The sequence below is a fragment of the Moschus berezovskii genome, chromosome 9 (genome assembly GCF_049115385.1).
Source record: "Moschus berezovskii isolate FMDL1 chromosome 9, NW_MosBer_1.0, whole genome shotgun sequence".
NCBI classification, from domain to species: Eukaryota; Metazoa; Chordata; class Mammalia; order Artiodactyla; family Moschidae; genus Moschus; species Moschus berezovskii.
This window is the reverse complement of record NC_142468.1, coordinates 83,309,242-83,415,328: the sequence shown is the minus strand read 5'-3', so window position 1 is coordinate 83,415,328 and position 106,087 is coordinate 83,309,242. Positions and strand designations below refer to the sequence as shown.

Sequence of the window (106,087 nt, the reverse complement as noted above, 5' to 3'; positions counted from 1 at the left end):
AAGGGAAACTGTTACCACCAAAATAAGAACTAAAGAGTGTTTTTCTTGCCAAATTGAACAAAGAGTGTGGGGCAAGGGAGATATATTTTATAATTTGATTTAAATTTTAATTTAAAACTACAAGAGATTTCAGATTATTAGAAAGTTTAAGCATTGAATTAAAAACTAACCCTGAATATTCACTGGAAGGACTGTTACTGAAGCTCCAATAATTTGGCCACCTGATGCGAAGGGCTGACTCACTGGAAAAGACTCTGATGCTGGGAAAAGTCACTAAACTACTGCATCATTTTTAAACAAGGGCAGACACAAGTCTGTTGCTTGTGGACCTGGACACAGAAAAGACAGGTTTCTTTCCTCTGGACTTTAAAAATATATCCAAATACATCTTGTGAGAAAAATAAACATAATTCCAGGAGTCTAAATTAAATGTTAAATGTTGCCACTTTCAAGAAGATGTAGTTGTTCTCAGTTTAGTGTGGCATAGGAAGGTCTCCTCTTAACAATATTTTTCACTTTCTTCCTGGAGTTGATCTGTCTGTCTCACTGGAGTAAAATCTTGGTTAAATGTTGCCACTTTCAAGAAGATGTAGTTGTTCTCAGTTTAGTGTGGCACAGGAAGGTCTCCTCTTAACAATATTTTTCACTTTCTTCCTGGAGTTCATTTGTCTGTCTCACTGGAGTAAAATCTTATTGAGGGCAGGAATGTTGTCTTAATTAAGACTCTTACTCAAATAGCACTAACTAGAACTAACAAAAATACCATGTGTCTCACTATATGGTCAAACGGATTTTTAAGGTACTCAAAGTGATAAGATCTCTTGTTAAAAGGATCATCAGGTACAATAAACTTTTTAATTAATTAAATTTTGTGATTAATTAAATTATGAATAAGAGATAACCTTTAATCTGATTCACTTATACCAGCAATTATTATTTTAATCAGATGTCCACAGTGTTAAGTGGGCATCTTTTGGGAGAAAAGAAAAGTAGTACCCTAATAGCTAATCTTCACATTGCAAATTATCCCCTTGAAGACATCCAACCAGTTTCTTCTTTTGACACCATTCTTGGAATGGTAAGGAGAAATCCCATTAATGGATTGTTAATAAACTCTGGTTTATGGAAATAATGAGGTTTAAAAAATTACTTGAACCAAAGTATGTAAAATGGATTGTATTATTGTAACCAGTTATTTGTTGTAGTTGAGTTGCTAAGTTGTGTCTCACTTTGTGTGACACCATGGACTGCAGCACAACAGGCTCCTCTGTCCTCAACTACTTCCCAGAGTTCGCTCAAATTCCTGTCCACTGAGTTGGTGATGCCACCTAACCATCTCATCCTCTGCCGCCCCCTTCCTCTCTTGCCCTCAATCTTTCCCAGCGTCAGAGTCTTTTCCAAAGAGCTGGCTCTCCACATTAGGTGGGCAAAGTACTGGAGCTTCAGCAACAGTCCTTCCAATTCAGGGTTAGTTATTTACTCAACTTCTTTTAAAAGGACGGTACAATCTCTGCCCATTGTCACATGACTGGCAAGTCTTCTTTATAAGAGGGATATACTTTCTGGCCCCACTGAGAGGCTTTGTCAAGTTACTTGCTTTGGTCAACAGAATGTGAGTAGAACTGAAGTGAGCAGAACTTAGGTATGTGGAATGCGATCTGTTTTCAGTTTTAGGAGGAGCACGCGCCAGTGGTTTATAAGAGCTGACTGTTAAATTTCCAGAAACTTGGCAAGTCATTGTTAAACCATTAGTAACCCAAAGTCCTTCATGGTTGTGAGTGCTTACATCATGGAAATAACAAACACTACAAATTAGGACTCTTCCTCCCTCAAGGTTGTTTCCAGCACACAATCAGCATGTCCCCTCACAAGCTGATCTTTCAGCCTGGAGCCTAGAAGCCGAAACAGTGGTGGAGTAGCGCCAAAGCTGCCTGCAGCAGATGTAATTTGATTGAGAAATGAATCTTTGCTTTTGTAAATCACTGAGTTGTAGGGGTTGTTTGTTACCTCAGCATAATCCACCCAAAACTGGCTAATACACCATGCTAACATTACTAGGTTTTCGTGAATACCAATGAGCCCTACCTTTATCTGTCCAGACTTTAGTTCAGGGCATTTCTTCTGACAACTGTGCTATCACACACTTTGAAAGGATGAAAATTACACTCAGAGACTCAAGCCCAGGAACCCAGGTCTTGGAAGATTAATATAAAGATATAAAAGGGTAATTATACTTGTATAAAAATCACTAAACTACTACATCCTTTTCAAACCCGGGCAAACTGAAGTCGGCCGCTGGCGGACTTGGACGGTTTGGGAGTGGTTTCCCAGCCCTTTCAGCAACAGGCCCTCCCCCACGCCCCCTGCCCCGCGCAGGCTCCTGAACGGAGCGCTGTGTCTTTAAGGGGGCCGCGCGGAGCTTTCCGCGCCGGCGACAGGTCTGCGAGGAGCCCGAGGGGCCTGCCATCCCGGACTCCCGGCCCGCCGCCCGCTGCGGAGGTGCTGCGGTGAGTGTGGACGGCGAGGTCGCCGCGGGCGCGCCCGCGGGGAGGCCGGGGACGCCCGGGGCGGGGGAGAGGCGCGGAGCGCGGGAGGCTCCCCGGGCCGGCCGGGTGGAGGCGTGAGCCGGGGACCCTCCCGCCCCGGGCCCCGGGCCCCGGGCCCCGCCGACGCCCGGACACCGGCTGCGCCAGGTGCCGGCCTGCCCTCGGCGGGGGTCGGTCGTCCTCTTCGTAAAAGATGCGTTTGGACCCGGGATTCTGCGTAAAGGCCTCGCGCAGTTTCTTTGTGCACCTCGTTTTGCTTCTTCTCTACCATTTCTCGTCAAAAAAAGTTATTTAGGAATATCGAAAATAATGTGCTCTCCCCTTATTAAAGTTGCCTTATTGTAGTCAGGACAAGTGGTTGGGGCCTTCTCTCTAACTGAGACTTTCTTCACACTTTGGCGAGAAACTGAATGCAAGCCAGATGCTCAAACAAAGACCCCTGTCCCTACCGTGCTCAAACAAAGGGATTTTCTGATCCTTTCGTAACAGACAGGAGCCGTTTGCTCTAATCACTTAGGCTAACCTAATGCTCGAAGTTTACCAAGCAAAGTTATTTTTCCCTCCTTAAAAGAAAAAAATAAGTACCTGCCAGCATGAGAACTTCTAATTAGCCAAGACTACAAAGATAATGATTTTTAAGAGAAACTGTTGTAGAAATTAGCTTGACAAATTGACATAATTAGGGTAATCCTTTGGTGCACTTTTCATTAATGTAATTATTTATATACTTTTTTGGATTAAAAATAGCTTGAGACAGCTGATAATGAAAAAGTGTACAATAGAGTATGCAAAAGTCAAGAGCCAAAACCAGGTAATTAAAATATCTTTTTGTGTTACAAAGATCTTGAAAGTAGGACAGCTTTAATCCCTCTAATTCATTTAATTTATGCATTTTACAAGATTAAAATGGATCAGCACCCTTCTTTACAGGAACAAATTTATTAAATAAAGTAATGTAGGCCTGAAATAAAGGTCCACTTTAGGGAAGATTTTCATTTAAAAACACATTAATAATGTTGCTCAGCCTTTTAGCTAATGGTAGAGGTATATCAGGTTTTGGTTTATGACATTTAGAGACTATCTCTATATACCAGTTAATTAGTTGTGGGTCCAGTACAGTTTTTACACTCCGTGTATAACGTTTTTCTAAACTTGTTCACTTAATTCCCTAACTGAGGTATCCACCCTTTACATTTTGGAGGCATTTTTAATTCATTTAAGCCTTCAGCCTGCTGACTACAGACTAATTTTTCTAATTGTCTGGATATGTTTATAAATAGATTAATACATGGTGGTAAATTAATATTTCAACAGAGATGGACAGCTAACAGATGAACTGTGGTTTCCTTGATACGTCAGTTGTCACAGGTAATTATTTGTATTAATTATTATATTCTGCTTTGATTAAAGTTACTGGTGGATAAAAATGTTTTTAGTGTTTTCACACAAGTCTGTGTGGCTTTCACATTAGAGTGAATTTCTCACCTAAGATCCAGCCAGGCTCAACCTACACATTCTTGTTTATAACTCTGCTGGATTAATCCACCTAAAGTGATTAACCCTGGATGGACAAACAGAGCTTTAATTCATCTGTTATTTCCTTTTGAGAACATTGCCTGGTTCTTTGGCCTTTAACTTGCCTGATATTTTGTATGTGTAAAGCTTAAGTATGAAATAATAAAATTAACTTTCGTGGGTGGCTTACGGGGTGATTCTCAATGTTATAATCATTCATGGTGTGTTTACACCATTATTTATTCAAATTATTCATCCAGGTTCCAATCTCTTCCCTTATTTTCTATATTGGTATTCTGGGAGATCATACTGAGAAATCTGGGTTTTAATCTGATAAGTTATTAAAAAATACAACTTCTTCAGAGAACTTCTTCAAATGCAGAGGTAATTAACTCAAATGTCTTATCTTCCACCAGCTTAGACATCACCCCTTCCAATTAATAGATAATAGAATGAAAACTTGTCAAAGGAGAATTCAGAAGCATCATACCATCAACACTACTTTTTCCTTTTCAATGAAATAACTAAAGTCTACTCTTTTTTCCAGTTTTTTTTTTCTGCCTGAAATTGGATTCAAAAATTTCCACTGTTAATTTCATGCTAGCAGAGCTTTTATTTAGCTTGAAGATATTTTATTTAAAATATGAGCTTGGAAGCCAGACTATACAACTAAAGAGCTGCAGCTTTACTTTTAGATTCAGCTCCATGGTGATGTGTTTTAGTAACAGTTGTACCCTGAGCAAGGTAGGGAAAGGATGCTTAAGCAGGGGTGTCTGCATGAACATTTGCCTTAGGGTCCCGAACCCACCCCTCCCCAATCCTCATGAGTGAACACTGCTCTGACCTTTATCATGGGCATTGTGGGCTTCCCTCTATGGGGTCACACAGAGTTGGACACGACTGAAGTGACTTAGCAGCAGCAGCAGCATGTTGAAGCATCTCTCCTCACCAGATGGCAGGCTTCTGGAGGGTAGGGACTATGTGGTTCTCCTCTTGGCATCCTGGGTGGCAAGCACATGCCTGGCCCTGAGCAGGTACACAAGAAGAGTTTGAATGAAAGAGTGGATGGAGTGAATGGACCTAAGTCAAATAATCACATTCACTGGCATATTTCTGATAGTTTAAAAATTGTTTAAGGAAAACGAAGAGAACTTTAAAATTTTCATTTTCTTCTTTTTACCTAACCATATCAGTTAATAGATATTTGGTTTTGGGGGGTAATCATTAAGGAAGAAATGCATATCACAGGACTCCAGCGAACTAGGCCTTCCTATATTATCTTCTACCTTGCTATATTATCTTCTACTTTTCTATATTGTCTTCTACCTTCCTATTTTGCAGGAAGATCAACTGAGGAACTGAAAATAAATTTGGTTGATGATGGGAAAGTGGATCTATTATTCTTTTTTATTTGCCTTTTGTATTAAAAAAAAATCCTCAGAATTCTTAAACTACCTCCTCTATTGTATACAAAATGTTAAACAGAAAAACAGCACTGCCTTTTAGCCACTAAGATCTTCAGGTGAGCATGTGTGAGCAGTAAATACTGGGAGCTTCCTTTTGTTCATACTTTGAAATGATATCGCACTGGTGAGTCCAGTAGTGACATCACTTGCATTATCTGATTTCAGCCACCTGTTTATTAGGGGCAACTAATCTTGCCATTTCCCCTGACAGAGGGACTCGGGTGAGCTGGGGCTAAGAAGCACAAGATCAGGCTCATTTTGTGCAGCGTCCCCTGAGTGCCTGCCCTCTGCTGGGGAGACGAATGAGGTGGGGTGCCCTCCCATGGCACCCCCCCATTCTCTGGATATAGAATCTCCTTTTGCCCAGGCAGGGGACAGCCAACTACCTGCTCGAAGCTAGCTCACACACTGGACCCCTCCAAGGCCAGATGGCAGCACACTATACCCCATGGGACTGTCCCCTCCAGCCTGCAAAGTTAAGGCTACCTAGGCCTGCCTGACTCACACGCTTGAGGATTGTTTTATACAATTATTATTTATACATAAATATAAATATAGACTCTGCCATATACATAACTGCCTAAATGTAGACACATGACCACCTGCACGCTTCCTTAGCGCTCTTGTCTTTACTTCTCCCCTTCTGCTTTCACATCAGCTGCTACCCCCTCAACCCATAGTGTGCCTCCTTAGTTTTCTTCATATATATAAAAAATCTGCATACTCTATACAGATCTACTTACTATGTAATACAAGATCACATTATACACATTTTCTTGCATCTTTTCTCCTGAAACATTATTCCAGAAATCTCCCTGGCAGAGCTCCAATCCAGTCTTTTTAATGGTGGCATAATATTCCCCAGGGTGACTGTACATTATTTACCCAGCCATTCTCCTGCTGATAGGCATTCCTTTGATTCCAGTCTTTAGCCATTCTAAACAACCCTCTGACAAACATCCTAATACATGTTACTTTACATATTGGTCCTTTTTAGTTATACAGAACAGATTCCCAGGAGTTGGATCCCTGATTATATCTATTTTTAATTAATAGAAATTGCAGATTGCTTTTCCTAAAAGCCTTTCCATCTCCACTAGGAATGCATGAGTATACTCTTTTCTCAGCCTCCCTTCCAGCTTTGGCTGACAGACCTCTTTATTTGTGTTAGTGTGAGGGATTTAACAACAGACTTAATATAAGTGATGTTGTGCATCTTTTCACAAATTTCCTGACCATCTGATTTTGCTCTTGAGTCACTCACTCAGCTACTCACATCTCTGGCTCATTTTTCAACTGGCTTGTTTGTCTGTTTTTTCCCAGTTTGTAAGAGCTCTTTGTGTATTACGGTTGTGGCTGAAGATTCTAAGACTTCTCTTCCCAGCCCAGATGATAGGAGCTTCTCTCACTCTGCACTGTAGGGATGGCAGGGCTTACATGGCAGAGCTAGGAAGGCTCTCCTAGGAATGGTTAGTGGCCACAGTTACTGCTGGTCACTCTTTAGAGACTGAGTGTTAAAAGAAGACCCTTTTGAGAGAGAACATAGCTGTTGTCGGAGGACTGAGAAGGTGAGGCAGTTCTGAACCATGCTGCCTTCCACTGGTTAAGACCTCCGAGAGCGAAGGCCTGCAGAGGCAGAGGAAGTCCCTCTGCTACCCTCAGAGGGGTTAGCACTATGCTGGCCGACACTTGTGGTTTTGCTTGTCCCTAGCTCACATGAGCACTCCACTAAATCCAAAGGATTAAATCATCAAAATCAGTGCTTCTGATCCCTGTTTCCACTTTACCTCTTAGAATAGATGGCACTCCTGTATGTGGCACTCCTCTGGGCACCCCAGATTTTGAAGAAACCCAGAGACATCTTGTAGGGAGATAAAGCATGACCATAATTGGTCACCTCTGGCACTTGTAGGGGCACATCTGTAATAATAGCTCTCAGACTTTGGCACAGATAGGAGAATCTGAAGCTTATATACCATTTTCAACCTCTATCTCAAGAAAGCATGCAATCTCCAGAATACAAAGCAATAGTCTTGATACTATACAAAAACTTTAAACTTCTTGGTCTATAAATATAGGTACTCATGGTGAAATTCACTCAGTCGTGTCTGACTCTTTGCGACCCCACGGACTGTATAGTCCATGGAATTCTCCAGGTCAGAATACTGGAGTGGGTAGCCTTTCCCTTTTCCAGGGGATCTTCCCAACCCAGGGATCAAACCCAGGTCTCCTGCATTGCAGGCAGATTCTTTACCAGCTGAGCCACCAGGGACTCATAGTACTACTATTTTCTATTATTTCCACTTTTGTGTATTTCTAATAGTAAAAAAAGGTGGTATACTCTGGAAAGATAAGATTCTAATTTAGAAGAAATGGAATTCTAAAAAAAGAAATGTAGAAAAAAATTTTAGGTAAAATTAGATTACCAAAAAAAAAAAAATCTCTAAAATCTGGCTCTGTTTACAAAACATAATGTTTACTAACATAAAAAAAGTTACTCTTGAAGGGGTCTGTAACTCCCCTTCTCATCCCACCACTCCAGCTTTGGGGGTTTAGTGGTTTAGTAAATCTCTTGAGGGAAATTTAGCTTTTAATTTCTTAAGACTTTTTATACTAATTGTCATATTCAAATCAATGCCTATTATATCAGAAGATATGTAAATAGATATTTCTTTTGTTAAAAGAGGCCTGGTACTTATCTTTTTTGATGATTCTGGTAAATTTGTTTTTTGGGTTTTTTTTAAGTCAAGAGATAATGTTAAATATCCTGCCTAATCTCAGAGGAATTACTTGGTGGGGAAAAAAAACAAATGAGACTTACAAAATTATAATGCATCTGTAGCAAGCAACTGAATTAAAAGCTTCACTAGATACTATTATTAAAGCAACTTGTGGTGCCACGGAATTGATTACTGGGCGGCACAGGCCCAGGTGTGGTCAGGGACCTCCATGGTGCTGGTCTCTGCAGTGTGCGGCTCTGTATGCCGGCTGTGTGTGCCAGGGACTGCTGAGCACCCAGCCGACCTCCATACCCCAAGTTCATGTGGGCCCCAGCTCCCTCCAGGGCTTTCATTTGTTAGTTTCTGCTGTGAGGAAATTCAAGGATGAATGAGCTGGGACAACTGAGGCAGGAAGCCGAGCAGCTGTGGAATCAGATCCAAAGATCAAGCCCTAAGCCTTTGGAGTGGGAGTACTGACTCCAAGACTCTAGACTACCAGAGAACTAACCCTCAGTTCAGTTCAGTTCAGTCACTCAGTCGTGTCCGACTCTCCGCGACCCCATGAATTACAGCACGCCAGGCCTCCCTGTCCATCACCAACTCCCGGAGTTCACTCAAACTCATGTCCACAGAGTCAATGATGCCATCCAGCCATCTCATTCTCCGTCGTCCCCTTCTCCTCCCGCCCCCAACCTTTCCCAGCATCAGAGTCTTTTCCAGTGAGTCAACTCGTCGCATGAGGTGGCCAAAGTATTGCAGTTTCAGCTTTAGCATCAGTCCCTCCAATGAACATCCAGGATTGATCTCCTTTAGAATGGACTGGTTGGATCTCCTTGCAGTATAAGCGACTCTCAAGAGTCTTCTCCAACACCACAGTTCAAAAGCATCGATTCTTCGGCGATCAGCTTTCTTCACAGTCCATCTCTCACATCCATACATGACCACGGGAAAAACCATTGCCTTGACTAGATGGACCTTGGTTGGCAAAGTAATGTCTCTGCTTTTTAATATACTATCAAGGTTGGTCATAACTTTCCTTCCAAGGAGCAAGCGTCTTTTAATTTCATGGCTGCAATCAGCATCTGCAGTGATTTTGGAGCCCCAAAAAATAAAGTCTGACACTGTTTCCACGGTTTTTCCATCTATTTCCCATGAAGTGATGGGACCAGAACCCTAGGGAGTAACAAATAGTGAGAACTCACACAAAGGAAGCCACTTGAATACAACACCCAGCATCACCCAATCACCAGTAGCACCCTGTGCAGGAAGCCTCATCTAAACAACAAACAAAACAAAAATACAAAGCAGATCACCAGCAGACAGGATTACCACCTCAGCCTTGCCCATCAGAGAAAAAACAAACAAACAAAAATTCAGCACAAATCTCCCTATAGGAAGCTTACACAAACCACTTAGGAGGGCAGAAACAGAAAGGAAGAAAGAATTCAACTTGAAGCCTGGGAAAAGGAAACATCAAACGTAATAAGTTAAAAAAACAAAAAAATAACGAAAAGGCAGAGAAGTACTATACAAATGAAGGAACAAACTAGAAACACAGAAGTCTAAATAAATGAAGAGGAAATAGGCAAACTACCTGAAAAAGAATTCAGAATAATGATAGTAAAGATGATTAAAATCCTTGAAAACAAAATGGATAAAATGCAAGAATTAATTAACAAAGACCTAGAAGAATTAAAGAATAAATATGCAGAGACAAACAACACAATTAATGAAATTAAAAATACTCTAGAAGGAATCAATAGCAGAATATCTGAAGCAGAACACATCATTGAACTGGAAGATAAAATGGTGGAAATAACTCTGAAGAGCAGAATAAAAAGAATGAAATCAAATCAATCAAATCCAAGAGGCACAAAGAGTCCCATATAAGATAAACCCAAGGAGAAACATGCCAAGACACATACTAATGAAACTAATAAAGACTAAACACAAAGAAAGAATATTAAAAGCAGCAAGGGAGAAGTAACAAGTAACATACAAGGGAAAACCCATATGCTTAACAGTGATCTTTCAGCAGAAATTCTGCAGGTCAGAAGGGAATAGAAGGATATATTTAAAGTACTGAAAGGGGAAAATCTACAACTAAGATTACTGTACCTGGCAAGGATCTCATTCAAAATTGATGGAGAAATAAAAAGCTTTCTAGACAAGCAAAAGTTAAGAGAATTCAGTGCCACCAAACCAGCTTTTACAACAAATGTTAAATGGACTTATATAGTCAAGAAATACAAGAGAAGAAAAAAGATCTACAAAATCAGTTCAGTTCACTTCAGTTGCTCATTCACGTCCGACTATTTGCGACCCCATGAACCACAGCACACCAGGCCTCCCTGTCCATCACCAACTCCTGGAGTCCACCCAAACCCATGTCCATCGAGTCGGTTATGCCATCCAACCATCTCATCCTCTGTCGTCCCCTTCTCCTCCTGCCCTCAATCTTTCCCAGCATCAGGGTCTTTTCAAATGAGTCAGTTCTTCGCATCAGGTGGCCAAAGTATTGGAGTTTCAGCTTCAACATCAGTCCTTCCAATGAACACCCAGGACTGATCTCCTTTAGAATGGACTGGTTGGATATCCTTGCAGTCCAAGGGACTCTCAAGAGTCTTCTCCACCACCACAGTTCAAAAGCATCAATTCTTCAGTGCTCATCTTTCTTTATAGTCCAACTCTCACATACATACATGACTACTGGAAAAACCAAAGCCTTGACTGGACGAACCTTTGTTGACAGAGTAATGTCTCTGCTTTTTAATATGCTGTCTAGGTTGGTCATAGCTTTCCTTCTAAGGAGTAAATGTCTTAATTTCATGGCTGCAATCACCATCTGCAGTGATTTTGGAGCCCAGAAAAATGAAGTCTGACACTGTTTCCACTGTTTCCCCATCTATTTCCCATGAAGTGATGGAACCAGATGCCATGATCTTAGTTTCCTGAATATTGAGCATTAAGCCAACTTTTTCACTCTCCTCTTTCCCTTTCATCAAGAGGCTCTTTAGTTCTTCACTTTCTGTCGTAAGGGTGGTGTCATCTGCATATCTGAGGTGATTGATATTTCTCCCAGCAATATTGATTCCAGCTTGTGCTTCCTCCAGCCAAGCGTTTCTCATGATGTACTCTGCATATAGGTTAAATAAGCAGGGTGACAATATACAGCCTTGACGTACTCCTTTTCCTATGTGGAACCAGTCCGTTGTTCCATGTCCAGTTCTAACTTGCTTCCTGACCTGCATATAGGTTTCTCAAGAGGCAGGTCGGGTGGCCTGGTATTCCCATCTCTTTCAGAATTTTCCACAGTTTATTGTGATCCACACAGTCAGAGGCTTTGGCATAGTCAACAAAGCAGAAATAGATGTTTTTCTGGAACTCTCTTGCTTTTTCAATGATCCAGAGGATGTTGGCAATTTGATCCCTGGTTCCTCTGCCTTTTCTAAAACCAACTTGAACATCTGGAAGTTCACAGTTCACATATTGCTGAAGCCTGGCTTGGAGAATTTTGAGCATGACTTTACTAGTGTGTGAGATGAGTGCAATTGTGCAGTAGTTTGAGCATTCTTTGGCATTGCCTTTCTTTGGGACTGGAATGCAAACTGACCTTTTCCAGTCCTGTGGCCACTGCTGAGTTTCCCAAATTTGCTGGCATATTGAGTGCAGCACTTTCATAGCATCATCTTTCAGGATTTGAAATAGCTCAACTGGAATTCCATCACCTCCACTAGCTTTGTTCATAGTGATGCTTCCTAAGGCCCAGTTGACTTCCCAATCCAGGATGTCTGGCTCTAGGTGAGTGATCACCATTGTGATTATTTGGGTCATGAAGATCTTTTTTGTACAGTTCTTCTGTGTATTCTTGCCACCTCTTCTTAATATCTTCTGCTTCTGTTAGGTCCCTACCATTTCTGTCCTTTATTGAGCCCATGTTTGCATGAAATATTCCCTTGGTATCTCTAATTTTCTTGACGAGATCTCTAGTCTTTCCCATTCTATTGTTTTCCTCTATTTCTTTGCATTGATTGCTGAGGAAGGCTTTCTTATCTCTTCTTGCTATTCTTTGGAACTCTGCATTCAAATGAGTATATCTTTCCTTTTCTCCTTTGCTTTCCACTTCCCTTCTTTTCACAACTATTTGTAAGGCCTCCTCAGACAGCCGTTTTGCTTTTTTGCATTTCTTTTCTTGGGGATGGTCTTGATTCCTATCTCCTGTACAATGTTACGAACCTCCATCCATAGTTCATCAGGCACTCTATCAGATCTAGTCCCTTAAATCTATTTCTCACTTCCACTGTATAGTCATAAGGGATTTGATATAGGTCATATCTGAATGGTCTAGTGGTTTTCTCCACTTTCTTCAATTTCAGTCTGAATAAGGAGTTCATGATCTGAGCCACAGTCTATAAAATCAACCCCAAACAATTAAGAAAATGGCAATAGGAACATATATATCAATAATTACTTTTAATTTAAATGGATTAAATGCTCCAACCAAAAGACACAGACCGGCTGATTGGATAGAAAAACAAGACTCATATATATGCTGTGTACAAGAAACCCACTTCAGACCTCAAGACATATATAGACTGAAAGTGAGAGGATGGAAAAATATATTCCATGCAAATAGGAAGAAAAAAAACCTGGAGTAGCAGTCCTCATATCAGACAAGATAGACCTTAAAATAAAGAAGTTACAAGAGATAAGGAAGGACACTTATGATGATCAGGGGATCAATCCAAGAGGAAGACATAACAATTGTAAATATCTATGCACCCAATATAGGAGCACCTCAATACATAAGACAAACACTAACAGACATAAAAGGAGAAATTGACAGTAACACAATAATAGTAGGAGACTTTAACACCCTACTCACACCAATGGACAGATCATCAAAACATAAAATTAATAAGGAAACACAAGTCTTGAATGATACATTAATGAGATGGATCTCATTGATGTCTTCAGGCCATCCCATCCAAATGCAGAATACACCTTCTTCTCAAGTGCACATGGAACATTCTCCAAGATAGACCACATCTTGGGTCACAAATCAAGCCTCAGATTGAAATTTAAGAAAACTGAAATCATAACAAGCATCTTCTGTGACCACAACGCTATGAAACTAGATATCAATTACAAGAAAATAACTAAGAAACACAAACACATGGAGATTAAACAACATGTTTATAAACAACCAGCAGGTTACTGAAGAAATCAAAAGGGGAATAAAAAAATTTCTAGAAACAAATGACAGTGAAAACACGACAAGCCAAAAGCTATGGGATGCAGCAAAAGCAGTTCTAAGAGGGAAGCTTATAGCAATACAGTCCTACCTCAAGAAACAAGAAAAACATTGAATAAACAACCTAGCTTTTCACCTAAAGCAACTGGAAAAAGAAGAACAAAAAAAGCCCAAAAATTAGTAAAAGGAAAGAAATCATAAAGATCCGAGCAGAAATAAATAAAAAAGAAATGAAAGAAACAATAGTAAAGATTAATAAAACTAAAAGCTGGTTCTTTGAGAAGATAAACAAAATTGACAAACCTTTAGCCAGACTCATCAAGAAAAAAAGAGAGAAGAATCAAACCAACAAAATTAGAAATGAAAAAAGAGAGGTTACAACAGACAGTACAGAAATAGAAAGGATCCTCAGAGACTATTATGAACAACTATATGGCAATAAAATGGATAACCTGGAAGAAATGGACAGATTCTTAGAAAAGTTCAATCTTCCAAGACTGAACCAGGAAGAAACAGAAATCATGAACAACTCAACTACAAGCACTGAAATGGAAGCTGTGATCAGAAATCTCCCAAAAAACAAAAGCCCAGGACCAGATGGCTTCACAGGATTCTATAAAACATTTAGAGAGGAGCTATTGCTTATCCTTCTAAAACTCTTTCAAAAAAACTTGCAGAGGAAGGAGCACTTCCAAACTCATTCTGTGAGGCCACCATCACCCTGACACCAAAACCAGACAAAGATAACAGAGAAAAAGGAAACTACAGGCCAGTATTAGTGATGAACACAGATGCAAAAACCCTCAACAAAATATTTGCTAACAGAATTCAGCAACACATCAAAAAGCTCAAACACCATGATCAAGTTTGGTTTATTCCAGAATGCAAGGATTCTTCAATACACACAAATCAATCAATGGGAGACACCATATTAACAAACTGAAAGATAAAAACCATATGATAATCTCAATAGATGCAGAAATAGCCTTTGACAAAACTTAGCATCCATTTATGATTAAAATTCTTCAAAAAATAGGCATAGAAGGAACCTCCCTCAACACAGTAAAGGCCATATATGATAAGCCTACAGCAAACATTATTCTCAATGGAGAAAAACTAAAAGCGTTCCCCCTAAGATCAGGAACAGACAAGGGTGTCCACTTTCACCACTATTATTCAACATAGTTTTGGAAGTCCTAGCTAAAGCAATCAGAGAAGAAAAAGAAAAGGAATCCAGATCAGAAAAGAAGTTAAGCTCTCACTGTTTGCAGATGATGTGACACTATACATAGAAAACCCTAAAGACAGTTTCAGAAAATAATAGAGCTAATCAGTGAATTTAGCAAAGTTGCAGGATACAAAATCAATACACAGGAATCACTTGCATTTCTATATACTAACAATCAAAAATCAGAGAAATTAAGGAATCAATCAAATTCACCACTACAACAAAAAGAATTAAATATCTAGGAATAAACTTACCTAAGGAGACAAAAGAACTGTACATAGAAACTTGTAAGACACTAATGAAAGAAATCAAAGATGACATAAACAGATGGAGAGATATTCTATGTTCCTGGGTAGGAAGAATCAATACTGTGAAAATTATTATACTACCAAATACAATCTACAGATTCAATGTGATCCCTATCAAATTACCAGTGGCATTTTTCACAGAACTAGAACAAAAAATTTCACAATTCATATGGAAACACAAAAGACCCTGAATAGCCAAAGCAGTCTTGAGAAAGAAGAATGGAGCTGGAGGAATCAACCTTCCTGACTTCAGATTATACTACAAAGCTGCAATCATCCAGACAGTAGGGTACTGGCACAAAAACAGAAATATAGACCAATGGAACAAGATAGAAATCCCAGAAATAAACCCATGCACCTATGGGTACCTTATTTTTGACAAAGGAGGCAAGAATATACAATGGGGCAAAGACAGCCTCTTAAATAAATGGTGCAGGGAAAACTGGACCGCTATATGTAAAAGAATGAAATTAGAACATTTCCTAATACCATACACAAAGATAAACTCAAAATGGATTAAAGTCCTAAATGTAAGGCCAAAAACTATAAAACTCTTAAAGGAAAACATAGGCAGAACACTTGATGACATAAATCAAAGCAAGATCCTCTATGATCCACCTTCTAGAGTAATGGAAATAAAAGTAAACAAGTGGGACCTGACTAAAAAGCTTCTGCACAGCAAAGCAAACTATAAGCAAGGTGGAAAGACAACCCTCAGAATGGGAGAAAATAATAGCAAGTGAAACAACTGACAAAGGATTAATTTCCAAAATGTACAAGCAGCTTATACAACTCAGTGCCAGGAAAACAAACAACCCAATCAAAAAGTGGGAAAGAGACCTAAACAGACATTTCTCCAAAGACATACAGATGACTAACAAACACATGAAAGGATGCTCAACATCGCTCATTATTAGAGAAATGGAAATCAAAACCACAATGAGATATCACCTCACACCAGTCAGAATCCTCACACCAGTCAGAATGACCATCATCAAAAAATCTACAAACAATAAATGCTGGTGAGGGTGTGGAGAAAAGGGAATGCTTTTGCACTGTTGATGGGAATGAAAATTGATACAGTCACTATGGAAGAAGGTATGGAGATTCCTTAAAAAACCAGGAATAAAACCACCATATGACCCAGCAATCCCACTCCTAGGCATATACCCTGAGGAAACCAAAACTGAAAAAGATACATGTATCCCATTGTTCATTGCAGCACTATGTACAATAGCTAGAACATGGAAGCAACCTAGATGTCCATTGACAGATGAATGGATAGAGACGTTGTGGTACATATACACAATGGAATATTACTCAGCCACAGAAAGGAACACCTTTGAGTCAATTCTGATGGGGCTGATGAACCTAGAACCTATTATACAGAGTGAAGTGAGTCAGAAAGAAAGATAAATATTGTATTCTAATGCATATAAACAGAATCTAGAAAAATGGTACGAATAATTTATTTACAGGGTAGCAATGGAGAAACAGACCTAGAGAACAGACTTATGGACATGAGGAGAGGGGAGGAGAGGGTGAGATGTACGGAAAGAGTAACATGGAAACTTACATTACCATATGCAAAATAGATAACTAATAGAAATTTGCTGTATGGCTCAGGAAACTCAAACAGGGGCTCTGTATCAACCTAGAGGGGTGGGATGGGAAGGGAGAATTCAAAAGGGAGGGGAAGGTTCAAAAGGGAGGGGAAATATGTATTCCTATGACTGATTCACGTAGAGGTTTGACCAGTGAGCCAGTGAAATTGCTCAGTCTTGCACGACCCTTTGCGATCCCATAGACTGTAGACTACCAGGCTCATCCATCCAAGGAATTTTCCAAGCAAGAGTACTGGAGTGGGTTGCCGTTGCCTTCTCCAGGGGATCTTCCCAACCCAGGGATCGAACCCAAGTCTCCCACATTGCAGGCAGATGCCTTACCATCCAAAGCCCAGAAAACAACAAAATTCTGTAAAGCAATTATCCTTCAATAAAAAAATAAATTAAAAAAAATCAACTTGTTTTTTCTGTTTTCATCTTTGTCTTCAGTCATCCATAGTTGCCTTTAATAAAAGATTCTGGAACTTCACCATCTCCACTGCTGCTGGTTCAAAACCTGACAGAAGGAGCACTGGCCATCTCACTGTCCAGTATTCTTCCAACTTGGCCTGAAATTTCCCCATGAAATAAGTTCTCAGGAGAGCTCCAAGTTCTCATTTTTTAAACTTCCAAAGCAGATTTGTTGAGAATCATACATTTGACCCTTTGTGAAGTTATTTTATTAAAGAAGAAATGTTACCTTTTCTATCTCTCTCCTCATTTGATAGGTCATCACATTTGGAAATGCTTTCTTAATAGAAAAGACCTTGCAATGAGAGACATTGTGTTGTGTTTGGACCCCTTTAACTACAACTATTTGTTGGACAAAGCAAACAACTATTATTTTTTCTTGGAACTGACCAACCTTTTAATCTTGCAAATATAGAGAGAGGGCCATTTAGTTGGGATAAGCAGCACAGAGAACTAATTTTATTTGTTTCATGACTGGAGCAACTATGAGAGGGTTGGGAAAATGAACACCAGAAGGTCATGGCAGTAGCTAGTATTTCTAGTGTCTACTTTTAGGGCTGTTTAATTGAATGTCTTTTACTGGCTGCCTGGCCTCTGAATTTACTCCTAGCACAGCTGATGCTTCTTGAGATCTCAGAAGTCACGCTACGGTGTTCCCACCTGAGAACTTGGGTTGGCTGAAAACCCTGAGGCAATGACCAAGACTGCCCACCGCCTCATTTGAAGGTAAAAGTTTAGAAAACTGCCTTGTATTTTCTAAATGAGATGTGCATTTTAATGACTCTTAGGACAATTTTCTCATAAGCACATGGTTTTTAAAAATCACAAAAAGATATTTTTATCTTGAAAAAAGTTTTCTCTGAAAGCTTTTTAAAAAGCTGCTCAGTCCTAGCACTTAAGGTCTAAGAAACAAAATTTTCATTCCTAAAACTCTTTTTCCCCACTCCTTCCTTCTGCAACACTGCGAGAAGAATTCAAAAGGGAGCCTTGCTTTTATTTGGAAAAGGTCAGTTTCTTTTAAAGAGCATAAAAGAGACTAGTTAAAACTAAAGCACTTTTTAAACTTATTCTTACAGGAAGCTTGGCTTACCAACTTTAGTCTCAGTACTTGTTAGGTAAGGATCCAGTGAATTTCAAAGACTCCTGGTTATGGAAAGAAGACCTAGGCATCTTCAACATTTTTTTTTTTTCTGAGTAATTAACACGCTGAATAAACAAATGAACATACATACCGAGAAAGACTTACTTCTCAAGGGCACTTGCTCCTTGGAAGAAAAGTTATGACCAACCTAGACAGCATATCAAAAAGCAGAGACATTACTTTGCCAAGAAAGGCCCATCTAGTCAAAGCTATGGTTTTTCCAGTAGTCATACATGGATGTGAGAGTTGGACTATAAAGAAAGCTAAGCACTGAAGGATTGATGCTTTTGAACTGTGGTGTTGGAGAAGACTCTTGAGTCCCTTGGACTGCAAGGAGATCCAACCAGTCCATTCTAAAGGAAACCAGTCCTGAATATTCATTGGAAGGACTGATGCTGAAGCTGAAACTCCAATACTTTGGCCACCTGATGCAAAGAACTGACTCATTTGAAAAGCCCCTGGTGCTGGGAACGATTGAAGGCGGGAGGAGAAGGGGACGACAGAGGATGAGACTGTTGGATGGCATAACCGACTCGATGGACATGGGTTTGGGTGGACTCCAGGAGTTGGTGATGGACAGGGAGGCCTGGTGTGCTGCAGTCCATGGGGTCGCACAGAGTCGGACCCAACTGAGCAACTGAACTGAGAAAGAAAGGCAAGTGACTATCCAAACTACAGGATTTTATCAGTAGTGAGAACGAGGCATGGTTTCTTCGCAGGTTAAATCTAGTCCTAGAAACTGTGTGTTGGAGCGGCTGTCCGGCTGCACATGTAATTTTGCGGTCGTTAACTTAACCCTGTCTCCCTCGGTGCAGGCGCTGCCTAAAGAATGAGGAGCGAAGAGCCGGCCGTGACCATGGAAGAGACCGGCGGGCCGGACGCGGCTGCGGGCCGCCTGCGGGCGCCGTACTCCGAGGCCTGGGGGTACTTCCACCTGGCTCCCGCGCGCCCCGGCCACGCGGCGGGCCCCTGGGCCACCTGCCGGCTGTGCGGGGAGCAAGTGGGCCGCGGCGCGGGCTGGCACGCGAGCACCCCGGCGCTGTGGAAGCACCTGAGGAGCGCGCACCGGCGGGAGCTGGCGGAGAGCGCCGCCCGCCGCTCGCCGCCCGCCGCCCCTGGCCCCGTCGCGGCCGCCGAGGGCGACTGGGCGCGCCTCCTGGAGCAGATGGGCGCGCTGGCCGTGAGGGGCAGCCTGCGCGAGCGGGAGCTGGCGCGGCGCGAGGCGGCCGTGGAGCAGGGCGAGCGCGCCCTGGAGCGCAGGCGGCGGGCGCTGCAGGACGAGGAGCGCGCGGCGGCCCAGGCGCGCCGGGAGCTGCAGGCCGAGAGGGAGGCGCTGCAGGCGCGGCAGCGGGAGGCGAGCCGGCGCGAGGGCGCCCTGGCCCCGGCCCCCCCGCTGCGCGCTCCGCTCGAAGACCAGCCCGAGGGGGACCCCAGGGACGGCTGCGTCATCACGAGGGTCCTCCTGTAGGTTTCGGCCGCGCCCACCCCCAACTCCACCAGCCGTATTCCACTTGTGGCCCGCCGAGCGGCGTCTTCAGCCTCACCTGGGAGCGGGATCTCGGTCCCTTGACCCCTCTGCCGAATTGAAATCGCCAAATGCAGGGTCTTGAGAAGCAGAACCGGAACATGCTCGTGGTCCTCTCCGGCGGCCTCCTCTGCTGGTGGCGTCTCGTGGGATCCTGCAGGTGGTGGTTTTCCTCTGACCGCCTTTGGAAAAGAGTCCACTAGCCCCGTGAACCTACGGCACTTGGAGCCATGGCCATTCTCTGGCTGGTAACTTTAAAAGGACCGAAACGTCCTCACACACCAAGGACTGTCACACCATGTGCCCGCAACCCAGGGTAGAGTGTGCATTGAAACGACGATCAGGCAGTTTTACCCCCCAAAAGTTTTACTTACTTCCTAACGAGTAAGTCTTTGATGAGTAGCCCTTGCCCAGCACCAGGTTCTGAACAGGAGGCCGTTTAGTTTGCAGAACTGCTCATTACCCTATCACTCCTAGTGCCTAGGAAGGCAGTCCTGGAGAAGCCCTCTTTTTGCTCCCCTCCCCAGCTGGCCCCCCATGACCAAACGCCTTGTCTCACCTCCGCCATCTTCCTCCCCGTTGCAGGCCTGACGGCAGCTGTGGTAAGTTTTCCCACTTTACTGCCACACGCCTGCCACCTTACTTGCAAGGCCTGACCTCAGCCCTCCTTGACAGGAAGGGAGCGTCCAACCCCACTCTCCTCAGTCCTCACACCTGGGCCGAGGGGAAGGCACCCTCCCATCTGAGGCCACCTCTTCACCTTTATTGGGCCGTTTGTTGTTGCCCTGCTAAGTCATGTCCAACTCTTTTTCGACCCCATGGTAACCCACGGCTCCTGCGTTGCAGGCGGATTGTTATAGAATGTCCAATATTCTGGATTTGTCTGATTGTTTCCTTAGGCCAAATTATGTACTCCTTCTTGGTTCATCTACCCGAAGACCTACAACAGTCACCTCCGTGCCAGAAACTCCTGACTACCTCCAGCCTTGTGTGTTCTTCCGGGTCTATCCTTCATGTTCAGTCCCCTGCAGCATTATCTCCACCTCTACTTGCACATCTTGCCACTGGGGATGGAAGGGGTAAATGTATTCAACTCCATATCCCCACCCCTGACCCAATGACTAAGGATTACTGGGCTCTTAAAATGTGTCAGGTATATTTACATGTATTATCTCACTTTATTGCCATAACAGCTCCCTGGGGAGGGGGGCATATTAATACTAATCCTCTGCCCATTTTACAGCTAATGAAACTGAGAGAGAGGTTAAGTGGCTTATACAAGATGACAGCTGGTAAGTAGTAGTGTCAGCAGTCCAATCCAATATCTACCTCCACATGCCATGTTCCGGCTGCTGTACTGTTGCCCTGGTTACTCACTCATCCCAGCTGACACCTGTTTGCTTCCTAATTCCAGCTCCAGGTCGTACCATCAGTGACACTGACATGTACTGACCACTCACTATGCCAGAGCTGTGCAAAAATGCTGGACAAGAATAATTGCCTCCGTGCAGCAACCCCCTGATATAATTACTCCTACACCCACTTTGTAGAGGGGAGGCAGGCTCAGAGGAACTAAGTAATGTCGAGGAAGAATGGGATTTGAGCACCAGTCTTGCTGAATCCTAGGCCCCTGATCTATTGAGTCTATTTCTAGTGGCTCAGTTGGTAATGAAGAAGACCCAGGTTCGCTCCCTGGGTCAGGACGATCCCCTGGAGAAGGGCATGGCAACCCATTCCAGTATTCTTGCCTGGAGAATACCATGGGCAGAGGACCCAGTCCATGGGGACGCAACGAGTCAGACACACCTGAGTGATTAAGACTTTGACACCTGTCTTCCTTCTGATGTCACCTGCCCAGCTCAGGACCCGGTTACCATTCAGCTGGGATTCACCTTTCCATCCTCGTTTTCTCACACTGCCACCTACCTGACACTCAGCTTGGCCAGAGGAATTGTTCTGACACTGATTACATCACATTTCCTGCTCAAGGCTGGAGATCACCATCCTCTACAAGCTCTCTTTGTGGCCTGACAGTCAAGTCCCCTCCAGCCCTGTGCCAGGCTTTCCTGTCCCCTCCTGCACACCACTGTATGCGTCAGCCAAATTGCACTCCTTGTTCTGCTGATGTGTCCTGGTCGTGGCACCTCTGTGCCTGTTTGCACTTCTGCTTCTTAAAAAAAAAAAACAACCCTTCAATCTGAGTATGAAAAATACCACCCACTTTCTAAGAATGAGCTCAAATTTGACTCCCTGCATGAAGCTTTCCTGGAGTCCTCATCATTCCAAAATGATTCTTTACTTCTCTGGACTCTCAGCATTTTGCATCTCAAAGCCCTTAGGAAGGCCCTCTGGTGTGCACCCTTGGGAACCAGGCTGGTGTTCATTCATCCAGCTCCCCCAGTGTCTTACCTGTGGCAGCTGCTCAATAAATATTTGAGGCGATAAACCCATTCAGTTTTCCCAATTAATACAATTATTCCTTTATCTTTAATTCTGAGTGGAATTCCTAACAGAAAAAAGTAGCCTAAAAGGAAGTAGCAGTAAATTTTTAAAAGCTGCTTAGTCAGTGAACTTTTAATGTGTCAGTTTGGGGCTGTTTGGTTTGAATCTAATCACGAGGCATGTCAATTATCAGAACACTTTTCTTAAAAAATTTTTTTTCATTACACGATTAATATAAATGCAACGCCCCAATCTAGGAAGAAAAACTGAAAGAAAAAAAAAAAATCTCCCAAAGTCCTGTCATCTTAGTCAGACTGCTACTAACATTTTATTCTTCTGTTTCCTGCAATTTTTGTATTACTCTAAAAATAGTATGTTTCTATTAAGAAATGAAATTTAACTTCTTCATATGTGTTTATAATTGGGCTATACAATCTGAATTTGGACTTTTAGGAAGGAAAAAAAAAAAGTACAAATGTCACTCTTCAGTTTCACCAATTGTTCGAACCATTAAAATAAGCAAAGAGTGACTTTGAGAATCTTAACCACTCTTTCAAGAAAGGTGGCTAATGGGTGCACCAGTCATCTGTTCAGGGAATGGGGAAAGCAATAAGCCTGACTGATGAATTACTTCTGGTTGTGGGAGTTAAACACTTTTTACACTTCTGCATTGCTATAGCTTTTTCACATCAAGCATAAATTACTTTTATAATTAAAAATAAAAATTACTTCTTGCAAATGGAAAATCCTTACTATCAGCATTCAGCTTATTTAAGATACACAAAACTTCCCACACAAGAACTGAGATAACCTCCAATTCCAGAAAAGCCTAGAAGGAAATGCAGTCCAACTCCATCGTTTGACAGAGGAGAAAAATAAGCCTGAGTGGCTCATTCACTTAGTGGCTACAATGGCTCACCTGACTCCATCCTTGTCAGATACTCTGCCTCTTTGGCCCTGAGGGCTTCTGCTGGCTCACCTGGCAAAGCACAAGGGCTACCAGAACCAACTGGCTGAGCTGGCATCCTGTCAGGGAAGTGCTGGGATCTGAAAGTGTAGAGGTGGGTTCCGGGGATAGCATCGGTCTCTCTGGCCCAGTCTGCTCACATTAGAGTTGCCACTGTTAATGGGTGATGGGGATGTGCCCTTCTTATACTGGCAGAACTTCCCTGATTGATACAATAAGGCTTGCTAATAGCAGCAGATAGTTGCTGCCTTTGAGGGCAAGGCACATCGCAAGGTGGATGGCTGGAACTGGGATGCAGAATGCCCTGAATCCAACTTCTGAACTCCTGCCATGATGTCAAGTGATGGGTCACTTCTTTTAAGTTGAGATTCGGCAGAGTAGAAGGTGTGGGCAAATCAGGGTAATGACAACCAAGATTGAAAGAGCTAGGGCTTTTTATGCACCAAAGGTGTCATCCTTGGAGGCTGGAGAAGGCAACGGCTTGCTTAGTTTGGGCTGAATTTCTACTTTAGAAAGCTGTCTATGTCTTAAATGTCTCAGAAGGGATTCATAAAAACCAAGCTTGTTTTGCTACCATGGACTTACTGGGGAATTCTGTTTCTAAAGGTTTGATCTTCAGTCTGCTCTTTTGTCTGGGAAATGGATGAAGTGATCATTAAGGTCCCCTTTGGCTCTAATGTACTATGATAACAAAGTACAGTGAAACATCAATCTTTAACTGAATCGGTTGTTCTGTTTAGATTGTCCTGTTAATTATAGATTTAGAAGTGTTTAAAGTCATACATATGTGTTTATTATTAAAGATAACAATAGTATATCACACTTCTTCTACAGAAGTGAGGCACTAACTATTAGATTCACTACCCAAAACTGAAAACGTGTGTAAGCGTGCTCTCCCATTCCCCATTCTTTCAGTTCTCACAGCACCCTGCAAGTAGGATGGGTATAATCATCCGTGTGTTACTTACTATGAGGCCCCACACTTCAACACGGTGAAATGGCCTACGAAAGATCACAGCTCCTAAGCAGCAGACTGGAGGCTGGACCTCAATCCATGGGTCCCAGCCAGATGTGGAACCAAACGGCTGCACCTCCTTCTGTGACTCTCTTCTGACCCAGCTCTTCACCACTGCCTGGCCTCTGTATTGTGGCCTGGGTGTCTGCTGACACTTGGGTCCATGCCCACGAGCTCTGGTGCTGAGAGGAAGCAAGGCTGGCCATCATGAGTTTCCTATGGCTGCTGTAACAGATTACCACAAACTCGGTAGCTAAAAACAACACAAAGGTATTAACGTACAGTTCTGCAGGTCAGAAGTCTTAAAATGCATCTCAAAGTGTTGGCAGGGCTGTGTTCTAGAGGCTCCAGGAGAGAATCTTGTTTTTTTTTTCCTTTTTCCGGTTTCTGGAGGCTGCCCGCATTCTGGCTTCTTCAAGGCCAGCAAGGACCAGTCTTTCTCACAACCCATCACTCTGCCTCCCTTGTCCACATTTTAAAGGACTGTTTACTGAACTTAAGTTCAGTTGGTCAGCAACCAAATTCTATCTGCACACTGTATTTTCCCCTGCCAGGTAATACTGTGGTTCCAGGGGTTAGGATTATGGACACTTGGGAAGATGGGGAAGTGGCAGGCATTATCTACCTACCATAGCATGTGTGTGTGTGTTTATAAATTTGTACACTGACTGAAAGGGGGTGTGTGTTTACATGTCACCTTGGCAACCACTTCAATCTCTCTGAAATCCGATTTCTTCATCAGTAAAATGGGGATAAGACATACCTTAGAGTTGCTAATATGATTACTATTTAGGCAAATTCTGACGTACTTTAAGCTCAGTAACAATGACTTATTTTTTTTCCTTTTTTCTCTTACTTATCTGAAAGAGAGCTCAAAACCAGTCCAAAGGACTTTAGAAAGAGCAAGTTCCCCTGGGATGACTCCCGAGAGGAGAGGAACATAAGCCACAAGGGTCTGCCCAATCATTCTCCCTGATGATGGGACTACTCTTCTATCAAAACATAGATGTCACACCTGATTTGCCAAAGAAGCTAATCCAGTCAAACTCAACATGACTTGTGACTACCAAGTCGTCTGACCAATCTTACAAGTCAATCTATCAAAGCCAATCCATCTATGCGCTTCTGCCTTCAAAGTTATCACCTTTGAAGATTATATTCTTCATTCCACAAATGCTTCCATGCTTAAAACACTTCTGGAACTCTTTTTTCAGAGTAGCCCCTGGAGTTTCTGAAGTGTTCTAAAGTTACCAAATATTCATCTTTCCAGGAAAAGTTGATTTTTGAAAAGAGCTGCCAGTTACTCAGAGCCCAGTCTGATGAATATAACCAGATTAACATTTCTGGTTAATAGGGTGTGATTATAATAAAGTAGCGATAATTCTGCATGTGTGTGTGTGTGTGTGGTTCATAAATTGGCCTTGAAGGTGTTGTACATTAAGGTTAAGTAAAGGGAGCATAATCGTAGTGGCGATTAAAGCCCATTTAAGTGGGTTTATGATATGAATGAATTCAGATAGCACTGGGAGTCATTACATATTTAAACAGTATTAAATGTTTCTCTTTATGAAAATCTTAATTATGACATTCTCTGAAATCTGATTTCATAGTATTAAAATGAAGGCTTTAAGGAAAAGCATTAAATGCTAATGAGAGCTTTATTATTTCAGTATATATTCTCCTGGGCCTTTGGTCAAAGTAAGTAATGATCAGATGAATGAGTTGGCAACCTTCCTGGCCTCTGAAGTCTACTAGTAATTGGAAGCTAAGTAACACACTGTCACATATTTAATAATATTCCACCAACTTTTCCCTGTCTTGCTTTCTGGGCAGTGAAACACCAAGGCATAGCGTCCCTTGGACTACAAGGAGATCCAACCAGTCCATTCTAAAGATCAATCCTGGGTGTTCATTGGAAGGACTGATGCTAAAGCTGAAGCTCCAGTACTTTGGCCACCTCACGCGACGAGCTGACTCACTGGAAAAGACTCTGATGCTGGGAGGGATTGGGGGCGGGAGGAGAAGGGGACGACAGAGAATGAGATGGATGGATGACATCACCGACTCTGTGGACATGAGTTTGAGTGAACTCCGGGAGTTGGTGATGGACAGGGAGGCCTGGTGTGCTGTGGTTCATGGGGTCGCGGAGAGTCGGACACGACTGAGCGACTGAACTGAACTGAACTGAAGGAAAGCTGGCTTTCTGTTGGGAGAATTTCTGAAAGTCACCCTTACTCAGCACACTCAAGATTCTGTTTGTGTCCATCACATTAGCTTCCCCAAGTGTGTCTGCTCCTCATCCTCCAGGGACTTTTCTTTGGTACTTCAGTGCTCTCTCTATTGTTCTTAGGACCACAAAACCCAAATGTCTGATGACGCAGAAGTCCTAATATTTTCAGGCAGTGAAAGAAGATGCATAATCAAGAGAGGGGCTTGCAGCCTCTAAGGTTCGACTGTTGTCTACATATCCAAAACCCTTAAAAACATGACTGAAATATTTTGAAGGCAGAGTTTATAAGATTCCTCTAAGAATGTCTGATGTAGGGACAAATCTGAAAGGACTGTTTATATCCCAGGTGGAGCAGTGGTAAAGAACCCGCCTGTCAATGCAGGAGACACAAGAGCAAGTTGCATCCCTGGGTCAGGAAGATCCCCTAGAGTAGGAAATGGTAACCGCTCCTCTGTCGCTGGCATGAGGACTGAACTCAGCGGTTTAGCATCCCACTCTGTTCCCACCTCTCTCTCTCTCACACTCACACACCTGCAGTTCCTAAGACAATGCCACAGGGTCTGTCAAACAGCTTGAAAACCAAGTTTAGATCAGTGTTCTTCTAACTGTAGGGCTCAGCCCATTAGTGGATTATAAAATCAATGCCGTGGTTGGAATCAGTAATTTGGAAAACAAAAATAAAAGTGCATTACATGAACTAATGGCTAAATGAAAGTGACTCAGTCGTGTCCAGCTCTTTGCGACCCCATGGACTATACAGTCCATGGAATTCTCTAGGCCAAAATACTGGAGTGGGTAGCCTTTCCCTTCTCCAGGGGATTTTCCCAACCCAGGGATTGAACCCAGGTTTCCTGCATAGGAGGATTCTTTATCAGCTGAGCCACAAGGGAAGCCCAAGAATACTGAAGTGGGTAGCCTATCTCTTCTCCAAAGAATCTTCCCCACCCAGGAATTGAACCAGAGTCTCCTGCATTGCAGATTCTTTACCAACCGAGCTATCAGGAAAACCCTAGTATTGGTATATATAAAACCTATTATATACGCGCACACACAGACCCTCATGTCGTGAGCTGTGACGTAAACTGTATTTCTTAACACAGATCATGGTCAAAATGGCTTGAAAGCTTTTGCTTTACCTTCTCTTGTAGCCTCGATTTCTTTCTTTTCCTCAGTCACATAAACCTCCATTGATAGCAAACCAGTTGTGGTTCCTCAAACCCAACCTGCTCTTCCTCTTCTGTGTGTCCATGGTGAATGATGCTAGGCGCCTCTTCTGTGTGTGTAAGTGTATGGTGCAAGGCACTAGGAATGAGTTGTGAGGAAAACCAAAATCTTGCTCACATGGACAGACAAATATCATATGAATCACACTAATACTTAGCTGTGAACCCAAGTAGTCTAAATGAAACACACCTGGATTTTCAAGAACATGAACCAAAGGCAATTAATCTCAGGAGACAAGGGAGCCATCCCTGTAGAAGAATCCATTAGTGGAGAGCTAAAGAACATGTCAAAGTTAACTAGGTAAACAGGCAGAGGAAAAGCATTCCAGATAGAACAACACATAGGCAGCCCTGGGATGAGAGAGGACATGGCATGTTTGAGGAACTGAAAAAAAGCCCAGAGAAGGAGTGGGAGGGCAGTACAACACAGGACTGGAAAGGCTGGCAGTGGCCAGACCAGCTGGGGACTTAGGGGCTAGGGTTTTGTTTTCTGTCCTCAGAGTAATGGAAAGCCATGCAAGGATTTAAGCAGGAGATGATGAATAGAGTTGTGAAGACACTATGTTCTGCAGAGTGGAAGACGGACTAGAGGGAAGGAGTGACTGCAGGGAGACAAGTTAGGAGGCTAGGAGAATAATCCAGGTGGATAGTGACAGTGAAGTGACTCAATATATTAAAGTCAAGGGGAAGAGGAAAAGGGTGGGGTAGTGAAACGGAGATTGACTGCTAGGTTCTGACTTGCATAACTGGGTAGATGCTGCTGCTTGCCGAGAGTAAACTGAAAATGATCAGGTTTGGAGAAGACTCCGGGTTTCATCTTGAATAGGCTGCTTGGATACATATCTTGGCTAAGACAATCTGGAAGCCATGGGAGTACAGGTGGTAAATGAAATCTGGTGTATGAGCATAAGGAAAACACCTGGGCTTGCGCCCTAAAGACCTCTCCACTTCCTGGTGTTATATTCCTACTTACTATAATATCTCTGAGTACACAGAGTTAACAATACAGGTTTTATCTGTGTTAAAGTTCAAATATAGAAATAATAAAAAGCGAAAATCTGCTCACTCTATGGTTAATTAATAATTTGATATAACCCTTATATATATTTTTAAGTGGGATTATGCTTTACATACTTTTCTAAAATCAGCAATGTAGTAAGAATATTCTTCTCCATCATCATATAGACAGTTCTATCTTACCTGAATGGCTACAGTATTACACAGTGGCCCTGCATTACGATTTAACCAAGCCCCCAGTCACCACTGATGGACAGTTGGGTTATCTCCAGTTACTGCCCATTCAGAAGTCACTGACCTTCTGCCTTGCTCACTGAAGCCTGATTTTGTTCGAACAGCAACATGTTCCACCTTGTGACAGCTCATGACTGGCTTAAGGCAACAGAGACCATCCTGTTGCCCACCTATTCAACTTCCCTTGCAGCCATGGGCAGTCATGATACCAGGTTCTGGCTAACAACCCCAAGGAGAAGTCTGTTATGAGAGTTTCTGAGTAAGCTTTCCTGATAAAGGAGAAATAACAGGAATACTGCTCTTTCCCCTGTTTTGGACTTGAACGTGATGACTGGAGTTTCAAAAGTCATTTTGCAATTACAAGCACATAAGCCAGAACTAAGAATAGTAAAGCAGAAAGACAAAGAGAAAAAGCCTGGGCCCTGATACACACACACACAGGTAAACACTGACGCATTTTAAAGAATGCAAATGTATTTCCACTTTAAAGCCTGAAAAAAGTAAAATGAAATGTTTTAAAGATTCAAGGCAGAGACATAAGTGATGCCCTACACAAATAAGAAGCATACTTAGAACACAATGGGGAAGACACCTTCAACAGTCCCTGATAACCTTCAGGTGCTGGAGCCAGAAAGGCTTTTCTGGCTCCCTGCCCAGCACAGCCCTCTGCCCTGCGACGCAACAGGACAGCCTCTGTGCACAACCTCTGACACCTCTTCTCCTCGGTGGAAATTTATGTCTTCTTTTGGCTGCTCTTTGAAAATGTGCCAAATTAAGAAATAATCTTTTACATGAAACGCTGGGAGGTATTTTAATTGGGTGAACCATAACTTCATAAGTTCACAACTAGAATAAATTAAACAGAAGTAAAAACCTTTAAAAACAGAAGAAAAATAAAACCCCTCCCTTTCTGAGAAAAAGTGCTTCTTCGCCATTTAATTTAGAAGACAATTTCTGTTATTTTACTATAATGGTGATGGTATCTTCTGTTCTCAATTTTGCCAACTTCTCATGTTCTGGCAAAATGTTAGATTTCTCAAAATTCAGCAACTCGCAATTTCACTTTAAACGATCACTTAAAGGCTATTAAATTACTAAATTTATACTGTGTAAATAAACTATAATTTAAAATATTAGACACAAAACAATTTTATGTATAATTGAAATTGTACATAATCCACATTTATGCTTCTAAACAAACAGAAGCTCACATTTGTACTACTTTCATAGTTTACAAAGTGCTTTTATATACATTTTCTCATTTTACATTTGAGACAAACATGAGTTAAATATTATTCTCATTTCACAAGTAGAAATAGAACCAGATATTATTCAGTGCTTTAACCAGTATGCAGTATAGCCCTGAGACTTTAGATCTGCAAAGGGTTTTAATAATGCAAATATCACATATATATCAATTTTTTTATCACCATTTTCAAGTTTCCATTTTCTTAACAAAGGAAAACAATGAAAAAGTTTCCCACAATCTAATAATAAAAGTGGGAAATATCATATATACAACTGTATACTAACCCAGTGAGTGAGATCTATCAGAAGCAAGTTTACTCTGAAGGTCCTATATTGTTACCTGTATACAGGGCACCAGTATCAGAACCATGTTTACACGAGTAATTTTTCTACTTTAGAGAAAATAATCCAGGACATTCCTATTGCTTCCAAGTCTTATGTGTGTGTATGTGTTAGGGTATGAAAGTGGCCAGGTGTGTGGTTTGTGTGTATGTTAGGGTATGTAAGCGGCCAGGAAGGGGTGTGTGTGTGTTAGGGTATGTAAGTGGCCAGGAAGGATACAGAAAAATACTTAATCCAAATTTGGAGTTATAGGACCTCTGATTTTCCCATCTGCAGTGACTTGACAAATTTGGTCATATGTCTCATCTATAGTAACACATTTTCTTTCCACACCCCTCCTTCTTCTCAAGTACCCTCTACCATTAAGACTAGAAATTCCAATAGGTAGCTTTTCTTTCTGAATTATCTTCCCTATTGCATACTTTTTCCCCCAGAATTCTCCTTTCCTATTTCTGTATCTTGAAGACATTATAGTAGATGACAGAGCTATAGTTTATATTCACTGTGATAAAAGATCAGTTTCAGCATTGATTTCCCAGCAAAAAGCTGAGAGAAAAGTCGACCACAAAGGGAAAAAACAGCAATAACTGGCAGAGCAGTGACACCTGCACTCAGACAGCTGCACTGCAGCCTCCCCAAATCTGAGCTAATCTCATCTCATCACTGTGCTGTCAATTTTCAGAGGAAAATTCTGGCTGGTTTCATTATTGTGCTGTCAATTTACAGAGGGATATTCTGCCTGGTCTTGAGTTCAAAGCAAACCAGAATGTTTAACTTATTGGTTCAATGAATTACTTTTTTGATATTATAATGTTTTTATTGCATCTGAAGATAATTTCAATAAACATCTTGAGTTTGGAACCTTGACTAGGTAAGGAAGCAAGGTGAAGTCGCTCAGTTGTGTCCAACACTTTGTGACGCCATGGACTGTAGCCTACCAGGCTCTTCCATCCATGGGATTTTCCAGGCAAGAGTACTGGAGTGGGTTGCCATTTCCTTCTCCAGAGGATCTTCTCGACCCAGGGATCGAACCCAGGTCTCCCACACTGTAGGCAGACACTTTACCGTCTGAGCCACCAGGGAAGTCTCTAATCCTTTTGCAGTAGAAATCAAATTTTTCTGGCAGGACTCCATTGCCAGCAATGGGATTTATCAAAACTAAAAATGCCAGCACACTGAATACTGCAATACTGTACTCAATTTTTCATATGTTAGCTATGAAACAAACCAAATGTAAATGTTTAACATATAATACAAATCCACAGATTCTTCACAGAAGAAAACAATGGAAGACTGATTTCCTACATGTCACCTGTTCATTAGTTCTTCAATAATATGTCTTGAGTTATTTCAAATATAATGTATACGCCACTACCTATGTTTTTCAACATTTTCTATCTAGGTCCTAAAGGGTATAAACAAGGATGCATACAGTCAGGTTGTTTTTATAAACTTTTGATGTTTCTTCTGTTATGCATCTTACAATAATGACTATAAGGAGACAAAGACAAATGTACATTTAAGTTAGTGGTTACATGAATTTTGCTTATAAGGGTCTTGCAAATGACAAATAAAACAACGAAGTTTGATAAGCCCATCCATGCCCCGTGAACTTTAGTCCACTCACAGCATAACTTGATTCAGTCACTATTTATTAGTTTTTAAAAATGTTTTTTAAAAGCTCTGCAAACCACACTTTATTACAAATTTTTGAATCATGAGGGGGTAAACTGACACAGTTCCCTCATGTCACTGACTCTTTTTGAGGCGAAATTTCTGCAATTATACAAGAGTTTCCAAACTCTATAAAAAAGGTTAATTGTGTTCTACGACTGGCCTTCACTCTACAGTCCCTTTGACCCAAGGCACGGTCCCTGGGGCATCTTTTTGAGATTTAGTTTCCGGGAAATTCTCAGCAAACCTCTCTCGTGCTTTCTCCCAGTTCTTTTTGCTCTTGTTTTGGAGAAGGTGAACATCTTCAATTGAAGATGGCTTGCCTGTCCCCAAGCCTGCATGTGTTCGCCGAAGCTGAAGCTGGATCTGTTACCAAAGTTGAGAAGAGAGCTTACTGGAACACCTAAACACACTGAAAGCTGCTCTATCCAATTTGATACTTCAACTATAATTCTTTTAATTAGAAAAGATTGACGCATAAGAAAAAACTGTCAAATGCATCAAATACATACAGGGATATTACATACATGGTTATATGTGGAACTTACACTCATTTTTCTACACCGTCTTGCTTAACAATAAGAACAGTTGATTCTATAATAAAACAGAGTAGTCCTTAAACAGCAGTCATCGTATTTCACTGAGATGCTGCAGAATCAATCTGTCATCTACTCTAATCACAAGTAAAAGCAATGGATGTATGTAAACCTACAGTCTGAGCCTCACCTAAGTAAGTGAAGGGTAAGTTAAACCTCTGAATCATAAAAAGAAACTGTGACTGTTTGTTTTCATAAAAGGAGGGGAGGACTTCTCATTATTTTGAGAACCATTAAAAGCCATAAGATACTGAGTGTCTAATATATGTCAGGCATCAACCTAGGGGCTTTATTTTTGGATATTCCTGAAAAAGTTCTCATTATCCCCATTTTAACAGATGGAAACTGAAGTCCAAATGTGCCCTAGGTCGCACAGCAAGTGAGAGAGCCCATGCTCTAACCTGACTGCCAAACCCATGTTCTTTCCTCTGTGTCTCCAATGAGAGGATTTACATTAAATCTCTCACTATTTCTTCAGGTACCAAGTCATTATCAAGAATGTTCTCTGGTCATATTACTACTTTGTAAGGTTTCCTGAGAAAAAGAATCTGAACCACCAATGAACCATGGGACTGCAGAATTAAACCACTGTATTGTCTTCTAGACATGACTCACTCTACTGCCTGTTACACGCTCTGAATCTTGAACCTAAAACAGATTCTCCAGCTAGTACAGAATCTGACTGTTCATAAGGTACACCTGATTGTTCCTGCATGTTAGGACAAGGCACAGTAAACAAAGCCATTGAAAATAAAAGGCACAGAAGAACTCCCGGCTCAGGAAAAAACACTGATTATTTAAAGGTTTAGGAAGTCTCTAAGAGGCTTCCTAAAAACAAAACAAATCATAAACACAAAAATTTGGTAATTGTGATTGCTGCAAAGGTAGTTACCATGTCTCTTTGCTTGCTACCATACTCCCAGCACTTACAGCAACGCCTAGCATGTAGTAAACATACAGTAAATATATCCGTTACAAGAGTAATGAATTAAAGAAATCACAAGCCTTACCGGAGTTTTCATGCCTCCACCATCCTTTCCAAGGCCCTCTCCTTTTTTCCAACCCATCTTCTCCAACATCTTCCGACCTTTATTGCTATCAGTAATTTCACTTTAGAGAAAATTAAGATGATAGTTGATTTTGAGACCATTTAAATCACATTTTTAATAAACTAATGAATTAAAAATAATTGGTACAACTACTTTAAAAAACTACTTGGCTTTCCCTAATAAAGTTGAAGACACACAAATTCTAATCCCACATATACTAAACAGAAAAGCATGTACATGGTGCACCAAAAAGACATGGACAAGAATTTCTGCAGCCAAATCTAACAATAACCACAAATTAGAAATAATTCAGATGTCCATCAGTGGTAAAGTGGATAAACGGTGTCATATTTATACAGGAGAATATACAGCAATGAAAATAAAATGCACCTCACAAAATAATGCTGGATAAAAAGAATACAGACACAAAATAAATACTAAATTACTCCATATGCTTAAAATTAAAAATTAAGTAAAATTAATCTGACACTGTTGGAAGTCAGCAGAAGAGTCACTTTTGGGGAGGAGAGAGGAATAGTGATTAAGAGGGGACACTAGGAGGACAGGTTTCTGGGGTTACTCATGATTTTCTATTTCTTGACCAAGACTGGATTCTGCAATGTGTTAATTTTATGATATATCACTAATATTGATACTTAACATTTGTGAATTTAACATCAATTAAAAAAGTTAAAATGAAACTAAACCTTTCATTTACTAGTTGCATTTTATGATTTTATGGTCTAATTTAAGGGTATTTTAATTTTATGTTCTATCACATTGTCTTTTTAGTTCTACAAAATGTTAAATTAGCTCTTCAATAAAAATAGACGAAGCAACGCCAGACCAATGCATTTCATTATTAACTGTAATCTTCATATTGTCCAGCAATTATTTCAAAAATATTAAAACTTAAAAATATTTGTCAAGTTGTGTGGCCTAAAATATTGTATTTCATATACATGTAGCCTAAAATATTGGCTAAATATATGTAGCCTAAAATATTGTATTTCATAAAATCTGACTCCATAAATTCAAAGATGCACTGTTAGTTTATGTATCATTAAGAAAAAATTGCTATTATAGGTAACTGTAAAATTCTATCCAAGTAATATTATCTTAGAACCAATAAAATATGATATTAAGTAAAAACTTAATAATTTCTAGCTCTACATGAAGAATTTAAATAACTAAACCTAGAATTTATATTTGGAGAAAAAAATGTTGCTAATATATGATTAAATGTAGAAATATAATCATATTGTAGGTTCCAAAATTAGTTTTCATGTTTATCAATGCTACTTAACCAAGAGGAAAAAACTGAATCAAAAATATACGAAAAATAGTATTTCAGGGTCAAGAACAGAAGCAGTTGAGTACTGAAATAACTATTAAAAGTATCAGTCCATTACCAATTTATTACTAGCCCAGCCTTATAAATACACAGTATATAAATGTATGGTCACTCAGTTGGGTGGCTAGAATGTTGGTTATGCACATATATATATATATATATGTGAGTGTGTGTGTGTGTTAGTTTATATCTGATAAATAGGTATGTATTTATGATCATATTCATGTATATGATCGGTAATTTTCCAGGGAATAGCAAAATACCAATATTAGAGGAAAATGTAAACAGAACTTCCACAGTCCTATAAATCAGATTTGTCCTATGAGTGTGATTATGGTACAAAGACTTTTCCAGGCAACTAAAATTTAATACTTACGAATGAACAGATGCAGGAGCATCACCTCTTTGGAAAGTTCCTTCACTTCCAATCTGCTCCCTACGTTTTCCAGCTCTATCTTTATATTTTGGATTCTTCAATGCCTTTTCATCTTCGTAGTCTGTATTCTTTATAAACATGAAATATTCATTGAGGAAAACAAAATTGAAAAAATGTCTGTATATTGGCCTTGCTTAGTGAATATGGTTCAATGTGGTCTCTATTGAATAAGTCATGATATAAATTAAGACATAATACAAATTAAGACAATTATGCTGTTAATATTTTTAGTCTATCCCCCTTAAAATGTTTATTATCATTTCAAGTTGTGCTATAACATAAATTGTAATAGAAGATTATATAAAGCATATGTAAATTATAATATGTAATTATATGAAAATATAGTAAAAAATACAGTATATTTTGAATTAATGATATGTATCCATATTCTCATATGACGATCAGTATTAAAAGAAACATAGAGAACCCCTGGGGTTGGGAAAAAAATCTATTTCTCCTTATCTCTAAGGAACTGAAAGTTCCAAAAGATCTAAAAAGTTTTGATACTGTTCCTTAAAAGGGAAAAATGTAGAAAGTCTTTCAAAAAACAGATAAAAAACAAATACTCTTTTACAATGGCAACGATAATAGCTTTTTACTTCAATACAGCTTCACTATATGATTAATCAGTCACTCAACAAAAATTACCGAGTAAAGACTAAATTAAGCTCTCTGTAAGGTAGTAGAATGCAAAGAAATTTATAATCCTCAAGTGCAGACACACAATTGTCAGCATGCTGCAGTATGACTGGTTCAACAGTGAAGGTGTGCCCAAGACAAGCCAGTGGCACAAAAGAGCAATTCAGCGTGGGGTTTCAAAGAAGAATTCTCTTCCCTTTGGTTACTATTTGCTAACCTTTATATAAAAAGTTGGAGTAGGAAATAGCAACCCACTCCAGTATTCTTGCCTGGAAAATCCCATGGACAGAGGAGCCCAGTGGGCTACAGTCCATAGGGTCACAAGAGTCCATAGGGTCGCAAGAGTTGGACATGACTAAGCACATACATATAAAAAGTATAAAAAACATTCATCAAAAAACACACCACAGACTGCTAGAGCAATGTAAGGAAAGCAGCATAGACGTTTTTACTTAATTTTGCTTTCAAAACAGAAAAATAAAGAACCACCAATCCTAATGGGTATTCGCCCACAAAAATGATGCAGAAATTGAGCTAAAATTTTGAGAAAACATTTTATTCTCTCCTTACAGATCTTCTACTTTCCTCCCAAATTAACCTTGACATTTTTTCTATTATGATTTCTCTTTTAGTAGAACAGTAACAATAAAAAATACAATTCTGAAGAAAAATTTTGGCAGCATCTTCTCTGATATCTTCATAAAGTATAAAAAGCACTAGACAAATACACTTAAGACCTACAATTCTGTATCTAGCTCTGTCATTTAGTAGCTGGGTGACCAGATCTAGTTTCTCCAATGTAAATTGGCAGTATTAATTACTTTCTTGCTCTATCATAGAATTAAATGGTAATTTTTAACTGCCTTATTGATACATAATTAATAAACAAAAATTATACATGAAGTATACAATTAGATACTTTTGAGATTTGTATACATTTATGAACTTAGAACTGGACATGGAACAACAGACTGGTTCCAAATCAGGAAAAACGTACATCAAGGCTGTATATTGTCACCCTGCTGATTTAATTTACATGCAGAGTACATCATGCGAAATACTGGGCTTGATGAAGCACAAACTGGAACCAAAATTGCTGGGAGCGGGGAGCACGGGAAGATGGCAGAGGAATAGGACGGGGCGACCACTTTCTCCCCCACAAAATCAGCAAAAGAACATTTGAATGCTGAGTAAATCCCACAAAACAACTTCTGAATATCGGCAGAGGACATCAGGCACCCAGAAAAGCAGCCCATAGACTTCGAAAGCAGGTAGGAAATAGTATAAGATAAAAAGAGAGACAAAACGGGAAGGAGGCTTAAAAAAAAAAAGAGAAGTTTCCAAACACCTGGAAACACGGCTGAGTCTGTGCATAGCCTTGAAACCTCAGAGGGCCACATAACTGGGAGAAAAAAAGACATAAATAATTAAAACCCACAGACTAAGTGCCCAGAGGAAACTCTCAGCGCTGACACCCGCGCCCCCACTAGCAGGCAGGGGCTGGGCAGGAAGGCGCAGCGGCAGCGCTTAAGAGAGAGGACCGGGCCTGAATGCCCGGAGGGCAGGCTGAGGGTGCAAACGTAAGATAGCGAAGCAGACGCTGCAGCTAAAAGGCGAAAAGGTTGTGAAAAGGCTGTGAAAAGCCCCAACCTAACCCAAATAAGAGGGTAGGTATTGGGAGGGGGCACTGGAGGGCAGACACACTGAAATCATAATCACAAAAAACTAGTTGATCTGATCACATGGACCACAGCCCTGTGTAACTCAATGAAGCTAAGCCATGCCATGTGGGGCCACCCAAGACAGACGGGTTATGGTGGAGAGGTCTGACAGTATGTGGTCCACTGGAGAAGGGAATGGCAAACCACTTCAGTATACTTGCCTTGAGAACCCCATGAACAGTATCAAAAGGCAAAATGATAGGATAGTGAATGAGGAATTCCCTAGGTCGGTAGGTGCCCAGTATGCTACTGGAGATCAGTGGAGAATTAACTCCAGAAAGAATGAAGGGATGGAGCCAAAGCGAAACAAATACCCAGTTGTGGATGTGACTGATGCTAGAAGCAAGGTCCGATGCTGTAAAGAGCAATATTGCATAGGAACCTGGAATGTTAGGTCCAGAATCAAGGCAAATTGGAAGTGGTCAGACAGGAGATGGCACGAGTGAACGTCGATATTTTAGGAATCAGTGAACTAAAATGGACTGGAATGGGTGAATTTAACTCAGATGACCATTATATCTACTACTGTGGGCAGGAATCCCTTAGAAGAAATGGAGTAGCCATCATGGTCAACAAGAGAGTCCGAAATACAGTACTTGCATGCAATCTTAAAAATGACAGAATGATTTCTGTTCGTTTCCAAGGCAAACCATTCAATATCACAGTAATCCAAGTCTATGCCCCAACCAGTAATGCTGAAGAAGCCGAAGTCGAACAGTTCTATGAAGACCTAAAAGACCTTTTAGAACTAACACCCAAAAAAGATGTCCTTTTCATTATAGGGGACTGGAATGCAAAAGTAGGAAGTCAAGAAACCCCTGGAGTAACAGGCAAATTTGGCCTGGGAGCACGAAATGAAGCAGGGCAAAGGCTAATAGAGTTTTGTCAAGAGAACACACTGGTCATAGCAAACACCCTCTTCCAACAACACAAGAGAAGACTCTACACATGGACATCACCAGATGGTCAACACCGAAATCAGACTGATTATATTCTTTGCAGCCAAAGATGGAGAAGCTCTATACAGTTAACAAAAACAAGACCAGGAGCTGACTGTGGCTCAGATCATGAACTCCTTATTGCCAAATTCAGACTTAAATTGAAGAAAGTAGGGAAAACCACTAAACCATTCAGATATGACCTAAATCAAATCCCTTATGATTATACAGTGGAAGTAAGAAATAGATTTAAGGGATTAGATCTGATAGATAGAGTGCTTGATGAACTCTGGAAAGAGGTTCGTGACATTGTACAGGAGACAGGGACCAAGACCATCCCCATGGAAAAGAAATGCAAAAAAGCAAAACGGCTGTCTGAGGAGGCCTTACAAATAGCTGTGAAAAGAAGAGAAGCAAAAAGTAAAGGAGGAAAGGAAAGATATAAGCATCTGAATGCAGAGTTCCAAAGAATAGCAAGGAGAGATAAGAAAGCCTTCCTCAGCGATCAATGCAAAGAAATAGAGGAAAACAACAGAATAGGAAAAGCAAGAGATGTTTTCAAGAAAATCAGAGATATCAAAGGAGCATTTCATGCAAAGATGGGCTCGATAAAGGACAGAAATGGTATGGACCTAACAGAAGCAGAAGATATTAAGAAGAGATGGCAAGAATACACAGAAGAACTGTACAAAAAAGATCTTCACGATGAAGATAATCACGATGGCGTGATCACTCACCTGGAACCAGACATCTTGGAATGTGAAGTCAAGTGGGCCTTAGAGAGCATCACGACGAACAAAGCTAGTGGAGGTGATGGAATTCCAATTAAGCTATTTCAAATCCTGAAAGATGATGCTGTGAAAGTGCTGACCTCAATATGCCAGCAAATTGGGAAAACTCAGCAGTGGCCACAGGACTGGAAGAGGTCAGTCTTCATTCCAATCCCAAAGAAAGGCAATGCCAAAGAATGCTCAAACTACCGCACAATTACACTCATCTCACACGTGAGTAAAGTCATGCTCAAAATTCTCCAAGCCAGGCTTCAGCAATATGTGAACCGTGAACTCCCAGATGTTCAAGCAGGTTTTAGAAAAGGCAGAGGCACCAGAGATCAAATTGCCAACATCCGCTGGATTATGGAGAAAGCAAGAGAGTTCCAGATGTTTTTCTGGAACTTGGCATTGACTATGCCAAGGCTTTTGACTGTGTGGATCACAATTAACTGTGGAAAATTCTGAAACAGATGGGAATACCAGACCACCTGACCTGCCTCTTGAGAAACCTGTATGCAGGTCAGGAAGCAACAGTCAAAACTGTACATGGAACAACCGACTGGTTCCAAATAGGAAAAGGAGTATGTCAAGGTTGTATATTGTCACCCTGCTTAATTAACTTATATGCAGAGTACATCATGAGGAACGCTGGGCTGGAAGAAGCACAAGCTGGAATCAAGACTGCCGGGAGAAATATCAATAACCTCAGATATGCAGATGACACCACCCTTATGGCAGAAAGTGAAGAGGAACTCAAAGGCCTCTTGATGAAAGTAAAAGAGGAGAGTGAAAAGGTTGGCTTGAAGCTCAACATTCAGAAAACAAAGATCATGGCATCTGGTCCCATCACTTCATGGGAAATAGATGGGGAAACAGTGGAAACCGTGTCAGACTTTATTTTTTTGGGCTCCAAAATCACTGCAGATGCTGATTGCAGCCAGGAAATTAAAAGACGCTTACTCCTTGGAAGGAAAGTTATGACCAGCCTAGATAGCATATTAAAAAGCAGAGACATTACTTTGCCAACCAAGGTCCGTGTAGTCAAGGCTATGGTTTTTCCCGTGGTCATGTATGGATGTGAGAGTTGGACTGTGAAGAAAGCTGATCGCCAAAGAATTGATGCTTTTGAACTGTGGTGCTGGAGAAGACTCTTGAGAGTCCCTTATATTGCAAGGAGATCCAACCAGTCCATTCTGGAGGTGATCAATCCTGGGTGTTCATTGGAAGGACTTATGCTAAAGCTGAAACTGCAATACTTTGGCCACCTCACGTGACGAGCTGACTCAATGGAAAAGACTCTGATGCTGGGAGCGATTGGGGGCGGGAGGAGACGGGGACGACAGAGAATGAGGTGGCTGGATGGCATCACCGACTCGATGGGCATGAGTTTGAGTGTACTCCGGGAGTTGGTGATGGACAGGGAGGCCTTTCATGTTGTGGTTCATGGGGTCGCTGAGTCGGACACGACTGAGCGACTGAAGTGAACTAAAGACTCCGCCAGCCCTGCTCACAGAACAAAGGACTGAGCAGAGCGAGCCGGCTGTGGGTGGCCCTTCCCCCAGCCCCCGCCAGGACAGGCAGGGTGGGCGGCCAGCGCCAGAAGGGGCAGCCGCGGCCCCAGAGAGGCTTCCCATACCAAGCTGCAGGCAGGCTTCCTTGCTAACCAAGACTTCTCGGGTACGGGCCGGTCGATATCCGCCTGAGTAAGTGCGCCGGTTGCACACCCAGAAAACCGAGCGGCAGAGACCGGGGAGGTGATAAGTCGCAGCAACCGTGCTCTCCAAACACCTGGTCACCTGAGCTGCTCGGACTGGGGAAGGCACAAAACGAAGGCCCAGCCAAGTCTGCGTCTTTGTGGAGTACCCGAGAACCTGAACCTAAGCTGCTCAGACCTGGGAAGTGCATGCAACCCAGCGCCAGAGGCGGACAGCTCCCGGCAGAGCAACCCAGAGCCTGAGCAGCATAAACAGGGGAAGCACACACGCTGCGAGTGGGAGCATTCCCAGAATAGTCAAGACACTGCGAGCACTCCCCACAGACGCCAGAGATATTTGTTAGCAGTGTTCCTCCCTCCCCACAGCAGGACAGAACAGGTGCGCCGGTGTCCACCACGACCCCCTGGTGTCAGGACGGGAATTAGACACTGAAGAGACCAGCAAACAGAAGAGCTTTTACAACAGAAGGAAATGCCTTGGAAGTAACAGATGGAGAAGTCTTGAACCTACTGCAGGACTGAAAACCAGAGGCAGAGGCTTAAGGCCAAATCCTGAGAACACCAGAGATCTCCTGTTCCAGGGAATATTAATTGATAGGTACTCATCAAATGCCTCCATACATACACTGAAACCAGGCACCACCCAAGGATCAACAAGTTTCAGTGAAAGACATACCACGCAAATTCTCCAGCAACACAGGAGAACAGCTCTGAGCTTCAACATACAGGCTGCCCAAAGCCACCCCAAACCACTGACATCTCAAACTCATTACTGGACACTTCATTGCACTCCAGAGAGAAGAAATCCAGCTCCACCCACTACAACACCGACACAAGCTTCCCAAACCAGGGAACCTTGACAAGTCACCCATCCAACCCCACACACAACGAGGTAACTACATAATAAAGAGACCTCCACAAACGGCCAGAGGACGGAAAGGCCACCCCAAGCACAGCAATATAAGGAAGATGAAGAGGCAGAGAAATACCCAGCAAGTAAAGGAACAGGATAAATGCCCACCAACACAAACAAAAGAGGAAGATACAGGGAATCTACCTGATAGAGAATTTCGAATTTTAATTGTGAAAATTATTCAAAATCTGGAAAGCAAAATGGAGTTACAGATAAATAAACTGGAGAAAAGGATTGAGAAGATGCAAGAAATGTTTAATAAGGAATTAGAGGAAATAAAAAAGAGTCAATATACAATGAATAATGCAATAGATGAGATCAGAAACACTCTGGAGGGAACAAACAGTAGAATAATGGAGGCAGAAGACAGGATAAGCGAGCTAGAAGATAGAATTGTGGAAATAAATGAAACAGAGATGGAAAAAGAAAAACGAATTAAAAGAAATGAGGACAATATTAGAGACCTCTGGGACAATGTTAAACGCTCCAACATTAGAATCATAGAGTCCCAGAAGAAGAAGACAAAAAGAAAGACCATGAGAGAATACTTGAGGAGATAATAGTTGAAAATTTCCCTAAAATGGGGAAGGAAATAATCACCCAAGTCCAAGAAACCCAGAGAGTTCCTAACAGGATAAACCCAAGGCGAAATACCCCAAGGCACATATTAATAAAATTAACAAAGATCAAACACAAAGAACAAATATTAAAAGCAGCAAGGGGAAAACAACAAATAACACACAAGGGGATCCATACATAAGGATAACAGCTGATCTTTCAATAGAAACTCTTCAGACCAGGAGGGAATGGCAAGACATACTTAAAGTGATGAAAGAAAGTAACCTACAGCCCAGATTACTGTACCCAGCAAGGATCTCATTCAAATATGAAGGAGAAATCAAAAGCTTTACAGACAAGCAAAAGCTGAGAGAATTCAGCATCACCAAACCAGCTCTCCAACAAATACTAAAGGATCTTCTCTAGAAGACAAACACAAAAGGAAACACAAAAAGGGCATATAAACTTGAACCCAAAACAATAAAGAAAATGGCAGGGGGATAATACTTATCAATAATCACCTTAAACGTAAATGGGTTGAATGCCCCAACCAAAAGACAAAGGCTGGTTGAATGGATACAAAAACAAGACCCCCATATATGTTGTCTACAAGAGACCCACCTCAAAACGAGGGACACATACAGACTGAAAGTGAAGGGCTGGAAAAAGACATTTCACGCAAATAGAGACCAAAAGAAAGCAGGAGTAGCAATACTCGTATCAGATAAAATAGATTTTAAAACAAATGCTGTGAAAAGAGACAAAGAAGCAAACTACATAATGATCAAAGGATCAATCCAAGATGAAGATATAACAATTATAAATATTTATGCACCCAACATAGGAGCACCGCAATATGTAAGACAATTACTAACAAGTATGAGAGGGGAAATTAACAATAACACAATAATAGTGGGAGACTTTAATACCCCACTCACACCTATGGATAGATCAACTAAACAGAAAATTAACAAGGAAACACAAACTTTAAATGATACAATAGACCAGACCTAATAGATCTCTATAAGACATTTCACCCCAAAACAATGAATTTCACCTTTTTCTCAAGTGCACATGGAACCTTTTCTAGGATAGATCACATCCTGGGCCATAAATCTAGCCTTGGTAAATTCAAAAAAATTGAAATCATTCCAAGCATCTTTTCTGACCACGATGCAGTAAGATTAGATCTCATTTACAGGAGAAAAACTATTAAAAACGCCAACATATGGAGGCTCAACAACTTGCTGCTGAATAATGAACAAATCATAGAAGAAATCAGAAGAGAAATCAAAATATGCATAGAAATGAATGAAAACACAACAACCCAAAACCTCTGGGACACTGTAAAAGCAGTGTTAAGGGGAAAGTTCACAGCAATACAGGCACACCTCAAGAAACAAGAAAAAAGTCAACTAAATAACCTAACTCTACATCTAAAGAAACTAGAAAAGGAAGAAATGAAGAACCCCAGGGTTAGTAGAAGGAAGGAAATCGTAAAAATTAGGGCAGAGATAAATGCAAAAGAAACAAAAGAGACCATAGCAAAAATCAACAAAGCCAAAAGCTGGTTCCTTGAGAAGGTAAATAAAATTGACAAACCACTAGCCAGACTCATCAAGAAACAAAGGGAGAAGAACCAAATCAATAAAATTAGAAATGAAAATGGAGAGATCACAACCGACAACACGGAAACTGAAAGGATTATTAGAGAATACTATCAGCAATTATATGGCAATAAAATGAATAACCTGGAAGAAATGGACAAATTCCTAGAAAAGTACTTTCCAAAACTGAACCAGGAAGAAATAGAAAATCTTAACAGACCCATCACAAGCACGGAATTAGAGGCTGTAATTGGAAATCTTCCAGCAAACAAAAGCCCAGGTCCAGATGGCTTCACAGCTGAATTCTACCAAAAATTTAGAGAAGAGCTAACACCTATACTACTCAAACTCTTCCAGAAAATTGCTGAGGAAGGGAAACTTCCAAACTCATTCTATGAGGCCACCATCACCCTAATCCCAAAACCTGGTAAAGATCCCACAAAAAAAGAAAACTACAGGCCAATATCACTGATGAACATAGATGCAAAAATCCTTAACAAAATTCTAGCAATCAGAATCCAACAACACATTAAGAAGATCATACATCATGACCAAGTGGGCTTTATCCCAGGAATGCAAGGATTCTTCAATATCCACAAATCAATCAACATAATACACCACATTAAAAAACTGAAAAATAAAAATCATATGATTATCTCGATAGATGCAGAGAAAGCCTTCGACAAAATTCAACATCCATTTATGATAAAAACCCTCCAGAAAGTGGGAATAGAAGAGACATATCTCAACATAATAAAAGCTATATATGACAAACCCACAGCAAACATTATCCTCGATGGTGAAAAACTGAAAGCATTTCCCCTAAAGTCAGGAACAAGACAAGGGTGCCCACTCTCACCACTACTATTCAACATAGTTCTGGAAGTTTTGGCTACAGCAATCAGAGCAGAAAAAGACATAAAAGGAATACAAATTGGAAAAGAAGAAGTAAAACTTTCACTATTCGCTGATGACATGATCCTCTACACAGAAAACCCTAAAGACTCTACCAGAAAACTACTAGAACTAATCAATGAATACAGTAAAGTTGCAGGATATAAAATCAACACACAGAAATCCCTTGCATTCCTATACACTAATAATGAAAAAACAGAGAAATTAAGGAAACTATTCCATTCACTGTTGCAATGAAAAGAATTAAATACTTAGGAATATATCTACCTAAGGAAACAAAAGACTTGTACATAGAAAACTATAAAACACTAGTGAAAGTAATCAAAGAGGACACTAATAAATGGAGAAATATACCGTGTTCATGGATTGGAAGAAAAAATATTGTAAAAATGAGTATACTACCCAAAGTAATTTATACGTTCAATGCAATCCCTATCAAGCTACCAACAATATTTTTCACAGAACTAGAACAAATAATCTCACAATTTGTATGGAAACACAAAAAAGCTCGAATAGCCAAAGCAATCTTGAGGAAGAAGAATGGAACTGGGGGAATTAACCTGCCGGACTTCAGGCTCTACTACAAAGCCACAGTCATTAAGACAGTATGGTACTGGCATAAAGACAGAAATATAGATCAATGGAACAAAATAGAAAGCCCAGAGATAAATCCACGCACCTATGGACACCTCATCTTTGACAAAGGAGGCAAGAATATAAAATGGAGAAAAGACAGTCTCTTCAACAAGCAGTGCTGGGAAAACTGGTCAGCCACTTGTAAAAGAATGAAACTAGAACACTTCCTAACACCATACACCAAAATAAACTCAAAATGGATTAGAGAGCTAAACGTAAGACCAGAAACTATAAAACTCCTAAAGGAGAACGTAGGCAAAACACTCTCCGACATAAATCACAGCAGGATCCTCCAAGACCCACCTCCCAGAATATTGGAAATAAAAGCAAAAATAAACAAATGGGACCTAATTAAAATCAAAAGCTTCTGCACAGCAAAGGAAACTATAAGCAAGGTGAAAAGGCAGCCTTCAGAATGGGAGAAAATAATAGCAAATGAAGCAACTGATAAAGGATTAATCTCCAAAATATACAAGCAGCTCCTGCAGCTCAATTCCAGAAAAATAAATGACCCAATCAAAAAATGGGCCATACTAACGCATATATATGAAATTTAGAAAGATGCAAATGATAACCCTGTATACGAGACAGCAAAAGAGACACAGATGTATAGAACAGTCTTTGGGACTCTGTGGGAGAGGGTGAGGGTGGGATGATTTGGGAGAATGGCATTGAAACACGTATATTGTCATATGTGAAACGAATCACTAGTTCAGGGTCAATGCATGTTATAGGATGCTCGGGGCTGGCATGCTGGGATGACCCAGAGGGAGGATAAAGGGAGGAGGGAGGTGGGAGGAGGGTTCAGGAGGGGGAACTTATGTAAACCCGGGGCGAATTCATGTCAATGTATGGCAAAACCAACCAATATAATATTGTAAAATAATTTGCCTCCAATAAAAAATAAATTAATTGCCAAAAAAAAAAAAATGGGCCAAAGAACTAAACAGACATTTCTCCAAAGAAGACATACAGATGGCTAACAAACACATGAAAAAATGCTCAACATCCCTCATAATCAGAGAAATGCAAATCAAAACCACAATGAGATACCATTTCACACCTGTCAGAATGGCTGCTATCCAAAAGTCTACATGCGATAAATGCTGGAGAGGGTGTGGAGAAAAGGGAATCCTCTTACACTGTTGGTGGGAATGCAAACTAGTACAGCCACTATGGAGAACAGTGTGGAGATTCCTCAAAAAACTGAAAATAGAACTGCCATATGATCCAGCAATCGCACTCCTGGGCGTACACACCGAGGAAACCAGAATTGAAAGAAACACATGTACTCCAATGTTCACTGCAGCACTGTTTATAACAGCCGGGACACGGAAGCAACCTAGATGTCCATGTGCAGACGAATGGATAAGAAAGCTTTGGTACATATATACAATGGAGTATTTTTCAGCCATCAAAAAGAATGCATTTGAGTCATTTCTAATGAGGTGGATGAAATTGGAGCCAATTATACAGAGTGAAGTCAGCCTGAAAGAAAAACATCAATTCAGTATACTAACGCATATATATGGAATTTAGAAAGATGGTAACCTTAACCCTGTATACTAGACTGCAAAAGAGACATAGGTGTATAGAACAGTCTTTGGGACTCTGGGAGAGGGTGAAGGTGGGATGATTTGGGAGAATGGCATTGTAGCATGTATATTATCATATGTGAAATGAATCACCAGTCCAGGTTCGATGCATGATACAGGATACTTGGGGCTGGTGCACGGGGATGACCTGGAGGGAGGATATGGGGAAGAGGGAGGTGGGAGGGGGGTTCAAGAGGGGGAACACATGTATAGCCGGGGCGGATTCGTGTCAATGTATGGCAAAACCAACCAATATATTAATGTAATTTTCCTCCAATAAAAAAAAAAAGGAAAGAAAAAAAAATTGCTGGGAGAAGTATCAGTAACCTCAGATACACAGATGACACCACCCTTATGGCAGAAAGTGAAGAGAAACTAAAAAGCCTCTTGATGAAAGTGAAAGAGGAGAGTGAAAAGGTTGGCTTAAATCTTGACGTTAAGAAAACTAAAATCATGGCATCTGGTCCCATCACTTCATGGCAAATAGATGGGGAAAGAATGGAAACAGTGACAGACTTTATTTCTGGGGGCTTCAAAATCATTGCAGATGGTGACTGCAGCCATGAAATTAGAAGACGCTTGCTCCTTGGAAGAAAAGCTATGACCAACCTAGACAGCATATTAAAAAGCAGAGACAGTACTTTACTAACAAAAAAGCCCATTTAGTCAAAGCTACGTTTTTTCCAGGAGTCATATATGGATCTGAGAGTTGGACTATAAAGAAAGCTGAACGCCAAAGAATTGATGCTTTCGAATTGTGGTGCTGGAGGAGACTCTTGAGAGTCCCTTGGGCTGCAAAGAGATCCAACCAGTCCATCCTAAAGGAAATCAGTCCTGAATATTCATTGGAAGGACTGATGCTGAAGCTAAAACTCCAATACTTTAGCCACCTGATGCAAAGAACCGACTCAACAGAAAAGACCCTGATGCTGGGAAAGATTGAGGGCAGGAGAAGAAGAGGATGAGATGGTTGGATGGCATCACCGACACGATGGACATGGGTTTGAGCAAGCTCCTGGAGTTGGTGATGAACAGGGAAGCCTGGCCAGTCCATGAGGTCACAAAGAGCTGGACACAATTAAGCAACTGAACTGAATTGATACACTTATGAAACTATCACAATTAGGATAATAGATATTCATTTCCCACAAAAGTATCTTTGTCCTTTTTTTATAATCCATCCCTCCAGACCCTCTGCCTGTGCATCCTTCCTCTCCTGTATCCAGGAAACCACTGATCTGCCATGATACATTGGTTTGCTGTCCTAGAACTTTATAGAACTGAAGTCCATAGTATGTACAGTTGATCCTTGAACAACATGAATTTGAACTCTGCAGGTCCACTGATACACAGATTTTTTTCCATTGGGAAATATGACAGTATTACCCTATCTGTAATTGGTTGAATCTGCAGATGCAGACTACCAGATACAGACAAACTGTAGTTACGGAGGGCTGAGTACAGACATGAAGATTTTTCAACCGAGGTGAGACTTGGCACAGCTAATCCCTGTGTTGTTCAATAGTCATCTGTATTCTTTTTGCCTGGCTTTCACTCAGCATAATCGTTTTGAGATCCATCTACATTGTAATCTGTATTAATAGCCTATGTTTGTTTCTTTTTTTTTTATTGTTAGGAGTGTTTAACATATACATTTAACCTTAAACTCTTTACCAAAGCCACTGTACCATGTGTAGTCTCATGAGCACTGTATGAGTTCCAGTTCTTCCACATTCCAGAAACACAATATAGTCTTAAATGGTTTTAATTTGCATTTCCCTAGTAACTAATGATACTAAACATCTTTTCATAACTGCCATCTGCTTTGGTGAAGTGTCTATTCAAATCATTTGCTTATTTTTAAATTGTTTTCCTTTACTGAATTTTGAGTTCTTTGTAAACTTCATCAGATACATGATTTACAAATATTTTTGCCAGTCTATGGCTTATCTTTTCATTCTCTTAACAACATCTTTGGAAGAACAGAAATTTTGGAGGAATACAATTTGTACTTTTAAGGATTGTGCTTTTGGTGTTAAATATCTAAAAATTCTTTGCCCACCTCTTTTTTTAAGGTTTGCTTCTAGGAGGCTGATAGTTGTAAGTTCTAGATGTATGTGGATAGTCCAGTCTGAGTTCATTTTTGGATCTTATGAGGTATGGATCAAGGCTGCTGTTACTGCTTTTGTTGTGGTATGTGCCATGTTGACTTTCCAATTAGTTCAGCACTGTTTGTTGGAAAAAGACTATCGTTTCTCTACAAAACTGTCTTTGTACCTTTGCTGAAAATCATACATACACACACACACATACACACATACATATTTATCTATGCATCTGTCTATATAGGTCTATTTCTGGACTCATTAGTCTGTCCATCAACATATTTGTTTCTCTGTTTGCCAATGCTACTGTCTTTAAGAGTTTATAATAAGTCTTGAAATCAGGCAGCATTAGCACTCTGACTGTATTTTTCCAATGGTATCGTTTTAATATAAGTTTTTTAAAAATCAGAAATGGCTACTGAAATGTAGAGTATTATTATCACTTTTCTACTCCAATCTCAATAGTTGTTGAAGTAAACAGTAAACAACTAGCAGGAATTACATGAATCTCAAAATAATTAAGAGTAGCTCCTCTCTTTTATATATACAAATTGACTATGCTTATCTAAGGGCTTCCCTGGTAACTCAGCTGGTCAAAAATCTGCCTGCAGCGCAGGACCAATGTCAATTCCTGGGTTGGGAAGATTGGTTGGAGAAGGGATAGGCTATCCACTCCAGTATTCTTGGGCTTCCCTGGTGGCTCAGATGGTAAAGAATCCACCTGCAATGCAGGAGACCTGGGTTAGATCCTTGGGTTGGGAAGATCCCCTGGAGGAGGGCCTGGCAATCCACTCCAGTATTCTTGCCTGGAGAATTCCATGGACAGAGGAGCCTGGTGGGCTAGAGCTCATGGGGTCGCAAAGAATCGGACATGACTGAGCGACTCAGCACAACATGCTGATCTAAAGGCAGTTTTACACAAAACCAAACACCCAGTTTAGCACATGTAACAATATTTAACTTCCTTACCTGCAAACCGTATTTTACTCGTATTTTCTTTAATTCTTTCCTCCTTTCCAACTCTTTTTCCTCCTTACTTAGTGTTGGACCAACTAGAAGGAAAAATTGAGTTTAAAAAAAAAACACTGAGTTTGATATAATACTGTTTATTTAATAACGAAAAACTGATAGTACTAGTATTCCATCTCCAGATTAACAAAAAGTTCAAATAAATTAATATAAAAGTATCTTGGGTTGTGATGATGTCCTTTCAGCATTTTGGTAATTATATCTAATTGGAAAGTAAATCAAACCCCAAAGAGTATAAGAATGTTACAGTTTAGATGCTAAATACTGAACATATTAATTTTTCAGTATGATTACTGTAATAGTATCCCAGATGTAGAAATATTGTGAATGCAAAAGAAAAAACACAGAATTCACGAGTCATGTAATGTGCCCTACTCATTTTCATAATGTAGTATATAGGAAAACAAAAAAATATATAATGAACATATTTAGTTAGCATTAAGAGGAAAAAATAATGTAAGGAAAATTACTAGTTCAGAGTATCTCTTTCAATTTTTAAAGCCTTAGATAAGAAAGTTTTAACAAAATAGCAATCTTTTACAGTACTATTATAGAAAATAACAGTATGTACACAGATAATACATCAACAAACTATAATCAGGAAGGCAGACATATCAACCAATAAATCTTAATACTTTAGCCTATTATTTTCTGTGTTACTATTTTACATCAAAGTTTAACTGTGGATTACTTTTTATAACAGTAAATAAATGTTAAAGAGAAACCTTGGGTTTCCCAGGTAGCTCAGTGGTAAAGAATCCACCTGCCAGTGTAGGAGAGGCGGGTTCAATCCCTGGGTCTGGAAGATCCTTTGGAGAAAGAAATGGCAACCCACTTCAGTATTCTTGCCTGGAGAATCCCATGGCCAGAGGAGCCTGGTGGGCTATAGTCCGTGGGGTTGCAAAAGAGCCGGGCACAGCTTAGTGGCTAACACTAAACAAATCTTTATTTAACTCTGTCACAATTACTCCTCTGAAGGACATTTAGCTACCGCTGCAGTGCTGCTTCAAAGCCCTACAGACTTGGGACTTCCCTGGTAGTTCAGTGGTTGAGACTCTGTGCTCCCAATACAGGGGACCTAGGTTCACTCCCTGGTCAGGGACCTACATCCTGCATACAGCAAGAAAGGGCCTGTGTTCCACACCTCAGACCCCACGTGCCACAACTAAGACCTGGCATGGCCAAAGAAATAAATAATTGAAAAGATTAAAAGCTTACAGACTGGATTAGCAACAGTAGAGCTATCAATTATCATTCCTGGTCAAACAGTACAACTAAACTATTACATAGAAAAATCAACTACAATCATAATCTGCTACTTAAGTCTCACATTTCAAAACATGTTATTTTTTTAGCCTCATCTGATAGTATTCACTGAAATATAAATCCATCTCCATAGAGTATTTTATCAATTAGATATGAAGCTGGTAGCTACTATACATTTTTTAGAATACTTTGGTGAATTAGAACGTTATCGCACACATAAACAGTACGGTTCACATACCAAAAAGTTCATCCTTCTTGTCAAGACGAAGGTGAGCTCTAACCTGCCCTGGTTCACAGCCATCACAGGTATCGCTGCCGGGGTGAATATGAAACGACAGCACAGTCTCTCCAATTTTCACTTCATCCCCATGCTCAAGTACGTAAGGGTCACATTTCGTTTTGGGCTAAAGGGGAAAAAAATAACAAAAAATAAATTCAAGAGTTACATATGATTATTTATCTTATGGTTACTGTAAATAACGTCAGATTATAACAAAAAATTTTGAGATGGTTCTCAGTGAGACAGACAGACATATGCATACATACACATTTCCACAACATGAGGGTGATACGTAATATTCTATTAGTGGAGAAGACAGATGAACTGAGCAACTTCTAATTTTTATATTATCAAAATCCACTATCTCCCCATCTCCATACCCAATGCTATCAAGAGAAATATCCAACCCAAACTTCATCACAGTCAAAAAGATGACATATTAAGGAGATAAACTGCATCATATTTCCTTTTTTCCTTCTCTTGATAATTTTGATCCTTAACTAAGACCTCCCTCCCTACCCTCCTTCCACATATTATCTTGTTAGGTGCTATGCACTCTGCTCCATGTTAGGGATAGAAGAGTTAACTGAACAGATATAGCCCCTGCTTTCAAGGAGTTTTCCAATTTAACACTTCTGTTAAAACAGCTTAAAAAACCAAAAAACACGCAAAAAAGGATGGCCCCTAAAATTGCTGTAAGAATAACTTCCTTTGCATGGCTTTAAAATGCATTTATCTCTAAAAATAAGGTATAGATACATAATTAGAAGGCAAACCCTAACAGTTAAGTATCTACTTACTGTATATATTTTTCAGCTCTTAAGAATTTTCTTCCACATTAATACATCTGGGCCTGAATACCAATCTGAACTAAATGATATATATAATCACTATGATAACTATGCCCTGAGGGATAAAATATTTCAGTTCAGTTTTTTAAAAGAATATGCAAGTATTTAATTAATAAATATACACTCACCTGAAGAATCTGTTTTCCATTAACAACTGTACCATTCTGACTGCCTTGATCCACAAGGACATAACTTTGTAAGTCATGGTCAAAATAAATTTCTGCATGAAACTTAAAAAAAGAAACCAGGTAATTATAAATTATTATACCTTTTTAAACCACAGATAATTTCTCCATGATAAAATGCAGTGGACTCTGATGATTTAACTTGTATTATTAATACATTTTTTTTCTGAATACAAAAGAATTACAATGCTTCTGGTAGAAGTAAGAAGGCTGCAGGAGAAAAAGTCACCCACTTGTAATCCCAGCTATAATTACCATTAATAACTTAGTATATGTCCTATCTTTTCTACTTTTATAATATTCTTGAGATTATTATATATAGTTTGAAATAATTTTTCACCTAATATAGTTGCTCACATCATTAAAAATTTTTAATATAAAGGTGATTTGAAATACCCAAGGTCAGCTTCTCAGAGTTTCCAAATTTTCAATTCTCAGGACTAATCACTCCCTCCTGCTCCACAGCACTTTGTTTATATAACACTTAAACTATACAACTGAATATGTGAATGCCACGGAACTGCTTACAATTATTGCTTACACTTAGTTGACAATTTGCTTACCACTTAGTATATAATATAGTGCCTCACATATATTGGGCACATACTCAATACATGTACATTTAACTGGATATAGAACTGCAAAAATATTTAATTTAAAATTCCATAAACAATACGCAGATGGTGGTTACATAAAATGATGCAGCTGCTTTGTGGGGAAGTTTGACAGTTCCTCAAAATGTTAAACAGAGAGTTACCATATGATTCAACAATTCTACTCCAAGGTAAGTATCAAGAGAAATGAAAACTACACTTCCAAACAAACTTAGCAGCATTACTCTTAATAACCAAAAAATGGAAACAATTCAAATGTCTAACAGTTGATGAACAGATAAACAAAATACTACAGTGTGTCTGAACAATGGAGTATTATCTGGCAATAAAAATAAATGAAGTACTGATACTGCTACAACATGGATGAATCCTGAAGACAAGCTAAGTGCACAGGCTAGTTACAAAAGACTACATACTGTATTATTAACATACGATTCCATTTACATGAAATGTGAAGAACAGGCAAATCCACAGAAACGGAAAGTAAACTGGCAGTTGCCTAGGGCTGTGGGAGGTGAGGAAGGAATGGGGAAGGACTATTGAGTATGATACTTCTTTTCATGGTGATGAAAATGCTCTAAAATTGACTGTAGCGATGGTTACACAACTGTGAATACACTAAAAACCTGTGAATCATGTACTTTCAAAAGGTAAACTGTATACCGTATAGAGACTGTATCTCAATAAAATTTTTAAAAATTTTAAATATACTTATTATAAAATGTTTCAAATATGTAAAAGAATATATTGAAAAATGTCTACCCATGACCCAGCTTCAATACAATTTGCTACATTTGCCTTAGATACTTAAAAGAAAATAAATTATTATTCATCGATGTGCACCTCACCCTATCTATCTCCCCACCCTTCCTTTCAGAGGTTTGATGTTTATTTAATCATGATGCATCTCTTTATACTTTCACCATGTATGTATACAGTCATAAAAATTATATGTTCACTTTGCTTTGTTTGGAACTTAATATAATCAGGAATCACACTGTATGAATTTTTCATTGAGATATAATTTATAGGCAGGAAATTCATAGGTCTTAAATGTACAGTCTGATGCTGCTGCTGCTGCTAAGTCGCTTCAGTCACATCCGACTCTGTGCGATCCCACAGACACAGCCCACCAGAGGCTCCTCCATCCCTGGGATTCTCCAGGCAAGAACACTGGAGGGGGTTGCTATTTCCTTCTCCAACGCATGAAAGTGAAAAGTGAAAGGGAAGTCGCTCAGATGTGTTGGACTCTGCATGATCCCATGGACTGCAGCCTACTGGACTCCTCCATCCAGGGGATTTTCCAGACAAGAGTACTAGAGTGGGTTACCATTTCCTTCTCCAACAGTCTAATGAGCTTTGACAAATGTACACTAACAGTATTTACCTCCTTTATCTTGCATCTTTGACTTAATACCATCTAGCTGTAGTACAGTTGTGGCTGTACCATAAGCTATAATACATATTCTTCTAATGACAACAGCCAGGTTTTTCCCCAAGGTTTTACTATTTTTCAAAATGCTTCTATGAACAACCCTGTCCATGCACTCTTCCTGTGGACAATACAAGGGTTTCTCTGGGGGTATACACTTAGGAATGAAACTGCTAAGCCATATACATGCAAACAAACTTTATTAGATACTGCCATACGATTTTCCAGGCTTCACAGGTGACTCAAGCAGTAAAGAATCCATCTACCAATGCAGGAGCTACAAGTTTGACCACTGGGTCAGGAAGATCCCTTGGAGTAGGAAATGGCAACCCACTCCAATATTGCTGCTGGGCTAATCCCATGGACAGAGGAGCCTGGTGGGTTACAGTCCATGGAGTTGCAAAAAGTCAGACATGACTAAGCACACACATATCATTTTCCAAAGTGGCTGGACCAATTTATACACTCAACATCAGTCTATAAGAATTCCCGTTGATCTATAGTTTTAAATAACACTTTGTATTGTCAGAATTTTTAGCTTTTGCAAGCATATCAAGTGTGAAATTAAATTTCATTACTGTGGTTTTAATTTGCATTTTCCCAATTACAGGTGAGGCTGAAATCTTTTCTTATATTTATTAGCCATTTGGGTTTCATCTTCTGTAAATTTTCTCTTCATGTCCTTCATACATTTCTTTCAATTGGGTTGTTTAGAAAAATTATATCAAAGACTTTAAATAATTTCAAATCTTACAACTGGAAACCTTATTCCAAAGACCTTTCTAAATTATGCTCTCAAGAGGAATGATATTTAATAAACAGGATGAATGAAAACTGACACTTTGGTCTCAACTGTATTTCTTGAATTACTACAAATATTGAATGGTTTTCGCAAGTTAAGCATATTTCCTCTACTGTGAATTACTTATCTATGTCCTTCACTCATTTACCTGTTGGTATCATAGTGGGGTTTAAAAGAATGAGTTTGTATGAGCTTTTAAAATACAAGGGATATATATTTTACCAGATCTGATTATCTTGCCAACAAAGGTCCGTCTAGTCAAGGCTATGGTTTTGCCGTGGTCATGTACGGATGTGAGAGTTGGACTGTGAAGAAAGCTGATCGCCGAAGAATTGATGCTTTTGAACTGTGGTGTTGGAGAAGACTCTTGAGAGTCCCTTGTATCGCAAGGAGATCCAACCAGTCCATTCTAAGGGAGAACGATCCTGGGTGTTCATTGGAAGGACTGATTCTAAAGCTGAAACTGCAATACTTTGGCCATCTCATGCGACGAGTTGACTCACTGGAAAAGACTCTGATGCTGGGAAAGGTTGGGGGCGGGAGGAGAAGGGGACGACGGAGAATGAGATGGCTGGATGGCATCACTGACTCTATGGACATGAGTTTGAGTGAACTCCGGGAGTTGGTGATGGACAGGGAGGCCTGGCGTGCTGTGATTCATGGGGTCGCAGAGAGTCGGACACGACTGAGCGACTGAACTGAACTGAACTGATTATCTTGACTGCCATTTGAATTTATTTCTTAATATAAAGAATTTCAAACTTATTCAAAATTACATGATCTTCTGTGATTTTCTTTTTTAAACTTAGAAAGTCCTCTCCTATCCACTGGTTAAATATTAGTTTCTGTTTTTCTCCTAATATTAATATGAAATATGTTGGAGTTTTTTGAGTTTAACCTTTTCCTATATCTGGATATGTATGATATATACTGTCAAACTGATTTCACACAACTAACAAATTACCTATCCCACCAGTGGACATGTTTGTTTCAAAGAAAGGAAAAGCAGAAATGCCACCAGAGAACTACCTACATTTCAGACTGAAGTAGAAGGACGTCTCTGTTAATTAAGTTATAGACAGGATTTTCTTTGGAGGCAAAAAAATCAACGATCATGAGAAGGTAAAAAAGGAAGATAATTTGGTCTGAATTAAGATTACAAGGACTTCCTTCCCTCTGAGTGAATCCAAACAAAGTAAAATAATCAGACTTTCAACTAATAATGAAAAAACGAATTTCATTCCAAAAAGACAAAAATCACAAAAATATATAGTTTAGAATCATATTATAATCCATTAAATAGAAACAAAATGGGGTTGATGAAAAGTAAAAAAAAATAACAGTTATAAAAGGGAAGGGGGAAAACCACAGAAAACAGGAAAGAAAAAAGATAAACGAGACTTCTGATAGCTAAATATTATAACTTCAGCTGCAACTGTTCTTTTTGTTTGTTTTGAAAAACCCAAACTGCTCTTTTTCCTGAAACCATTAGAAAATCAACTAGGAAAAGCTGTAAAATCAACTAGAAAGAGCCTTGAGTGGTAGTATTCTTGAGTTGAAAAATACTATGGACTCAAAGTAACTATGCACTAAAGTAGCCTGAATCCACATATGATTTATTTTAGAACTGCCACAATACCCAGCATATTGACTTCACTCAATAAATATTTGCTAAACAGATATTACTTTAATACTTAGTCTACATTTTCTACTCCTGCTCCAGACTGTTAAAAACTAAACATTATTTTAGTTCATCCAAATTTTGATGGAGAATTTTTTTTCTCAAGCAATGGAATAAACAACCTGCATTACTTTCATTACCATTACTATATTGACTATTAACCTTTCTTTTTCATCTGAAAAACCCTAAGCTTTCTGCCATAATGACTTACAAAGTCACATTGAGGGGGCTGTATCTTAAAAATCAAAGAACTTACCTTACTGACACCAACTTCAGGGATTCGGAGAGTATGCTCCATATCTTTTTCTCTGCAGAGTTAAGTAAAATTAAAATGCCTTTAATACTTTTTGAAGCATATTTAAATGCCATATTTAAAGAATTTTTTTAAAGATAATTTTGCTTTAAAAGCAAAAACTCAATATGCCAGCAAATTTGGAAAACTCAGCAGTGGCCACAGGACTGGAAAAGGTCAGTTTTCATTCCAATCCCTAAGAAAGGCAATCCCAAAGAATGCTCAAAACTACCGCACAATTGCACTCATCACACACGCTAGTAGAGTAATGCTAAAATTCTCCAAGCCAGGCTTAATACGTGAACTGTGAACTTCCAGATGTTCAAGCTGGTTTTAGAAAAGGCAGAGGAACCAGAGATCAAATTGCCAACATCCGCTGGATCATGGCAAAAGCAAGAGAGTTCCAGAAAAACATCTATTTCTGCTTTATTGACTATGCCAAAGCCTTTGACTGTGTGGATCACAATAAACTATGGAAAATTCTGAAAGAGATGGGAATACCAGACCACCTGATCTGCCTCTTGAGAAACCTGTATGCAGGTCAGGAATCAACGTTAGAACTGGACATGGAACAACAGACTGGTTCCAAATAGGAAAAGGAGTACGTCAAGGTTGTATATTGTCACCCTGCTTATTTAACTTATATGCAGAGTACATCATGAGGAACGCTGGGTTGGAAGAAGCACAAGCTGGAATCAAGATGTCTGGGAAAAATATCAATAACCTCAGATATGCAGATGTCACCACCCTTATGGCAGAAAGTGAAGAGGAACTAAAAAGCTTCTTGATGAAAGTGAAAGAGGAGAGTGAAAAAGTTGGCTTAAAGCTCAACATTCAGAAAACTAAGATCATGACATCTGGTCCCATCACTTCATGGGAAATAGAAATGAAAACAGTGTCAGACTTTATATTTTTGGGCTCCAAAATCATTGCAGATGCTGACTGCAGCCATGAAATTAAAAGACGCTGACTCCTTGGAAGGAAAGTTATGACCAACCTAGACAGCATATTAAATAGCAGAGACAATACTTTGCCGACAACGGTCTGTCTAGTCAAGGCTATGGTTTTTCCAGTGGTCATGGATGGATGTGAGAGTTGGACTGTGAAGAAAGCTGAGCGCCAAAGAATTGATGCTTTTGAACTGTGGTGCTGGAGAGGACTCTTGAGAGTCCCTTGGACTGCAAGGACTGGCTCCAACCAGTCCATTCTAAAGGAGATCAGTCCTGGGTGTTCACTGGAAGGACTGATGCAAAAGCTGAAACTCCAATACTTTGGCCACCTCATGCGAAGAGTTGACTCATTGGAAAAGACTCTGATGCTGGGGGGGATTGGGGGCAGGAGGAGAAGGGGACGACAGAGGATGAGATGGCTGGATGGCATAACCAACTCGATGCATATGAGTCTGGGTGAATTCCGGGAGTTGGTGATGGACAGGAAGACCTGGCGCGCTGTGATTCATGGGGTTGCAAAGAGTCGGACACAACTGAGCGACTGAACTGACTGACTTGCTTTAAAAGATAATGTTAGGATGCAAGTCTCTCTATCAGACTAAACCCGGTTTCCGTAATGTTACTCTAAATTTCACGTTTGAAAATAGGTCCCAGAATTACCTTAACTCTTTCATAAGGTAACTGTAGAGGTCCCCAACCTTTTTGGCACCAGAAACCAGTTTCGTGGAAGACAGTTTTTCCACAGAAAAAATTTAAAAATATTGTGCACTTTATTTCTATTATTATTATATTGTGATACACAATGAAATAATTATACAATTCACCATGATGTAAAACCAGTGGGAGTCCTGAGCTTGGCTTTCTGCAATTACATCGTCCCATCTGGAGGTGACGGGGAACAGTGACATCTGAAGTGTGTTGCGAGTGATGAGGCGCAGCTGTAAATAAGATGAAGTTTTCCTCGCTCACCCAGTGCTCATCTCCTGCTGTGCAGCCCGATTCCTAACAGGTCCAGGGGTTGGGGACCCCTGTTTTGGTACATCTGTCACAGGCTAGTAAACATCCAGTAGGAAAAAATATCCTTTGTAGTAATGTCAGTCCAGATCTGTTGACTATGTTTCCACTCCTATTACTACGTGTAAAAGGAACATACTATTCTCTAAGAATCTAAAATTAAGATACTGTATAAAACCTGAATTAAAGATATATTATCTTTCCACTTTGGAAGAAAGAAAATTATCGTACTCATGGTTAAAACCTACTTCTCTACCAAGCTGGTTTGAGTTACATAGGGGTAAAGGAAAAGGATCAAAGAAGGGGTCATACTGGGTTTAAGTAAGTAACTTAAGCCTAATAAAAGTAAAACCAAAGGTAAGAAAATGATGAAATCTCTGTGGAAGGTATCCCCAAGATTTTATCTCTTTACATAGGCAGACCGCTTTAGGGACAACAAAGTTATATCTGCAAATTGACTTCCAAAAGCATGTGACAAAAGGTCAGAATATTTTCTAAGTGAGAGAGGGAAGAACAAGGATATCATTTTTTGTCTATTCTCAAGTACCACACATATTTAATGATAATTGGAATAAGAAAAATAAACAGAATATGATAATGGTAAACATTTTTACCTTCCAATTGTAGCAGGATTTACAGCTGTAATAATAAAAAGTGATCCTGTCTGCAACACAGGTGATCTAATTACAATTACTCTAATACATGGGGGCCAGATTTTTTCTTCATCTGACAAAGAAAGAAATGGGTAAGTATTAATTCAAAAATAACAAATGTCCAGGGAATAGTAGAAGGCATACATAAAGTTAAAATAAATTGATCAAAAATCTTCCTTCTGTTTAAAACAACCTTCTCAAATTCTGCTATATGACATACACAATAAGTAAGTTTTACCAACATTAGCAATTTAAAATAATCAACCTAAAGATATACACCAGCTATCACAATTACAAAATAATCAACTCTCTCTTTTTTAAGGTATTGGTATTTGAAAATACGCTCCCCAAAAAAAGCATTTTTTAAGTTAGAAAAACCGAGTCTACTCTTTTAAGAAAAAAATGAGAGGAAATTCCATTAAGAACAAAATAAGCTTGTACACACTAATATAACATTCTGAGTTTTAAAAGTACATTATTATAGCCTCAAGTAAAAAAAAAAAAAAATCACATTTACCATAATACGTATGTAGCTCAATTCACGGCCTACTCTTTAAAGGCAACTGCCTTCCCTCCCTCAACTACAAAAGTGGACAATAAATATCTAACCCATTAAAATAGACTTAGTACAGACTTTAGGAAAGAGTAGGTAACTTGGTTTTTTGTTCTACTGAGTAGGCCATTCAATGCAATTAAACTTTAGGATGCAAGTAGTAGTCATTTATTCACACCCTACAGTAAATATAACCAAAGTTATAATTCTTAATAATGTTATTAAAATCGTCTCTTTCAAACAGTCAGCGCACTTTTTGGCAAATATATGGGCTACCCACGCCTTTAACTACTGTGCTGCACTGTTACAATGACCATAAAATAATGGCTACTGACTCACCTTCATCTTCAGTGTCTTCCGCAGTCGCACTGTCTTCACTGCTAACATCTTCATCGTAACTATCCTCGGTCTGAGAGTCTGTAATTTCACCTTCTTCAGGCTCACTATCACTGTCTATGATTTTCTCATCTTTAAATGAAGCCGAATTATACATGTTTTCATTAAGAGGAGATTCTACAGTCTTTGCACTAACTGGAACAGTATGTTTGGGGGGACTATTTTTGTAATGAATGTCTATTTTGGCCTTCTTTTTCACATTTGCAAAATCTTCTCCCTCACTGCAGCTTATATGTTCAGTATTGGATGTTTTCTGATCTTCTGAATTCAAATTCTGTAAAGAGGTGGCAACAGGAGAGAAGAATCTTAAATATAACCATCTTTTAATTTTTAACCCTAAATGTTTCAATGAATTAGTGAAAACATATGTTCAGCAAAATAACAACAGCTATTATCTCTATTGCCTTTTCCTCTTATTATGTTCCCTTTCTTAATGATCTTGCCATCCACTTATCCAAATCAAAAGTCTTTGACATCTCCTTAACCACTCCACGGAATCAATTACTGAGGCTATAGATTGTGTTTGAAATTGATCCCAATTTTCTCTCCTTATCTAGTATCATTTTCTTAACTGCCCCAATCCAGGTCCTCATCACATAGTTTCAACCATGTGAGAGCCTAGAACAATGCTGTCAAAAATAAAATGCAAATTATATATATATATGTATATATATATGCTTTAAAAATTACCTAGTAGGGTCATTAAAAAGGTAAAAAGAAGCTGGTGAAATTCATTTTGCTACTTTACCTAACCCAGTACTTACAAAATATTGTTAATTATCTATAAAGATGACATTTCATCAATATAAAAATTTTTACAAATACTTCATATGGATTTTCTGTACCAAGTCTTCAAAACTGAGTATAGTTTATACTCAACTAGGTAAAATATCCTAGCTACATTTAAAGTGTTCAGTAGCCACATGGAGCTGGCAGAACAGTGCAGCCCTAGAGAATACAACTAAACCTAAATTTTCTTTTTGAACTTTGAGTCAATTATTAAGTCAACATACATGACATAAAGAATTAGCACTAATTAAAGCAGGGATTTAAAGATCTAAATGTACCTAATATATCAGAACTGAAGTTTTGCTAAAATACTTTATAGAGTCGGTTTGATAATACAGAAAATAGTACAGATGAGTCAATTACATCTCTTTATTCTGAACTTCCAACTGTACTGGCATGAGCCTTTCATTATTTATTATACATGCATGTTGGCCATACCCTAGGACAAATGAACATAGCTATTATTTTAACTTTAGAAGAAGCAGTTATCTTCCTCTAGTTTGTAACACACTCTAGTTTTCTTTCTACCTTAGGGCAACACGATGAGGTGAAGTCATATGTTCTGCTGTTATTTTATAAAATACGAGAGCATCCTAAACACATGTTTTTAAGAGTAGCACAAATTCAGTTTGAAGACTGGCTAAACATTCACAGCATGCTAAACTATATGTATTTCCAGCAACACAAACTCACCAAGGACAATAACAAGAGCAAGTTCCTGAAAAGCTATGAGGAACTTTAAAGACCACTGTAAACTACAGCCAAAAAATTTCCTGATCTATATATGCTTAAAAGAAAAGCAGTTTCCAATATTATATTTATTCTATTATTATTGTTTATAGGACAACACCTGTAGAGGAAAATGAGCAAAATAGAAATAGGTACTGCTTTTTAAAATTGTCAGTCTCGAATGTTAGATAAATATCCATTAAGATAAAAGAAAGGCCCAGGGTCTACATCAGACATATATACATATTTCAAATTATTACTCTAATCTCCTCACCCTACTTCCTTCCTTTCGTATACTCTACTGCTGCTAAGTCACTTCAGTCATGTCCAACTCTGTGCGACCCCACAGATGGCAGTCCACCAGGCTCCTCTGTCCCTGGGATTCTCCAGGCAAGAATACTGGAGTAGGTTGCCATTTCCTTCTCCAAGGCATGCATGCATGCTAAGTTGCTTCAGTCGTGTCCGACTCTGTGCGACCCTATGGACAGCAGGCCACCAGGCTCCTCTGTCCACAGGATTCTCTAGGCAAGAATCCTGGAGTGGGTTGCCATTTCCTTCTCCATCCGTACACTCTGCACTTCCAAAAAGTGAGGTCCAAGAATATCTTAAAACTCAAGAAAAGGATGAGGATGTCCTAAAACTGGTTTCCTCCCACACGACACAACTACCTTTTATAATCCTTGGGGAATTCAAAATTTTTATTTGTGTTTTCCTTAAGTCCTTGTCCTAAATTAACATATTTTTACAGAAGGATGGTAAAGATGAATGGTTATGAGAGCTAAACTGGACCAAAATCTCACAGAATGCTATCAAATTTCATCATCTAGTTTGTCAGAAAAGGTCATCAGAGGATCCCTATATATTCTTTGCTTTGCTGGGAGAACTAGTTTCATTAACATATCCTTTCAAACAGTTCAATGACTAGTAATAGGTAGGAGTCACTAACACAGAGGTCTTTGAAAAAAAAGAAAAATAATTTTTGGCATTTTTCTTACTTACTCTTCAATTCTTAGGTACTGTCAGTGAAAATAGAGAAATAAAAACAAATCAAATAGAGAATTGAGATAAAATTTCAAGAATGGGGGGGGGGGTGGCCAAGATGGTGAAGTGGGAAGACCCTGAACTCATCTCCTCCATGGACACACCAACAATTACAACTACTTACAGAGCAACTATCTATGAGACTGACCTACCTGAACACTAGCAGAGAAGATTTTCCACAACTGAAGACATAAAGAAGGAACCACACGAGATGGGTAGGAGAGGTGGAGACCCATACCCCTATGCTGGCAAACCACAAATGGAAGGGCTATCACAAGCACAGCGGTTCTTTCCAAGGAGTGAGGAGTGGGAGGCCCAAATGGGGCTCCCCAGCCTGGGGATCCTGAGCTGGAAAGAAAAGCCCCTAGAATATATAGCTTTGAAAAACCAGCAGAGCTTATGTTCAGGAGAATTGGAGAGATACAGGAATAAGATTCAGCTCTTAAGACATGTAAGATGTCACATGTTCTAAGTCTCAACAGAGAGGTAGTAGTTTGAAAGGAGCCTGGGCCAGCTATTTTGGGGAATCTGTTCTACCCCCAGTAACAGGGGCACTGGAACACATTATTCTGGAATCTTTCCTCTGGTCTATTAGTGCTGGCATCCCTGCCCTGCCCACCTGCTGGCCGGCACAAGCCCCTGGCTTTCCAGAAGAGAGCCACACAGGGACTCGTCCAATGGGCCAGAAACAGCCCTGAGTCCCTGGGTCATGCGGTCAACTTCACAGGAAGGCCACCCTTCTCTCAACTGGGCCTGCAGTCACCACGCGAGGCACGACCTGACAGCCAGCCCTGCCTTCCAGCGCTCCTACGGTCATCAGTCTCACCACAACAGAAGGATGTACACAGCCCACAGAGGGAACATCCCCAGAGTAAGAAGTTCTGGTGACCAGAAGGGCATGTGCTGCCTGGGCCCCAGAGCAGGTCTATTAAGGTCTAATAAGGCCACTTCTCCAAGATGGGAAACATAAACAACCTACCTACCTTGACATCTACCTAACACACAGAAATAAATACAGTGAACAGAGCACAGTGAGGAGACAGAGGAATATGTTCTCAACAGAGGTACAAGACAGAACCTCAGAAAAAGAACATTCTTCCAAAATAGAGGTTTAAAAAAGATTTTCCCACTAATTTATAAGATGTTCCCATACTTCAAAGAATACAATTAAAATCTAGTCAAATTACAGCAAAAAAAAAAAAGAACAAATGGAGATAAGCAATCTACTGGATAAAAAGCTCAAGGCGATGAACATAGAGATGCTCACCAAACTCAGAAGAATGAATGAACATAAAATTTCAGTAGTTAGAAAATATGAAGAAGAACCAAACAGAGCTAAAGAATACAAAACTGAAATTGAAAATATACTAGAAGGAAAAACAAATTAGATGATATAAAGGAACAGATCAGCAATCTGGCAAAGAGTAGTAATCACTCAAGCTGAAGAGATAACAAAAAAAGAGTATAGTTTAAGATATCTCTGGACAATATCAAGCATACTAACAACCACATATGTGAAGAAATCATAGCTGAAAATGTCCCTAACCTGGGGAAAGAAACACATCCAGGTCCAAGAAGCACAGAGTCCCAAACAAGAAAGCAGTTCACATGAAGAGAAAATATAATTAAAGTGGCAAAAATTAAAGAAAAAGAATTTTAAAAGCAACAAGGGAAAAGCAACTAGTTATCCACAAGGGAGCTACCATAAAGCTATCACTGACTTTTCAGCAGAACTGAAATGTCAGGCCAAAAGGGAATGGCACCATATATTCAAAGTGATAAAAGGAAAAAACCTTCAACCAACAACCCTCTACCAAGAAAGGCTATCCTTCAGATTGGGAGAAAAGTTGAAGAACCTTCTAGACAAGCAAAAGTTAAGAGTTCAGCATCACTAAAAGAGCTTTACGAGAAATATTAAAGGGACTTCTCTAAGTAGAAAACAAAGAACCACATCTAGAAATATGAAACTTATGAAGGGAAGAACCTCACTGGTAAAGGTGATCGTACACTATAGGCAGCAGATCAGCAACTGATAAAGCGAGCAGAAAGACTAAAAGACAAAAGCAGTACAACCATCTATAGCCACATAAGCAGTTAAGGGATAAACAGAACAAAAACACAAACTATGACCACAAAAACATGAGATGTAGGGGGCAAGGACAGTAAAAATAGACAGCACTCAGAATGCATTCAAACTTAAGAAATCATCAATTTAAAATAACCACATATATGTGCTGTTGCACCATACTAAGTTGCTTTAGTCATGTCTTACTCTTTGCGACCCTATGAACTGTAGCCCTGCAGGCCCCTCTGTTCATGGGATTTTCCAGGCAAGAATATCAGAGTGGGTTGCCATGCCCTCCTCCAGGGGATCTTCATGACCCAGTGATTGAACCCAGGTCTCTTATGTCTTATGTACTGGTAGGTGGAGCGGGTTCTTTACCACTAGTGCCACCTGGGAAACTCCGATCATATATATATAGGCTGTCAAATATGAATGAATCTGGTGGTTACCAAAACCCAAAAATCAATAATAGATACACAGAAAGAAAAGGAATCCAAACATAACACTAAAGGTAGTCATCAAATTGCAGGGGAAGGGAGCAAAAGAAAACAATCAAAAAAGAACTACAACCCCCCCTTCAAAACAATCAACAAAACAGCAATACATATATACCTATCAATAATTACTTCAAAAGCAAATGGACTAAAAGCTCCAATTAAGAGACACAAGAGTGGCTGAATGGATTAAAAAAAACCCAAAACCCACATATATGCTGCCTAAAAGAGACTTACTTCAGATCTAAAGACACACACTGACTGAAAATAAGGGGAGAGAAGAAAGGCATTCCATACAAATGCAAACAAAAAGAGCAATACCTAATGTCAGACAAAAGCAAAAAGAGACAAAAAAGCATATTATATGCTACAGGGATCAAGTCAACAAGGAGATATAACAACTGTATATATAAATGTCTATGTACCCAACATAGAAGCACCTACTAAGTACATAAGAAAATACTAAAGAACATAAAGGCAGAAACTGACAACACGATAATAGTAGAGGCCTTTAACACTCCACTTACATCAATGGACAGATCATCTAGACAGAAAACCAGTAAGGAGACACTGGCCTTAATGATACATGTGACTAAACGAACCTAACAGATACACAGACAACATTCCATCCAAAAACAGCAGAGATACACATTTGTTTCAAGTGAAGATGGAACATTCTTTAAGATGATGACATGCTAGGCTACAAAACAAGCCTCAAGCAACTAAGGCTTGAGGTGCAACTAGAGATTATGACACTAAGTGAAGCAAGTCAGAAAGAGGAACACAAATATCATATGCTATCACTTACATGTGGAATCTAAAATACGGCACAAATGAACCTAATTACAGAGACACAGAGAACACTCTTGTGGTTGCCAAAGGGGAGAGAGGGGGGGAAAGGGATGAACTGGGAGTCTGGAGTTAGTAGATGCAAGTTATTACATTTAAAACAGATAAACAAAGGCTTACTGTATAGCTCACAGAACTATATCCAGTCTCCTGGGATAAACCATAATGGAAAACAATATTGAAAAAAAAAAGCATGTATGTGTGTATAACTGAGTCACTTTTCTGTACAGCAGAAATTAGCACAATCCTGTAAATCAATTATACTTCAATTTCAAATAAAGAAATTTAAGACTGAATTATTAGGCAGCTTTTCCAATCACAACAGTAAAAGACTAGAAACCCACTATAAGAAATAAACTGCAAAAAACACATAAGAGTCTAAACAACAAGCTACTATACAAGCAACTGGTCACCACCAGTGAACTCAAAAAGGAGATCTGAAAAAATAATTGGAGACAAATGAAAATGTTAATATAATTATCTAAAATCCATGGGATGAGGCAAAAGCAGTTCTAAGAAGTTAAGAGCAAGAGAAGCCTAACTCAGGAATAAGAAAAATTCCAAATAAACAATCTAACCTTACAGCTGAAGGACCTAGAAAAAGAAGAAAAAAATCCAAAGTTAAGAGAAGAAACAATAAAGGTCAGAATAGAAATAAATGATACAAGAAATTCCTGGGAGGTCCAGTTGGTTAGGACTCTGTGCTTCCACTGCAGGGGGGCACAGGTTTAATCTCTGTTGGGGAACTAAGATCCTGCAAGCTGCAAGGTACAAACAAACAAAAAAAGAAGGAAGAAAGGATACAGAGACTGAAAAAAGAAAAAAGGTCAGTGAAACTAAGAGCTGGTTCTTTGAAAAAATAAACAAAACTGTTAAGCCTTTAGACAGACTCATCATCAAAGAGGACCCAAATAAATAAAATCAGAAATCAAAGAGAAGTTACAATTGATATTGCAGAAATAAAAAGAATAAGAGTTTACTATGAACAATGATATACCAATAAAATGGACAATTCAGAAAAAAATGGATAAATCCTGATAAACATAGTCTCCCAAGACTGAATCAGGATAAAATAAAAAATATCAATGAACCATTTACCAGAAATGAAAATGATTCAAATCAAAAAACTCATAAGTAATAAAAATCCAGGACCAGATGACCTCACAGGTGAATTCTACCAAAATTTAGAGAATAATTAAAAAACATAAAAGATGATGCTGTTAAAGTGCTGCACTCCGTATGCCAGCAAATTCGGAAAACTCAGCAGTGGCCACAGGACTGGAAAAGGTCAGTTTTCATTCCAATTCCAAAGGAAGGCAATGCCAAAGCATGCTCAAACTACTGCACAATTGCACTCATCTCACACGCTAGTCAAGTGATGCTTAAAATTCTCCAAGCCAGGCTTCAACAGTACGTGAACCAAGAACTTCCAGATGTTCAAGTTGGATTTAGAAAAGGCAGAGGAACTGGAGCTCAAATTGCCAACATCCGTTGGATCATTTAAAAAGCAAGAGAGTTCCAGAAAAACATCTAGTTCTGCTTTATTGACTACACCAAAGCCTTTGACTATGTGGATCACGGCAAACTATGGAAAATCCTTAAAGACATGGGAATACCAGACCACCTAACCTGCCTCCTGAGAAAACTGTATGCAGGTCAAGAAGCAACAGTTAAAACCAGACATGGAACAACGGACTGGTTCCAAGTTGGGAAAGGAGTACATCAAGCCTGTATACTGTCACCCTGCTTATTTAACTTATATGTAATGAGTACATTATGAGAAATGCTAGGCTGGATAAAGCACAAGCTGGAATCAAGATTGCCGGGAGAAATATCAGTGACCTCAGATATGCAGATGACACCACCCTCATGGCAGAAAGCAAAGAGCAACAAGGAGCCTCTTGATGAAAGTGAAAGGGGAGAGTGAAAAAGTTGGCTTAAAACTCAACATTCAAAAAACAAAGATCATGGCATCCAGTCCCATCACTTCATGGCAAATAGATGGGGAAACAATGGAAACAGTGACAGACTTTATTTTTGGGGGCTCCAAAATCACTGCAGATGGTGACTGCAGTTGTGAAATTAAAAGATATTTGTTCCTTGAAAGAAAAGCTATGACCAACCTAGACAGCACATTGAAAAGCAGAGACATTACTTTGCCAACAAAGATCCGTCTAGTCAAAGCTATGGTTTTTCCAGTAGTTATATATGGATGTGAGAGTTGGACCATAAAGAAGGCTGAACACCAAACAATTGATGTTTGTGAACTGTGGTGCTGGAGAAGACTCTTGAGAGTCCCTTGGACTGCAAGAAGATCCAACCAGTCCATCCTAAAAGAAATCAGTCCTGAATATTCATTGGAAGGACTGATGCTGAAGCTGAAACTCCAATACTTTGGCCACCTGATGTGAAGAACTAACTCACTGGAAAAGACCCTGAGGCTGAGCAAGACAGAAGGCAGGAGGAGAAGAGGGGATGACAGAGGATGAGATGGTTGGATGGCATCACCGACTCGATAGACATGAGCTTCAGCAGGCTCAGGGAGTTGGTGATGGACAGGGAAGCTCAGCATGTTGCAGTTCATGGGGTCGCAAAGAGTCAGACACGACTGAGCTGAACTGAACTACTGAACTAACAAACCTGTCTTTCTCAAATTATTCTAAGAAGTTAAAGAGGAAGGAACATTTTGAACTCATTCTATAAGGCCAGCATCAGCCTGACACGAAAACCAAACACACCACAAATAAAAGTTCAGGCCAAGATCACTGATGAACACAGATGTAAAAATACAAGCACACCAAATTCAACAATATATTGAAAGACCACACACCATGATCAAATGGGATTTATCCCAGGAATGCAAGGATGGTTCAATACCCACAAATCCATCAACATGATACACCACACTAACACACTGAAGAATAAAAATCGTATGAATATCTCAACAGATACAGAAAAAGTTTTTGACAAAATTCAACATCAACTTATGATAAACTAAACAAAGTAGATACAAAGGAAACGTATTTCAACATAATAAATGTCATATAAAACAAACCCACCCTGGAGGAGGGCATGGCAACCCACTCCACTATTCCTGCCTGAGGATCCCATGGACAGAGGAGCCTGGTGGGCTATAGTCCATGGGGTCATAAAGAGTCAGACACAACTGAAACTACTTAGCACACACACATACATATGACAAACCCATATCTAACATCATACTCAATGGTGAAAAGCTGATGCATTTTCTCTAAGATCAGACACAAGACAGGTGTCACACTTGCCACATTTATTCAACACAATACTGGAAGTCCTCACCACAGAAAACAGACAAGAAAAAGAAAGAAAAGGAATCCAGACTAGAAAAGAAGTTAAACTGTCACTGTTTGCAGGTGACATGATACAATAAATAGAAAATCCTAGAGGCATTACCAAAAACTATGAGAACTCATATGAATTCAGTAAAGCTCCAGAATACAAATATACAAAAATACAGAAACCTGATGTATTTTTATATACTTAACAACAAACTACAAAAGAAATTAAGAAAACAATCACATTTATAACTGCAAAGAATAAAATACCTAGGAATAAATCAAACCAAAGAGGTAACAGACTCATACTCTGAAAACTCTAAGATATTGATGAAAGAAAGGGAGAGATAGACTGTGCTCATGGATTAGGGTGGATTAGGGGAATTAATACTGTTAAAATGACTATACTATATCCAAAGCAATCTATATACTTAATGCTGCTGCTGCTGCTGCTAAGTCGCTTCAGTCGTGTCCGACTCCATGCGACCCCATAAACGGCAGCCAACCAGGCTCTGCCGACCCTGGGATTCCCTATCAAATTCCAATGGTGCTTTTCATAGAACTAGAAAAATTCTGTAATTTGTAGGGAAACAAAAAAAGAACCCAACAGTCAAACAATCTTAAGAAAGAAGAACAAAGCTGGAGGTACCATGCACTCTAATTTAAAAATATACTACAAAGCTACAGTAACCACAGTATGGTACCAGCACAAAAGAAGACACATAGATCAATGTAATAGAATAGAACCCAGAAATAAACTCACATTTATATGGGCAACTAATCTATGACAAGGGACGCAAGAACACACAATGGGAAAAGACTGCCTCTTTAGTAAATGGTGTTGGAAAAACTAAACAGCTAAATGCAAAAAAGTGAAACTGGACCATTTTCCCACACCATACACAAAAATAAATTCAAAATAGATTAAAGTCTTAAATGTAACAAAGGAGGAAAGAATATGCAATGGAGAAAAGACAGTCTCTTCAGCAAGTGATGTTGGGAAAGCTGACAGCCACATATAAAAATCAGTAAAGTTAGAACATTCCCTCAGAGCCTACCCAAAAATAAACTCAAAATGGCCTTAAAGACTTAAATATTAAGATATGATACCATAAAACTCTTAGAAGAGAACATAGGTAAAATATTCTTTGACATAAATAGTAGCAATGTTTTCATATGTCAGTGTTTCAAAGCTATAGAAATATAAACAAAGGGGATCTAATCAAACTTATATGCTTTTGCACAGCAAGTGAAGTGAGTGAAGTGAAAGTCACTCAGTCATGTCCGACTCTTTGTGACCCCATAGACTAGGCAGTCTATGGAATTCTCCAGGCCAGAATACTGGAGTGGGTAGCCTTTCCCTTCTCCAGGGGATCTTCCCAACCCAGGGATCGAACCCAGGTCTCCCACATTGCAGGCGGATTCTTTACCAGCTGAGCCACCAGGGAACTAAACTATAAATGAACAAAAAGACAACCTACAGACTGGGAGAAAATCTTCACAAATGATGTAACTAATGACAATTTCCAAAATACATAAACAGCTCATACAACTCAGTAAGAAAAGAAAAACAAATAACACAATCAAAAAATTAGGCAGAAGACCTAAGCAGACATCTCTACAAAGAAAACATACAGATAGCCAAAAGGCCCATGAAAAGATGCTTCTTTGCTAATTATTAGAGAAATACAAATCAAAACTATAATGAAGTAACATCCCACACTGTTCAGAATGGCCATGAGTCTACAAATAATAAATGCTGGAGATGGTGTGGAGAAAAGAGAACCCTCCTATACTGTTGATGGGAATATAAGTTGTGTAGCCACTATGGAAAATAGTATGGAAGTTCCTTAAAATGCTAAGAATAAAAGTTACACTGGGCTTCCAAAGTGGCTCAATGGTCAAGAATCCACTTGCTAATGCAGGAGACATGGGTTCGATCCCTGGGTTGGGAAGATCCCTGGAGAAGGAAATGGCAACCCACTCCAGTATTCCTGCCTAGGGAATCCCATGGACAGAGGAGCCTGGTGGGCTACAGTCCATGGGGTCGCACAGAGTGGGATCCGACTGAGCATGCACACTGAGAGTTACATCATGGTCCATCAATCCTACTCCTGGGCAGACATCCAGAGAAAACTAATTCAAAAGGACACAAGCATACCAATATTCATAGCAGCACTGTTTATAACAGCCAAGACACAGAGCAATCTAAAAGTTCACAGACAGATCAACTGATAAAGAGGTGGTATATATACACAACGGACTCTGCTCAGCCATCAAAAAGGATCACACCATTTGCAGCAACGTGGATACAACTAGAGATTATCATCCCAAATGAAGTAGGTCAGAAAAAGACAAATATTATATAAGTCACTTATACATGGAATCTAAAACAAGACAAATACACTCACTCACAAAACAGAAACAGACATGGGGTCACAAAGAGTCAGACACGACTGAGCACACATGCAAGCAAGCAACCTGTTTTCCCAAAAGATACCAATTTAAACTAACAAATATACATATATCCTATATTTGCTAGCAGTGGATTTTTTTACGTTTCCTAACATAAATAACTGTTCAACATAACAGCTGCTTATAAACTGTTTTTCTTCTGTTGTGAGTTGTGCACTGACATCAGCTTATCAACAGATGCTCTGAATGGTTGTCTTCCAAATTATACAACACAAGAGTACTTTATCTGCCCTATATCTACCTGCTTCAAACTGTAAAAAATTTTTTCAATGGTCAATATAAAAGAAGGCTTCTTTCAGGCTGAAAAAAAGAGAAAAAATTTTTCTACTTCTAGTAACTGAGAATTTGTAAAAAGTCCATGTTTGCCCCATGTAAAAGTTTCTTGATTGATAAGATTCTGGTATCTTATTATTATAATAACATTATAATGATAAATATTCTAATTAAATGCTATATTTAAAACACAGACTTACTGGGTAGGGTGGACAGGGAGACCAGGACTGGCATATACACACTGTGTGTGTGTGCTCAGTTGTGTCTGACTCTGTGACCTCGTGGACTGTAGGCCACCAGGCTTCTCTGTCCATGGGATTCTCCAGGCTAGAATATTGGAGTGGGTTGCCTTTTCCTATGCCAGGGGATCTTCTCGAACCAGGGACTGAATTTGCGTCTCCTGTGTCTCTAGCATGGCAGGCAGATTCCTTCCCACTGCACCACCAGGAAGTCATATATACACACTGCTGACTGAGCAACTTCACTTTCACTTTTCACTTTCACACACTGGAGAAGGAAATGGCAACCCACTCCAGTGTTCTTGCCTGGAGAATCCCAGGGACGAGGGAGCCTGGTGGGCTGCCGTCTATGAGGTCACACAGAGTCGGACACGACTGAAGTGACTTAGCAGCAGCAGCAGCAGCATGCATAAAATAGATAACTAATGGGAACCGACTATATAGCACAGGGAACTCTACTCAGTGCTCTGTGGTGACCTAAATGGGAAGGAAATCCAAGGCAGAGGAGACATACACATTTGTGGCTGAATGACTCTGCTGTACAGTGGAAACTAACTCAACACTATAAAGCAAATATACTCTAATTAAATTTTTTAAAAACAAGCAGAGTTACTAAATGATTTTCAGTTTCATCAAAAATTTTGGCTTTGGGACTGGGTCTAGTGGTTAGGAATTCAGCTTCCAAAGCAGGGGACACAGGTTCTATCCCTGCTGGAGGAACTAAGATCCCATATGCTGCCAGCCAGCTGAGCCCGCGCACTACAATCAGAGAAGCCCACACAGCACAATGAAGAGCCTGCACACCACAAAAAGACCCAGAGCAGCCAAACAAATAAAGTAGGATGTAAAAAAAAAAATCTGGCTTAACTATGCCACCATTGTGTAAGTTTTAAAAATTATGATGACATTACCTTTTCTTCATTTGTTGTAGAAGAATCTGGATCCTTTCTTTTCTTCTTCAATTTTTTATCTTTACTTTGTTTTGTGCCGGAAGTCTGATAAGGCTGCAAATCCACTCGAGAATGAAACTGGTATCGACCACTTTCCACATCACAGTAGTAATAAATTCCAGTGGAGGGATCATAATACAGCTGGTTTTCCTTTCAAAGTGAAGGGAACAGTAAGTTCTATTCATGATGAAATAAAATAGAAAACTAAACTTTCTAGTAAATGTGTTTCTTTAAAGAATTACAGTTTTTTCTGGAAAAAAAAATAAAGATAACATAATAAAAAATGCTTGTAATTTTCCAAAATACTTTACCATTCAATATCTCCTCTAGTTTTTCAAGTGTGAAAAATAAATATATTTACACATTAAGTTAAATCACATGTAATTGCCAACATTTGACCATGTTTATGCTTACAGAAATAGCAACTTCAGATGGTTCAACAAGAAACCTTTAGAAGTCATGAAAACTAAGGTATGCATCAGAAAAAGCTGACCACATAAAAGCAATTTCAGATGCATTATCTATATAATTACATGGTAATGATTTGGTAGTATAAACCCTAAACCCTCCTCTCAACGTCATAAAACAAAGATTTGCCTCTTACCGTTCATGATTCAAAACTCTGAAGAAAATTTGAAAATAAAATTAAGCTCATGAATACTGTAACATAGCATTCTATACAAAGAAATCAAACAATTGTCTTCATTAATCAATTCTACATTAAGCAACTACATAAGACTTACTGTAAAGCAGCCATGCAGTATAGAATTTTGGTCAATTATGGATAAAAACTAGAAAGATAAAATTATAGAATCATATGCATTTACTAGATATGGGCCAAGATTTAATTGAATAGTCTATATCTTATTTACATAATAAATCCATGCAGATCAGACATAGAAACATCTTGCAATACACTGAGATTAAGCAACTAAAGCTTCCTGAAAAAGAGTTATTTTTCTAAGTGTTGACACTATTGTAATTCATTTTTTGTATTACAAAAAATATTTATAATTCTCACTATCCTTCTTTTAGCTAAAAAACTGAATGGAAGCTTTAAATCTTTATTTCCAGTGATAACAGGATTTCTACAACTGAAATCTTTTTAATCTGCTACCTTTCAGCCCGAAATACAGACATTTCAAATATATAAGAAAATTATTTAATTAAAATAAAATGAAAACTAGCAACATAAAAATGGCAAAACAATGAAGCCCCTACTCCAAAGACACACAACCTGCAGAATATAATTAAGCATTTATGGACGAGATCTCAGGAGGAAAATTTCAGAAAGGAAGGTAGAAGACAGACAAAGGCTAACGTCATATACTTGGAAATTGCACATTTTCCCAAAAACCAATTAACTACTCACTATTTTCTTTGGTAATAGGAGCTTAAACATTTATTTTCTGGGTATTACTTAACATTTTCAACTGGCATACTCCTATGAAAGAAAACCCTCTCTTTAGAAAGTATTTACACAGTACTATACCAAGTACAAACTGACAAGCTAATGAAATCGATTATCTAACTAAAATATTTACTATTATCATTACGTTCCGTAGAGTAGTTAATAGCAGTTCCTATAACTGGAATTGTGAATATCTGCTCCACTTTGTCGGAGAAGGCAATGGCAAGCCACTCCAGTACTATTGCCTAGAAAATCCCATGGATGGAGGAGCCTGGTAGGCTGCAGTCCGTGGGGTCGCTAAGGGTCGGACACGACTGAGCGACTTCACTTTCACTTTTCACTTTCACACATTGGAGAAGGAAATGGCAACCCACTCCAGTGTTCTTGCCTGGAGAATCCCAGGGACGGGGGAGCCTGGTGGGCTTCCATCTATGGGGTCACACAGAGTCGGACACGACTGAAGTGACTTAGCAGCAGCAGCAGCAGCTCCACTTTGTGGCACTCACTACATTCTGTCATTCCTGAACCAGATCATATTTGTAGACCACAGAGGCTGAAGAATGTGGGTGTACTGAGTTCCACCATTACTGTCATCAAAACCTGAAAAAATCCAACTAAGCACTAGATCTTCAACAGTCAAAATACTGCATTATAAACCAAGAATTTTATTTTCTGGTTTTGGTATTTAGTGGTTCATTGTATTTCTGATTCCACACTAATTCCCTAGTTCTCACTGTTAACAGATTGTTTTTTTTAAGTAGAATGCTCAAGACACAGAAAATAAAACACTAACTAATAAACATGCCATAAAGAACTTTTTAAAAAAGACTCCTTTGTGTACTAAAATGAATTCACAAAGATACAGGTATTTATTTATTAAAAAAAAATTTTTTTAGGATACAGGTATTTGAAACAACAACAACAAAAAATCTCACCCCCAAGCCTAGAACTAACAATGTTACTTCTGTATAAATTCTATGAAAAAATGTTAAGTTCTTACACATTTTACAAAATGCAGTTCTCATCTCTTTTTATTAATATGCTAACATTTTTGTATGTCACTTTACATGTAAAGGTTACTAGATCTCTCTGAAATAGTAATCTACAGTAACACAATTAACTCATCTAATTAAATAAACATAAAAGTATAGTATCATAAGCTATTTTATAAATCTTTATTCGTATCAAGTAGCTCTGAATCAAACAATTTTTACATGCAGCTCCCTGCTTTTAATTCAACCTAAGGTTTAATATTAAGCATTCAAGCAGCTAAGAACACAACCATCCAGTATGAAAAGGTCTGAGATACTTACAGAATCATAATAGAATCCAGTACTGTGATCAAAATACAATCCAGTGTTCTCATCGTAACTAAAACCAGTCTGTGATACAGCAGCTTCTGCTGCAGCTCTCAAACTTTCAGCTAGTGATGAACCTTCTAAGGATGTATTCTCTGTTGCTAATGCAGACGCTGGCTCCTAGATATGGTACAATCATGTCAAATAGGACAAAAACATCCTTAATTTGAAACAATAAATAGACCTATAAACTATTTGGAATATAAGACCTTAGTTTCTGCAATGGAAAGGGATGGCTATCAATTACAATTTGATTGCCTTTAAAAAATATATGTCAGTTCATTCAAATCTGACCCATTTTTAAAGACATGAGTGAGTGACCATCATTCAAAAATAAATATCTAATACCATAGGGAAGCGATCCACAAAATACAGACTGAACTATTCTTTACAACAAATGATCAGGATTCTTCAATAGTTACAGGCACAAAGGGAAACAATTTTAGAAAATAGATGGGTGAGGAAAGCTATGAATTATATATCACACGTTAAGCAGTTACCCTGTATAAACCTTATGGGATCCTGATTCAAACAAACTGTAGAAACTAATTTATAAAACATTCTGGGAAATTTGACAATGGCATGATATTAGACATAAAGGAAACATTAAAAGAAGTTGGTGTGAACATGATATTGTGGTTATTCAAGATTTTCTAGTTGAGTCAAAACATACTGACAAATTTTTAGTTTATGTGTATACTTTTTTTTGGAACACAATAGAGTAGGAAAACAATTATACATATGAATAAGTTCTAACTTTTGTTTCTCAAAAAGTGTATAATTTACTACATAATTACAGCATGTTTATAACCCTTGCATATGCTATGATAAAAGAAAGAACTCTATTTTTCTCCATAACGACAACAAAGAACAAGTTCCTGTAATAACAGTTTCAGGTAAAGCACTCTATTACCTGTGAATCTGAGGCAAAATGGTCCTCTTGTCCAAAATTAACATTCTCTGTTATATCAGTACCAGCATAAGTATCATTTTCTATGTGTGACTGGTCTTTAGAATTAAAAGTAGAAGCTTCGATATCCTTATCTTCCTGAACTGAGAGTTCAGATGCTTTATTTGGAAGATTAACTTCATTATAGTATGTCTGATAGTAATAATCTATTGCAAAAACAAAAAGTGATACCATATTAGAACAGTGTATATAAAAAGAACTTAATTCCAAAACACTGCCAGCAAACACAAAAGAGCACACACTGCATGCAACTCATATTTTTACAATTATATACATTTTAACAGATTAAAATGAACAGTGCAAGTAAATGTGCAGAAGTATATATCTTTGATTCTAATGTCAGCTTCAGTACCCTAGCTGTCAAGCTAAAAAGATAAAAAGGTAAGCAGATTTGGATTTTCCATAGCAAGAGTAAAAAATGAAAACAGATAGGTTGTGTTCTGTCAAAAAAAAAAATTAGCAACTCTTAAAAATATCTAACCACATACCTTAGTATTGTTGAATATCAAATGACAATGGAATAAAGACAACATGTCAAGGGCTCATTTTTCCATCAAATTTCAGTCATGGTGCTGACTTTTTAAAAAAACGTAATATCATAATTTAGCTAAGTTGTGCACAGAATAAACAAGGCAAAATTGACTGGGAAAGACCATTTCTTGTGATTTCTATTTATTAAAACCCAGGTGCTCAGTTATTTTGCCTCTCAACATCATGCCACTGATGAGGCCATGGTTGTAGGCCCATCCTCCTCCCAGAAGGACCTAAGAGACTGACACTGAACTGATACTAAGTGGAATACATCAACAAGAAAATATATGCCCCTGGTCACAAGTAAGGCGAGGAGAGAGGAGATGGTTTCAGTTCAGTTCAGTTCAGTCACTCAGTCGTGTCCGACACTTTGCGACCCCATGAAGCACAGCACGCCAGGCCTCCCTGTCCATCACCAACTCCCAGAGTTCACTCAAACTCATGTCCACAGAGTCGGTGATGCCATCCAGCCATCTCATTCTCTGTCGTCCCCGTCTCCTCCCGCCCCCAATCCCTCCCAGCATCAGAGTCTTTTCCAGTGAGTCAACTCGTTGCATGAGGTGACCAAAGTATTGCAGTTTCAGCTTTAGCATCAGTCCTTCCAATGAACACTCAGGATTGATCTCCTTTACAGCAAAGCAAAAACTACTCAGTGAAACTGACACTGAAAACATCAGCAATACTGTGTATTTATAAGAGTAACAATAAGTTCTACTTTCCCATCACAAGAGCAAATAGATTATCTGAAAATACCAAGTCACATAGAGAAAATGCAACTTTGTAACAGCTCTATTTATCTAGAGAGAGAGATATATATATTAATTTAAAGTAAATGCCACATTAGCATGATTTGAAGGTAAAAGTATTCGGATAGCTTCACTATAAGGTGAATACCTGAGATTGACCAAGGAGGGTGGTTCTCTGTTTGTACTTCTACATCAGACTTTTTATTATCTTCATTTCTCCCACAATGGAGTATTTTACTGAGCTCTTCTACCTGAAAGAAAAAAAGGCTTTAGGAAAAATAAACCATACAGCAATCTACTAATATGTACATTATTCTAAAATAACAATAATTATTTTTCCTGGTAAAAGTTTGGAGAAGTACCAGTATCAGCTAGTTTCCTTTCAGAAAAACTGAAAATTATAATTGGCTTTCACCTTTTACATCTGCAAAGGGAGATGTTTTTATTCCTAAACTCTCTTGCAAAACCTCAGACTATTCCTTCCAAAAATCATACTGCCTACAATAGTAAGACCCTGTGAACAGATTTATTTATTTCTAACAAAATAAGAATGCCTTTATACTAATATTTTAACTGGTCAGCAGCTCTCCCTGAGAATTAAATCACCTAGTATCATTCAGTGTTCTCCACCTGGAATTAACTATTCACTTAAATAGTCACTCATGTATGTTAACACACTTTTTTCTTGAAATAGTAATCCTATACCTAAATAACTAGAGCAGGAGACAGAGGTGACTGCCTCAGAGGGGCATCTGGGCTCCCTGTGCCTCACTGAAGGTCAAGGCCAGAGCAACAGAGCGAAGAACACCCGTCAACAGACAGGAGCACCCTTACTGGCTCCTCAGTCAGACAGGGTCTCGGCGCGAGACGCAGTTCAGCTAGTCACTCCACTCGCTCAGTCGGGTCCGACTCTCCGCGACCCCATGAACCGCAGCACGCCAGGCCTCCCTGTCCATCAGCAACTCCCGGAGTCCACCCAAACCCATGTCCATTGAGTCAGTGATGCCATCCAGCCATCTCATCCTGTTGTCCCCTTCTCCTCCTACCCCCAATCTTTCCCAGCATCGTTTTTTCAAATGAGTCAGCTCTCTGCAACAGGTGGCCAAAGTACTGGAGTTTCGGCTTCAACATCAGTTCTTCCAATGAACACCCAGGACTGATCTCCTTTAGGATGGACTGGCTGGATCTCCCTGCAGTCCAAGGGACTCTCAAGAGTCTTCTCCAACACCACAGGTCAAAGCATCAATTCTTTGGCGCTCAGCTTTCTTATAGTTCAACTCTCACATCCATACATGACCACGGGAAAAACCATAACCTTAACTAGACGGACCTTGGTTGGCATAGTAATGTCTCTGCTTTTTAATATGCTGTCTAGGTTGGTCATTACTTTTCTTCCAAGGAGTAAGCGTCTTTTAATTTCATGGCTGCAGTCACCATCTGCAATGATTTTGGAGCCCAGAAAAATAAAGTCTGACACTGTTTCAATTGTTTCCCCATTTATTTGCCATGAAGTGATGGGACCAGATGCCATGATCTTAGTTTTCTGAATGTTGAGCTTTAAGCCAACTTTTTCACTCTCCTCTTTCACTTTCATCAAGAGGCTTTTTAGTTCCTCTTCACTTTCTGCCATAAGAGTGGTATCATCTGCATATCTGAGGTTACTGATATTTCTTCCTGCAATCTTGATTCCAGCTTGTGCTTCATCCAGCCCAGCGTTTCTCATGATGTACTCTGCATAGAAGTTAAATAAGCAGGGTGACAATATACAGCCTTGACGTACTCCTTTCCTGATATGGAAAAGTCTGTTGTTCCATGTCCAGTTCTAACTGTTGCTTCCTGACCTGCATATAGGTTTCTCAAGAAGCAGGTCAGGTGGTCAGGTATACCCATCTCTTTCAGATTTTTCCACAGTTTATTGTGATCCACACAGTCAATGGCTTTGGCAGAGTCAATAAAGCAGAAATAGATGTTTTTCTGGAATTCTCTTGCTTTTTCGATGATGCAGTGTGAGACTATATTCCTTATAAGCATGAAACTAAAATACAAGCTTCCACATATTTCTTTCATGTTACACAGAGGTTAAAAAGAGAAAGGTGGTAAGACTGATTATATACTGATTATCCATGCATTTCATAAATGATCAGATCTGCTGCTACCACCAAAGCTGGAACTAGAGTGAAGCAAGGCACCAAAGGCACAAAATTTAAGGAGGCACTCACACTTAGGCTCATGAAAGTTTAGGATAGTTCCTGAGAATCAGTACCCCCTTGAATTTTTCGCCTTAGGCTACTGATTGCCTTGCCCGAGACCTGGATCTGGCTACTGCTACTATTACTGTGAACAAGATTATTTAGCGCGTGCTACATTCAAGGCACTGCACTTGGTGCTTTGGATGACATCTCATTCATTCTTACAACCACTTTACAAACCAGCTGTCCTAATCCCCATTTTAAACATGAAAAATTTAAAGAGATAAAGTAATTTTCACAAAGTTTCTTTGACTCCAAAGCCTGTACATTTATGTATTTTTCTGCTAGTTCAACTTCAATTCTCAAGCCAATTTTTTACTGCTCCAGATAAACCACTATCTAGTAATTAGCAATGACAGTTAACAAACTCCACCCAACACCAGGGAAGGCTGACTAGAAAGATAGTAAAGAAGAGTCATTACTATCACTAGGAAAGTTACAGCTTTCTGTGCATTTCCATTTTTCATGTTAACTATCAAGTTAACACTAATAACCAAAATGCTGGCTCTTCAAAGACTAGCAGAAACGTTTTTAGAATCTCTGTAGCAAGCAGAACTTTCACAATTTAGAATTATAAATGGATTTTTTTTAAGGTTACCAAATTTTGCTCCCCTTTCCCCACAACATTTTAACTGTATTTGCAGCCTCCTGTAGGTGTCCAAGAAATAGCCATTGAGTAACCAAACACACATTTTCTATCTCATAATATTAACAACTCCATACAATGGTCACAGAAAGTCACTGCAACTCAGCACTTATTTGCATAGCTTATTTAACAAAATATAACAAAGCCTGATACTTTAATTTTCACCCTACATATGTGGTTTTACGAAGTGTACCAATATATGTCAAAGGACAACAGTTTAACTGAAATTAATAATTACGTGTGAATATAACTTGTTGGGAAAGAATGCAATAGCCAAAAAAAATTAAGCTGGAAAAATTGCTGTTTAAAAATTCAAGGGGGTACTGATTCTCAGGGACTATCCTAAACTTTCATGAGGCTAAGTGTGAGTGCCTCCTTAAATTTTGTGCCTTAGGTGCCTTGTTTGCTTCACTCTAGTTCCAGCTTCAGTGGCAGCAGTAGATGTTTGTTGGTTTAAGTATTTGGCCTTACTGTACTTTATTGCAAAGAGTTAGCTGTTTAGTGTCTCTAACAGCAGAGTTCTATCTTCCCGACTTCCACCAGACAACTCAAGATAAATGCCCAGAACAACCTCACATTAATACCTTCTTGCTGTTTAGTCGCTCTGTCGTGTCTGACTCTTCGCGACCCTATGGACTGTAGCCCACTAGGCTCCTCTGTCCATGGGATTTCCCAGGCAAGAATACTGGAGGGGGTTGCCATTACCTGCTCCATACGATTTTCTGGACCCCCTTACTCACGTCTCCTGAATTGGTAGGTGGATTCTTTTACCACTGAGCCATCAGGGAAACCCCCTCACATATCCATAGAGAGAGATCAAAATGGTGAAAAAATTTATTGACGCTTAATTTGACTTAGCCTTCATCAGTTGGTGCCATCATTCTCATTTTATGGGCAACCAAGGCTCAATTCAAGGCTCAACCAAGGTCGCAAAGAGTCGGATACGACTGAGCGACTGAACTGGAAAGCTATTTCAATTCACCCTTCCAGACAATGATAAATGGGGCTCTGAGTGCAATCGGTGCTTTACAAACTCAAAAAGTGATCTGGAATATTATAAATGTGCCTACTGCCAAGGGGATTTTACAAGTGGGAATGAAAACTCAAGGTCCTTAAGTTCACTTCACGCCCGGCCGCAACTGCAGCTCACGCATTTCATCTAAACCGAATACCCCAACCCTTAGGTTTGTTCCAAAGGTTCTTGTAATTAAAATAGCACAAAACTTCTAACTCTTCCAGGTACTCTCGAAAGCAGTCCACTCCAGTACTCTTGCCTAGAAAATCCCATGGATAGAGGAGCCTGGTAGGCTGCAGTCCGTGGGGTCGCTAAGGGTCGGACACGACTGAGCAGCTTCACTTTCACTTTTCACTTTCACACATTGGAGAAGGAAATGGCAACCCACTCCAGTGTTCTTGCCTGGAGAATCCCAGGGTCGGGGGAGCCTGGTGGGCTGCCGTCTATGGGGTCACACAGAGTCGGACACGACTGAAGTGACTTAGCAGCAGCAGCCGCCCTGCCAGGGAGCCCTCCCGAGGCGATCCTAGCCCTCGAAGGCCTCGCCGCGGGCTGGGTGGGGCGTGGGGCTGGAACCGGACGGCGCACCTGGGTGCGGAGCTCCTGGTTGTTGCTCTCGGCGCTCTGGTACAGCCGCTCCGTGTGATGCAGCAGCTTCTCGATCTCCCGCACTTGTCGCTTGCAGCTCCGCAGCTCGCGTTCCAACGTCTCCACCTTGCGCCTCAGCTGGGCCAGCTCAGGCTCGGGGGAGGGTGGCGGCGACGGAGACAACGAAGGCGGCGGCGCCTCGGAGGCCATGGGGTCTGGCGCGAGGCGGCCCGTGGGCGCGGAGGGGGCTGCGCTCAGACCGAGGTGGACGCCGGCGGACCCGGGAGCCAAGGGAGCGCGTAGGCAGCGAAAGACGGCCTCAGCTCCGCCCGGCCGCGGCGGCCCCGGGCCATGACGCCCTGAAGCTTGTTCCCTGTAGCCGAGAGGGAGTGCGGACAAACAAACAAGGGAACGGATAATGGGCACGGCCCAGGCAGGCCGGCTTTCAAAGAGTAAAACTTTATTGGTAACTTCCCGTCCAACCGACCCCGTAAGCCGCAGAAACGTTAGAGAAATGGGCGGGCTAGAGAAGGGACCGAAGCGATCCGGCCGTTCCTCGGCGGAACCGGAAACGATGGTGCCGGCGGTGGGCGGGGCCGAGACGGAAAAGGAAGCGACGGGAGCCGAGAAGGGCCTTACGGAGCACAAGCGCAGGCTACCGAGTGGGCGGGGCGGTACCGAGGGCGTGGAAAGCCAATGCGAAAAAGCTGCTACAGACGGTAACCCAGGAGAGGTGAACTAGGTCGAGCATTCTTGCAGGCTTTTACCATCGTACACTTCCAAAACGTTTTCAAACTTTTTGCACAGAGTTCACTTCCTAGATGCTTATTTTACAGAGAAGAAGAGCGAATCTCCAAGAAATGATTTGCCAAGAATTAATAGCTCAAGCGGTAAAGAATCTGCCTGCAATGCAGGAGACACAAGAGACGCGGGTTCCATCCCTGGGTTAGGAAGACCCCCTGGAAAAGGAAAGGGCAACCCACTCCGGGATTCTTGCCTGGAAGATTCGATAGACAGAGGAGCCTGGCGGACTGCAGTCCACGGGGTCTCTAAAGAGTCAGACACGACTTAGCGACTAAACCAAACCATAGAATTAATACTAAACCAGGACTGAAACACAGTGTTCTGATGCTCTGCTTACTTAGTGCTTCTGCAGATTCTGTGAGGTTAGGAACCTCCAGTACAAGAAAACAAATTCCTTTAGGTGTGGCTTGCAGAGAGAAGCATTCCTGGTGGGAAAATAAGCAGCAAGATTCTATGTAACTAGGAGAGAAAGGTTTTCTGTTTCAGTGGATCTATTTGATGTTTTGTCTACATTAAACTGGCTTTGCTCAACAGCCCTTAAACTGATGAGGGCTTCTTGAAACACACGTCCTTCCTTAGCCAGGGTTATTTAGAATTAGAGCCTGACCTCAGAATGCTGGGCCTGAGCATTTGGAGGTCAGCGACTACATCCTGTCCGTCTTCTCCCAGGGCTCAGTCCAGTGCCGGTCACAGAGCAGGTGTCCTTAAATATTTGCTGAACATAAGAATCCTGTTAGCTGTCCTAGTTCAATGGCCGCTGTGACTGCTTTTTGTCCTGTGCACTGCCCGCTAGTTAAGTCACAGGGGATGAGCTCTCCAACGGGAACCTGCCTCTCTAGGTCTGCACACATTTTTCCTTTAAGAGTCCCTTCAACAAGGAACCACAGTGCTCCCCTAGCCATCAAAAGATATTTAGTGAGAAGACACAGTATGTCCTCTCCGATGTAAAATAGAGGTGTGCTGCCCGTGCCCCGCCCCCCATCTGACCTACCTTAAAGCATTATGAGTCTAATCAAGAATTTGTCCAAATCTTTATATTAAAAGCTATTTTTCTGTCTTTGGGGTGGGGGCGGTGGGATAAGGAATCCCATAAATACCACTTGTTGAGTAAAGTAAAGGGTACTTCCTAGCTCATTTTATAGATGAGATTTTAAGTTTTAACCATTTGTTATAGAATGAATAAATAAACTTATTAGCTGCTACTTCAAGTAATTTTTTTTTATTTGCCTCAACGGTAATCCATTTAATCCTAAATTCTGACCTATCCTGCAACTAATCTATAACTTACCTCTGACCATTAGTCTGGAAGAAAAAGTGACAGTTTTTTTTGAGGGAAAAAAAAGCTTTGTGTATCAGGTGGAAATTGCATGAAGGTTCTAAATAACATAGTCTGCTCTGCCATGCCATATGTCCTTAAGTATAAATCTATCCTTATCCTTCAGTTCAGTTCAGTCACTAGTCGTGTCCGACTCTGCCACCCCATGGGCTGCAGCACACCAGGCTTCCCTGTCCTTCACTATCTCCCAGAGTTTGCTCACACTCATATCTGTTGAATTGGTGATGCCATCCAACCATCTCATCCTCTGTCTTCCCCTTCTCCTCCTGCCTTCAATCTTTCCCAGCATCAGGGTCTTTTCCAGTGAGTGAGTTCTTCACATCAGGTGGCCAAAGTATTGGAGCTTCAGCTTCATCATCAGTCCTTCCAATGAATGTTCAGGACTGATTTCCTGTAGGACAGACTGTTTGGATCTCCTTGCAGTCCAAGGGACTCTCAAGAATCTTCTCCAACACCACAGTTCAAGAGCATCAGTTCTTCAATTGGTTGAATTAAGCTTCAATCAATTCCTTATCATTTATTTTTAAAATTTTTATTAGAGTTGATGTACAATGTTGTGTTAGCTTCTGTACAGCAAAGTGAGTCAGTTATATATATACATATATCCACTCTCCTTTAGACTCTTTTCCAATATAAGTTATTACAGGTTATTATTTGTCTTTTTCTGTCTGATTTACTTCACTCAGTATGACAATCTCTAGCTTCACCCATGTTGCTGCAAATGGCATTATTTTGTTCACTGTATATAGGTACCACATCTTCTTTCTCTACGACTCTGTCAGTGGGCATTTCTGTTGTTTCCAAGTCTTGGCTATTGCAAACAGTGCTGCAGTGAATATTGGGGTGTGTATATCTTTTCAAATTATGGTTTTCTTTGATTAAAGAGAACCCAAAGAATGGGAGAACATATCTGCAAACAAAGTGACCAACAAGGGATTAATCTCCAAAATACATAAGTAATTGAAGCAACTCAATATTTAAAAAAGCAATTAAAAAATGAGCAGAAGATCTAAATAGACGTATCTCCAAAGAAGACAAATAGAAGGCCAAATAGCACATGAAAAGATGCTCAGCATCACTAATGATTAGAGAAATGCAAATCAAAACTATAATGAAGTATCACCTCATACCATCAGAATGGCCATTATCAAAAAATCTACAAACAATAAGTGTTGGAGACTGTGGAGAAAAGTGCATCCTTCTACACTGTTGGTGGGAATGTAAATTGGTACAACCATTATGAAGAACAGTACGAAGTTTCCTTAAAAAACTAAAACTAGAACTACCATGCTGCTGCTAAGACACTTCAGTCGTGTCCGACTCTGTGCGACCCCATAGACGGTAGCCCACCAGGCTCCCCTGTTCCTGGGATTCTCCAGGCAAGAACACTGGAGTGGGTTGCCATTTCTTTCTCCAATGTGTGAAAGTGAAAAGTGAAAGTGAAGTCGCTTAGTCATGTCCAACTCATAGCGATCCCATAGACTGCAGCCTACCAGGCTCCTCTATCCATGGGATTTTCTAGGCAAGATACTGGAGTGGCTTGCCAAAACTACCATATAACCCAGCAATCCCACTCCTGAGCATATATATGGAGAAAATTCCCCACTTTTTTATAGCTTGTGTTATACCACTTCACCTCTGCAGAAGACCTGCACTGGCACCTGTTTTTGCTAACTAAAATCCAGAGGGATTTTCCACTTTGGTGAAAAAAGGCAAAATCTGAAAATAGTGTTCAGCCTTTGTTTTGCAGCACCCAGAGCGGTGAGAATGGCACCATCCAGCTCCTTCCCAAAGAACTATGTTCAGCATCTCAACACCAGCCTCCATGGCTTTGAGCTGTGTCTGTGAACATTTGTGCTTTAATCTCCATTTATTTTGTGCACACCCATTAGCAAGATGTATCTAAAGGTATCAGAAAAGTCAAAGAGAGCTCACAAGAATGTTGCACTTAGCATACAACTGGATGTGTTGATAATTAAGAATTTTGATCATGGTGAACAAAATAGACACTGTGGGTGCATTGAACTTGACTGCATCTACCCTTTGTACCAAGTGCACACAGGAGAGGTTCTTCAAAGCTGCCAAAGTTACTATTGATTCTGCTAGTAGCAAAGTGGTCTCCTTTGGTTGGCATCCAGTAATTGATAAAATGGAAAGTCTATTGCTTGAGTAGACTCATAGATGTACAAGGTTCAGTGTTAAGTTATCCTGTGCTTACAGAGAAATCAGTTCGCCTTTTCAATGAACTGAAACAGAATGACAGTGTTTCAAGTGTGGCAGCAGTGGAATTTAAAGGAGGTCATGCCCATCACAAGCACGGAACCAAAACTGTAATCAGAAATCTTCCAGCAAACAAAAGCCCAGGAACAGATGCTTCACAGCTGAATTCTACCAAAAATTTAGAGAAGAGCTAACACCTATCCTACTCAAACTCTTCCAGAAAATTGCTGAGGAAGGGAAACTTCCCAACTCATTCTATGAGGCCAGCATCACCCTAATACCAAAATCAGACAAAGATGTCACAAAAAAAGAAAACTACAGGCCAACATCACTGATGAATATAGATGCAAAAATCCTTAACAAAATTATAGCAAACAGAATCCAACAACATATTAAAAAGATCATACATCATGACCAAGTGGGCTTTATCCCCGGGATGCAAGGATTCTTCAATATTTGCAAATCAATCAACGTGGAGGAATCAAGCTGCCTGACTTCAGACTATACTACAAAGCTACAGTCATCAAGACAGTATGGTTCTGGCACAAAGACAGATATATAGATCAATGGAACAAAATTGAAAGCCCAGAGATAAATCCATGCACCTATGGACACCTTATCTTTGACAAAGGAGGCAAGAATATACAATGGAGAAAAGACAATCTCTTTAACAAGTGGTGCTGGGAAAACCAGTCAACCACTTGTAAAAGAATGAAACTAGAACATTTTCTAACACCATACACAAAAATACACCCAAAATGGATTAAAGATCTAAATGTAAGACCAGAAACTATAAAACTCCTAGAGGAAAACATAGGCAAAACACTCTCTGATGTGAATCATAGCAGGATCCTCTATGACCCACCTCCCAGAGTAATGGAAATAAAAGCAAAAATAAACAAATGGGACCTAGTTAAACTTAAAAGCTTTTGCACAACGAAGGAAACTATAAGCAAGGTGAAAAGACAGCCTTCAGAATGGGAGAAAATAATAGCAAATGAAGCAACTGACAAAGAATTAATCTCAAAAATAAACAAGCAGTTCCTGCAGCTCAATTCCAGAAAAATAAGTGACCCTATTAAAAAATGGGCCAAAGAACCAAACAGACATTTCTCCAAAAAAGACATACAGATGGCTAACAAACACATGAAAAGATGCTCCACATCACTCATTATCAGAAAAATGCAAATCAAAACCACAATGAGGTACCATCTCACACCAGTCAGAATGGCTGCTATCAAAAAGTCTACAAACAATAAATGCTGGAAAGGGTGTGGGGAGAAGAGACCCTCTTACACTGTTGGTGGGAATGCAAACTAGTAGAGCCACTATGGAGAACAGTGTGGAGATTCCTTAAAAAACTGGAAATAGAACTGCCATATGACCCAGCAATCCCACTGCTGGGCATACACACCGAGGAAACCAGAATTCAAAGAGACACGTGTACCCCAATGTTCATCACAGCACTGTTTACAATAGCCAAGACATGGAAGCAACCTAGATGTCCATCAGAAAATGAATGGATAAGAAAGCTTGGTACATAGACACAATGGAATATTACTCAGCCATTAAAAAGAATGCATTTGAATCAGTTCTAATGAGGTGGATGAAACTGGAGCCTATTATACAGAGTGAAGTAAGCCAGAAAGAAAAACAACAATACAGTATATTAATGCATATATATGGAATTTAGAAAGATGGTAATGATGACCCTATATGCGAAACAGCAAAAGAGACACAGTCCTTTGGACTCTGGGAGAAGGCGAGGGTGTGATGATTTGAGAGGGTAGCACTGAAATGTGTATATTATCATATGTGAAGCGGATTGCTGGTTCAGGTTTGATGCATGAGACAGGGTGCTCAGGGCTGGTGCACTGGGATGACCCTGAGGGATGGGATGGGATGGGGAGGGAGGTTGGAGGGGGGTTCGGGATGGGATGGGGAGGGAGGTTGGAGGGGGGTTCGGGATGGGGAACACGTGTACACCGGGATGGATTCATGTCAATGTATGGCAAAAACCACCACAATATTGTAAAGTAATTAGCCTCCAATTAAAATAAATTAATTAATTTAAAAATAAAATAAAATGACCTAAAATGTGGGAAAAAATAAATAAATAAAGGAGGTCATGGTGCTTTGATCAGTTTTCGAGGTGAGGGGAATTTCATAGCTTAAAGGTTACTGGAGAGAACCGATACTCCAGTTTTGGCTGATACTGAGGCTGCCAAAAAGTTTCCAGACTGAAGAAAATAATTATAGAAGTTGGTTATTTGCATAAGCAAGTGTCTAATTGCAAGGAAACAGCAATTTATTGGAAAAAATTGCCAAGAAAAATCATTAATTTCAATAGAAGAAAGGCAGGCTAAGGAATGTAAAGCACTGAAGGCCAGGCTAACCCTGTCCTATTATGAAGAGCTCTGGTAATGCTGTTCTTAGGCCTTTACGAAGGCACATTCAGCAAACCCAGGGCATGTAAGGACATTGTTAAGAATACACTTCCTGTTGTGTTTAATTCACATCCAAGTGGTTGAAGTACCCACGTGATTTTTTTCTAAGTTCGTAAGTGGATATATTAGTCCTTTAATGGAAAAATACTGTAGAGAAAATAACCATGATAATAGGCACCTTTTGGTTGTCAATAATTGTGCTGCTTATCCACCCGGCATTATTGAGGATGGTGGTAACATTTGTGTTGTGTTCTTACCACTGAATATAACATCATTGCTTCAATGTATGATCCAGCCTGATAGCTAAAATTAAGGCTTACTTGACACAAAATGTGATCTGTTTTATTATAAATGCTATTTCCTGAAAGGGAAACTCCAAAGCATCTTTATCAGAGATCTGGAAAGACTACAATACAAAATTAACAATCATCAACCTTGGAGATGCTCTTGATCAACTAACAATCTCAATGAGAAATGGCATTTGGAGGAAACCGTGTCCCGGAGCAGTGAACCGACAATAATAAATACAGCAAAAGTGACTTTGTGTTGGTGGAAGTTGGCAAAGATGAGGTGGAAGAGGTTCTGGCATTCTATGACCAAGGTGAAGAGTTATCTAGGAGCTGGCCATGAAGCTCTCCTGTGAGCTCTCACCGTGCCTGACAGAACTACAGTTACTGGAGAAAAGCGTGACTTCAATTTTGAAAGTGCACGAAGGTTTAGGGCAGTTTTGCAGGATGTTCTGAGGACCTACCAAGACTTCTATGACCTTGTTGTGTGAGGCTAAGTAGTCAAGCATACTGTCATATTTCAAGCCTTCTACATCAGCCATGCAAACATGTAGGCCGGCAGACACAGAAGATGTAGATGTTAGTGACCTGTCTGTCCTGATGAGTCTAGATGACGATGAGATGTTAATCGGTGACCCTCTTCCTCTCCCTCCAACCTGTCCGCTAGCCACCACCACCCCAACTTCTCATGACTCAGCCTAATACACCGTCATCACTACCTCTTGGCCTTCCAGGGTGCTTGCTGTCTTCCCGATGTGGATAAGTGAAGCCACATTTATTTCTACTTTATCTGGCCTGTGTGTTTATCATGTCACTCTAGTTTTTACTATATGTTCCAGTTATTTTAGGTTTATGTGTTATTTGGTATGATTTGGTAGGTTATTTATTGGATCTGGGAATGATCAAAATATTTTCCATTTAAAATAATGATCATTGTTTCTTTGCTTCACACAGTATGGGTTTATGAAAGGCTTCCTAGGCCTGCTCTACTTTCAGATAGTGAGGGAAACCAGTATTCCACAGCAGAAGAATCCTATCAAATAACTAAAACCTGATTTATACCCAGTTTCTTTTAGAGTATCATCAATTTTATGTCTCATGAATGCTCACCTGTCATAATTCATGTTGAATCTGGTGGGTAGCCAACTCTCCTATCTGATGCTACTATTTGATATCACACAAAAATATCTAGGGAGCCATAGTATTTCAGTAGTTCTGATTTATTGCTCTATATTACTTTTAGTCAATTGACCATTACCTGTTTTCTCCCCCTGGAGACCTAAGGAAAGAATGGGTGGGTGTAACACTAAAGCCCTGGAGTGATAATAACGGAAGGAAGCCAAAGGAAACTAGGCAGGCCCATCTTGCCCACCCCTCAGATGAAATACTTACACTGCGTCTTCATTGTACAATTGTATAATGAACTTTTTAAGTACTATACTGCAAATTTTCCCACACTGTTCGCCCCCACTCCCCTGCCCCAAGGCACACATGTCTAATATGGTGAATGCTAACTCTCCAAGGAGACTCCGTCTTCACTGGACCGATTCTAGGTCTTTAAGATGCAAAAATCAATGCTTTCAACTACAGCAGTACTTTCTCAAACTCAGTGGTGAAGGACAGTTTTTAAAAAGTTCTAATCTATTGTGGGTTGATACTTTTGTAAAATATAGCAAAACGTGTGAGTGAGTAGGAGAGAGAAGAGTAAGGGATGCAAGAAGTTTCTGAGTAATATGAAATGGGTGCATGCATGCTCAGTCGTGTCTGACTTTTTACAGCCCCAAGGACTGTAGCCCACCAGGCTCCTCTGTCCATGAAATTTTCAGGCAAGAATTCTGGAGTGGGTTGCTATTTCCTCCTCCAGGGGATCTTCCTGACCCAGGGATCAAACCCTCATCTCCGGCATTACAGGCAGATTCTTTACCACTGTGCCACCGATGATTACCCCTCAATACTTTAAGAGATACAAGTTAAAGTTTGGATTTAAAAAAAATTACTTGGCTATTTGAACTATACTTTGAGTTCAACTGACCATCATTAAGTTAGTATTAAGATGGGATACAAGATACAAAATCCAATTATGCATCATTGTTAAATTCTTTTGAGGGTGTTCATTGCTAGTGGGTGCCTTTCAGGCATCCTACAGCATAAGTAGGAAGATGCCTACATAGTTCTTTAAAAATCAATCAAGCTAGCCTATGCTGAACTATGTCTAATCGTCCATTGGTGGAAACACAGGTATATCCTCGTCCTGAGCTTGAGCTTGAAAGAAACTTTTATTCATAATGTTAAATTCATTCATTTTCTCACTGTCTCCAAAGTTCCTGGGACTCAAACACTTTCTGCATTCAGTGTTTATAAGTGTTTTTGTGGCAGGCATAGCTAGTTGTCAATCCAACAGCCATTCACCCTTCTTCCTTACAAGTGAACCCAAATTTTGCACAGGGTATCAATACACCTAACTAAAAGTATGTACTTCCCACCCTTCGTTATAGCTGGGTGACCATGTGACATAATTATGGCCAAAGAAGTTTAAGTAGAAGTCTAGAGGCAAGGCTCCCCGGAAAGCTATTGCTTTCCAACAGAAAAGGACAGATGCAGACTTTGACCATGAGGCAATCACGAAAATGAACACCACGTTCAAATGAAAACAAACCAGAAAGAAGGATCCTGGGATGTTAGTGAATGACACTGTGAACTGTCAATCTCTAGACTTCTTTGAAGAGAAACATAAATGCCTTTTGATTAAGTTACCATCGTTGGATTTCTAGTTCACTGAGCCAAATGTAGTTCCTAAATGACAGTTATTTTTATAGAGAGTATTTTTATATAGTTCATATACTTTGCTAGATGTCTCAGTAAGTTTTAATAACCTAACTTTTAAATGAATAGAGCATTTACTACACTAGACATATTGGGTTGGCCAAAAAGTTTGGGTTTTCTGTACAATGTTACAGAAAACCCAAACAAACTTTCTGGCCAACACAATACTCTATAAGAGTTTCACCTCATGAAATGATTGATAATAAAATAACACTAAAGCTAAGAACTTCTGAATTCTTGGTTTGGTTTGCAGTGGAAGATTTGAAGATATATAATTTTTTTCTTGACCATTTTTTGTTTTTTCTCTCTGTGACTGGTCTAGGAAAACTTCCAGTTAAGAAACATTTCAATTGGCTCAGAGATGAAAGTTTTATACCCTCCAACCTGTTCTCTAGAAGCCAAGGATTAATTAATTGACAAGTGTACAGAGATTAACACATTTAACTTACTAGGATTTGGCAAAGAAATTGTTGTGGATTCTTTTCTAATCAGTTTAACAGAAAATATTCCTGATGTGTGTTGAAGTTTTTGACTTTTCTCCTTTCCCTTTGGCAAATATTAGCCAAGAAGTGGTGTATAGACGACGTTGTATCCATGATGGAAAGGGGAGGCTGACTGTGTGTGTGTGTGTGTGTATGTATGTTTGAGACCCCATGGACTGTAGCCTGCCAGGCCTCTCTGTCCCTGGAATTCTCCAGGCAAGAATACTGGAGTGGGTTGCATTTCCACGATCTTCCCAACTCAGGGATTGAACCCAGGTCTCCCGCATTGCAGGCAGATTCTTTACTATCTGAGCCACCAGGGAAGCCACATGTTTGCTACCTGGGTTCATTTGGAAATTAGAATTTGTTACATTTGCAGATAACTTTGATTCAGACTTTTACAAATGAGTTGTGAACCTAAAATGCTCTAAAACAATAAAATCTGTGAAACGAATCGCCAGTCCAGGTTCAATGCATGATACAGCATGCTCGGGGCTGGTGTACTGGGATGAACCAGAGGGATGGGATGGGGAGGGAGTTGGGAGGGGGGTTTAAGATGGGGAACATATGTACACCCGGGGCAGATTCATGTCAATGAATGGCAAAACCAATGCAATAATGTAAAGTAAAAAAAAAGAAGGAAAAAAAATAAAACAATAAAATCTATTAAAATGAGCAGAATACCTGTATACTGAGGCTTTGCACACACACCCAAGATAGCAAGTGTTCAGTCTTTGCTTGCTGAATTGAATGGTAAGAGCATTAGGGGCATGAGAAAGCCCTAGTAATTTACAGACAGATGGCTGGAGTTGTGCAGAACTGTGGAACTTACAGAGTGTACAAGGTGAAGAAAGTTTTGTGAAACATTGGTGATACGTGATTTTTCCATGGTCCCACTGCCTCCCAGCATGAGATGTGATCAGCATATACCTGGCAAGGATGCAGTCACCCTGCACTTGTTTCTTTCCACTGAATCCAAGCTTGACTCCGTAATCCCCAACTCTTCACTTTCTTGTTACTCTCCCTATCCTTCATGATCCTCAGCACAACTGTTCCCGTTGGTCACAACCAACTTATAAAACCATCATGTGTAATAAAATTAAATCATCTGGGTAAGAACCAGTGAACTGGGGGCACAGGAGGCCTACATTCTTAATATGGTTCTGCCAATATTCTTCTTCATCCTTATTTCTAAAATATGCATAAAATCTTTAAAGGGAAAGGCTTTCAAGGGAATATAGGGTACCATCTATTTGTTTGACCAAAATGTATGGAATACCAGTCATGTGCCAAGCATGGTAGTGGACTCTGGGCATACAATCAGTTCAGTTCAGTTCAGTCACTCAGTCGTGTCCAACTCTTTGTGACCCCAAGGACTGCAGCACACCAGGCCTCCCTGTCCATCACCAACTCCTGAAGTTTACTCAAACTCATGTTCATTGAGTCAGTGACGCCCTCTAACCATCTCATCCTCTGTTATCCCCTTCTCCTCCTGCCCTCACTCTTTCCCAGCATAAATGGTAAGTGAAAATAGATTCAGTTCATTGTCATTTACAGTCTAGTTAAGGAGACAGACATTAATCAAAAAAATCACTTGTAGTTCTAGCATTTCTGAATTCCTATGCAATATTTCCCTTGTGGCTCAGCTGGTAAAGAATCTGCCCGCAGTGTGGGAGACCTGGGTTCGATACCTGGGTTGGGAAGATCCCCTGGAGAAGGAAAAGGCTACCCACTCCAGTATTCTGGCCTGGAGAATTCCATGGACTCTATAGTCCATGGGGTCGCAGAGAGTTGGACTGAGTGACTTTCACTTTTTCTTTCATGGGATATTTAGATTAACTAACTGTGCTTAAGACTAAAGGACTTGAAAACTTTCAGAAGGTATAGTTTAACATGTTTCTCATAAAATGAGATTGGCAGCACAGAACCATAGCATCCATTGAATACAAATTATTTTGTAGAACTACAAGTGTTAATATGTAATGGAAGTTATCTTTTTTTAAAAAATGATGAAGACTGTCAAAGAAAATAGAGTAAGGAAAGTCTTGCAGCAAGGTCTTTAGTTCCTCTAATTAGATTTTTAAAAATAAGCAAAGCAAATTCTCTTCTAGAGAATCAAACCAGACCACTGGGACAGAATAAACGTTTTTTCCTTGTTAGGGAACCAAAACATACTTAGAACTTTTCTCCCAATTCTTCCACACTCTGGCATTCTCCCTGGAGCAGTTAATTTCACTCAAGATCGGTGCAACACTGTATATCAACTGTACTTCAGGTAAAAAAAACTAAATTAAAGAAAGATAGTGTAACAAGATAGGAATGTTTAGACCACTTTAATATCATTATCCTTATCTAACAATATATAAAGTTAATATTCTATACTTATATTGCTTATCTTATTAATTTATATTTTAATATTTGTTAACATGTTGGAACAAATATAAATGATATAATAATATAGTATTATTTCCCCCAAGGTTCTTAGAAAAGTCTGAAGATCATTGAAGGTTAAGGGAAAGGAATGGGTTCTGAGCTAATGCACATCAATCTATCATAAAGGAACACAAGACAAGAACTGGGAGAAAGAAAGGAGTATCCTTATAGAAGGCAAGAAGCTTGCTTCTTAATTTAATAGAATTACCAAATGTGAAAGCACCTGGTAAACTTAAAAAAAAAACACTATAATTATCTGCCTTTATATTTGTACATATACAGAAGAGTATTCATTTGTGTGTGTGATATAAATAAACATATAATATATATGGACATTCTTGAAAAGTTTTTCAAGAGTTACATGATATTCTGTCCATGTTGGTTGCCACTGGAAAAGTGAACTGATCAGGACTTCACTTCTGTCAAATCCTTTATACTGAAACCTAATGACTTGCAGAAATAACACAGAGCACATTTTGACCAGAAGGTGGCGATAAAGCATCAATACTTTCAAAAGGTTCCTGGAGTAAAGAGTACTGGTAGGTTTTGTATATCCTTGTACATCCAAAGAGCCAGAATATTTTCTACAGCTTTGATCATCCAGATTCTATGGGCTACTCCTCACCCTCACCTGTCCCTGCCCTGGAGGACCCCCAGGCTCAGACAAGACGTGGTGGGAGCACAGTGCTCCAAGTGTTGCCATTGGAAAAGCTCAGGGCTCAGGGGGCAAGGTCATTTATCTGAAAAGTATGACCCATCTCAGAATTCTCATTTAACTTTATTATATGAGTGAAATGATTATTGGGGTATTATGGTCATTATTTTTAACTCTTTGATGAAGTTTTCCATGTGCCAATTTTACTACATCTAAGAATGTGCTTTCTTCTCTTCTTCATCTAAGCAATGGCACAGATATCCTGGGAGACATTGGATACCCTCTAATTTGGTCTGCTTGTTGTTCACCCCAAACAATCAGGGAGACGTTGACAAGGCTCCCTTTATTCTGGGAAGCACACATTAGCATTGCCTAGAATAGTCTAGATGGAGGTGAGTCTGAGTGAGCTCCGGGAGTTGGTGATGGACAGGGAGGCCTGTCTTGCTGTGATTCATGGGGTCGCGGAGAGTTGGACACGACTGAGCGACTGAACTGACTGACTGACTGAGAATAGTCTAGAGAGCCTGGGATCTGTTTCCTAATTATTGTGACACTTGTAAGGAAGACTTTATGCAGGACTACTGCCACAGGTATAGCTGCCAAGACTGTTGTAATAGGGAAAGAGATTGGACTCAACTCCAAACACAGAAACAAGCGGGGATTTATAGCCAAGGAACAGGTGTGGGGGTGGGGTGGGGGTAGAGGGGCTGGATGGAAAATTATTTGAGGAGTCCGATGAAAAGAGACAGGTGGGTGCATGGCTTGCGTACCAAAGACAACCTCACAGGCAAGTTGTTTATCTTTAGGAATTTCCTTACCCTGGGAAAACCAGCCCATTCCTAGGTCTATGAGGCCCTAAGTTGTTAAGGCATTATAAAAAATGGAAAAAAATTTAAAGTATGATTAATACAAAGTGCTTTGCTTCTAGCTTTTACAATACCATTTATGTCAACCAACCAATCACCCCATCAAATGAGAAAGCACTGAATTGACAAGATTATTTGATTTCCATTAACATAATAATCACCATAATATTTAATTAGTTTCTTCTATATGCTACCTCTTGAGCTAAGTATTTTATTATTTTTTTTCATTTGTATACAGATGTATTTATTTCATATATGCACATATAAATAAAAAATAGTGTTGTCTCATGGCATGAATAAATCCAGTCAGTGAATTACACTCACACACAATACAAAGTCATTTAAAGATTGAACCGTTAAATATTCTAAGAAAGGAACCACCTTTTAAAAAAGAGGACACATAGATAGTTGGTGAGGAATGTCTAAAAAATACAGTATATGTCCCTATATTTGCATCAGGAAATTCATACTGATAGAAAATGTAGTTGAGCTATATTTTTACAAAATCGACATCATCTGTCAATCTAGCAAATTTTTACAAGTATTGTTCTCATGCAGCTAAGTAACTGCAACCAGTTTCTTAAGATCAGTGCTAATACCTCTCCTGGGCTTTTAAATCCAGTTGTCGTGGAATTTCAAACTGCCTCTGAATCAGAAATTGCTACCCTTTCCAGTACACAAACTATGCTGTGGGTTTGCTTAGAAACTCCTTGTTGAAGAATCTTCTTGCCTCAACACTACTGAGGGAAACAGAGCAACGAGAAGGATTCTGCCTTCTATATTCAATGCTTTCAACGATAGCATTCTTTATTACATCAATGTTGTTCAGGGTATTGAAGTACATGAGATCATGCAGCCTTTTAAATGCTTGATTTGGGTATTGAAAGTAGAAGGTCGAAAACGGTGATTCAGGGTCATCAAAAATATCAAAATCAGCTATTTCTTTCTCTTCATTAGTTTCTCTTGGAACACCTTGAACGGAGGACTGGAGTCATTCGGTCTTGCAGAAAAGTCAAAGGAGATGATGAGATCAGCTCCCCTCTGTGGTCTCAGGATCAATGGGTATGGAAGGTTAAATGTGAGGCCACTGTCCACCACATGAAGCTTTTTACTTTTGACATCCAAAGGCTCATATATCTGCTCAAATTCATCAGGATCTGCGACAGCGGCATCCAGTTCGTATTCATCCAGGGACTCTTGCGTGGTAAAGTCTCTCAAGGGAGACATTGGATAGGATGTATTGAGATTCAAGCCCAGCATGAAGTTGTGCACCTTCCCAGCATGTCCTTCTCTGGTATTGAACAAAGCTGAGTCACTCACCAAGGCCATGAGCATACATTGGACCCAACTTGCTTGATTATCATTTTGATATTCCCTTTATGCTTCTTCATTTTCAGTGCCTTTGGGTTCTTGTGATTTGTCATCACTGTCTGAGCTATCATTACTCACAATACGCTTTGCTGTAATATTTTCTAGTTCTTCTTCCATTGTGGAACCTTTACTTTGTGATCCAGAAACTGCCAAGACTCTGTTGAACAATATAGAAAAGGCACTACCCCAGACACCCATTAAGAAATGCAAGGGGTTTTCATCATATTTCTTTACAACTGTTCCTATAAAAAATTTGCTTCCAAATAAGTCAGGTGCCATAAAAGTACCATATTTAGCCATGCCAATCTCAAACAGACTAAATTCAACCCAATCTGCAAACATCAGCTCTGAGACATCGGGTTTGACATGGAGACAGGTGAAAAGAAGCAAAGGACACGGTCCAGTATTGACTTTTTCCTTCAAACTACTCAAGGTTGTGTTCATTCTATTGTGAATTAGTGTTTCTCCTATTAACATCCCGAAGATATCAGTAAAGGTGACAGGTTGTCCAGAACTTTTTTTCCTCCATAAAGACTCAACATATCTTTTAATTTTCTGTGGTGTGAGAAGTAAAAGTGGGTTGTGGCTGACATTTTTCATTAGCTCTTCGTTAATCTCCTCTGGCCCTTTCTCTGGAAAATCAGGGTGAGAATATAGGGTTGACATATACCATGTGGACCCAGAAAGACCAGCAATGTAGGTGGCACAGTCCAAAATCCCTGATTCATACAGCGCCTTCATCACACCAGAGAACCCCACCATGGCTCGAAAGCCCCCGCCTGAGCCCAGTATGGCCACCACAGGCACATCACATGTAGAATGCAAGCCTTCACTATTCTTTGGACCCAGCAGTTTCTTCGTGTTTTCCTTTATGTTTTCCTTTCTCTGTTGTCTGAAAGCTTTCTCCTGGTCACACAGAGCCATACTAAATCGGAGGTCTGGGGATGAACAAACTGCAAGAGACATTTCCAGAATCATTTCAGTGACTTGATTGAAAATAAAAGGAACCTGTTTCTTCTCTCCCACTTTCATAGAAGATATGGGAAACGTTGTCGTCCCAAGAGTTTCATCCAGAACATAATTGGCGTCCATTAACGTGATCTCTAAAACATTTTCCTGATTAGGATCCAAAATAAATCCAAAGGTCTCATTCCACACAGGGTTTATGTCGTTACTGAAGTGTCTTGTTCTCTTCCTGCTGTCAGGGGTTGAAGAGATGAAAAGTTCCACATAGGGGTCTGGAGTGTCAAGCATGTCCCCAGAGGTTCCCTTTGTCACCTCTGTAGCACGTAGCACCACTGCTGTGAACTCGTGGGAATAATGGTGCTCCACCAGAAACATTCTTTGCTTTTGAGGTTCTTCCTTTTTTGATCCTCTCCTCTCTGTGGCACAGACGACTGAGACGTTTAGATCATGCTTTAAAACGTCCCTACAGCTTGACTCTAGCTAAGTATTTTAAATGTGTAATTGTATCTAATTCACATATTTGTATCTTGATTATAGTGGTGATTATACACAGATCTGTACATGCGATAAAATACCATAGAATTATACACAAAGTCCTAACCAAATAATAATAATAATGCATGCAAAAATTAGTGAAATTTGAATAAGAATGTCTAGTCAATTGTATTGTGGCAATCAGTTTCCTGGTTTTGATAATGCACTATTTATCTAAGATGCCACCACTAGGGTAAAGCTAGGTGATAGATATAAAGGACCTCACAGTACTATTTGTATAACTTCTTGTGATTCTACGATTATTTCAATTAAAAAGTTAAAAGTCTTTGAGGCTAATACTGTTATTACTCCTATTTTATACGTGAGGAAACTGAGGCTTGGAAAGGTTAAGTAACCTGCCTAAGGTCATTCAGTTAGTAAGTGACAGAGCGTGGTGGAATTCTGACCCAGAGCTGATGCACTATCAGCTTCCCTTCAACAGAGATAATCTTCATATAAAATAGTAATTCCTGCTACTCACAGAATGTTCTAGGTTCCAATATGGTCTGAAAATATGTAAATAAATTCAATAACATTACAGTGCTTGAGAGTTCAACTTCACACACTTAAAAGTATAGGCATTGGGATGGGTCTATGCCAAGAAACAATGAAATGATGACATATTTTATGGGCTTCTTTCAACAAGAAATTGTAAAATGTCAACACTCTTTTTTTTTTACTATTGTAAAACACCAGTCACTAGATTACCAGTTGTACAAAGATTTTCTTCATCTACCAAGAGAAATTTTAGACCTGAGTCATAAATAACAGATAATACATTTATTTTATACAACTCAGTCCTCTCTAATGGAAAATAAATTGTCAACATATTTCCAGAATTCTAATTCCATCATTGGTGGATGAATCATAGCATTTTCTATGACACACTTGTTAGAAGCCTTTTTACTTCATTTAGTTTTAATTACAGAGGCAGCATAGAGCACAGGATCAATTGAGTGCTCATCTCTGATCTCAATGTTTGGAAAATGTCAGAAATACAAGGTAATCATAGACCCAGTGCTTTGCTTTAATATATTATGTGCCTATAGAATTAAATTCATAAAGTATAAGTCAATGACCGCCACAGTTTTACTAAATGTTTTGTGTCATTTCCTAAATGTTCTCAATTACATTTTACCTTTGGCTATTTCTTTTATTTGGTTTAGTGTGACCTGGTCTTATGGGACTCAAGAATTGGATATCAAAATCCACAAGGCCTGGGGCAAGCCATGCCTCAGTGTAATGCAAGGCTGTGATCTGACTAGGTTAACAGACAGGAGGAGAGGGTGTCGTGCCCGGCTCAGTACAAGAATCGCCATAACCCTCAATTCTAAACTGTCTCTAGAGGGCAGATTGTCTGTAACAGGGAGGGAGTCGGGGGTCGCACTGTGGGTGAGGGCTTGATGATGACCATCGCCAGCTCTACCCTGTTCTGGCCGCCTACCTGCAGCGAGGAAAACCAGAGTTTGATTTCATCAACCAATGGCTTAAAATAAGATTTTGAGAATGTGCTGTATGGTTTTCTGTGTAAAATGCTATGCGGGTTAACTGAATATCACTTCCAAAATAGGGAGAAAAGGAAAGAAAAGCTAGCATGGGGTCACTAACATTCTTTGAGCATTCTACAGAACTCCCATGTAACAAGATTATCTTCATTTTTTGTCTTACTCATTGGGACTGATTTCAGTTTCATCAGTGTTTCTTTACTGGTGTTCACTGTTTCGTGTTTCTTTACAATTAACCTAGACTTTAATTGTACTCAAATACCAAATGTCATAGAATGTTTGTTCATTTTAAACAATGTTTGTTCATTTTAAAGTTTTGAATATTTTCTCAGACACATTTTCTTCTGTATGTCAAAAGAATGAAGCAGGTTGAATAAGTACAGTTTTCTTTATTGTGTCCCACACATTTTTGTTAAGGATACAAAAAAGGTCCTGTGCAACCAGCCACCAGGCAATTCTCCCAGCTCGAGATAGAGTTAAGGGTTGCTGCACACACACAAGACACTGTGGGTCCCTTTGATACGTGGACCCCAATCTGACAAGACAGTGAGCAGAAGCCAGGAAACACGATCTTAGCTGGCTTTGTGAAGAAAAAAATCTGGAAGTAATACAGATGAAAACCTGGGAAGTACATCTACACCATGAAATGCTCTGCAGCTGTCAAACAGAGATACGGGGGGTATAGTGATTGTATTTAAATGCATATAGACTACATATTTTTAGTTTGAAATATAACTTTTTAGTTAAAAAAATTATGTTGTATGATCCCATTTCTATATATGTTTACATATGTATAGAAAATAGCTTGGATAGATAAACAGCATCATTTTTATGGGGGATCTATCTGGTTGAGAGATAATGGATAATTTTCCTTTTTATTTTCACTTGAGTATATTTCCGAGGTTTATAAATTAGCTTATATTAGTTAATGAAACTTTCAAGAGAACAATGCGGAGAGCAAGTAGCTGGTAGTATAGGAATCTGAAAGCTAACATTTAATTCAGTTGCCATTACTAACTCAAAAGCCCTTAGCAAGTATTGGTCATCTTCCTACTATATGCACAAGTCATTGCTATGTCCTGAGGGAAACTTAAATATGTCTCCACCAGTGAAGACAATTTTAGTAGTGGTAGAGGCACGCATATATGCAACTAAAATTAACTTAGAGGCAGAATGGAAGATACAGAAAAAAACAAACAAGGTGCTGTGAGAAGAGAGGAAAGAGGAGTGACCGCTGACAAGATGCTGACAATGACGACACAGGGGACCAGAATGAGCAGCTTACACACTCGCCTGTTAGGAGATGCTTTGGAGCCGGGCTTCAGCCCCGCTGCAAGCCAAGCTGAGGATCTTCAATAACAGAGCTCAGTCCTCTCTTCTACTTAAATCTACCACTTTATGCTCCAACTTAACAGCTTTATATGTAAATTTATCACTCAAGCAAGAGCTCTTGTATTGCAGATGTCTGGTATTATGCATTCGCCAGGAAGTATATGGATATATTTTCATTTGTTGGTTGAAATATATTTCTCATCACTTGAGCCAATATGCCCAACTTTTCACAAACAGAGGGACGACGGTTGGTAAACAAGCTACACAGATGCAGGGAAGACTAATTCAGGGATGAGATAGTGTGGCCACCAATTGCGGGGGCGGAGGGGAGATAAACTGTTTCATTCCATCTGGGATGACGTGCTTAGGTGCCCAATAGACTGAGAGAAAGGGGCAGCGACAATGAAAGCCCAGAGGCTGCTGGTGAGGCGTGGATCTACCCATCAAATCATACCCCAGACCTCCGTTACTAGGCGACCACACACTGCCTTCTTTCCCCTGCTTATCCGAGTTTCATGTGGAGATAAACGTTTTCTACTCAATTTCACACTCTGCGGCAAATTTTCCTCTGTCCTGGAGCTCAACTGTATGGTTAAAAAGAAGATGCAAATGGAATAGATAATTACCAAAATCATCAGAGTCCAAAGGATTGTGATAATATTCTCTTACAAATAAACAGCTGTAGGGATTAGCAGACCGGTGTGTCAGAATAGCCACAGCGCTATAAAAACATTCAGCAACCTGTCTCACCCCATGCTTGCTTCATTGCTCATCCTGCTCTCTCGATTAAGAGGTTCAGTAACCCTCTTTTCCGTTTGCCAGTGCTAAATGCATACGTATTTTGTGGCAAAACCTCAGGACTGGCATCATTTTCTGATACATGTAATCCTGAGTAGGATGGCAACTGCTTTAATGGCAATTTATTAAAGGTTGAATTTTCCTGTTCAAAGGAATGAAACCAAATAGAATGAAGGTGTGAACAAAAGAGCAGCTTAGAGCTGTGAATGCAGCCCACCTAGGGCTTATTCCATGGTGTTGAGTCCTTTTCAGTCACTAACAATGAACCTGTCCATTCAACTTAGCAAGCAAGCTGATCTCTATCCCAAGTTAGTGAAAAAGTGCTATCTTGCTATTCACCTGTAGTTAACATAACTCTTAAAACTGGAGCTGGCTCATCCATTTCTATTACAGCTTAACTTACCTAAGCTGTAAGATATGCACAGACATGCCTTCCTTTAGATAGGGTATTTTCTAGAGAAAAGTTATTTGACAATTGGATTGTTTCTTCACTGAACTGCATTATAATATTATGAATGAGTTTAATGACTATTTTTCAATTGAAAACAACTTGGTTTTTAAAATTTTAACTTTGAGTTTTTTCTAACAACTATTTATTAAGGGCTGATGTGTGTATATGGAGTTTTCCCATTACTGGGAAGGACACAGAAAATGTAAAGTATAGTCCTTGTCCTTCAATAGCCTAAAATATGATCATGGAAGGCATAGAGAATTTAAACAATTAATAGACAAATTAATAAGTAATGATTAAGGTAGACAATACTTTAAAAAGAAGAGAT

At 39.7% G+C, this 106,087-nt stretch overlaps 2 protein-coding genes, 1 non-coding gene and 1 pseudogene across 8 annotated transcripts; 2 read left to right on the top strand and 2 right to left on the bottom strand.

Annotated features, from left to right (window-relative positions):
* Nucleotides 1-2,091: 2,091 nt before the first annotated feature.
* On the top strand, nucleotides 2,092-23,769 carry ZBED3 (zinc finger BED-type containing 3). Of its 6 annotated transcripts, XR_016038264.1 has the most exons (5): nucleotides 2,094-2,507; nucleotides 3,861-3,914; nucleotides 17,723-17,838; nucleotides 19,069-20,857; nucleotides 21,022-23,769. XR_016038264.1 is itself a non-coding variant. In XM_055436681.2 (4 exons), exon 4 carries the CDS (start codon nucleotides 19,083-19,085, stop codon nucleotides 19,719-19,721), a length of 639 nt encoding a protein of 212 aa, XP_055292656.2. In that variant the 5' UTR covers nucleotides 2,094-2,507; nucleotides 3,861-3,914; nucleotides 17,728-17,838; nucleotides 19,069-19,082; the 3' UTR covers nucleotides 19,722-23,769. The 6 variants fall into 6 exon arrangements, 5 of the variants coding, with proteins under 5 accessions (XP_055292658.2, XP_055292656.2, XP_055292655.2 ...); XM_055436681.2 differs by having other exon boundaries at nucleotides 17,728-17,838; nucleotides 19,069-23,769; XM_055436680.2 differs by having other exon boundaries at nucleotides 19,069-23,769.
* LOC129563649 (small nucleolar RNA SNORA47) lies at nucleotides 7,081-7,219 on the top strand. Its single transcript, XR_008687391.1, has one exon. It is a non-coding gene; the product is annotated as a small nucleolar RNA SNORA47 (small nucleolar RNA).
* Nucleotides 23,770-29,691: 5,922 nt separating the features above from the next.
* AGGF1 (angiogenic factor with G-patch and FHA domains 1) lies at nucleotides 29,692-85,016 on the bottom strand. Its single transcript, XM_055435802.2, has 14 exons — nucleotides 84,450-85,016; nucleotides 80,100-80,202; nucleotides 78,618-78,820; nucleotides 77,660-77,824; nucleotides 74,897-75,085; nucleotides 61,661-61,991; nucleotides 60,730-60,841; nucleotides 58,116-58,167; nucleotides 53,274-53,375; nucleotides 52,253-52,418; nucleotides 50,689-50,771; nucleotides 35,546-35,673; nucleotides 33,777-33,876; nucleotides 29,692-32,536 (listed from the first exon to the last, which is right to left on the bottom strand). The coding sequence occupies exons 1-14, from the start codon at nucleotides 84,657-84,659 to the stop codon at nucleotides 32,336-32,338; spliced, it is 2,145 nt and encodes a 714-aa protein (XP_055291777.2). The 5' UTR covers nucleotides 84,660-85,016; the 3' UTR covers nucleotides 29,692-32,335.
* Nucleotides 85,017-99,417: 14,401 nt separating this feature from the next.
* On the bottom strand, nucleotides 99,418-101,460 carry LOC129562711 (cytosolic phospholipase A2 pseudogene; annotated as a pseudogene).
* Nucleotides 101,461-106,087: the final 4,627 nt, after the last annotated feature.

What these genes read in the sequence shown, in the direction of transcription:
- ZBED3 (XM_055436683.2), top strand. Translation starts at nt 19,083, where the DNA reads ATGAGGAGCGAAGAGCCGGCCGTGACCATGGAAGAGACCGGCGGGCCG.
- AGGF1 (XM_055435802.2), bottom strand. Translation starts at nt 84,659, where the DNA reads ATGGCCTCCGAGGCGCCGCCGCCTTCGTTGTCTCCGTCGCCGCCACCC. An exon ending in ACCAGGAGCTCCGCACCCAG is followed by an intron (nt 80,203 to 84,449) that starts GTGCGCCGTCCG and finishes TTTTTCTTTCAG; the next exon opens with GTAGAAGAGCTCAGTAAAAT. An exon ending in ATGGAAAACAGATTCTTCAG is followed by an intron (nt 52,419 to 53,273) that starts GTGAGTGTATAT and finishes TTTCCCCTTTAG; the next exon opens with CCCAAAACGAAATGTGACCC.